General features: G+C 51.6%; 2 protein-coding genes and 3 long non-coding RNA genes across 5 annotated transcripts; 4 read left to right on the forward strand and 1 right to left on the reverse strand.

Annotated features, from left to right (window-relative positions):
• Positions 1 to 4128: 4128 nt before the first annotated feature.
• On the forward strand, positions 4129 to 43345 carry LOC141916271 (protein unc-13 homolog A-like). The gene is made up of 44 exons (XM_074808606.1): positions 4129 to 4240; positions 8632 to 8661; positions 9045 to 9144; positions 9334 to 9451; positions 9641 to 9764; positions 9936 to 10009; positions 10103 to 10157; positions 11022 to 11057; positions 11641 to 11851; positions 12384 to 12509; positions 13978 to 14553; positions 16160 to 16253; positions 17316 to 17365; positions 18277 to 18355; positions 20034 to 20105; positions 20420 to 20639; positions 20885 to 21112; positions 21370 to 21511; positions 21900 to 22069; positions 22551 to 22666; positions 22770 to 22933; positions 23190 to 23340; positions 25347 to 25415; positions 25551 to 25640; positions 25794 to 25928; positions 26245 to 26378; positions 26575 to 26660; positions 26894 to 27020; positions 27105 to 27201; positions 27340 to 27483; positions 28037 to 28120; positions 28405 to 28482; positions 28741 to 28829; positions 28985 to 29137; positions 29287 to 29410; positions 32860 to 32898; positions 33948 to 33977; positions 35189 to 35245; positions 35435 to 35515; positions 35644 to 35791; positions 36869 to 36925; positions 38443 to 38535; positions 38613 to 38772; positions 39080 to 43345. The coding sequence occupies exons 1-44, from the start codon at positions 4219 to 4221 to the stop codon at positions 39366 to 39368; spliced, it is 5322 nt and encodes a 1773-aa protein (XP_074664707.1). The 5' UTR covers positions 4129 to 4218; the 3' UTR covers positions 39369 to 43345.
• Positions 43346 to 59750: 16405 nt separating this feature from the next.
• Positions 59751 to 88585, forward strand: LOC141916304 (E3 ubiquitin-protein ligase RBBP6-like). The gene is made up of 18 exons (XM_074808668.1): positions 59751 to 59916; positions 67652 to 67751; positions 69736 to 69774; positions 70444 to 70480; positions 73356 to 73400; positions 75729 to 75817; positions 75918 to 76014; positions 76881 to 77020; positions 77930 to 78108; positions 78895 to 78998; positions 79442 to 79770; positions 80893 to 80989; positions 81068 to 81146; positions 81241 to 81298; positions 82449 to 82811; positions 83169 to 83270; positions 84680 to 85954; positions 87076 to 88585. Exons 1-18 carry the CDS (start codon positions 59751 to 59753, stop codon positions 88553 to 88555), a joined length of 4779 nt encoding a protein of 1592 aa, XP_074664769.1. The 3' UTR covers positions 88556 to 88585.
• Positions 88586 to 102786: 14201 nt separating this feature from the next.
• Positions 102787 to 106284, forward strand: LOC141916369 (uncharacterized). The gene is made up of 3 exons (XR_012621107.1): positions 102787 to 102865; positions 105289 to 105414; positions 106014 to 106284. It is a non-coding gene; the product is annotated as an uncharacterized LOC141916369 (long non-coding RNA).
• Positions 106285 to 108406: 2122 nt separating this feature from the next.
• On the forward strand, positions 108407 to 110598 carry LOC141916481 (uncharacterized). The gene is made up of 3 exons (XR_012621136.1): positions 108407 to 108805; positions 110088 to 110284; positions 110489 to 110598. It is a non-coding gene; the product is annotated as an uncharacterized LOC141916481 (long non-coding RNA).
• A 20591-nt stretch (positions 110599 to 131189) lies between these two features.
• Positions 131190 to 133514, reverse strand: LOC141916508 (uncharacterized). The gene is made up of 4 exons (XR_012621141.1): positions 133295 to 133514; positions 132525 to 132692; positions 132071 to 132160; positions 131190 to 131299 (listed from the first exon to the last, which is right to left on the reverse strand). It is a non-coding gene; the product is annotated as an uncharacterized LOC141916508 (long non-coding RNA).
• Between the last annotated feature and the right edge of the window lie 6983 nt (positions 133515 to 140497).

The raw sequence follows: 140497 nt of genomic DNA on the forward strand, positions 1-140497 counted from the left end.
CAAGCCCAGAGGGCACTTGGGGAAAAGCAGCTGGATGGAGGCGAGGAATAATCCCTGTCCAGGAAGCTTTCTGAGCTGCCCCAGGGGAGGCGGGTCGGCTGCTCTTGGGCTCGTGGGTGGTCACTGCACTGCAGAGGCTGTGCCAGCAGCCAGCGGGCACGCCTGCAGGATGGCACCCATGGCGGGGGGACGGAGGGACCCTGGGGGGTGGGAAGGCAAAGGGATGCGCGAGGTCTCTGAGGCTTTGGGGGTTGCTTTGGCTTTGTCTTCCCAGGGAAGGGGCTGTGCAGGTGCCACCTACAACCTACAAGCCCCCGTGCCAGGGACTCTCAAAACCAGACAGCTCACAGACACGTCCCTCTGTGGCTGCCGGACTCCCACACCACCCCTGCCAGCGCTGCCCGCCTGTCTCCTCCCAGCAGGTGTGCGCTGAGCGCAGCGTGCTCAGCCGGGGGGGACCCTGCTCCCCCCTGGCGCTCATATCTGTAGGAACTTGGGTATGAAGTGGGGGTGCGTGGGAACCTCGTCCGAGGGACCGGAGGGGCTGGGGACCAGCAGGGCTGTGGGGGCCGAGCTCTGCTCACAGTGCCGTGGCAGGATACGGTCACCGGGGAAAAGCCCCAGCCCTGTTGTCCTGGCGTGGTCCCAGCAGGACCCAGCACCTGGGGGGTGACGTCCTTCGGGCCCCACTGGTGCCACGTGCGCTGCAGGGATCCCCAAAGGATCCTGGCCGGGGTCACCCTGCCGCCTTCCTCCTCAGCCTGTCCCAGTTCCCCACCCAGGGATGAGCTTTCCTGGACTTTGGGCCCTGTCGCAGGGAACCCTGACCTCCAGCGAGCGCTGGGGGCTGCCAGTTGTCCACGTCACCATCAATTGAGATGGATTTTGTATCCATCCTCCCAGTAATTACAACCTGACTCGGGGTTTGGGGGTGGTGGACTGATCACCGCTGCATGTGCTTGAACTGCTGATTATGGCTTCATTATCCTGGTAGCCGGATCCTGCCTGGCGCTGGTCAAACCCCAGTCCCTGCTGGGTGCCCTGCCTTTTGCCTTGCCCCCTGCCCACCCTCCTGCCTGCTGCCCGCTGGTTTTCCAACCCTGCCTGCTTGCCCAGTCACTGTGCTAGCAGAGCCTGGCTCCTATCTGTGGCTCTGCCAGGAGATGCAGCAGGTGCCCGGGGCTTCCCTGAGCCTGGTGACCCATCACTGATGCTGGTGGCAGGCAGGTGAGACCCAGGGTGTCACTGGCAGGATGGGAGGCTAGAGGAGGTTTGGGTTTTTTTGGCTTTGAAGGCCAGGAGTCACAGGAGAAGCTGGTTTTACACTGAGCTGGGGGTTTGATGACATGTGGAGATATTTAGACAAGAAGGTCTCGGGGGTGGAAGCATCCTGCTGGTTGGGGTCTGCCAGAGCTGGGGGGCTTGAGCATCGCTGCGAGCATGGTGCCGGACAGTTTGGGGATGGGGGAAATGGCTGTGTGGGGAGGGAAACAGCGCGAGACACAGGTTGCAGGAATTTAGCTTCTGGAAATAATTAATTTCAAGGCCTGGAGATTACTTTCTGATTTTTTTTTTTTTTTCTGAATACGATTTTTTTATACTTATTTTTGATCAAAAGCCAGGCTTTTTTTGGGAGAGAACTCAAGAGCTTTTCATGAACATTTCCCCTTCCGATGAGACTTATTTTCATTCAAATGAGGGCTCGGGGCAGAAAATAAACCCAAAGGTGAGCCGAGGGAGCAGCTCAGCGTTGGGTGCCAGGGCTGGAAGGGACTTTGGGCTTTGGGACACAAGCGCTGGAGGGTGGCATCGGGCTGCAGGTGGGGGCAGATGGGCTGCGCTGAACAAGGACAATCTTCCTGTTTAAGAATTGCTGCTTGGCTTGAAAAGGATGGTTTTAATGCAGTGCCTGCATGTGATAACGTGTGCGTGCCTGCGCGTGTGTGCGTGCACCAACAGCTGTGAGCACCCGCACGTGTGTGTTTGTGTGCGTTTGTGTGGCGTGGCATGTGTGTGTGCTGGTACAGGCAGGCGACGTGTCCTGCTCCAAGCAGGGCTCTTCTGCCCTGGGGTCGCAATGCTGGCAGAAGCAGGGAGGAGATGCCACGAGACAGAACCCAAAAATATATCAGGGGCTGGAGGGGGGTGGAGTTGGGAAGGGCCTGGCACATCCCTGGCTGTGGGGAAGGGCCCTTGCAGGAGCTGGGGGGACCCTGCACCTTCTGCAGGACCGCAGCCCTGCCCGGATGGTGGTCATGAGGGTGGGCACCATGGCAAGTGGGGTGCTGCCAGGGCTGAGGGGGTTTAGCAGTGCTGGTCCATCGTCATGGGCATCACCCCGACTGTACAGGAGCTTGGAGGTGCTTTTTACATGCCAAGGGGAGGCAGGAGGATGAGGCCCCCCCAGAGTGGGCAGGGGGAGGCAGCCGTAGTGCTGGCTGCCATGCCGGGTGTTGGCACCCTCTCTGCCGTGGGCCGGCTCTGCTGCCCCCGGGGTGGAGCTGCTGGGAAGCGGAGTTGGGGGGAGTGGACATGGGGGGAAGGGGATGGGGCTGAGCCAGCTGCTCCGGCCAGGGGGTCCTGGGGCAGAACTGCCTTGGCATCCCCACATGGCCGGGGATGATCCCACCTCCTCTGCCTCATCATGGATCTGCTGGTGCAAAGCCCAGCTCTCTGTGCCTCGGTTTCCTGGAAGGCAGGGCCCTGCCTGACTTCACAGCCCCCCTCATCGCCTCCTGGGATGTCCCCCCATCGCCCCTTGCCCGTGCCTGGGGCCTCATCCCTGGAGGGGAAGGAGGGAGCTGGCAGCTCTTGCTGCTCCCAGCTTGGCCCCGTGGGCCTCCCCACTGCCTGCCGGGGTGGCCCTGCCTGTGCTGCCGCCTCGGGGGAGGGTGTCTGTGTGCAGTGGGGGTGGGTACCTTTGTGCGGCTGAGGGCGCGGGGTGCACACGCGTGTGCTGCTGTGTTTGTGTGCGGGGCCCTGCCTGCGGGTGCTCGGGCCCCACGCTCACCCGGGGTGAGTGCGCACATGCATGTGCTGGCGCACACGGATGGCCGTCCTCTGCGCCTCCTGCTGCTGCCGCCAGTGACCCCCAGTCCTCTGGCCAGTGACCCCTGCCCACAACTTGGGCCACTGCCCTGCTGGGACCACGCGTCAGTGACGGGGCCAATATATGAGATCAGACCAGGGCACTCAAGTCCCACAGGGCCCTGCGCATGTTCCCTCGCTGCCCTGTGCCATCTTTTTGTCCTCTGGTGTTCCTGACCCCTCCTGGTCCCCGAAAGACGTGATGATCCCGGCGGGGTGGTGTGGTGCCACCCTTTGCTACAGGAGCACTGGGAGCAGCAGGGGGGAGAGTGAGTTCATCTCCTGGCTCCACAGCAAGAGGGGCGGCAGACGGGGACAGGCTCTGACGAAGCTCATGACCCCAGGTGATGGAGCTGGGGGCTCTGCTTTAACCCCCATGCGGGACCCCTCCCATGGGGGTCAGCGTCTGGAGCTGGGGTGCTGGTTCCTCCCTGGGGCCATGGAGCTTCTCCAGCCCTGAGCCAGGATCCGTGTGCCCAGATCCGAGCATCTCTATGGGATGTGACATTTGGAGGTGGAGAGGAGAGCGGGGACCTTCTTGGGGAAGGACGATGATAACTTACCCCCACCTGGTTCAACCCATCTCTGGACATGGCACACTGGCTGCCCGCTGTCCCCAGGGGCTGTGAGCCCCCTCCATGCCGGCCCCCGGGATGGGGGAAACGCTGCACTCTGAAACCACCCCCCCTCCTAGAACCGTGCAGGCAGGACAGAGCCCCCCCCCGAGATGTACAAACCAGGCGACACCCCCACGACAGACCCCCGGGGCTCCACCTTGGGGTGCAGTGTGGGCTGGACACGTCCCCCCTCCCGATGTCGGTAGGACACCATAAACCCCCACACTTGAGGCAGCCCCGCCCCCCCTTCCCCCAGGCAATGCGGAGGTGACAGACCCCCCCGGGGCTGCGCACAGCCGGGCTTTCCCCTGCCCAGCCCGACTCGCCCTCCCCACCCCTGGGTGCGGGGGCCGCGGGAGGGGGGGGGGCGGTGCCCGGCGGCCCCTTTAAGTCGGGGGCGGGGCGCGGCGCTGACGTCAGGCGCTGTCCCCGGTGCTGAACAAGATGGCGGCCCGATAGCAGCCGGGCGGCGGCAGCGCCCCCCGCGCCCCGCCCCGGCGCCGCCACCGGGACCATGTCGCTGCTCTGCGTCGGAGGTACCGGCCGGGGGGGGACACGCGGGGAGGGGGCGGCTGGGCCGGGTCGGGGGCGGGGGGGGGGGTACCGGGGGAGCAGTGAGCCGCGCCCCTCCCCCCGCGGCGGGCAGCGGGGCGCCCCGGGACTGGCGGAGATGGGGGGGGACACACGGGGACGGGGGGGACACGGGGGGGGGTGGTCGTGAGAACGGCTTCATTCACAAAAATCCGGCGCACGGATTTATGAATGAAGCGGCGGGGGCGCGCGCGCGGCGCCGGAGCCGGGAGTGGGGGTGGGGAAGCGAGGGGGGGTGGGGCGGGGCTGGGCGCACCCCGCCCGCCCAGGGGCCTCTCCCCGCTCCCTGCCCCCCCCCGCTCCCCCCGCACCCCCCCCAGCCTCTCCCGTCTGTCCCCCTCCGCCTTCCCGCCCCCCGGAGCCCCCTTCTGCCACCTCCCCCCTCCCCCATCTCTCCCATCCCCCCCTCAAGCGCAGACCCCCACGTGCGCACCCCCCGAACACCCCCCCCCCCGGCTCTCCCCAGATACCCCACACCCCAAGCACCCCCCCATCTATCCCCAAGCCCCCCCGCGCTGCAGACACAGCCCCCCCTTCCCAAACACCCCCCACCCTAAACATGCGCCATACACCCCCCTAACGCCCCCACCCCCCCAATTCCCACCACCGAAGCATCCCCCGCCCCAAACACCCCCCCCACCCCCAGACATCATCTATCCCCAAGCACCTCCACATTCCCACCCCCCAACAAACCCCATACACCCCCTAATCCCCCTATTCCCAACCCCCCCGCAAACCCCCTAAATACCCCCCCAAATCACCCCCCCCCCGCCCCCCGTGCCCCTGCAGGCGTTGCCCCACCTCAGGCCCGGTGATGCTGGGGGGGTGCGGGCGGGCGGGAGGGTCAGGGCAGGAGCGTGTTGGTTTAGGGGTCACCCCATACTGGGAGGAACTGGGGGGAGCACACAGGCGGGGGGTCCCCGCACCCCACCATGCTGAGACCTGCCCCACTCAGTGCGCAGATGAATCCTGCAGGCTCAGGCTCGGCCTCAGGCTCTGACTCTGGATTGAGCGCTCAGTCTGGGGAAGTCGAAGTCGGGGGGGGGGTCCCTTCCCCCCCTCCCCAGGCCCTGCAGCACCCCCCGCGGAGGGGGTGGCACCTGGGGGTGTCGGGGTGGCGAATGGAGGTGCTGGGAACAAGGGGGGGCACAGGGTGGCTGGGATTCCCCCACCAGTGTTCCCTCCCTGGGGGAAACCAGGAGGAAAATGGGGGCTCCCCCACTGCTGCCTGGGCTCAGTGGGACGGGGGGGCCGTGCCCCTCCCACCCCCCTGCCACGTCTTTGTCACTTCGGTGCTGTCACAGCAGCGTGTGGGGGGCGGCTGCCGGGGGGGCTGGGAGCCTGCCACAGCCAGCGTGTCCCCCAGCCAGCCCCAGATTTGGGGTGTCTCCCCCTCCGGCGGGCGGAGAGGGGGGGGCGCGTCTTTAGTGCCGTTTAAGGGACTGTCACACGCGGTGACACCCTCCGCAGAGCCGGGGGTGGATGGTGAGAAACGGCTCCCAGGGGGTTCGGGCTTCCCCCACCACCCTGTCACCGCTCGCTGGGGGCAGCTGGTTTTGTCACCCGATTTTTGGGCTCGCGGGGGGGAGGTGCCACCCCAGAGGCTCCCCCCGCCCCTCCTGGGGGGCCGGGGCCCCAAGGACTTCGTGTGGGGGGGATGCGCCAGGGTGATGGGCACCAGGGAGGTGTGGGGTGAGCAGGGACAGGGGTGCGTGGCTGGGAGGGGGGTGTCCGAAATGGTGCGAGACAGACGGACAGATGGACGGGCGGGTGGATGGGCATCCGGAGGGACAGATGGAGAGACGGACAGACAGATGGGTGGAGGGTGGGGAGATGTGAGCAGGTAGACAGAGGGGTGGGTGGGTGAATGGATGGAGGGAGGGAGGGAGGGATGGATGGATGGATGGATGGAAGGAGGGACGGACAGATGGAGGGGAGGGGGTGGATGGAGAGAGAGGTGAGTGGATGGATGGTCAAAGGATGGACAGAGAGATGGGTGGGTGGATGGACAGAAGGGATGGATGGAGGGAGGGAGGGAGGGATGGATGGATGGACGGATGGACGGATGGACAGACAGGTAGGTGAATGGATGGAGGGACAGAGGGATGGGCAGACAGACAGACCTGCTGCAGGATGCCTACAGCCCAGCCTGGTTTTTACGCCACTGCCAGTCCCATCCCCCACCAGCTGCCTCCTGCCTCAGTTTCCCCCACAGGCCAAGCCCCACCGAGAGGAGGTTGGTTCCAGCCTATTGTGGGGGTACCCAGCTCCCATGGGGGGGTCCTGCTCTCCCCAGCAACTTGTCTGGGGGCTCCGGTTGAATTTAGCCCAAGGGTGGCACCCCAGGACCCACCACCCTTGCGCCAGCTTGGGGGACCCGTTGGCGGGCAGGGGGGTGGCCCAGCCCGCTTGGGGCCATCAGCTGCAGATGGTGGCAGCAGGACTTCTCCCCGGCAGTAGATGACAGCCAGGAGAGCCACGTGTTCCTTGGGCAATTGTCTGTTCCTGTCAGCTCGGGTATTTTTGGAGCTTTTCCTTCCTCTGCTCTCCCGTTTCGGAGGCAGCAGCTGGTGGAGAGCGGTCGGCCCCGGCAGGTGCGTCTGGGTCCGGGGCAAGGGCGAGCTCCCACGCCGGGGGTCCCTCTGCAGCTCCAAGCATGTGCCCTGGGCAGGTCCTGGTACCAAGTACTGTATTCTAATATAATAATAACAACAACAATAACAACAATAATATTAATAATAAAATCATACATATAATATAAAACAATACATTATTTATAATACATACAAATCTATATAATATTATAATACACAGTGATGCTGGCCAGCCCCACGCAGCCCCCCAGGCTCCCAACCTGGTGACACAAGGGGATCTTTGGGACCCCAGAGCCTTGTGCCTTGCCTAGAACCAACCCTCCCCACAGGAATCATCCCTGAGCGAAGCCGCAGCTCCCAGAGTCCTGTGATTCCCTGGGAATACGGCCGCCAGTGATGCGGCTGGCGACCTTCCTTCGGGCAAAGAGCCGCCTGACGCCTGGCCTGCTCAGTGCCACGGGACAGGCGGCCGAGCCGAAGGATCCCCAATTGTTTCCGGAGCTGAGGCTGAGCCAACAATTCCCCCGTGCCTCAGTTTCCTCAGAGGTACCCTGGGGCCAGGCGGGGCCTGCTCGTGCCACGTTGACTCCGCAGAACCTTGCTGGGCACGTGGAGCTGGTGACAGCCCCGCGGCCCCTCCACCGCTGGCGGCGGGTGCTAAGTGGCTGGTGAGTGCCACGTCTCTGAAATCAAATTACCTTTGATATCGCCAGGGCTATTTTAATCTCTCCTCGGTCACGTTGGTCCTCCACCCGCTGGCACCCGCGTCATTTAAGCATTATTCGGGTGCTGTGTCATTCCCTCCCTGCCATGTCCCCTCCTGTGAGCCCTGAGGACACCCCTCGCCCCCACCACCCCCTGGCATCGGCAGCCTTGGTACCTGGCTCTGCCCAGCTGCCTGTTTGCCCCCCCACTGCAGGCAAAACCTGGGTACCAACCCCCCCTGCACGTCCTGCTCGCAGCACTGGTGGGGGGATCAGCCAGAATCGGGAGTGTTTGTTCCTGTGGTGCTGAGCAGGATCCGGCCCAGATGCAACCACCCCCCCGCATGCAATCAGCCAGTTGCGGGGGGGTCTCCAATGGGCAGGATGGGAACCAGCTCCTTGGCACCCCCGAGAGGGGGACAGGGCTGGGGTGCAGTGGGGGGCATTTTGGGGCTCCCTGCTGCAGTGGAGTTGGGGGGAGGATGTCCACCACCCTGTAGGGCAGGGAGGGTCACAGCCCCCCCATTTCCTCTACAAAATCTGGGTCAACGGTTTGGGAGACAACGAGAGCCTTAACCCTGGCCCTGCTGGGCTGGTGCCCCATGGCAGGGACCGGAGCTGTGGGAGGGTTCCCCCAAACACCCCCTTTCCCCTGGGATGTGTATGGTAACATCTGAATTTCGAATTGGGGGGGGCGAGGGGAGTTAAACACCTCAACAGATGGAGGCTGGTTGTTTGGGGTTGCAAGGAGATGTTTCAAGTTGTCCCAAACTGGCAGGTTTTTCGGGGGGGCCTTTGCTCCCCTCCGGTGTCCACCTCCAGCTCATGCCTGATCCCCTTCCATCATGCCTGGCATTGGGGACTCCTGATTTACACCAGCAGGAGAGATCCCACCACCTTTCCCCACCTTGCAGACAGGGGTGGGGGGGGTGGCCAGGTCTGGGGTGCTCTCACCCCCTTGGCACCCTGGTGGGGGTCCCCAGCCCCCTGCACGGGGTTCTCAGGCTGAATCTCTTCCCTCCCTCTCTGTCCCCGCAGTTAAAAAGGCCAAGTTCGACGGGCCCCAAGGTGAGTGTCCCCCCACCTGCCTGCCTTCCTGGGGGGAGCGTGGGGCTCGGGGCTCAGCTCTTGGGCTTGTCGGGTGTGGCAGGATCAGAGGAAGGGCTGGGGGGTGGCAAGGGGACCCCAGGATCAGCCTCAGCTCTGGAGGCATCATTTGGCAAATGTGGGGGGAGCACACGCAGAGATGGGGATGCCCTGGACAGGATGGGGGCGCACAGACAAGCCACCTGGCAGTGGTAGGGTCCATCCTGCCTGGCTGACTGGGGCTGGGGTGCTGAGGACAGTGTAGGGGGACCCCATGGGAGGTGGCAGTGGGGGGTGTCTGGGGGGTGGAGGCATGGCTGGGAGGACGCTCTGGGGGCCATTTCACCCTCCGCTTGCTCCCACAGAGAAATTTAACACCTACGTGACACTGAAGGTGCAAAATGTCAAGAGCACAACCATCGCGGTGCGGGGCAACCTGCCCTCCTGGGAGCAGGACTTCATGTTGTGAGTGTCCCCCACCCCTGCCGCTCCCCCCGACCCCCCTGTCAGGGGGAGGTTGCCCATTACCAGTGCTCCCTCTGACCCCAGCCCTGGGGGGCTCCCCTGAGTCCTGGGGCCGAGGTGGCCCAGGCAGAGGCTGGGGTGGCCCCTGGGGGGCTGCTGGGTGACCTGATGCCTCCCCCCTCTCCCCAGCGAGATCAACCGGCTCGACCTGGGCCTGACGGTGGAGGTGTGGAACAAGGGGCTCATCTGGGACACCATGGTGGGGACGGTGTGGATCCCCCTCCGGACTATCCGGCAGTCCAATGAGGTAGGGAGCCAGGCACCCCCATCCGCCCGCCGGACCCTAAGGGACATGTAGCCACCCCCGTGGCTGTCCTTTGTGGGGGGGCAGAGCCTTCCCTGTCCCTGCTTGGGGCCAGATCCTGTGTGCGTGGGGTGTGGGGCTGGGGAAGGGGGGTCCCTGGCAGCTCTCCTCACCCCCATTTTCGCCCCACAGGAGGGCCCTGGGGAATGGCTCACGCTCGACTCCCAGGTCATCATGACCGACAACGAGATTTCAGGCACCAAGGACCCCACTTTCCACCGTATCCTCCTTGACACCCGCTTTGAGCTGCCGCTGGGTGGGTACTTGTCCCCAGGCACTCCAGGAGAGGGGTGCATCCATCGTTGCCCGCAGCTCCTGGGATGCTCATGGGCCTTGGGGCTGGGGCTGTGATCCTGTAGCCCCAGAAGCTGGGGGGCTCTTTTGAGGGGGCTGATCTGTGCACCAATCGTGGTCTTTGCCCTTGCAGATATCCCCGAGGAGGAGGCCAGGTACTGGGCCAAGAAGCTGGAGCAGCTCAATGCCATGCGGGACCAGGATGATGTAAGTCTGTGCAGAATCAGGCCCTGGGAGAGGGCTGGGCAGGGAGCAGCAGTGCTGCGAGGGGGCAGCCCTCACCGGCCTGTCTCTCCCCAGTATGCCTTCCAGGAGGAGCAGGAAAAGCCTCTGCCCGTTCACAGCTCCCAGTGCTGTAAGTGCTGCCCTGCCCCTGCCCCGCTGCAGGACCCCCCCCACTGCCCTGTCCCCCAGCAAACTGCACTGGGGATGCGCGGGAGCGGGGGCCGTGCCTGACTTGGGGCGCTGGACCCCAACCTAAGTGGAGCTCAACCTCACCCCACACCCCGTCCCCGTTCCCATCCTCCCTGCCGTGTCTGCCAGTGTTTCTCTGCCGTCTCCCTGCCCCACAGTGTGTGAGCTCTCCTGGGGGGCTGAGTCGTAGGGGAGAGGGGTGGGGGGGGGGCATGGCAATGGGAGTGGGGAGGATGGTCCCCCGGGGAGCCTGGGCGAGGGGCAGCGAGGCTGGCGAGGGGGCTCCTCGGGGGGGGCACTGGCAGAGGAGTCTGGGGGATGGGGAATGACAGCTCGGTTTGTCCCAACTTTGCCTCAGTTTCCCCTTCTGTAACCACGCCGGGGCCACGCACAGCCTGCACTGTCCCAGGCACAGCTCAGTGCCTCTGTTCTGAGCCCCAGGCCCTGTCCCCTGTGCAGTTCAGTGCCACTGTGCCCAGCCCTAGGTACTGTCCCCAGCCTGGCTTGGTGTCACCATGGCCAGGCCTGGGCACTGTCCCCAGTGCTCTTCAGTGCCACTGTGCCTACCCCTAGGCCCCATCCCCATCCCATCTCGGAACTGCATTGCCCAGCCCCTGTCCCCACCCGGCACAGCTCAGTGCCAGTGTGCCCCGTCCTGGGTGCTGTCCCCATCCCATCTTGGGGCACTGTCCCCAGTCCAGCTCAGTACCACTGTTCCTGGGAGATGCTGGTTCCTCCCAGCCAGCTCCTGCTGCTGTCCCAGAGCTGCCTCCATCCTTATTGTCTCTGCCCCTTTTTTTTGTAGGCAACTGGAATTATTTTGGCTGGGGAGAACAGCAGAGTAAGTATCCTGTCCCCTCCTCTCCTCCCAGCCTGGCAGTCCCCAGCGCATCCCCCTTCGCCGTGCTGTAGCCTTGCCCAGGGCTCAGGGGACCTGGAGCTCAGGTCCAGGCTGCGGCCTCATGCTGTGGCCCTGTGCTGGGTGAGGACGGAGGCACCAAGCGCCCTGTCCTGTGCAGGACTGTCCCCACAGGCTGTCGGGGATGTGGCACCATGAGGCTCTGTGCCCTCGGGGTGCCCGGTGGCAAGGAGCAGCTCAGGCTTTGCCTCTGTGGTGGGACATTGATGGGGCAGAGGGAGGGTCCCTGCACCCTGTCCTCCTCTTCCCCCCGTCTGTATATCCCATGTCCCCCTTCCGCCCTCCTCTCATACCCCAAACCCCCTTTCTGCAGAGGGGAGCACGTGCAGCTTGCCCCTCACCCCTTCCTGGGTCCATCCCGGTCCATCTCCCCAGCACGATCCCCCAGTGGTGGGGACATGGTGGCAGTAGCAAGGTTGTGCTGGGCACGGGGTAGATTTGGGGCGTCCCTGGCCACAAGAGCCATGGGGCTGTCCCCTATCCCACTCACTGCGGCCCCTTGCAGACGATGACCCTGACAGCACGGTGGATGACCGGGACAGTGATTACCGCAGCGAGACCAGCAACAGCATCCCGCCGCCGTACTACACCACCTCCCAGCCCAACGCCTCCGTCCACCAGTACCCCATGAGGCACCAGCAGCAGAGCTCCCGCGACTCCTACACCGACTCCATGCAGAGCTACGAGATGGACTACTCAGACCAGCGTCCCATCAGGTAGTGTTGGCACTGCCAGCTCATCCCCAAGACCTGCTCTCTCAATCCCCTCTCCACAGGTGGCAGAGGCCAGCGGGTCCCCCGGGGTGACGCTAGGGACGGCGCTTCTAGGGCGGTGGGTGACAGAGGGAAGGATGTTGAGGCGAGGAAGAGGGGGATGGTGCTGGCCCCAAGCCTTTCCTTCTCACTGGAAAGTTTTCAAGCTCTTTGGGTCACCACGCTGCTCTGTCCTCGTGGGGCTTTGGGACCCCTAAGCTCTGGCTGTCCTTGCTGGGAGCTGAGCTAGTGGCTGGGGACGCAGACGTGGCTGCAGGCAGAGCCGCAGGCAGGGACACCTGCCCGGCCCTCTGTCCCTGCGGTCGCAGCACAGCCCCGTTCCTCGCCAGCATCCAGCCCAAGGTGCCAGCCCCGTCCAGCCAGACAGAGCCTCCCTGCCGGTGTCCCCACGGCGGCAGGGGATGCCGGGGCGCGGCGGGTGGCAGTGGCGTGGTGCCCGGAACCTTGCTGATCATCTTCCTCTCCTCCCCGGCAGACGCTATGGTAGTGTAGACTCTGCCGCAAACGGACGCAGCGACGCTGAGTCCGCTTCCGAGTCGAGCAGGCGGACCAGCCGCCAGCCTTCCCTTGAGAGCAGGCGGTCCCTAGACCTATCGGATAGGTGGGTCGCTACCTCGTCGCGTGCCGTGTGCCGTCGCAGAGTGCTGTGGTCGGTCCTTGCAGCCGTGGTGAGGCCAACACCAGTCCCGGCAAGGGTGGCCTCGTGCCGCCGCAGGGTGCCCCTCTCCCCGCCCCGGACCGCCTTGCAGGGGAGCAGCGTTGGGATGCTCCAGGCGTCTCTCGGCCCCGTGGTTTCCCTTCTTGTCGCTGCACCCTAGTTCGTGGGGGGGATGCCCCAGCACCCGGGTCCCGCTCGCCGGCACAGTGACCGTCTAGCAGCACTGCTGCCTGTTCCCTCTCATGCCAGCGGGTGTGGGAGCTGGGGCCTCGGGGACTCAGATGCCACCCTCTGTTTCTGGTCACCTCCCAGGGAGAACCTGGCTGGGCAAAAGCTTTGCGCAGTGATTTGGGACCCTCACGATGTGCCGAGGGCCCCTGTCCCAGCTCTGGCCAGGATCAGGCCAGGGAGGTGAGGGGTTTCCAGGCATGAGCTGTGTCGCCTGCACCCCTGTGCCACAAGTCCCCCTTCCCAGGGTACCTGGATGATGCCAGGACCCCTCCCTGCTGGGACCAGCCTGGGCATCCCCCAGCACCCTCCTCCCTGCGGTGTCCCCTGGCTCCCCACCGCCTGGCCCAGCCACTCTGGGCCCAGGGCTCTGCCCATCCTGTCCCTTGTCCTCTTTCCCGCTTGCCCACCCCTGAGCCCTGGCTGCCGGTGCTGGAGACGTGGTGTCGGCCTCTTCCTAGGCGTGTCCCTGTCCTGTCTGCATGTTTGCTTATGTGAGCTCTCCCCACGGAGCCCCGCGGCCGCCCTGTCCCCGGCAGCCTCCTGGGATGCAGGGAGCCCCTCTGAGCTGCTGCTCCCCCAGGTGCAGGCGGCCGTGAGAGGGGAATGCTGGAAGGGCTGGGGGCCGGTGGGGTGGATGGGGCGGTGGGAAGGGGTCTGGCCTGTCAGGAAGAGTGGAGAGGGAACCCCCAAGTAGGGGTGATGGGGTTGAGGGGGTGTCTGTGGAGAGGGGGTGCCTGGGAGGTCTACAGGGAGCGCTGGGATGTCAGAGTAGAGGTTGGGTGACAGGTCTGTGGGCTGGGGGCAGGATGGGGTGTCTGGCCAAAGCAGGAGGCAGGATCTGGCTGGGGGTGCTGCCTGGCTGCACTCTGCTCCCACCACTGGCAGGAGTGAGCCAAGGGGACAGACACCATCCCCCCTGTCCCCATGCTCAGCCCAGGCGCAGGCAGGAAGGTCAGACCCCTGAGAGTGCCCCAGCCTGGGGATCTAGTCCCAGCCCACGGAGTCTCCTGGGTCTGCGCCTTCAAGTCCCAGGATGAGGAGCCTGTGCCCCGGGGGGAGCTGCACATCCTCCCACCCGCGGTGCAGGGACCCCGGGGCTCTCGCTGGGGCGGCACAGGGCAGGTGAGGCTGCGGCGTGGACCCACGGGAGCCCTGTCCTTGTCTCCCCTCGGCCCCGCAGCCCCACAGGGAGCAGCCGCTATGCCTCGTCGGCCGAGCTGAGCCAGGGCAGCTCCCAGCTGAGCGAGGACTTTGAGAACGAGAGCCTCCGAGACTCGGAGCTGGATGAGCGGGACGGCGACTCCTACCACTCCTGCCACAGCTCCGTCAGCTACCGCAAAGACTCGCCCCGCTGGGAGGAGGAGGACGATGACCTGTATCTGGAGGAGGAGGAAGAGGAGGAGGAAGAGTTCAATGAGGACTACAGCGAGAACGAGGAAGGCTACCCCAAGGAGGAGGAGGAGGACCTGCGGGAGCAGGGCACTTATGAAACCCCAGAGCATGATGCCTACCCCCCACCACAGAAACCCCCCGGGCAGCAGCAGCAACAGGCCCCACAGCAGCAGCAGCAACCCCAGCTGGTCCCACAGCTGAAGCCGCAGCAGCAGGAGAGGAAGGAGGAGAGGAAGGAGGAGAGGAAGGAGGAGAGGGACACCTCTGCCCCCCAGGAAACCCCAGAGGCCCTCCAGGCCCAGCCAGGAGTGGATGAAGCTCCCCTGCAAGAGGCGGCCCCCGAGCCCCTGAAACCTGCTGAGAGGTAGGAGGGGGATGTTTACCTGCAGCATCCTTGGGATGGCACCGTGCCTGGTGACACTGGGGGTCCTCTGGAGGCGGCCCGGAGCTGGTGCTGGTGCTGCGGTGCCAAGGGGCAGCACCACAGACCTTCTGTGGTGTCTGGGGCTTTTCCAGGTGCCTGAGGCATTGAGGTGGGGGAAGCCCACCTTGTGCCACCCCGGCGAGGGTCAGCCCCGTCGGGACACTGCCCTGGCCCAGCCACCGGTGCCACGCTAAGCAGGGGCAGAGCTCAAGGTGTTTGAGATCCTGCCAGGGCTACCGGGGGTGCAGGTTTATAACCTGGGACAAACCTGGGGATGGGGGAAGTCGGGGTTTGGGGCAGTGATTCCTCTCCTCTGGCTCAAGCTACTGACTCCCTGGATGGAGGGGGTACCCCGGAGCTCGGCACAGTCAGAGGAGGAAATTTCCTTCACAGGAGTCAATCCTTTCCCTAGGCCACTGGTAAAAGCTTGCCCGTAGCCTCCTGTGATGTACAGATGAACTATTTGGTGGCCACATCCCTTGTACAGCACGTGAATGATTCTTATATTGGTCTCTGCCTTTAATTACTGACAACGTCCATTTTTCCATGGTTTGGTGAGCGCCATCACTCTGCACAGAGGGGAAGTGTGATGGGCTTTTTCAGTCTTTTATTTAGTTTAAATTCTAGACCAGAGCTGGGGAATCTCTAATTTAAAAGAATGTTAATGAGTTTTTTCTTAAAAAATTACGTATTTAGGCCCAAGGACTGACTAGAGTCCCGGTGAAGGTGGCCTTAGTTCACGTCTGACTGCAGTGCCTGTTCTCTGGGCAGGGGGCTTGGAGGGTCCTGCGCTGGGCACTGGAGACCATGGATCAGCACTGAGGACCCCAGATTAGTGCCGAGGACCATAGATTAGCACTGAGGACTACATGTTAGCACAGGCAAGGCCTCACAGGGCCAGTTTGGGCAGGTTTGTCTCCTGAGCTCCCCACAGCCTTGTCCCAGCCCAGTTCTGGGCACCCATCTCCAGTGTCACATCATACCAGGCTCTCCAGGAGGTTGGGATATTTGGAGGATTTATTGTCTTTTCTTCCATGTCTTGATTTTGCAAGAGGGGAGGAAAAAACCCACCACAACCAGCATGTCCAGGCTGGTGGGTCCTCCTGGGCTTGGAGCCACTGGGGTGTTAAAAGCTCTTGACCCCAGGAGGTCCCAGCATGTTGGGAAGCGGCAGAGGACATCCTGCTGGGGAGATGAGGGGTGAAGGGTGTTTAATCTACGTACTTGTGTCACCAGCAGCCCCCTGGCCTGTTGCTCCTGGAGGGATCCCTCCGTGTCACTTGGGTGCCCAGGGCGGAGTCTCCCCAGGGAGGGGGAACTCCTGGCTTCTCCCCATTGCTCTGCCTTGACTGTGCTGCCCTTTCAGCAGGACTTGCTACCTTTTTAGAGTCCTTCCTAGTAGCAAGAGGGGATTTTTGCCATGGCCACAATGGCTCAAGGCCCATCAGGATCCCTAAATTGCAGCCTCAGTCCTGCCTGGGGTGTGGGGGCTGACCCCCCTCCCCGGTGCTGTGCTGGGAAGTGAGCAAGGTGTGTGTACTTGCAGGGAGCAGGCAGAGGCGGAGGTGCAGGACCCCAAGACACGAGCCAAAGCCAACTGGCTGAGAGCCTTCAACAAGGTCTGCATGCAGCTGCAGGAGGTGAGCAACCCCGCAGCCGGGTCCCAGCACCGGCTGGGTGCTAGGCTGGGGGCATGGCCCCTTCCTGCACCCGGGCATCTTCCAGACACGTCCGCTCCCCGATCCCCTGGACATCCCATACCCTGAGGGCAGTGGGGACCTGGGGGACCCCCACGGTGGTGGCCCTGCAACCCCATTCACACCAAGTGGGACCCCCACGAGGGGCAGGGAGTGCTGAGGACCTTCCCCTGGTGTGTGCTGCATGCAGTGTGCTGGTGTGAGCCTCTCCGCCCTCTCCCCTGTATTGAGTTGACAATTTTTTGTTCTGTTTTTAGACTCCATCCTCCATCTTTTCTTTTTGTTTTGGTTCTGGATTCGCCCCCTGGGTCTTCGATCCCCCTCCCCACCGCTTCTCTTTTCAGTTGTCCACCACCATGGCCCTTGCACCCGCGTCTCCCCTTCCTGCAGGGAAGGGGTGTAGCCTGCCTGCAGGTAAGCATGTCCAACAGGAACGACCCAGCAATGTGTGTGCCTTCTGTGTGTGTGTGTGTGCAGGGATTGCCCCCTCAGGGAGGTGTAATTGGCTCTTTCCTCCCTTCTCCCCCAAAATAATCCCCTCCCTTCCAGGGAGGTGGCACTGCGGGATGGTCCCTGCACACACCCCATCCCCAGTGTGCTCTGCCTTTCCCCTGCACTTCTCTCCAACTGGCTGTGGGTCCATGCAGACCTGCTGAGCCTTTCTAATGATGCTCCTCCGGTCCCCCAAACCCTACGTTTTTGCACGGTGCAGCCATCCCCACTCCTTTGCCAGCCGGAGCCCCTCTGCTGAAGCCTGCCCACCACTTGCCCACCTCAGCCTCTTGAAGATATTTTATTCCCAGTGCAAGCTCTTTGCTGGGAAGAGCCCCATTGTTTTAGGAACACGCTTTTCTCTGCTCACCCTGTAAACCCTTGACGTGCTTGCCCAGTGCTGCGGGCGCTGGCCAGACGCTCAGCTGCCAGCAATGCCGAGCCCCGGGGAGGGCTGCCACGCGTGCCGGGGGCTCAGTGCCGTGCCCGTGACAGTTGCCCCTCGTCTTGCAGGCCCGCGGGGAAGGTGATGGAGAAGCTAAATCCCTGTGGTTCAAAGGCGGGTGAGTATGTGGGGGAGCTGGAACTTTCTGTCCCCTTGGGCTTTCACGGGCTTTCTCCCCTGCTCATTAGGATGTGATTAATGAGCTTGTTGGGGGGATGGCATGGGGAAGAGTTGGCCAAGCTGTGGGCGTGTGGGGGGCCAGATTTTTGGGCTGAATGCTGGTCGCTCGGTGCTGTTGGAGGAGCCAGCAGAGATGCCACTGCTCCGTGTCCCTGAGAGCTGCTGCCGAGGGGGAGAGCAAGGAGGTGAGTGGTTTGGGATGGCTCCAAGCTGGGGTGGCAGCTCCCACTTCTCTCCTGCCATCTGGGGCTCGAGTGGTGCCATGAGGAACCTTGAACCTCTCACCTGGATGGGCTGTGGGTCTCGCCCCCCTCTCGCCCTCGCAGATGGCCCTGCTGCTGACCCATGCAGAACCTGGCAGGTTTCCTTGAGAACCCACCAGATCATGCTGGGGTTTTCTTGTAGACAGGGCCGGAGGCTGCAAAGTGGCATTTCAGCCTGAGCCGCGCTGCCTTGGTTTCTCTCGCAGCAGAATGGCTCGGGGCTCACCTTTGCTGTCCCAGAGGGAAACCCCAGGGCTCCCACTCCATGCTGCAAAGCCAAAGCTAACTAAGCCAAACGGGTTATATTTTTCCTGCATTTCACTGTCACACCACTGAAGCAAAACATCTTCACATGGGGAAAATCAGTTTTCTGCCAGAATCCCCTTCCCCCCCAGTTTTTTAGTCTGGTGAGCCCTGCCCCAGCTGGGGTATTGGTGGGGATGGGGGTCCCACAGGTGTGTCCCAGGCCACCCGGGGGTTGCTCTGCAGTCCTGTCCACCAAGTCCCAAGCGAACATGGGGCAATAGCAGGGGCCCCCTTCCTGTCTCAGTTTCCCCTTCCCCGCTGACTCTCGTCTCTCTTGCAGGCCTGGTGGCGGGCTGATCATTATAGACAGCATGCCGGACATACGCAAGCGAAAACCCATCCCCTTAGTTAGCGATTTGGTGAGGTTCCTCCTAACGCCTTGCACCACACAGCTGCCGGCTTCGCTCCTGCTGCGCCCCGCTGGACTGCGCCGCCTGCCCTGGCCGGCGCTTGCCGGGCGCCCGTGCCCCGCTCCCCAGCCACCTCTAACATGGCTTGTGTTTTCTGTTTTCTTTTCTCCGGCCTGGCTTGGCCGTCCCTGGCGGCAGGGGGGCGGCAGTAAGGTTTCTGCGCTGCATTAACAGCATGCCCGACATTAAGCCTGGACGCAAATCTCTCCCTCTAGTCAGCGATCTGGTGAGCGCGGTCCGAGGGGTTAAAGAGAGAGCACCCTTGGGTGCTGGTGGCCAGCCCTGCCCAGCCTCCTCCAGCCCCACTGGTGGGGGGCGGGGGTGTCCCAGGCTGTTTTGGGGGTCTCCTGGCCCTGGCCCTTGCAGTGGGGAGCTGTGAGGATGGCACAGCTGGGCTCTCCCCACCTGAGGGTGCTTCTCTTTAACGGAGATCCAGGGCCCTGTCCCTACACCAAGCATCCGTCCAAGGCTTCCGAGGGCTGCGTCTGATTTCCCATTTTTCTACCAGTGCTGTGTCCCCGGTCCCTTGCTGTCCCACCTGCCATAGGCTCCCTGCAGCTTGGACCGTGCTGGTGCTGGGCGGATAGACTCATGTGCCAGAGGAGGGGCAGTGCTGGCTTTTCTGAGCTGCACAGACCCTCTACTTCTGTCCCCACCATTGTCACGCTGTGCCACTACAGCCCAGTCCCCATGCTGGGGTCCCATCCTGCCCCCGGGCTGTAATGCACAGGCTCACTCTGCTGTCACACCCTTGGTGATCAGAGACAGCAACTTTGGAAAGCAGACACCCTTTTCACCCAGAATTAGGTGTCCTTCACCTCCTTCCCCCTCTCTTTACACCTTGCCATCTCCTCATTGTGCCCTCCCCAGGGTGCCTCTGTCCTGTCCCCAACCTGCCTGCCCTCTCCCATCCCGCTGCCCCCCTCGCTGCCCCTCACCCCAGTGCCCTCCACCCCCCAGTCCGCTCGGGCAGCCACTGACGCTTCTGCACTGTGCTGTGTCGGTGTCGGGGTTTCGGGGGGTTGGGTTGTGGGTGGTGATGGGGTGGGCAGAGTGCAGGGGGTCAGGTGGGGCTGCTGCCTTTCCCTGCTGGGATTTGGCAGGCTGCAGCCTGTGCTGTGGCTTGGGGTGGGAAACGCCCCCCGGGACCGGCCCAGTGCTGGGTGAGGGGTTGGTGTTGCCCCAATTCCCGCTGGTTCCGGCAGGGAAGGGGTCAGGACTTGATCTGCCGTGAGGTGGCTTGTACTAACGGCCTTTTCTTCCCCCTCTCGCTGGCCCTGGTTGCCTGCAGGCAATGGTAAGTGCCCCCCCCCCCCCCCCCCCCCCCCAATCTCCCCAGGGTCTCAGACACACATTGAGAGGTTCTGCCCTGTTGGGGCTGAACTGGGAATGCTGTGGGCTGCTGAACTGGTTCCAGTCCCACTGCACAGCAGGGTGGCATCACTGCCACAGTGCTGACATAACTGGGAGCTGGGCTGTCCCCACTGCCAGCCCATGCAGCTAGCACCCCTCCCCGCCTGGAGTGGGGGTCTGTCCCAGGTGTTTTACAGTCAGTGGGACCCCAGAGGAGTGTGGGAGGGACACCCCATACTCTGCTGGATCTGGGAACTGTGTTTCTTTCCCACAGTCCCTGGTCCAGTCCAGGAAAGCAGGAATCACATCCGCGCTGGCCTCGAGCACCTTGAACAATGAGGAGCTGGTAGGTGCTGAGGTTGTCCGGGTGGTCATGGTGGGAGGGCTGAGCCCTAGCCGGGCGGGCCAGCAATGGAGATGTGGTGTCTGTGCTACACCAGCATCCTCCTCTGGTGCTGCCAAAGCAGCCAGTGTGCTCATGGCTGCACCTGGGGATGGTGGTGTTTGTCCTTTGCCCTGTTCTCTGCCCTGTTTGTCTGCACCCAGCAGTGGCACTGCACATGGCCCAGGACCTGTGGGTGCGTTTGCACCCTGCTGCATGGCCCAGCCACTCTACACTGCCTGAGGTTTTCTCCCCCTCTCTCTTCTGTCCTTGCACAGAAAAACCATGTTTACAAGAAGACCCTGCAAGCCTTAGTGTACCCCATCTCCTGCACAACACCCCACAACTTTGAGGTGTGGACAGCCACCACCCCCACCTACTGCTATGAGTGTGAGGGGCTGCTCTGGGGCATCGCCCGGCAGGGCATGCGCTGCGCCGAGTGTGGCGTCAAGTGTCACGAGAAGTGCCAGGACCTGCTCAATGCCGACTGCCTGCAGAGTAAGGAGCCATCGCCTGCAGCCTCATCCCTTCCCACTTTGGAGAGGGAGAAGGGGGTGGCCAGGGAGAGCTGGACCTCTGCCTCGTGCATGGGGGAAGTGGTGAGCGGGCAGATCTGTCCTGGGCAGGGTGTAGACCCCTCTGGGTATGAATTAATTCATGCATGGTGGGCGTGGGGAGCTCTCGGCTCTCCTGGATGCCATCTGCCCCACTGCCCTGTCTCACCCATGGCTGTCCTCTGCCAGGGGCGGCGGAGAAGAGCTCCAAGCACGGAGCGGAGGACCGGACCCAGAATATCATCATGGTGCTGAAGGATCGCATGAAGATCCGGGAGCGCAACAAGCCGGAGATATTTGAGCTGATCCAGGAGGTGTTTGGGGTCACCAAGACCACGCACACGCAGCAGATGAAAGCAGTGAAGCAGAGTGTCCTGGATGGCACCTCCAAATGGTCGGCCAAGATCAGCATCACAGGTAGGCACCAGAGGGCCTGGCACCGTGTTCTGGGCATTGCCCAAGGATGCTGCGTGCTCCAGCCCCCCTCCTGCCCCTCATCCTGCAAAGAGGCTTCAGTCCCCGGGGCTCTGCTGGGGGGCACAGAGTCCCTGTTGCGGGGATCTTGGTGTGGCTGTGGCACTGACTCCTCTCTCTGCTCTCTCCACTGTCTGTGCCACACGTGTGCCTCGTGTGGATGGGCATGCTGTGCTGTGCTGTGCCATGCTGCGCTGCAGTCGTTTGTGCCCAGGGCCTCCAAGCAAAGGATAAGACAGGGTCCAGTGACCCGTATGTCACTGTCCAGGTTGGAAAGACAAAAAAAAGGACTAAAACTATCTACGGCAATCTCAACCCAGTCTGGGAGGAGAATTTCCATTTGTAAGTTCACCCCTGGTCCCTCTCTCCCCCTTCCTGGCCACTCGTCGTCATGCTGGGCTGTGCTGGCTGTCAGCATGTCCCTGCAGGGTGGTGGGGAGTCAGGTGGGGCCTCATCCTACCCCCCTTGTGGGTGGAGGGGGGCTGCTGGGGCCACTGGGAGTGCTGGTTTTGTGCCATGGAGGGTTTGGCTCCTGGCGATGGGGGCTGATCCAGGCTGTGTTGGGCCCTGCTGAGCCTGCTGGGGAGGGTGGGTGCCATGTACTCTCTTCCCCAGTTCCTGCCGAGTGCTGGGATGGTCCCTCCCTCTTGTTTAGGGAAACAGAGGCTGGGGAGAGGCTGGAAAGGTTTCCCTGCTCATCCCAGGGCTTGCCCCTTCTCGCTTCCCCAGTGAGTGCCATAACTCCTCCGACCGCATCAAGGTCCGCGTTTGGGACGAAGATGACGACATCAAGTCCCGTGTCAAACAGCGCTTCAAGAGGGAGTCTGACGACTTCCTGGGCCAGACGATCATCGAGGTCCGGACCCTGAGTGGGGAGATGGACGTCTGGTACAACCTCGGTAACTGGCTGCCCCAGCACGGCCCCCTTGGGCCAGGACCCCTGGCCCTGTGCTCCCGAGGGGACGTGCTGCCAGCCCTGGCTGAAGCTATTTCAGCGTATTAGTCTGTATGGGCATGTTAGCATATAGGTCTGCTGGTAAAAACACTCAATATCAAAAGCCATTTGGATCAAGTGTTTTCCCAGGGTCATTCTCAAAACCCTTTGCCCAGGAGGTCTGGAGCACTGGCCCTCCTCAGAGGGGAAACTGAGGCATGGAGAGGCCACATCTCTGTAGTGCCTGGAAATACGGCCAAATCCCTCTCTGCAATGCCTTGGTTGCATTGTACCCCGGCCTGGCTGTGCTTGGCGCTGGGCGTCCCCCTGGCCCCGGCCCCAGCAGCCACTCCGTGCCAGGGCCGTCTGCCCCTCTTTGGGGCCAGGAGTGAGCAGAGTTGCTCTGGGGAAGCCTCACATCTCCTCCTCTCCCTGTACCCCTGCAGACAAGCGGACAGACAAGTCGGCTGTGTCAGGAGCCATCCGGCTGCACATCAGCGTGGAGATCAAAGGCGAGGAGAAGGTGGCTCCCTACCACGTACAGTACACGTGCCTGCACGAGGTGAGCAGCCCTGGCAGGCGCGGGGGGCATGGCCCCCACCCCAGCAATGCCCCTGTGCCACCACCGGTCCCGGGAACTTGATGGGACTCATTTGTACCTCCAGAACCTGTTCCACTTTGTGACGGATTTGCAAAACAACGGGGTGGTGAAGATCCCTGATGCCAAGGGAGACGACGCCTGGAAGGTGTACTTTGATGAGACTGCACAGGAGATCGTGGATGAGTTTGCCATGCGCTATGGGGTGGAGTCCATCTACCAGGCCATGACGTGAGTCCCTCACCTTCCACCCTGCTCGGCGGGGCTACGCCAGCCCTACGGGGGGGGGTCACTGTCAGCATCCTCCTCCCCTGCTGCCGTATGCATCCACCTCCCCGCCACAGGTGCAGACATGCTCCCCTAGCTCACCCCGCACCCCTGCACCCTTCCCTCCCCTTCTCTGTGCATGTACCCCAAACCCCACGCCCCTTCCTACAGGCAGCCCCTCCCGTGGCCTTGTGCCCTCACTTTCCACCTCCCTCTGCAGGCATTTTGCCTGCCTTTCCTCCAAATACATGTGCCCGGGGGTCCCGGCAGTGATGAGTACCCTGCTAGCCAACATCAACGCCTACTATGCCCACACCACGGCTTCCACCAATGTTTCAGCCTCTGACCGCTTTGCTGCTTCCAATTTCGGGGTAAGTCCGATGGTGCGTAAACACTCCTTCCTTCTTCTCTCTCTTCTCTTGGGAGGGGGCGGGGGGCTTGGGGAGCAAAAAGGGCTGTGCAAAACACCCCGCTCCAAACTGCAGCTGGGCAGCAGGGGGGTCAGCCCCTGCTTGCTCCAAAATTCATCCTGCTCCAGTTTTTCAGGAAGTAGAAGAGCCACCGCCTTCCTGGGAGAAGGTCTAAATTTGCTCCCCAGATTATTATGGTAAAACTGCCACTGGAGTCTGAGCGGGCTGGGATGCTGCTCAGCGGCGTGGCAGGAGGGGAAAACCTTGGTGGCAAAATCACAAGCAGGTGGCAAGGAGCCATTGCTGCATCTCATCGGGAGTTTTGCATGGCCCTGCGTGCTTTGGGCACACCCTGGGACCGCTGCAAACTCGCCTGGCTGTGCTAGCACCCATGGGTGCCCGCTGCATGCCTTGCTTGCAGTGAGCAGGGCGACTTTGTGCCGGGGTCAGGTGCGTCCTTGGAGATGTGGGCGAGGAGGGGCTGAGCTCTTGCCCCGGCTCCCCCCGTGTCGTCCCAGAGATGGTTGCTCTGGATGCACATGGGTCGAGCTGGGGTCAGTGCCCAGCCCTGGGTCAGGCAAAGTGCTGGGTAACCAGGGCCGCAGCCAGGGCCGAGCAGCTCCGGGCAGCAGCTTTGACTCACCTCCCAGTTCCTGTTGCAGGGTGTAGCTACAGCCGAGTGAGCTGTGCCTCCGGGTCATGCAGGAGGAGGAAACCGTACCAAAAAAAAAAGCGCCTTTTCTCTAACATGGAGGGTTTTAAAAACTTGTTTCTTTCTCTTTTTTTAGAGAGCCTAAGGTTGGGTCCTAAAGTGCCCGGCCGTGTCGCTTTAACCCCGAGTACCCGTCGTGTCCAGTTTTAAAGCACTGCAGCCGTTTGGTGGCGGGGACGCACGGTCTCGGCCCAAAGCCTGGCTTTGCCGTCTCTGGCGGGCGAGCACGCCAAAGGTTTGCGGTTGCCAGTGCAGGCTGTGGGCTTGGCCGAGCCATGGCCAGGCGGGTGCGGGACTTGCTGCCCCATCCCGTCCCCTTGTCCTCCCCCCCAGGACCTGGGGAGCTGCTCCGGGCTCTCCGGAGCCCAGTGGGGCAGCCCTGACCTGGTACAGCTGGTGCTGCGGGGGGAACCCAGGGGCCCATGGGGTTGTCCAAAGCCCACCCCCCCGGCGGAGATGCAAAGTGAAATGCCTCCTGACAGTGTTTTGGGGCAGATTGGTTGCTTTGCCCTCAGCTCTGACGCCCGATCCACAGCCCAACGTGGGATTTGCATCCTCCTGCCCTGCGCTCCCTGGACGGGACCTGGGCTGAGCTGAATAAAGCCACCCAGCCCCAGTGGAGACCATCTACCGGGGACGGTTCCCTGCCCACGTCCCTCGATGCAGCTTGGTTGGGCGAGCAAGGAGCCCATGGAGGCATCCAACTCCTGGGGTCCATCCTGGCCTTGTCTCAGAGCAGCTCAGCCCCAAAGGTGGGCAAGCACTGCAAGAGCCCAGCTGCTCTTTCCCTGCCCTTTTTTTCTGAGCATTCAGAAAGCTTCAATCCAGGGGCCATGCGGCCCAGGGGCAGGACCTTTCGCACCATCTCCCTGCTTCTGCCCCGAGTGGGCAGCGCGGATAGAGCAGCCCATCCCCACTCCAGCACCGACCGCCAGCGAGAGCAGAGGGGATACGTAGTGTTGCCTCTTCATCCTGTACCATGCCCAGCACAGCCACGTGTGCCCAGGGAGCCATCGATGGCTGCCAGTGAGCCCCAGCCACCAGTGAGGACATGCCATGGGCATCCTGTGCCTGCCCGCAGGGCTCTGATGAAGGAAAGAGGGAAGGAAAAACAACAGGACATCAGGAAGGAGAGGGATGAGCTGGGGGTGGTGTGGGCCGGGCTGGGGCCAGAGAGAGCCAGGGGCAGCAGGGAGGGGGGATGGTCCCTGCTGCCTTTCCCCCGTTTACCTGGCTCCGGGGCATTTCTCCGCAGAAGGAGCGGTTCGTCAAACTCCTTGATCAGCTGCACAACTCGCTGAGGATCGACCTCTCCATGTACCGGGTAAGACGCCTGCCGTGCCTCAGTTTCCTCACCTGTCTAATAAAGTCTGAAACAACAGGCTGGTGTTTGCTCCCCCTCCACTCAGCCCTGTGAGGGTTTTGTGTGCAACTCAGCTCTCTTCTTCCCCTTTGGCAGAACAACTTTCCTGCCAGCAGTCCCGAACGGCTGCAGGATCTCAAATCCACGGTGGATTTGCTGACCAGCATCACCTTCTTTCGGATGAAGGTATTGCTGGGCCCCTGCTCAGCCCTTCCTTCTGGTGGGGAGCCTGACCCTGGCTGACCCCAGTTCTTTGCAAGGTTGGGGTCATGCTGGCCCCATGGTAGCTCCCAGGGCTGCAGGTCTGCCTCCAGCACCGCTCCCTCCCTGCCCACCCAGGTCCAGGAGCTGCAGAGCCCCCCACGAGCCAGCCAGGTGGTGAAGGACTGCGTGAAAGCCTGCCTCAACTCCACCTACGAGTACATCTTCAACAACTGTCACGAGCTCTACAGTCGTGAATACCAGACAGACCCGGTGCGTTGGGCGGGGGGAGCTGGGATGCACTGGGGCCTCGCTGCCCCCTACTCACCTTCCCCATCCTCTGCCCTTCTTCGCGCGATGCTCCTGCTCCCTCTCCAGAGAACTCAGCCCCATGCAGGATGAGCCCCAAGCCTTGGGCAGGGTTTGAGCCCCACTGCTGCGGGGTTGAGACCGGGCCCAGACAAGGCGGGGCTGCGTGGGGCCCTTCAGGGTGTTCCCAGAGTCCTCCTGCCTCCTTGTTAGTCCCGCCATGAAATCGAGCCTGGCGGGGGGGATGACTGGAGCCTCCACTGTGTCCCCATCACTCCAGACTAAGAAAGGCGAGGTGCCGCCCGAGGAGCAGGGCCCCAGCATCAAAAACCTGGACTTCTGGTCCAAGCTCATCACCCTGATAGTCTCCATTATCGAGGAGGACAAGAATTCCTACACGCCCTGCCTGAACCAGTGAGTAGGTGCCAGGAAAGGGGACTCTGCTTTGCACTCGGGGGGATGTCCACATGGTGGCAGTGGTGGCTTTAGTCCTTTGGAAGTGGGTTGTAGCATCCATTCTACAGATTGGGAAACTGAGGCAAGCAGGAGATGTGGGGAGGATGTAGTGGAGGCTGGTCCACCCTCTGTCTGTGCTTTCCCCTTGCCCCAGGTTCCCCCAGGAACTGAATGTGGGGAAGATCAGCGCTGAGGTGATGTGGAACCTCTTTGCTCAGGACATGAAGTACGCGATGGAGGGTGAGTCCCCCTGTGCCACCTTGAGCGGGGTGGGGGAACCAGGCAGGAGCTGCACTCTTGCCTGTTCCCTGGGCAAACCCATTTCGCCCCCTTATCAACACGATGGCTAGCTTAAATCCCACCCAAGAAACACTTCCCATTACACTGGCATCCCTGGAGCTGCCCTTGAGGCAGCTGCCCCCCAGGTTTGGGGCTCGAAGCAACCCCTGCGCACACTCACCTTCCCTGTGCAGAGCATGACAAGCATCGCCTGTGCAAGAGCGCGGACTACATGAACCTGCACTTCAAGGTGAAGTGGCTGTACAACGAGTATGTCACCGAGCTGCCCTCCTTCAAGAGCCGTGTGCCTGAGTACCCTGCGTGAGTGCAGCCCTTGGGGGCCAGGGAGGGGGTGCTTGCACCCCAGGTCTGGCCAGCCTCACTGGGGACGGGCCTCTCTTCCAGCTGGTTCGAGCCCTTCGTTATCCAGTGGCTGGATGAGAATGAAGAGGTGTCGCGGGATTTCCTGCATGGAGCGCTGGAGCGTGACAAGAAGGACGGGGTATGGACAGGACTGTCAGTGGGCACAGGAGCAGCTGGGACTGGGTGAAGGGCTTGTCCCTCAGTGCCCAGTGTGTCCCCACTGGGGCCAAAATCTCCCCTCCCCACCTCCTGCTGATGCTGCCTCTTGCTCCCCCAGTTCCAGCAGACGTCGGAGCATGCACTCTTCTCTTGCTCAGTGGTGGACGTCTTCTCCCAGCTCAATCAGAGCTTTGAGATCATCAAGAAGCTCGAGTGTCCTGACCCCCAGATTGTTGGGCACTACATGCGAAGGTTTGCCAAGGTGGGCAGCTGCTGGGATGGGGGCTGCTGGGCCAGCAGCACCTCTGGCACCCGGTTCCAGCCCTGGCCCAGGGCTCCTGGGCTCTCTCTGCCGCCTCCCATCCAGCTGCAGGCGGCAGCACAGGGCACAGATTGCACCACCTCTAACAGGGATGTTCAAGCAAATGTGCCACCAACAGACCCTGTGGCTCTCCCAGCTTTGCTAGCACAGGAGATTAGCTAATTAATTAGTTAATTGGTTAATTAATCTAGATCAATTAAATGCCACTGGCTTGCTGCAGTGTGGGAGGGAGTTACATGCAGGTTTGATGGCTGGTGCTTTCACAGCTGCACGGGAGCTGCCTGTGAAAACCAGATGTGCTGGATCTGGCTTCCAGTGGCTGTGCCCATGCAGCTCCTGGTGCATCCATGGGGTCAGAGGGTCTGGGGGTCCCAGGGTGTATCTAGGCATTGGGTTGTTTCACTGCTGTGGGATTCATGGCCTCCTTCTCTCCCTCCTTCCTACTCTTTGCTGCTGTCTGGGTGTGTTTGTTGCGGCTCTTGTTTGACTGCAGACCATCAGCAATGTGCTTCTCCAGTATGCTGAGATCATCTCCAAGGATTTTGCCTCGTACTGCTCCAAGGAGAAGGAGAAAGTGGTGATGTATCTCTCTTCTGCTTACCACCTGCCTGGTGCTGCCAGGCAGGACTGTCCACACACAGTGGCCCCAGCCATCACCCCAGCTCTAGAGCTGGTCCCTGTGACCCAGGTCCTGCCCTCGGTCTCTATCCAGTGGCAGTCCCTGAAATGCTGCCAGGCAGGGCTCTGTGCCACGACTGTTCCTGTGTCCCCCAGCACAGGGTGGGAGGGACCTGGGGTGGTGGGCCGCTGCTCCAGCCACATTTGTTGGTGCTGACCCCCCTCTCCATCCCACTCCTCCAGCCCTGCATCCTGATGAACAACATCCAGCAACTCCGCGTCCAGCTTGAGAAGATGTTTGAAGCCATGGGTGGGAAGGAGGTGAGTGTCAGGGGTCTCCAGGAGGGAGCCCTGTGGAGGGGCTGGATCAGTCCCTTCTCCCCAGAGGCAGCCCCTTCCCCAGTTCCTCACTTCTGTATGGAAACACAGTGTCCCACCCCATGGCACCCTGCTCTCCCACGATGTTGGATGATGGATGGGCTTCACCCTGCCCAGGGGTGCATTTGGGGTGCAGACACCCCCCCCCCCCAGGGCTGGGCCAGGGACCCTGATGGCTTCTCCAACCTGTCCTTCCTTCAGCTGGACACAGAAGCCAGTGATATCCTCAAGGAACTGCAGGTGAAACTCAACAATGTCCTGGATGAGCTGAGCCATGTCTTTGCCACCAGGTACACCTGGGCGAGAGGGTGCGGGTGCTGGGCCAGGGAGAGGTTTGGGGATCCAGGAGCTGTGGCTGGGGCCAGGCTGCGGGCTCTGCTCAGCCAGGCAGGTTCTGAGCACGGCCGTGGGGGATGCTGAGCTGCCTGGGCGTTGCGGTCCCCAGTTTCCAGCCACACGTTGAGGAGTGTGTGAAGCAGATGGGCGACATCCTGGGCCAGGTGAAGGGCACCGGCAACGTCCCCGCCAGCACCTGCAGCAGCGTTGCGCAGGATGCTGACAATGTCCTGCAGCCCATCATGGACCTCCTGGACAGCAAGTGAGTGTGGGGGGCAACAGGGACCTCCCTCCCCCTCCCCAATGCCTCTGGCCCAGGAGTCTGTGGGACCTCCAGGGTCAGGGTGACCGTGCAAGGGGTGGCATCAGGGGTGCTGTGCCGGGACTTTCAGCTCCATCCCCTCTCTGCAGCCTGACACTCTTTGCCAAGATCTGTGAGAAGACGGTGCTGAAGCGGGTGCTGAAGGAGCTCTGGAAGCTGGTGATGAACACGATGGAGAAGACAATCGTCCTGCCTCCGCTGACTGACCAGACGGTGAGTGATGGGAAGGGGGACCAGTGACAGGGGACCCTGGAGCTGAGAGGTGGCTGACTGGGGCCAGTGTGGGACACTGCTGGCCAGGTGCCCTCACTGGCTGCTGAGGGGGTGGAGACTTTGGTGACATCCCCAAACCTGTCCCCATCTCATGGCCAGGGAAGGGACAGAGGAAAGAAAGGTCGTGCTTGACCCAGGTACCAGACCCAGGTACCACAGCCCAGCACTCTCTTGGCTGGCTTTGCCAAAGGACCTTCCTGTCATCTCCATGTGGCACCAAGGTGGGACACCACTGGTCCTTTCCTCTCCATCCTTGCCCCTGAGCTGGGGCAGCAGCTGTGGGCACAGTCCCTGTGCCAGGAGGTGAATCAGGAGGCTCTCAGAGTGTTGGGAGCCACTGCACGTCATCCTTGCTGCAGGGCTGGGTTTGTCTGGGGAACAGGAACTGGCTTTGTGGGGATGGGGGGGCATGTCCCAGCAGTAGGGCTGAACTCTTCCTTGCTTGTGGGCTGAACAGGCTCTGGGGAAGCAGAGCAAAGCCCAGGGAATGGTCCCTCCTCAGAGGGAGGTTGCCTACAGGCTTCGAGGCTCCGTATCGCATCGCTGGGTGTCTGTCCTCCCCACACGTAGCCATGCACCCTGAAGCATCCCCGGGCAGCTGTTCCCTCAGGGTCCGGCAGGGAAGGGTGACACCAAGGGCTCTGAGCCAGCCACACATCTGTCCCTGTCACTCTCAGTGGCTTTTGTCACTGTCACAAAGCTGGGCTCGGGCTCTTACTTGGAGTCCCTGGAGCCCCTGGCCGCTGTGTCACCTTTCTGGGGCTGTGGGGCTCCTCGTGCTGTGTCTGTAAGGGACAGTGCATTGGTGATCTGTCAGCACTCAGTGGTGCCACCTCACTGGCATCTTGTCATAGCCCAGAGCCCGGCTCAGGTCAGCCCTGCATCGCTCCTATCCAGGCTTGCACACCCTTGGCCAAAGATGGCCAAATCCAGCAGGAACACTGGTGCCACTGGGCCACTGTTGCCATCCCAGTCCCTCTCTCTGTCCCTTCACGCTGTGCGTGGCTATGCCGTGTTCTGGAGGCAGCGAGCCCTGTGCTGGGGGCAGAGGTGACGTGGCCATGTGGATCTGTGGGGCAGTTTTCCTGAGGGGAGGCAGCCCTCGGAGGGGGCTGTGCTGCGGCCGGTCCCTATGGCGGGGAACAGCCTGCCCAGGGTGGCTGGGGGGTTGGTGGCCTTGGGCTACGTGTCAGAGCCAGGTGTTGAGTGGGGTCCACCAGCTCCCTGGAGCCGAGTCCCCATGGGGCAGAGCCCCCTGCCACGGTGAGGAAGGGCCAGACAGGTTGGGATGGGGCCACTTTGGGGCTGTGGGGACCTGTGGTGCCGGTGGCAGGGCATCGATGCCAACTGCTGTGACACATCAGGTGGGGGACACCCCTGGCTCTGCTGTCCCTCCTGGCTGGTGGGGTGGGGGGGGCCATGGGGCAGCTGGGGCTGGGGAAGATGGAGGCGGGGGCTGACACTCATGTCACGGTTGTTCTCTCCAATTGCTCCGCTCGCCTCTCAATGGCAGATGATTGTAAGTACGGCAGCTCCCTGTCTGTCTGTCTGTCTGTCCGCTGTGTGTCGGTCCTGGCCTCGCCGGTTTTTGTCTTGTGTGGCTGCCCGTGTCCTGCCCACGCCCTCCTCTGGCTCCCGACTTGGTCCACTTCTGTGGTCCCCATCCTCATGCTGCCCTCTTGGCACTTGCTCCTGGCGGGCACTTGCCCGCAGCCCCAGCTGGGTTCAGGGGGTGGAAAGGTCCTGGACAGATTCGCGGTGCCTGGATGTGGGGAGGTGCAAGTGTTGGTGATGGAGCGGGAGGGGACGTGCTGGGGCAGCGCTATGTAACCAGGGACAGCCAAGGCCCGGCTGACCCCATTGTCCTCTCTGTGCTGAGGGATGAGAGAGGCCGCTGGAGGCATGAGCAGGGGCAGCGGCGCGTGCCCGGCAGTCAGGGCTGCTCTCCCCTGAGCTCTTGTGCCTCAGTTTCCCCTTGAGGCCCTGGCTGGGGTGCAGCTGTGGTGGGGGCTGAGGGCAGAGACTTTCTCTGGCTGTGAAGAGCAGCATCTTGCAGGGACGTGACAGTCCCCGGCCCGGCTGCTCAGTGGTGGGGCAGGTTGCTGGTACGAGTTGTGAGACTTTTTCCCTGGTGGGGGCACAGCCCTCGGAGCCCGGGCTCCTGGGTTCCCATCTCGGCATTGCTGCTGGGGCCTTGCATGGCTTTAATTGAGCAGTCACCTCTTGTCCTCTTCTGCTCAGTCTGTGGCCATGGGCTTATGCCCCACGGGGCCAGGGAAGGGCCACATCCACCCCCAGTCCTCCCCCTACCCCTGCTTTGACCGCAGGCACCTTCACGAGGAAGAGCAATGGTGCGGGTGCTGGTGGTTGGGTACTGGGTGCCAATCCCAAACAAACGCCCGTCTCATGTCCCCCAAAGCCTTTTCTTTCCAACAGCAGCATTTGGAGAGACCCTGGGGGCAGCCTGGGCTGAGCCTGCCCTCAGACCTCACGGGAACCCCGTGTCCCAGCCTTGCTGAGGCTGCTGGGGGACCGAGGTGGTGTCAGCTCTATGGGGTTCAAGGGCCTCTTGTTCACCCGTCACCCCGTGCCTCAGTTTCCCTCCAGGACAAGAAACCCTTCTGGTGCCCCTGCTTGGCCCTAACTCTGCTTCTTGTCCCTCCCACAGGCTTCCCCGCCAGCTGAGCCCCCTGCTATCCCCTCCTGATTCAGATGCGCCTCAGTGCCCCCCCAGGAGGCTGGTTAGGAACCCCCCCATGGCACTGCTCCCCCATTTTACACTGTTTTTCTTGCCGCTGCTGGGCCTGGGTCAGTGTGGGGTTGTCGCTGGCCCAGCACCAGCAAGTGCCAAACCCAAGTTCAACTGCCCTCTCCCCGCTCCCTTCCCAGCTCTGTGAGTGTCGGCCAGAGCTGGAGGGGAATGTGGGGGCACCAGAGGATGCCCACACACAGTGCCAGCTACCCCCTGCCCCTGTATGCTAGTGGGGACCTGTTCCCCATGGGCTCAGCACCCCTTTATCCCAGCAGGGATCAGCCAGCCATAAGCCCAGCATCCCAGTGTGGGGACCAGTTCCCATCAGTGCAGCATGCTGCATTCCAGTGGGGACCAGTTGGCCCAACATCCCAAAGACACCAGTCCCTCATTGACCCAGCATCCCTCTGGGACCAGCCTTCCACTAACCCAGTATCCCAGTGGGGACCAGTCCCCATGGGCCCAGCACCCCAACAGGGATCAGTCCCCCATGGGCCCTGGCTGTCCTGTAGGAGCTCAGCCATGTCTTTGCCGCCAGCTTGCGGCCACCCCATGTGCCCAGCCCTGCCCTGCACCCCCATGTCCTGTCCCACGCTGTCCCCACCCCACCACTCAACCTCTGACATTGCTTCTACAGGGAACGCTCTTGAGAAAACATGGCAAGGGGACAGAGAAGGTAAATAGCCGTGGGCTCCATGTGTGTCATCGCCCCATGGCCACACTCGTGGCCCCACACCCGCCTGCTGTGGAGGTCCAGACTTGTCCGTGCTTCCTCTGTCGTGCTGTCTGGATGTGCCGTTGCCTGCGTGGCGTGTTGTTGTGTTGAGGTGTGCCGTGTTGTCCGGGACGGGCTGCCTGGGTGCAGGATGGGGGCAGTGACCTGTTTCTGTGTGTCACCCGGGATAGGGAGCCGGTGTCACGTTGTGTTTAGCCCCGTGGGTGGGTCTGGGGTGTTACCCACCCCCAGGCAGGCATGGGGGACGCTGCCCCAAGGTGCTCAGCACCCCTCCAGGCTGGGACAGCGTGGGGATGGGGTGCCCAAGCATGGGAGATCCTGGGCACAAACCTGTCTCGCCTCTGGGGGCTCAGGAAGAGGTGACCCCCAGGGTGCTGGGCCATACTGGGGATATGCAGGGCACACTGGGGGCCCCAGGGCTGCTGAGATCCCCTGGACCTCTGAGCCTGCTTCCCCCTGATGCTTGGGGGGCCTCAGCAAGGTGTCCTGAATCCAAAACTTGCCAAAAAGGCTTTCTGCAGGCACATGGGCTCTCCCTCTCTCTGGGTGCTCCTCACGGCGCTCCAGGCTGCCTGCTCCCAGACCCTGGCTTCAGGGAGAGCCACGCTGGCACTGTCTGGGCAATGCCTGCGGCTGCGCCCTGCTCTCCCAGGGGACGCTGGGTCCTGCCCCAGTTTGCTAAGTGTGCTGGGAGGGCTGCTTTCATCCCTCTGCTGCTATTTCCCCAGCCCCAAACAAGGCGGGGAGTAAGCCTGCCCCCACTTAGGGAGAGACCTGACATGCTCATCACAGGTTCACCAGCAAGCACATTGGGCTGAGCCTTTGCAGGTGTGAACTGGTGCTGATCCAGTGGCACCAGTGGAGAACTGGGCACAGCCAGAGGAGAGTACAGGGCCAGAGCCTACACAGCTGGGGGATGTGGGGGGCCTGGACCCGCGGCTGGCTGCTGCTGGGGCCACCAGTAACTGTCCCTTGCTGTTCTCTTCCAGAGCAGGGTGAAGCTGCCCAGTCACACTGAAGTAAGGACATGGCTCTTCTGCTCCCCACTTGGCTCTGGTCCCTCCTCTCACCTCCTTCCTGTCCCTTGTCCCGTGCGCTGCGGGGTCGGGGGGGTCCCAGCTCAGTAGTTGATGTCCTGTTGTGTGTTTGGGTGACACCAGTGTCCCCAGCTCCCAGTCTGTTCACTGGCTGGGGGGGACGGGGAGAGCAAGGGAAGGATTAATGGGACAGAACTTGGGGGGGGAGCCCATAAAGGGTTAATGGGGCATTACAAAATGAGGACATGGGCGGGCCAGACCCCTGCAGAAGGTAATGGTCAGTGGGATAGATGCTGGGGTTTCTCATTGTTGGAAAGGACTGGAGTTGGGAGGGTGAAGGAGGTGGGAATTGCTGGCTCTTCCTCACTGGGCCCGAGTTTTACCCAGCTGCATGTTGCACACTGGAGGGCTTGAGAAGGGAAGCTTGAGCTCAGCCTGGTGAGTGGTTGCCAGACCAGGGAGGTGAGTGGGACCTGCCTGTGCCGTGGGGCTGCGTTCCCAGGAGCCGTGCCAGTGGCCCCAAGGAATGGCTTCATGGCCCCTGCCCATGGGGGTGGCACGGCCCAGGGCAGGCGAAGGCGGCCAGGGGCTCCCATCCACGGTGTTCCCTGGGGTGCAGAGGGGCCGGGAGCCTCCCTGGGGCTGGGACTGGGCAGGGGCCGGGGGGGCAGGGGGGTGTTTGGCTGGGCTGCCAGCACCGTGGGGTACAGAGGGACCGTGCCGCATCCTGCCCGTGCCCACTGTCCCCCTGCGCTCGCTCTCTGCTCCCCCGCCCCATGTCCTATGATTGTCTGGGCGGTGGCAGTGCCGTGCCGTGCTGGGCTCTGCTGGATGCAGAAGCGGGTGCTTGGACACCGCAGGGAGCAGGATGGGACCCCTGGGCCAAGCTGCTTGTGCTGAGCAGGGTGTGAGGTCCCTGATGCCAGGGTGATGTCCTGCCCTGGGGTCCCCAAGCCCCCAGCCACACCCCTTTGCTCAGGGGCTGGGACAGGGGCTGCCAGCCCCGCACCACCACTGTGTGGCCGGTGGCCCCGGGGCTCTCTGAGGAGCACCCCTCTGGCCCCCGGGAGCCTGGGGGACCGGGGGAGCCCCCGGAGCTGCAGCAAGCTCCTGGCACCATGTGCCCAGCCTGGCCATGGCACCCCCAGCCCGGCTGCTCACCGGGGTCATTCCTGTCTCTCTGCTCTCTGCAGGGCACGCAGATGATTTTCAACGCAGCCAAGGAGCTGGGGCAGCTCTCCAAGCTGAAGGTGAGGGCTGGGAGGCTGGGCTGGGGGGGCCGGGTAGTCTGAGCTCCTCCCTGGCGACGGCGGGTGGCACTTTACAGGCTGGCACTGGCACTGTCGCATGGACCCCACCAGTGCTTGTTTGCTGACATGGCTGGAGTGAGGGGAGTGGGGCCCAGGTCCTGTGCTGAGAGCAGGATTTGTGCCTTGCAGGACCACATGGTGCGGGAGGAAGCCAAGAGCCTGACCCCAAAGCAATGTGCAGTGGTGGAGCTGGCACTGGACACCATCAAGGTGAGGGTACTCTGGGGTACAAAGGGGTGTCCCTGAGGGCTCTAGCCCTGAGCCACAGACCTGGGTGGGCATCGGGGGGGCTCCAGCAGAGCTGCTGAGGTCTCTGCAGCTGTCTTCCCCCCCTCCAGCAATACTTCCACGCTGGCGGTGTGGGGCTGAAGAAGACGTTCCTGGAGAAGAGCCCTGACCTGCAGTCGCTGCGCTACGCCCTGTCCCTCTACACCCAGGCCACTGACCTCCTCATCAAAACCTTTGTGCAGACCCAGGCTTCACAGGGTAGGATGCACTGCCCTGGCCCCCCACCCGGGCCCCCCACCCGGGCTTGGCTGCCCCACAGCCAGGGCCCCATCCTGCCTCCATCCTGGTGGAGTTGGGGGTCCCAGCCAGGCTCGCAGAGGGGTGGGAGGGATGGGTGGGGAGGGAAGGGCTTTTTCCTCCCATGGTTTGCAGGTGAAGAGCAGCCGTGGGTGCCCAGAGGCAGCCTGGCACCCCCAAGTCCCCCACCAGCAAGAAGAGCGTGTCCCCAGTGCCAGGGCATGGCTGGGGCCTGTGGGTGGGGGAGAAGGTCACCCTCTGGCTACATATCACGGTGTTTGTCCTCTCTGGATGGCCCCTGCCGCCCAGCACAGACACTTCTGGTCCGACCTTGCCTTAGAGCTGCCAGTCTTGGCCAAGTGGTGCCAGCCCGGCCAAGGCTCCAACCTCGTGCAGGCTTGGCTGGATGCGGGTGCTGTGCCAGGGCCTGTCCTGGGTGTGGTGGGTGCCCCATGGTTTGGGATCAGTCCAGGGTGCCGGGTGCCTCTCAGGCGCTGCCCCCGTCCCAGAGCCATGCGGTGCAGGGTGCCAGGCACCCTCTGGGGCAGGGCTACCTCTCAGCTCTAAATGCTGACCTTTATTTTGTCCCTTGGCTGCTCGAGGAGGGGACAGATGTTCGGCAGTGGTCATGGGCCACCGCAGAGTGCCCCAGCCGGGCTTGTCTACATCCTTGGGGAGTGGGACGTGCGTTTCTGTCTGTGCGTCTCCTGCAAGGGACGTCTGTCCTGTCTGTGCCTCCTGTGCCAGCTGTGTCGGGGCTGTGGGGTTGGGTCTGGTGGGTGCCAGCACCCCTGGGTGCAGTCTGGCCCCAGGACCCGCTGGGCTCAGAGCTGGGTGGTGCCCGGCACTCCCCTGTCACTGCAGTGTTGTCCAGATGCTCGGCTCTCCATCTGTCTGTGAGATCTGATCTCTCTTTCTCTCTTTTTGTTTTCTCCCCCTTCTTTCATTGTTCCCGTCCCCTGCACACATCGTCTCCTTCCTCCTCTCTTTGTCTACTCTGTGATATGTCTCTGTCTCTTTCTCTCTCCTTCCCACTAGTTCATGGTGGGAAAGGTATTAGGTTTACCCTTAGTGAAGAAATTTATCCTGAGAAGGGTATGTGTGCTGCTCGCCCGCCCCTGCACCTGCCTGCCGCCGCCGGCCTGGGCTAGTAACAGTCCCGGCACTGCGGGCTGGGGTGGCCAGGAGCCCCGTGCCAGCACCGCCAGCCTTGGGGACTCCTGGCATGAGCTGGACCCCTCCGCCCACAGACTTGCACTCCCAGGGCTGCTTTGGGCTGAATTTGGAGGAACTGTGCTCAGCTGCGCTGACCACCAGCCCGGGGAGGGGGGCTGTGCCCCATGCGGATGAGGGTGCCTGTCTTTGCTTCAATCCCGGGGCACCCTGCATCGTCCCCAGGGCTGCTGCCTGGGAGTGGGGACCTGCCACAACCTCCCTGCAAGTTGGGGAGCTGTGCTCTTGGGACACGTGACCCCGGGGGAGGCCATGACCGTGTCCATGTCCCCCTCCCATCCCCCTACTGCCAGAAGGACCATTACTAGCCTTGCTCCGGCGAGCTCCGTCCGCCTGCCCTGGGGTGTGAAGAACAAGCCCAGCTCCATGGGTCCCGCTTGGCCTCCATCGCACCCTGCCAGAAGGGCCGGGACTGCACCCCATGCTTGGCCCCCCATATCCAGACCCCCCCCTCCTCGCCCACCATCACCTCCATTTTGGCTCAGCATGTGGCGCTGCCCGGGTGGTGGGTGCCTCGGGGTTTGGGGTGCCAGGGGTGGGCCTGAAGGTGGATGGAGAGTGTGCCATCACCAGCCTCCCCTGGCCTGACACCCTCACGCTGGGGGCCGTGCAGTGACACGGGGGGGATGTTTCCTCCTTTGCACTGTTATTTCCACCTGGGAGCTTTCTGCTGAGCTCTGTTTGATCTCCTTGGCCCCATCTGACTCACGGAGCCTGTCCCTCTGCCTTGCACCCCCTCCTTCATGGGTGCATGCACGGCTCTTGGCAGGGAGGGGGTGGGCTGGGCTGTTGGTCGCAGGTCACCCGAGTTCCCCAGGCTCAGGGGCCCCAGGACTTGATGTGGTCCCTGAGATGGAGGGGATACAGGAGGGGGCAGGTCAGCCCCCAGCCCCTGGCAGGGCTGTGACTGCCCTGTGGACAAGGGCCGGGTCAGGTCCCTCCTGCCCGGTGCTGTGCCCATGCTCTCAGCCGTGCACGGAGCGCTGGCATCCCCGCTCTGTGCCTGCAGCAGGGGGACCTGGCCCACTGTCCCCTGCCCTGTCTCACCCAGGCACCTCAGCCCCTGCCTGGGCAAGGGGCGCTCACTAGGCCCTGCTGGCGTGGGCTGGGGTGACAGAGCCAGCCTGGTGTGGTGCTGGGGGGTCCTGCCGTGCCCCAGCCCAGCCTGGTGCCAGCCCCAGCTGTCCTTGGCAGTTGCTGCACCCATGCTGCTGTCCCCAGAACTCTTTGGCAGAGGCCACATTGGGCCAGATCCTACTGCCCTCTCACTCCTGCTCCGTGGTGGGTGACCTGCCGCCTCCAGTGGGGTCAGTGGTGGGCAGGGGACATCAGGGATGCTGGAGGAATGGGCACTCATGTCTCTTCCCTTTGCCACGCAGGCTCTGGAGTGGATGACCCAGTCGGGGAGGTGTCCATCCATGTGGAGCTCTTCACCCACCCCGGCACTGGTGAACACAAAGTCACTGTCAAAGGTGGGTTCTGCCGGCTGGGATGGCAGGCTCTGGTGGGTGGCAGTGCCCCACAAGCCTGACGTGCCCCCTCCTTGCAGTGGTGGCTGCAAACGACCTCAAGTGGCAGACGTCGGGCATCTTCCGGCCCTTCATCGAGGTCAACATCATTGGGCCCCACCTCAGTGACAAGAAGAGGAAATTTGCCACCAAATCCAAGAACAACAGCTGGGCCCCCAAGTACAATGAGAGCTTCCAGTTGTGAGTGGCAGCGCGGGGCTGGGGATGTGGGGCCAGGCTGGGGGATGTGTCCCCACAGTGTGGGGGATCTCCTCCGGGCGTCTGCCAGTGAGTTTGCTGATCCCCCAGGGGATGTTTTAGATGTTTTCTCATTGTTAAAAGCAGGGGGGGGGGGAATCAAAAAAAGGTGCTGTGGAAAAGGAAAAAAAAAAAAGGCTTTTTTAGGGGCTGTGGAGGGGCAGCACCCATCTAGGGTGCTGTCACAAAGCCAGGGGGCCTGGGAGTGTGACCCCTGTGCCAACACTGCCCTTCCCTTGCCCCCCCACAGCACGCTGGGGACAGAGACAGGCCCTGAGTGCTACGAGCTGCAGGTGTGTGTGAAGGATTACTGCTTCGCCCGGGAGGACCGGACCGTGGGCATCGCTGTCCTGCAGCTCCGCGACATCCTGCAGCGACCCGGCTGTGCCTGCTGGCTGCCCCTGGGCCGCCGCATTCACATGGATGACACTGGCCTCACTGTCCTCCGCATCCTCTCCCAACGCAACAATGACGAGGTGGCCAAGGAGTTTGTCAAGCTCAAGTCAGACACACGCTCGGCCGAGGAGGGCAGCAGTTAAACCCTTTCCACCCCCCAGCCCTCTCCCCCCACTCCCGGTCTCTTTTCTACAGCATCCTCCAGCCATGTATAAGCCATAAGAGCGGCCACAATAGGAGTCTCCTTCCCGGCCCTGGTGTGGGTGAGCGGGGGACGTGGCTGCAGTGGCAGGAACCCCCATCCCTCCCTTGACTAAACTGGCTGGGTGACAGAGCTGCAGAGCACAGCCATGCCCCCATCCCACCCCAGTGGGAAGGTGCTGGGGCTTCAGGGGAGGGCTGGACCCCAGACTGGGCGATGGGCCAGATCTGCCCCTTCCCAGCCTGTCTGAGATGGAGGAACCCCAATGGCCCTTCCCTGACCCTACCCGATCCTACCCAGCCCCAAACCTCAACGAGTGACATAGGGAAAGGGGTGGCGTGGGCTTGGGGGTGGTGTCTAGTCCCACCCAGGGGTGTTGATGAGTGGCTGGCACAGCATGATGACCCCTTGTCCCCATCCCTCAAGCATCCTTGGGCAGCCTGAGGGACAGGGAGGCTCCTGCCTGCTGAGCAGCCTGTACATATGTGAATAGCTGTACATACATGGGGCAGCCAGACCATGGCTGTGTCCTGCACCTGGAAGGGCTATTGGGGCTTTTAGGTCTGCGGACGCAGCCCCCACATGTCCTGCACAGGGTCCCCTCCCTGGCTGGCAGTGGCATCACGGGGGCCGGGAGCAGCAGGGAGCAGCCCCCAGCCCCTATCCTGTCTTCCCTGCCTTGCTGTCACCGTGGGCTGCCCCACTGCTGCCCCCAGGGTGCCAGGGCTTGGGGGCGAGGGCTGGGGACTCGAGCAGAGGGACCTGTCTGCCTTTGCTCTGAGCAGTGGGGACCAGCCATCCCCGTGCAGTGCAGCAGCGCCCACGAGACCTCCTTGGCGCAAGTAAGACCTTTCCTACCCCACCCCAGAGGACCACCCCCCTGCTCCAGTTTCCCATCAACCACCATTTCTGCGTGATCAGTGGTGTGCGTGTCTCGTGTGAGTGCCCAGGAGGCCACAGTGTGCAGTGTCGGGGATGGCCACCCCGGCCGGCCAGCTTGCCCTAAGTGCAGGGGAAGGCAGAGGCCTGCTGACCCCACAGGTCAATACAGCTCTCAGCAGCCTCCCCATCCCAAAACAGGGTCCCCTGACCGGCCCCCACGGTTCTTTTTCTATAGGGTTTGCCTGGGACCAAAGGGTTTAGCTTTCCTCTCTTGTTTCTGTTCAATGTTTACACCCCTTTTCTAACCACTGCTCCCGCACGGCCAGCCTGGGACTCAGCCCCACACCCCCAGCCGTGGTGCCCCTGGCCCCGTGCCCCCTCCCCAAACTGTCCTGTTCCGCATGTGATTGAACCCACCAGTTCTGCTCCTGTAGCACATGTGTCACTGATGCCTGTGTGTCTGTACCACCCCAGCCGGCTCTGCCGGCGGCGGCTACCATGGATGCATGACAGTGAGATGTTTTGCACTATTTTGAATTTTTTGGGCTCTGTAAAAATATTTTATTATAACTGACATTAAAAAGCACACCCTTCACTGTGGCTGCTGTGGGGGTGTGGGAGGGCAGGCACCCAGGGTCTCCTCATCCCCTCTCTCACCTCAGCGCAGCACTCGCACCTTTGATGTTAACACTAAGGATAAGTAGCGCAGGGATGCTGCAGCAACTCTGCACTCAGCCTCCCTGAGGGCTTCTCTTCAGGGCACCCACCCTTTGCAAAGCCAGGAGCTCCAGGACAGGGATTAAATGGAACTGGGACAGACCTATCCTAGGAGGTGACACTCTTCTCAACCACCGTGAAGCAAACTCCCAGGCACAGGAGTGGTTAGAGACTGCCAGCACGGCCTCACCAAGGGCAAGCTCATGCCTCACTCATCCAGTGGCCCTCCACAACGGAGTGACTGCATCAGTGGACAAAGGAAGAGCTGTTGGTATCATCTACTTGGACTTCCGTAAGGCTGTTGACACAGTCCCCCAAAACATTCTTGCCACTAAATTGGATTGATATGGATTTGATGAATGCGGGGTCCTGGTGCCCTACAGAGAGACCCTGGGGCTTTGGCCAGGCTTTTGCTGGGACCTGGACAGGGCCTGCTTCTCTCCAGAGAGCCCCTGGGCTTTCACTGAGCTTTGACAGGGACCAGGCAGGGTTCTGCTGCTCTCCAGAGTACTCTGGGGCCTTTGCTGGGCATGGCTGGTGCCTGGGCAAGGCCCTGCTGCCCTCCAGAGAGCCCCGGGGCAGTCACCAGGCTTTGCGAGAATCATAGAATGGTTTGCGTTGGAAGGGACCTCTAAAGATCATCGAGTCCAACCCTATCTTGGCTACTGGGAGCTCTTGTCTTTTCCTGGTGATCCCTGATAGATACACCCTTTCTCGAGGCTTTCTGGATTCATGCAGTGCTGTCCCTCGCTTTAATCATCAATACTGGGGCTCCTGTGCCCCTGTGAAAAGAGAGAGAATATCTATCATTTGCCACTAATGGTATACAAAGGCTGTTACTAATACTTATTCCAAAAAGTTTGGCCACTTGGGATGGGTCATAGGAACTCCCTGGCCCGGGGATTGGGATTTCCTCCATTAGTTTCTTGATATAGTGGGGCTGGAGGAGCAGGTAGCACAATTTTATCTAGCACCTTCCCCATATCCAGGCCCTTTCACAATTATCCCGTAGTTCTGTAAGGCGGGTGTGGGGAGCCTGTCCAACTGTCCTGTGGTAAATCCTGTTTCTCCCAGGAGGCCCCATAAGCATCTCGGTTGTGGGTCTCACTCCTGTTGGTCAGTGGGTCATTTTATGTCAGATCTATTGGTTTTAATGGGGAGTTTTTGAATATTTTGTCCCTTACTCCTATGCCTGGTCAGGGCCCCACTGCCCTCCAGAGAGCCCTGGGCCCCTCACCAGTTTTGGGGGGCCCACAGGGGCCATACTTTGGTAAAGACTGCGCCAGGGCTTTTCCCAGTGTTTTCCAGGGTCTGGGAACTGTTCTGCTTCTCTCCAGAGTGCTCTGGGGCTTTTGCTGGTGTATTGGGCTTATGTGGCAAGGTTTTGGTACCTGGGGGGGCTGCAGGGGTGGCTTCTGTGAGATGCCAGAAGCTTCCCCCCATGTCAGAGGGAGCTGGGTCCAGAGAACTCCAAGACAGACCCACCGCTGGCCAAAGCTGAGCCAATATGCAACGGTGGTGGTGCCTCTGTGAGAACATATTTAAGAAAGGGTAAAAACTGCTGCATAACAGCAGCCGGGAGGGAGTAGTGAGAATATGTGAGAGTAACAGCTCTGCAAACACCAAGGTCAGTGAAGAAGGAGGGGCAGGAGGTGCTCCAGGTGCCGGAGCAGAGATTCCCCTGCAGCCCGTGGTGCAGACCATGGTGAGGCAGCTGTGCCCCTGCTGCCCGTGGAGGTCCATGGTGGAGCAGATGTCCACCTGCAGCCCATGGAGGAACCCACGCCAGAGCAGGTGGATGTGCCCTAAGGAAACTGTGACCCCATGGAGAGCCTGTGCTGGAGCAGGCTCCTGGCAGGACCTGTGGCACCACAGGAGCCTCCATGAAGAGGAGCCCACGCTGGAGCAGGTTTTCTGGCAGGACCTGTGGCCCCGTGGGGGACCCACACTGGAACAATCCATTCCTGAAAGACTTCACCCCATGGAAAGGATCCATGCTGGAGGAGTTTGTGAAGAACTGCAGCCCATGAGAAGGGCTCATGTTGGAGAGGTTCATGAAGGACTGTCTGCCATGGGAGGAATCCCATGCTGGAGCAGGGGAAGAGTGAGGAGGAAGAAGCAGCAGACAACTTGTGATGAACTGATGGCAACCCCTGTTCCCCATCCCCCTGTGCTGCTCAGGGGAGGAGGCAGAGAAGTCAGGAGTGAAGTCGAGCCTGGGGAGAAGGGAGGGGTAAGGGAAGGTGTTTTAAGATTTGGTTTTATTTCTCATTATCCTACTCTGATTTGATTAGCAATAAATGAAACTAATTTCCCCAAGCTGAGACTGTTTTTGCCCGTGACAGCAATTGCTGAGTGATCTCCCTAGCTGTATCTCACCCTACGAGCCTTTCATCACATCTTCTCCCCCTGTCTAGTGGAGGAAGTGAAGTGGTAGAGTCACTTGGTGGGGATGTGGCAGCCAGCCTTGGCCAACCGACCACAGCTAGACTTTGTTGGGGCCCAGGCTGAGCCCTGATGCCCAAGAGAGAGACCTGGGGCTTTTGTTGGGCTTTGCCAGGGCCTAGACAGGGCTCTTCTCCTCTTCAAAGTGTCCCAGGGCTTTTGTTGAGCTTTGCTGGGTCCCGCTTGGACCCCTGATGCCCTACAGAGAGTACTGGGTCTTTTGCCAGGCTTTGCCAGGGGCTGGACAATGCTCTGCTGCCATCCAGATTGCCTCGAGGCCTTCAACGAGCTTTGCTGGAAGCCTCAGGGGGGGCTGGTTCCCCCCAGGAGTGCCCCCGGGGCTTTGTCGGGTGCTGTGAGAAGCCCTGCTTATCTACAGAGCTCCCCAGATCCTTTGCCAGACTTCCAGTTGCTTGGGCAAGGCCCTGCTGCCATGCAGAGGCCCCTGGGCATGTCACTGGGCTTTGCTAGGGCCTGGTCAGGCCCTGCTGCTCTCTAGAGAGCCCCGGTGCATTTGCCAGAGCTTTCCAATGCCTGGGAAATGCCCCGCTGCCCTCCAGGAGCGAGGAACAGGCTCTGTGCTGCACATTGCGCCCCATACCCTCCCCTCACCCTCCCCCAGGTCCAGACACCCCCCACCATGGGCTCCCATACAGAGGTGGCCAGGACTGGAAGCTGTCGGTGGCTCTCACCTTCCCTTGGGAGCCCCTTCACAGCCCCCCCCGCGCTGGGACTCTGTGCTTGCTCTGCCCTCTGACCCTCCACCTCTCTTACCCCCCTCACCCCAGCCAGCGCCCAGGCCCAAAATGGACACTCACCACCTAGGACTTGGACACAGAGGTGGCCAGGACTGAAAGCTATTAGTGGCCCTCAGGAAGAGGAGGAGGAGGAAGCAACAGGAGGCAGCAGGAAGAAAAAGGATGATGAGAAGGTGGTAATAGGAAGAAATAGCAGGAGGAGTAGGAGGAGAAGGAGACAGCTGAAGGAGGAGACAACAGAATTCAACAGGAAGGAACAGGAGGACTCAGAAGGAGGAGTAAGAGGAGGCAACTGGTGGCAACAGGAGGAGGAGGTGGCAATAGGAGGCAACAAGAGGAGAAGGAGGCAACTGGAGGAGGAGGACAAGGAGGCAAAAGGAGGAGGAGGAGAAGGCAACAGGAGGCAACAGGAGGTAACAGGAGGAGGAGGCAACAGGAGGCAGGAGGAGTCAAGAAGAGGAGGAGGTGGCAAGCAGAGGAGGAGGAGGAAACAGGAGGGAACATGAGGAGGAGGTAGAGGAACCCACACAGAAACAGGTAAAGGAAGAGCAGAAGGATCAGGAGGAACGTGAAGAAACTTGATAAGGAAAAAGAAAGCAACAGTAGAAACAGAGAAAACGTGATGGAACGGGAGGAGGAATAAAATTAAGAGGAACAAGTGGAGAAATAAAGAAAGGTAATATGAGAATCAGAAGTTACAGGCAGAAAAGAATGAGGAGGAGCAGGAGAATGAGGAGGAGGAAGAAAAGGAAGAACTGAAAGAACTGGAGGAGAAAGAGAGAGAGAGTGAGAAGGAGGAGGAAGCAGAGAAAGAACAGAAGGATCTAGAATAGCCAGAGGAGAAAAAGGAGGAGGAGGAGGTAAGAGGAGGAGAAGAAAAAGAGGAAAAAAAGGGACAAGGGGATGAAAAGAGAGGAGGAGAAACTGGAGAAGGAACAGGAGGAATAGGAAGAACAGGAGGAGGCAGAGATGAAAGAAAAAAAGAGGAGGAAGAAGAAGAGAAGGATAAAGGAAAGGCAGAAGGAAGAACAGGAGGTGGAAAAGGAAGAAGAACAGGAGACAGGTGAATAACAGGAGGAGGAGGAGGGGAAAAATGATTAAGACGATCAGAAAGGAAAAGGGGGAGGAGCAAGAAGAGGAGGACAAAAAAGGAAAAAGTGGAGGAATAAGGAGAAGGAGAAAAAAGAGGAGGAAGAGGAAAAGGAAAAAGAACAATAGAAAGAAGAAGAACAGAAGGAACAGGTGGAAGGTGGAAGAACAGGAGTAAGAAACAAAAGGAACAGGACGAACAGCAGGAGGAGGAGTAAGAATATGAAAAAGAAGAACAGGAGGAGGATGATGAAGAACAGGAGAAAGAGGAGGAGGAGGAGAAATAGGTGGAGGAAGAAGATCGGGGGATACTGTCCTGGTTTCAGCTGGGATAGAGCTAATTTTTTTCCCCTTCTTAGTATCCAGAACAGCGCGGTGTTTTGGATTCAATATGGGATTTGATACGAGAAGAATGTTGATAATACACTGATGGTTTTAGTTGTTGCTGAGAGATCAAGGACTTTTCAACTTCCCACGCCCTGCCCATGTGCAGGTACAGAAGCAGCTGGGAGGGGGCACAGCCAGAGCACTGGACCCAAACTAGCCAAGGGAATATTCCCTATCATGTACCGTCGTGCTCAGTCTATAGAGGAGGGTTGATGGGGAAGCTCACTCTTGCTTCCGGGATTGTGGTTTCAGGATTCTCCGTTCTCTGGGAACAGGCTGGGCATCGCTCAGCGGGTGCTGAGCAATCGCCTTGTGCATTGCTTGTTTGCATTTTCTATTATTACTATCACTATTATCATTATTATTTTATTTTATTTCAGTTATGAAATTATTTTTATCTCAGCCTATGAGTCTCCTTACCTTCACCCCTCCAACTCTTTCCCCCCATCCCCCGGGGTGTGGGAGGGTGAGTGAGCGGCTTCGTGGTGTTGGGCTGCCGGCCGGGTTCGAACCACGACAGTCCTTTTTGGTGCCCAGTGTGGGGCCCAAAGGGTTGAGACAATGACAGATCTGATCAGAGCGTGTTACAATGAATTTGTTATAAGCAAATAATTGCTTATAAGCAAATCGTTTGTTATAAGCATTTAATAGCTGCTGTTCATGTGTTGGTTTATTGGCTCTTAGAGTCGCGGCGCTCGTTCTTAGAGCTGTGTTATGTGTCACCTCACCTGCTGTATACAGTCCCTGTGCTGCTGGTTATCACCTGTGGGAGGTGGATTAAGGTTTTCGCTTTGCTGTACTATCCAACTCTGGTTTATGGCACGATAAAGTTACCGGTCATGGGAGCGGTGTTTGTTCTCAGCATTGTTGTCACCTCTGTACTTCGGGGGCCATCTAGTGGAAAGGGTCAACAATGACACCCTTCACCTTTTCTCGGAGAGCCGACCCATGGGGGAGACACCTCCCTCCACCTTCCCCTCTCCTCCAAGCTACTTCCAATAGCAGTTGAGAATTTTGAAAATTTTGAATGTCCTTGGAATGTTGACACTAACACGGTCATCCTATTGCTAGGAGCCAGCGTGTGCCTCCATGTGGTTCAGGTTTTGTTCACTATTAAGCAACTATTTAATAAGAGTATCACTACCCCAAGGCTGGAGAGTTATGAGTGGCTGGAGGTGTGGGACAGCATGGACAAGCACCTAGGACGGTGGGCACCTCCAGTGTTTTGGAATTTTACCCTTGAACAAGTGCAAAATCCTGAGAAACTAGTAGAACATTTGGAAGAAGTATGCTGTCACCCCAACAATTCCAGGGAGACAAAAATGACCGCAATGTGCTGGGGCCTGGCCCCCGCCTACTGAGGCCTGTGCAACACTATTCCGTGCCCTCAAGGGGAAGAGAAGGTCTCTGGATCTGACAATAAAGCGACAGGCGCTGCAGCCACTTCAACCCCGGTGACAGGTACTGCAACTGCTCTGACCGCGGCCACAGGCACTGCAGCTGGATCAGAGACACAGCCCGTGCCAGTGCCAGCTGCTCCTGTACATAAGAAGAAATATAAAAAAAAAAAATCACTTCTCTTTGTAAGGGATGTTGATGAACCAGGACGAGAACAGGAGGAGGCAGAACCAGAGGGAATCACTCGATCCCTATCCCTGAGTGAGCTGCAAGACATGAGAAAGGATTTCAGCCATCGTCCAGGCGAGCACATTATCACCTGGCTGCTCCCACGCTGGGATAACAGAGCCACTAGCTGGAATCAGAACGTAAGGAAACACCAGCTTTCTTATGCACTGTGGGCTTTTGGAGAATGTGTATCCCAAACTAGAGTTTGGTTGTAATCCGTCTCTCTATCAAGTGACCCAGAAGAAAAATTATTTTAAATGGGGCCCTGAGCAACAAGCCTTTGAGCAAATTAAATGGGAAATAGTTCATGCAGTGACCCCCAGGCCAGTGCGGACAGGACAAGATGTTAGAAATGTGCTCTGCACCGCAGCCAGGGAGAATGGCCTTTTGTGGAGTCTCTGGCAAAAAGCACCCGGGGAGACCAGAGGCCGACCCCTGGGGTTTTGGAGTCGGGGATACAGAGGATCCGAGGCCTGTTATACTCCAACTGAAAAAGAGATACTGGCAGCATGTGAAGGGGTCCGAGTTGCTCTGAAAGTGGTCGGCACTGAAGCACAGCTCCTCCTGGCACCCCGACTGCTGATGCGGGGCTGGATGCTCAAACAGAGGGTCCCCTCCACACACCGTGCAGCCAATGCCACGTAGAGTAAATGGGTCGCACTGAACCCACAACGGGCTCGAATAGGGACCCCCAGCCGTGTGGGAATATTGGAAGTGATCACAAACTGGCCAGAAGGCGAACACTTCAGAATGGCACCAGAGGAAGAGGTACCACGTGGTGAAGAGGCCCCACCATATAATAAACTACGGGATAACGAGAAGCGATGTGCCCTGTGTACCGATGGGTCCTGTCACACTGTGGGACAACATCGAAGGTGGAAGGCAGCTGTATAGAGCCCCACACGACGGGTCGCTGAAGCTGCTGAAGGAGAAGGTGAATTGCGTCAGTTCTCAGAGGTGAAAGCCGTCCAGCTGGCCTTGGCTATTGCTGAGCGAGGAAAGTGGCCAGTGCTCTGTCTCTGTACTGACTCATGGATGATGGCAAATGCGCTGTGGGGATTCCCAAGCAGGGCTGGAAGCGGGGGCAGAGCACCCTGTCACCGCCCCCCAGCAAGCGCAGGGCACTCGCAGCCAGCCTGGGGGGGCCAGGGGGGAGGAGACACTGATGTGGGGAGTGGGGCAGTGGGTGACAAGGGTGGGGTATTTAGGGGGTGCGGGAGGAGGGTGGTGTATTGGGGGGGGTATGTTATTGTATTTGGGGAGTGGGGGGTCAAGGGTGGGCTGTTTGGGGGGTGGGTGGGGATGTTCGTGTATTTGGGGGGGGGAGGGATCAGGATTAGAGTAGTATTGATGGGACGTTCTTTGTTGTTTGTTTGTCATTAAAATCCATTTGCTTCAAAAGCTCTCCGTGTCTGTGTGGGAGGGGGAGGCAGCGCAGGGGGCACCGTGAAACGGCACCCAAGGGTGCAACAGCCCCGCTGAGCCCCAGATCAGAGCCGGCGAGCCCCGAAGGGCACCCAGCTGCCCCCAGGGCCAAGTCACCACCAGCAGAGCAGGCAATGGCGGGTGGGGGGGACTCCCCTGGCCCCTTCCCCAGGGCAAGCAGCCCTTTGGCAGGGCAGCCAGGACAGATGCTCCCTGCAGCACTCACGGACACGGCCCCACGCAGAAAGTAGCACGGAGCCCCTGGCACCAGGACAGACACTGGGGGGCCAGGGAGGGCACGGGCACACACCCCAGCCAGGGCCGCAAGGCCTTCATCCTGAACACGGCCAGCGTCCCCTCCCGGGGGGACAGGGCTCGCTGCAAAGCCCTTCCCAGCCTCGAGACCTTCACGCCCTTCCTCGCCTCCCACCCCGCTCAGCTCCGCAGCCCGGCATCGCCTCACTGCCGCAGCAAAAGAACCCCAAATCACCCCAGGAACGGACAGGGAGGGACCTGCCGACCAGGCTGGGACCCTCCTCCCCGGCCTGGCTGCACCCTGGGCAGACACAAGACCGGGCAGGGGGGAAAACATAAACAAGAGTTGACAGCTGCCAGAAGGACCAGGGTCAGCGCTGCAGAGATTTCTCCAAGTGCCCCCAGAGGAACTGCGCAGTGCTGGCGTCCCAGCTGGGCGAGCGGCAGGAGACACCCACTAGAACATCTGCTTTGTTTTCCATCCCCCCAGTTTCCCTGAACTCAGTGCATATTAAGTGCTATTCCCAACCTCTCAGATTTAAGCCCCTTCTCCCAGCTAAATTTGACTGTCTTCCAGTCATCAACAATGACAAAAGCTCACGTTTCCACAATTACAACCCAAGCATCATTCTAAAGCTTAATAAAACACACCAAAGCTTTAGCAATGCCATTACAAACCTTTTTCAGTAAGCTCTGGTGCTGCTGTTAGAAAACAATTCAAGACTGTGCTGAGGTTGCTCAAAAGCAACTGGCAGCGCTGAAGAGACTGGACTGTCTGTGGGTCAATGGAGTCGCAAGAGCCATCAAACAGCAGAACCTTTTCAAGAATAAATATTAAATCATCAGCCTACAGAGCGATTTCAGAGTTTCAAAAGTCCACTTCAAGAACCGCACGCAATATCAGATACCCGCAGATTACTGAATAAGCTCAGTTAGAGAGAATGATTTTATGTTTGCAGAATGGCTACACTAGTACTCACCTATTTGGTCAAATCCATCTGTTCTACAGATCACTTTGTTCCCTGTCCGCTTGAGAACAAACTAGCAGAGAATAAATTAGCAGCAGAACCTGGCTGCTCCTTAAAAAAAGAAAACAAAAAAGAAATGAATCAACGATTCAAACTAAAAGATATATAACATAAAAACAACAGCACAAGTATTACCTTCAGATGTCCAGCGTTTAACGCATCCAGTCGGAAGTTCTAAAGAACCTCTATGGACAGAGCTGACAACACCGCCCCTCCTGAACATAACAGACAAAATAAAATGAGAATCTTGCACACTTCCAATATCTGAACCACCACCAGCAGGTATACTAATTCAGACATCACAAAGTCAATTAGTACACACACAACTAATGCCACATTCTTTTTCTGAATTCTAGCCACAGGCTGTACTGCTTGTTGCTGCCACAGGAACACATTAAACTTTTCCTCTGGCATTTGGAGTTACTGAAGGCTAATTCTCATCTTGATTTGCATGCCTCTGTGTTACCATAAATCCAGTCTCAAAAGAACTCTCTAAGACTTAGTCTGAAGTTTTTAGAAGGCAGGCATTCTTTATTGCAGCGCTGGGTGCGCGGGGAATCATTTCCCCTAACGTGCATCCACTGAAACAAAAGTTTATCCTTTATATACCTTAAAGACATGAACATTCACACATTTTCCAAGAAGTCTCCACCTTTCTGTCTATCTATCACATTTACATAATGCTGGCGTTGCAAAATTACACCACGCATGCGCGGGGGGTCTTGGGTGGTCATTGGTGGTCGTTTGGGGAGTAGCCCCCTCCTCCTTTTTCCCTTCTATGGTCACAAGTCTTCTGAGGACAATTTATTCTCCTTGGATGTTTCCCAACTCTGTCGTCCAGCGAAGACGTTCTTTCTTATCTGCCTTGTTTGAGCATTTCTGCCAGGATGTACCTATTCTCAAGGTTAGGATATCTTCTCTGTACATTTTAATCACTCAGGCCTTGTTAAATACAAAGTTAAACATTGTTTGGCAAAAGAATTTCTTAACATTTAAGGTATAATAACATTAAAGGTATAACATTTAAGGTATAACTAACTGTTACAGGCCTCAACTTGCAGGCACCAACTGCTCACAGGCATCAGCTAGCAGACATCATTGTGACAATTTTAAAACGTGGGTTTTGCAGCATCTGGATTCCCACAGCTGGAGGGACGGTGCTGGGCAGGGTGCACCCCAGCACACCTGACACTGAAACCCCGACCGTGTCTGGCTGACATACTCTGTTCCCATGCTCACGTCAAGTGGGTTCCCAGCTGGGAGAGATGCTTTCCTGGATAGCTGGGTTACTGTACCGACATCTTCCCATGCTATCCTAGGGATCTATAAATGCTAGTGGGGCCCTTCCTGCTCTATTAGCTTTGACTTTTGGTCTTACGTTTATAAAAAAAATGCTGGTAAGTGACCTGTAGCCTCTGTTGAATCAGGCCATGGGGAGGCAGTGGTTCCTGATCTTCCCAGAATGACCCTTTTTTTGCACAGTTGTCCCCCATAAGCGGAGGCTGACGGTAATGACCACGTGGTCCCAATTCTGTATACAGTGTTGGAAACGGGCCAAGAGTGCTCTATTGTCTTACCCAACTTTTAAGAGCAAGAAGAAGGTCACATCAATGAGCAGGAGGCACCAGCAGTGACCGGGGCCCTGCTGGGTGGCGGTGTCAGTGTCACCCCTGAGGCAGGAGCAGTCCGTGAGACCATCCGACACACCACGTGCCCCAAGGCGCTCACTGGCCAGACAGCAGCCCCTGCTCAGTAGGATTCTGGCACACAGGGCGTCCTGCAGGCACATTTCTGAGTAAGTCATCGGGTTAAGGCAAGGCTGAAGTTTGGGATCTTTCCCTAAAAACAACCATGACTTGGCTCGAAATACCACACGAGGAGATCAAGAGGCGTGTGTGACTGCAGCTAAGTGTGTCTGTGAATAAGGACACCCGCAGTGAACGCTGTAACTGGGCAGAGGAAGGAGGAAGCACCGCAGGGTCACGTCTGCTTTAGCCAGTCTTAGGAAGAGACGCGTTAGCAACCTGCAGACGGAGCAGGGGAAGCGGCTCAAGCAAATGCCGGCATGTCTGCAGGGCTGGTGTCCAGTGCAGGTTTGTACCATGGAGACGTTGTTCCCTGCTGGCACAGATGAGAAATTAAATCCAGTGAAAGGCACTCCCCAGGGATGGGGGGACTAGGGTGACGTGGCAGATGTTTGGTTCACCAAGATAACGCCACCCTTCCTCCCCTTTCACCGCCCCCACGAGCCAGCAGCAGGGTGAGGGGCTGGGAGCAGGACGCACGCTGAGCCGGTGACAGCCTCAGGGGAGCAGAAATGAATGATGATTGCCCGTGGGGGTTCCTGCTGGCTGCACCTAAAGGGTTATGTTATTCAAACAGCAGACCCTCTAAGTCCCATTGTCTGCATTTTGCCTTTCCCCTGCACATCCAGAACAACCCTTCTGTTCATCGTCCTCCACCTGCTGCCAGCTGTAAAAGTTTAGTGTTCCTATTTCTAACACAATCCTAACGTAAGCGCCAACGGTAAAAAATGCAGTGCTAAAAACAGTTCCTCTCTTTTTACATTTGTTTCAGACTGGAATTCACACAATTTGCTAACCATATGCTTTACGAGACTTCCCGGTCCCGCAGGGCTCACAGGACTCCTCAAACCTAAAACTGAAGAGTACACTTGCTTCTGAATTCTGCAACATTGACGTTGTCCTAGAAATCACTGTCTCCACTGCCCGGCTGCTCAGCAGGAGCCAAGAGATTTTCACAGCGGCAGCACTTAGGGCCTGGCGACACATCTCCAGCGCTCGGTACTGTGGGATGGTTCACCAAGGCAAAGAAGACGCATGGCTGGAAGAACAGCTTTGACATTTTTTTCTGTAAATGCAGCAATACAGTCATTTGGCTAGATGGAGAACCTGATAGGGGAAATCACCCTGTTGATATTTAAGAATAACCTTTATATGTTCCAAGCTGAATGTTCACTTCCTATCCCCATTCCTTATGAATATCCCGGGAAGGCCGTTACAGACACCTGGGACACCTGCAGTGCCCACCCGCCCTGCAACAGCTGACAAAGAGCAGTAACCCTGAAATTACATTTTATAGTCCTGCTTTTTCCCAACTCCTTCAGCTCCTCTCTTAGGAATTAGTCAAGTGAAGACTTCAGCCATGTTCTTAAACAATTCCTGACAGGACACAAGCCACCGTGCAGACAGGTACAGCCCAAACAAAGTCCAGCAGCTACTCAGGGAAAATTTTCTCTAACCTCCAGTTAGCTCTTTAATTCTGCAGAGGACACAGCAGACACGTATTTAATTGAGAACACACTGCTCTAGTTAACCACTGGCAAAACTGCTCTAACGGAGATTTAACACGAGTATTCACTTAAAGCCTCTGCTGAACTGGGGCCATCAGTGAGTACCTCACGTGGGAACCGGGAATTATCACCAGAACACCTGCATCTGCAACAGGCCGCTGGGAACTGCTTCCAGAATGGCTTCTAAAGTGTTTTCAACACCCTACTATGGACTCGACTTGGGAAGCAATGGATTTCCCCATATTTTATCTGCTGCAGTAGGCACCCAAAGGAGGATCCCATTTCAAGTCCTCAGACCTTCCTCAGAAAAAGAGTGGTTTCTCTTTCAAGCTTTCCACAAGGGTGAGGGGAGAAATGGTTAAAAAAAAAAGTTGGATTAAGGTCAGCAGAGGCGGTATCACGACTTCCATGTTTTCCATCTTCTCCAGATATGGAGAACAAAGTACGATTTAGCAAGAGAAGTAAATTGAGGTCGTGCTTCACCTTTCTCTTTGCCAACACAATGGAGCTGTCAGCAATAGAACCTTGAATATATTCATCAGGACAAGATTCATTTTCACACATTAACCCTCTGAGTCCTGTAAATATAAACAGTCTTTTCGTCTCGCGGGGGGAGAAAGTGCATTTTAAACTCCTGAAACGATGGAGAACAGAAATTTTAATTAAAGTTTTCCTTGTACACATGCATGGATAACCCTCCTTTTAGCAAAGAAAAGCCCTTTTTAAAAGTAAAGTTATCATGCTGAAATTGTTAACGTAACTCCCGGGAAAAATGCATAATCTTGGCATATCAAATGCCAAAATGACGTGAACTGTGTTCAACAAATATTATGCTTCCCTTTGAGTTCATAGACTCAGTTCATCACAGGTGAAAAATATTTTAAATATTTCTATTAATATTTAATATTTTTATCTTGAATGTGAACATCCCAAAATATGCTATACCATTTAGAAACAGACTATTGGGGTTTGTTATAGGCTGAAATAGAGGCACTGGGAGACTAACTGGCTTACCAAAGGTCACATACCGCTACATCAATAGAATCCCAAAGATTTTTCAAGCATGTATTAGTAGGCAAACACCACTTCCAGATCTCTCATACTGAGGATGTATACCGCCTACCTGAAAACACCTGCAGTGCTTCGGAGGAGTTTCTGAAGAATAGTCTTGGACAACTTTAGGAGCAGCCCCAGTGCCAGTTCATCCCCAGTCCAGCCCCTCACACGCTGGGTTCTAGCATTCTGGATGGACCAAGTCTAGGATAAACTATGGGAAAAGAAGCACCAAAGATGGGACGAAGAAATACAAAACCCCCAGAGTTTTGCCAGAGGATAAAAACATTGGTTGATTGTAGAAAATATCACCTGTGTAAAGAAGGCTTCCCCGAAGTATAAGGTGTAGAAGCAAAACACAGGTGTAATAGCAACATGGAAGCTGGCCCTGCTCTGTCTTCTAAGGTTAATTAAACCCTCAGAGAAACCGATCCCTGGTGTGATTCTAACACAGAGGATCTGGGCAAGACTGAAGTCTGTCAGAAGTGATCTCGGCTCTCTGCCATTGCATTTCACAATCACCATTTTCCTTCCTAACCGGAAGAGTCCATAATGGTATTTTCCATTTTATATACCATATTACCTAAAATGAAAGCTATTAATTAGTAAAATAATGTAATTTGCATTTAAGCCCCAGGCAGAAAATCTACAGCCATTTCTGAAATTAAAAAAAAGGAAGGTATATATTACAAAGAATCACTTCAGCTCTCTCCAAGGCAGCTAAGCTGTCAAAGAGCAATGTAGGAGCGAAAGGGATGCAGTTCTGCTCTTCCACATCAGCCTCAAAAAGCCTCATTCTTGTACCATCTGTTGTTTAGCCCAGACAGAGGCGCTGTACTCTTGTCTCCAGGAGAGCTCAGCAATCGGCTGTATCAGCAGCTCCAAGGAGGATTATTCCCCCCAGCTGCTGGTTTTAAAAGCAGGTTAGGACAGACTTTCTCTCACTGCAATGAACCTTCTAAGGATCAAGCACATTGCCTTGATTTTCTGGATAAAACCGTGCAGCCAGTCACAAGGCCAAGCACTTTCACAGACCCACTCTGCCCCAGCAGACCCACGGCCCCAGAATCACCCATTAGCCCCAGCAAGGGCAAAAAACCTGCAGCTGTTAACCATAAAAGCCCAAATGGGATTCTCAGGTCATGGGTAACTTTGCTTTCTATCCAGTTCAGATGAGGAACAACCCACACAGCAACAGACAACAGCACTGAAGATGCTCACCCCACTGCTGGTCAGTCAGAGCCGGAAAATGATAGAACACGATGTGTCTTTAGTTACTACATGGTATCTGCCATAACTTCCTAAAAATCTGCCCATTTATGGCAAAATAATGAAAAGTCAACTTCTCTAAAAATTTGCATTAAGATCAAAAATTACTGTCAAGTAACTTTCCCCATCAAGTGTTTCTTTACATGAGCCCCCCCCCGTACCATCCCAGCTTGACGAGGATTTGAAGATACGAAACCCAGAGATTTTCTTCTTGCTGGATGGTCACAAAAGCTCAGTCGGGGTGTGAGCGCCTGTCTCAGCAACGTGAGCCCTGCGGGTGCAAGAAGCCTTCCATGCAGACCCCTCCTGTGCCAGACGGCTCCGGACACCAAACCAGAGCGTGCGGACACCGCATTTTAAACTACCTCATGAAGGCAAATGTCCCTTCTGGTGATGCTGAAACTCGAGATGACAGGAGCTGTCTGCTACGAAAAGGCGCAACCCTCAGCATGGTTGGAAAACAAATAAGCAAAAAAGCAGAGGGCAGAATCCCACTGCCTTTTTTCTTCTTTACATTTTACAAATCATTATTAAATACCCGAAGATCATTGTGCTCTACAGCTCACTAATAACAGATTTACCCTTCCAGAAATACTGCCAAGCGTATTTCACTCCAGAACTGAATTTTATGGAACAATGTTTGGCATTTGCAACCATTTCCAGCAGGCAAAACTTCAAAACGCCAGTAGAGGTCTATTACTGTTTCTCAGAAAAAAAATAGGAAATTAATTAATTGAAACATTTATGATAGCGATGCGACGACGCAAGGAATCTCTGCGTTGATCTTTCCAAATCAAATGCCTGTACACTGAACTACAGCTCAAGCAGACTTCCCAAAAGATCCAAGACATCCAATATATCCACTGGATACAGGACATCAGAGATCAGGGGCAGCTCCGAGTCCTCAGCGTGTCTCCATTCCACAGTCCCCAAAGAAGTGCTATGGTCAAGTTCATCAGACCGAGGTAGAGTCACCCAGAACACGGGGAGGAATTGATCTTGTCCCCTCCAGGGCAGTGACACCCCCGCCAGGGATCGGAAAAGGAGCAAGATCGGGCACTTTGACAATAAAGAAATGCAGCTGCTGCCGTTCTCCCGGTCAGGAAATCACCCACCTCGTGCAGGAAAATGAAACCACGTTCCCTCGGGCCGCCCGGAGCATTTCGCGGACGCCCCCGGCCGAGCCTCCCCCCCTCCCATCTGAACATCGGGAGGGGGGGAACCGCCGCCACCGGCCCCCAGCGCGGGAGCGGCTCCAGCCGCGGGGCCCCGCCGGGAGCAGCCTCCGCCCCCCCGGGACGTGCCGCCGGCAAACCGGGACCGCCCGGCGCCCCGCGGGGACGCGCACACGCCCGCCCCCCCCCGCCCTCGGCCCGGCCCCCACCTTTCCCAGCTGCCGCGGGCCGGCGGCGGGCGGGGGGTGCGCGGGGGCCGCTGGCGGGCGCCGCCCGGGAGGGGACGAGGAGGACGGTGTCGGGCAGCTCGTCCCCGCCGCAGCCCCCGGGACGCGGCGCTCGGGGCGGCGCAGCCCGTGGCCGGAGCGGGCGCCGCTCTCCCGGCAGCGGCGGCCGAAGGGGCGCGGGCGCGGCAGCGGCTCGGCCGCGGTGTGCGGCCGCTCCCGGCACACGGAGCCTCCGGCACACGGACCGCGGGGCCGCCGCGGCCGGCGATGGCGGGGGGGGGGCGGCGCCGCGGCGGGGTCCATCGGGGCGGCGGGGAGCGGCCCGCGGCGCGGAGCGAGGAGGGACCGGCCCGCCCGCGCCTCCCCCCGCCGCCCGGCGCCGCCCGGCTCAGCCTCCGCGCGGGGCGGGGAGCGGCGGGGAGCCCCGGGGGGGCCTCGGTACGCGAGGCGGGCCCCGCCGCCTCCCGCGGCTCCTGTCACCCGGCCCGGCAGCGCCCGCCTCCTCCTTCCTCCGCCGCGGCTCCTTCCTCCTCCTCCGGAGGGGGCTTCTGGCAGGGGCCGCGGGTGAAAATATTTACTGCCGCATTTGGTCAACTAATGACTACTACATTCATTCACTTTTTATTCAGTATTTTAATAAAATTTATCATTACCTCAAGAGTATTCGCTACTATTTAGTGCCTGTGATTCTCCACCTTCTAACCCAAATCCGTTTAGTTCACAGTCCTCTACCTAAGTGTGGGAGCCAAAAGGTTAACCGCCCAAATAGATGTAGGGGAGATCCCTGCCTTACTTCACACAATATTTTTAAATGAGTCTTTATTTTGTTTCTATCAATCAGTTTCATTTTCTGGTCTTGATTTACATAAAACCCCCCTCACCTGTTACTCATTAATGCACATACTCTGTCCCGTACTTCTAAAAGGTGCTCTAGGGTTAATCAATCCCGTATTACCATTTGTGATAATAATTGGATTTCTTTTTGCAGGGCTGTAATCCTATCTGCGCTTTCATTAATGGCTTTTTCTAATTCTCTGAGCACATTTGCAGTAGCTCTTTCTAGTTTTGCGACCCCTAACTGGGATAAAAGCTCTTACAGACAGGTGGAACTTAGTGCCACGTCCTGTCAGAGGGCTGTAACATTTTTTCCTGTAGGTATCAGTAGTTTGGAGCTACAGAGGCAAAAGAAATCCTGGTTCTAACCTGTGCGGGTGATATTAATGCACTTAGAATGCACTTTTTGGCTCAGGTTGAGAGTAAATCCTTGAAGGCCATTTCTCCACCTGCCCAATATTGCCCTGGCAGTTGTGTCAGTGGGCAGTATAACCTTCACCTAAATCTGAATCATGTCAATTATTCCCTGTAAAAGGGTTTTAGCATGTGCTGGATTGGGTCGTCCAGGTAAACCAGTCGGGTTCAGACCCAGGGTGGATGACCCAGAGCAATCAGGATCCTACAGGCCTGAGTGGGAATGAGAATTATGTCGTTACCCTCAGTTTGATTATGGCTTCCTGCAGGATACCCGGTTCGTCTGTCTGCGAATATCCACGTAATGTCGGAGACTTCAGGGCCTGATAAACTCCATCCAGAAACAATGTACAGCATGATGGCCTGTTAGAATAGGGTTTATGTAAGGGCTTCCGGAGACTCTCCCGTCCACGTTCAGAGGCTGTGGTATATAGTACAGCCGGGGGGGACAGGAGGAACACCAGGCGGTGACAGGCCTGGGGGGTGACAGGACGTCAGGCGGTGATGGGCCCAGGGCTGTTGGGGGGACACCACAGGCCCAGGGGCTGGCGGGAGGTGATGCTGTGTGGTGAAGGCCCGGGGGGTGACAGGAGGGACACCACAGGCCCAGAGGGTGACAGGACACCGGGCAGTGGCAGGCCCGGGGGTGACAGGAGGGACACCACAGGCCCAGGGTGTGACAGGACACCAGGCAGGGACAGGCCCAGGGGGTGACAGGAGGGACACCACAGGCCCAGGGTGTGACAGGACACCGGGCAGGGACAGGCCCAGGGGGTGACAGGAGGGACACCACAGGCCCAGGGTGTGACAGGACACCGGGCAGGGACAGGCCCAGGGGTGGTAGGGCCTTCTGTCCAAAGGCTCTGGGGCAGGCGAGGCACAGGGGGGGTGCGGTGTGCCGTGGCACCTGCGCAGTGGCACACTGGTGGCAGTCCGTGTGGTTGGTGGCCAGGCAGCCCCTCAGCAGAGCGCTGAGGCGGGGGCACCCGAGTCGCCACAGCGAGCGGCGGGGCCTGGCAGCGCTGCCAGCCAGAGAGGGAGCGGAGGCCGAGCCGGGGCCACGGGGCCTCTCCTCATCGTCCATCCACTTGCCTGGGCTGCGAGGAGCAGCTGGGTGGGTGCTGCCACCACAGCCCAGCTCCATCACTGAGGGCCACAGGCCGCAGTCGTTGCAGGAGTGGGGGCCGGGGCACGGCAGGGCCACCATGATGGAGCCCTGAGGCCTCCGTCAGCTGAATCTGCCCGAGCCCACAGGGTCTGGCTGTGGCAGGGCACCGCCAGCCTGCCTGGGCTCAGCCCGCGCTGCTTGCCCGGCCCCTGGGTGGGCCCTTCCCTGTGCTATCACAGGCCCTAACCTGACACGGAGGCTGCAACACCATCTGCCACGGCAGGCGCCATCACAGAGCAGGCATCGCCTGGCCCAGCCATGCCGTGTGTGCACTACAAGTTCTTCTCCAAGGTGAGCTCTGATACGGTCACCTTCGATGGCCTCTACATCTCCCTGTGTGACCTGAAGCGCCTGATCATGGGCCGTGAGAAGCTGAAGGCGGCCAACTGCGACCTGCGGATCACCAACGCCCAGACCAACGAAGGTGCGTGGGGCAGGGGGCACGGGGCCTCGGGCACTGCCCGGCTGGCGGTGGCCATGGCCTGCGGGAGCCACACTCTGCTTTCTGTGGCTCGTCCCCACGGGGCGTGAGTCAGCCTGGGGCCTGTCCCGCCGGCGTGTGGCGGGATTGGGAGGGCAAGTGGCACCAGCGATTCAGTGGGGTGGGAAGGGACAGTGCGATTCGGCCACGATCAGTAGCTGTGGCTTGTGTTGGGGGCATTGCAGAGCTGTTCTTTTGTAGTTGCTGTTCTGACAGCTACCTTCCCATCTGTCTGTTAGACATGGAGCTGGGTGTAGAAGAATGTGGTTCATGTGTGACATATAGTGCTTACAAAAGCTTTCGTTTCCTGGAATTTTCTAGGTAAAATGATAAGGAAATGTGGGAGGATATCTTATAATAAAAAACTTGCCAGATTTCTTTGAAATCTGGTGGAGAAAGCGCAAAGTGATGGAAATAGAACAGATGGCTAATTTGAAGAAAAAAAGTGGTAACTTAATTTTGTCTACAACTTGTTTTACTCCACTACATTGGAAACCTGCTTTTGTGGCTGTTGCGGAAACTGCTCATGAGCAACATTTTGGATCAAGAGTGTCTCTGTGAGTTATAATCTATGCAGACCCTTTAAAGCCATCTCGCACGAGTGTTCTCTGTATCTAAATTATACTTTGGAATTGGTTGTTAATATAACTTCTTTTCTCACCAAAGATGTTGTCATTCGTATGCTCTTGAGCATCATTTCATCATTCATTTCCAACCTTTTTTTTTTTTTTCCTGGTACTACGTGTTAACCACGTCAGGGCAGTACTGAAGTTTTATGGCAGAATATTTATGGTGACTATGCATAAGAAATGTTCTTATTTAAATCTAATAAATAGTGCTTGATTCTCGGAGATGATAATGATTTTATATCACTTAGTATGATATTACAGTTTGGTAATCTGCCATCTTGATGTCTGAACATGATTAAAGAATTTGACATGTGACTTTTCAGAAATAAAAAGAACTGTGAAGTGTTCTCATTCCTTAAACATTACATTTCTTTTTATTTTTTCCTGTGGTTCTGTGGCACTCTTACAACAGTCTTTTCTTTAAAATGTGTACTAGTGTTTTTTTTCCTCTTCCAGTTTCATGTATTAAAACTTAAATAGAATCAAATGTTCACTGCAGTAACTGTAACTTCAGTCCTAGCCTTTAAAGTGGTTGGACCTCCAGCTTGCTGTTTATCTACAGATATTTAAATTATTTCCAGGAGAATGTCTGTGAAGACACTTAACAGCACAATGTTAGGGGTCTTAGGGATGCTGTTGGATTGTGTGACATGTGTAAGTAGAGATGCATTTCAGAAGTCTCATATTTTTCTAGTAGTATTGAATAAATTTGTCAAGAGCTTTTGAAAATAATTTAATTAGCTTTAAGGGCTTTGCTGCAGAAGGGTCTCTGAATTTTGTCTTCAGCTGCTAGTGTACTCTCAGCTAATGCTAGCAGGCTGAGTGGCCAGCTGGCTGATGTCACTCCTGTAATAGTTGGGTCTGTGTCAAACAGAGCCTTAAAACCAGAACGTTGTATGGTGTTATAAATGCAGAGGCAGAGCCAAAAATATCTTTTCTAAATTTATTTGCAATAAGAACAAGTAAAACAAAAGGGCTCGGTACGCCGGGGAGCAGGGGGTGCTTTCTGCTCTGCACCGACGCACACCAGGTGGTGCTGCGTCACTCCCCTTATAGTCTACCCTCATGCATATTCACAAATGGGCGTAATTCTCCCCCAAAAGTTTCCACCTCCTGGCTGCGCAAGCGCAATAGACTTTCTCGAACCTTCCCCTGTCCGCACATGCGCAGTAGAGTCTCCCGAACTTTCCCGGGCTTTCTGGTGTTGCTGGGGACTTCTGACAGGGGTCCCTCCGGTAATTTTCCACTTGCATAACAACAGTCACTGAGGAAAAAAACCTCCAAACCATTTTAACAATAAAACCATGACAAATCTCCTTTAACTTATGTACATGGCAAATACCAGTAAAGTCACTGTATTTTTAACACGAATCACCACCATATTCTTTACAATGGTAATAAACTGTGATGGAGCCAGTGACAAGTCCTCCTCTAGGTACGTTGTGTTGCACTTTGACTTTTGTAAAATGAGTCTAAAATTTTAAACTTGGTATATTAGTGTCACAGATGCTTATTGAAACTTTTGTAAGGGTGTTTTCCATGTGAAAATGCAAAAATCCCCCAGTGGTTTTTAGAGCAAAGCTAGAGAATATATTTTTGTGTAATATATGTGCATATCAAATTTTTGGTTTATATGCATAACCATGAATTTCAGTTTTTATTATTCAGATGTACATGCTTAAACTCCTCTTCAGAAAGTAAAGGAAAAAACTAGATCAGAATATTCTGCCTAAATGGGATGTTTGGAATTCTTACATGTGGACATACTGGTTTTTTATAACTTTGTGCAGGAGCCCTGACTACATGTTGCAACGATCCTGGAAAGAACAAAGTGAAGGTGGCCTACTTCTTCAGATTTGTCCAAGTACTCTGACTTTTTACAACTCAGCAACTGTTACTTTTCATAATGGAAATCTAGTAGTAGAAGCAATGCTAGTATAAGCTAAAAGTAAACAGGATTTTAAATATCAGTAGAAAAAAATTATAGGATGGAGTCTTTTTAAGATGCTGGGAAGGCAAAATGGCTGTTTGGGACCTATTTTAAAAAGGGAGAGGGGATGTGTGTGTGTCCTCTTCCATGCTTACTATAAAGGCGTGTCCTCTAAAGGCAGAATTCCCTTCAAAAAAGCCTGTGCCCAAGAATGATGCATTTAAACTTGCCTCCTTTTAATTTGATCTGAATTTCTTGACCTGTCTCTTATAACAGATGTTCTCACAATATTGTAGGAGAACTGCAAACTCCAAAACTCTGGTTTCTTGAGTACTCTTTCCTGCCCTGTAACATCCTGACTCAAAACACTTGGAGAATGTGCAATTCTGCTTATCAGGCTAAATACAGCAAAATCGAAAATCAAAAATGAGACTCTGAACTGGTCTTAGATGAATAGTTTTAAGGAAGAATAGTGCTCTTTAAGACTGTCTCCTGAACTCAGAACTTGCCCGAGTTCAGTGTTGCAGCATGCACTTGGCAGTTTTAGTAGTGCCACGGTGTGATGTCTTCAAAACAGGCTCATGCTAACTCTGAGTGACATCATTTGGCCTCACAGCTGGTGTCTGTCTGTCTACTGGAATGTCTTCAACACTCTGCAAACGTAGCCTTTTAGAGAAAACATTTAAGCAACTTTTAAACCTCGCCCTTCCCTGTGCCGGTTTGTGTTGCAGTGCTCGTGTGGGGAAGTTGCTTTGGTTACACCCCGGAGTGCAAGGAATTCTTGGGCTGCCGTGCAGCGTTGTTGTGTGGAGCTGTCAGTGAGGGGATGGAGTTCCCTGTTTCCCTGGCTGAGTTCACAAAACGTGATGTCACGGTGGAGCTCATGCCCTGCCTGTCTGGGAGTCGGCTGCTTTGACGCTGTCACCAGTGGGCTGGGACCTCTCCGGGCTGTGCTGTCAGCTCGGGTCGCATCCCCTGGCCAGGTGCTCAGGCCAGGCTCAGTTTGGTTCATTACCACGTTGTCTCCAGCATTGCTTTTGCTTTCCCAGTCACACGCTGAAGTGTCAAGCAGGGCCAGTAAGACGTTCAGGCATCGGGCGGTCTGTATAATCAGATTAATGATTGAAAGTATGTTAGATTTTATCGACTCATCCTTTCAAAGCCAGAGAGGTGCTCTTTTGGAGCACAGCACTGTATGATAATAATGCAAATGAACGGTTTAGCCTACTGAACTAGCTAATTCAAGAAATGATGATACGCCAGGTGGAGATGAGACCACTGATCATTCTAGTGGAAGCTGAAAATCCAGAAATAATAGTCGTCTATTAATCAGGATGTTTCGAGGCAGCGCTTTCAGTGCCAGCTACATAGATGATTTATTTGTTGCAAAGTGTACAAGTGGTGTTGATTAGAACAGAGTTAGAAAAATGACATAATGAGAAAGCACATTTTTAAGTGCTAGGGAGAAACGTGTTCTTGGGAGTTCCCCTGTTCTCTGGCAGAGGCAGTCTGGCATGTTGATAGTCATTTTCATCTCTTACTCTGCAAATCCTTCCACCAGCAGTGTAACAGCTGGTTGGCCTAATAAAGGCTTTTCATTGTTTCACATACAGGCTTGCCTCCTGATGAACTTCTGTACTTAACCTGGGTGAAAATACTTTTCTAGGTAGTGCTCAGAGAGATGCTTTTGTCATGTTGTCAGACTCAAACAGTGGATTAAAGCAGACCATAAAATAAAGTAGGAAGGTTTCTCTGTAACTTGTTTATAGTGTACATATGACACAAATGGTTAAATTTTCAGAATTATAGATGATAATATATATATCCAGATTTTCAGAATTATAGATGAACTTAAAAATGGGATTTTTAAATTGTTCATTAAATGTGAAGCAGTACAAACTTCAGAGCATAACCTGAGCTGTTTGTACTTTTTTGCAGGAATAAGGTTGTGGACACTAATGCAATTGTTAAGATTTCTAAGTCAGTACAAGGCAGCAGTCAGAGTAGCCATTGTTTAACTCGTCTGCCTCCATCCATTCCTTGAAACACTTCTTTCCCTTGACTCTTTCAAGCATACTGTTTTCATGTAGAATGGATAGCAAGTTTTAGACTGTTATCTCTCTTCTGCTCTTGGCTTTAATATACCATCCAAATATTCCTTTGCTTTTGCATGTTTTTTGAGTTAACCGAATCCTTATTTTTAATCACAGATTGACAGATTGTCAGATTGACTAAAGCCCAGTAGCCACTTCCTGGCCATCACTGGCAGTAAAACAAGTTTTGTGCTGTAAGGGAATAGGAATCAGCAATGTTGTTATCTCCATCTTTGTTGAACATTTCTGTTGGAGCTCTGCTCAGACAACTGTGAAAAATAGACTTGTTGAGCGTGATGTCACTGCTCACTTTGCAGATGTGGAGTCATGGCGAGGCAGAGTGACACTGCTTCACAGCTCCTGGTAGTTCCCAAGTCTGGGGAACAGGCTCCTGCTGGGAGATTCCAGTTTAGTCTGAGAGCTGATAGACTAAGCTGGCATCTGTTAAATTCAAATCGAGCAAACAAAAATTTCTGGGGACTTCAGAAATAATGCTTCAGCTTTAGTCCTTTCCTATTTAAAACAAAAAAGTTAACTTTTTAGTCTACATTGTTTGACTTCACCTTTAATAAAATTTAATAACCAAAACGAATTCAATTAATTGAGGTGAAGGAAAAATAATACTAAAGCCAACTGCTATGAGGTCCCTTCACAGAACTAAACTCAGCAATGTACTCTGCTGTATGTAAACCCTCTTCCACAAATTCTCTGACTCAGTGACCAAGTTAGTAGGATACTTCAAGTACCAAATACAAGTATGTGCAGTGATGTGTTCTATACAAATAAAGCCTTTACTTCACCAAGCTATTGTCACTCTTCAGTTCATCCATTTAGAAGTATAGTGATTGACTTTTAAGGTGAATTAATTTTTATATCAGTCTGTTATTAAATGGCTGGAGCTCTCTTCACTGTGTGCTTAACAAGCGGATTGAAAACAAGGATATGTCTCTCTCTCTACATGCAAGGCTAGTGTATTCAGAAGGCAGATGTCAATGTTTCGCTTCTAATGGTCAGTGAATTGCCATGAAATACTAAAAGAGGACCCATTCCTCTTTTTGCATTGTACACCTGTTGTGCATGTTCCAATTGACCTCTGCAGGCTAGAGGTCAATTGGTCAATTTGTGAATAAAGCACTGGTTGCTGTCTGCATACCTACAGTCTCTTTCTAGGAGAGGTGCTGCCACTTGTAATCTTCTGTGGAACTATCACAGCCCTCAGCTGGGCACAGGCGTAGCAAACTCCTGTCTTTTGTGGAGCCACTGTTGCTTACCCTGTATGTCTGAAATCTCAGTCCAGTGGTTTGTGATCTGGACCAGAAAGAACACTCTGTATGACTCTGTTCAGCATGTGGAAACAGCTGCTTTGGGCTTCCAGAGCTGCCGCTGGCATCATCTCCCAGTTCTTTGTCTGGGCGTCACTACTACCTGAGCTCTTGTGCCATCAGAAAGTCCCAGTGCAGGCGTCTCTTGATGGGTGGCTGTATAAGGGTTAGATTTTCCTTTTGAGAAGAGCTCTAGGGGTTGGTTTCAGGATATGACTTCTGTAAAAGCTTCTGGTTTTGTCATCAGTAGCCCTTTCTCCTGCAGTTTGAAACTACTCTGAAGTCCAGAGGAAGCTTGCTGTTCAGTTCCCTAAGGGGGAAGAGCAGGAATTAGTTTCAGCTAAATGATTTCTCAGTTTTCTGAAGTAGCATCCTGTCTTTTGGAAATAGAAGTAAAATTTTCATTTCATTATTGAAATAATGTCTTCTGGTAAGTACGTTTTGGTCTAAGGGAGGTTCCTGCCCACAGGAATAATATAATGATAAATGAAGTGTAAATTGTGAAATGCACCTATTTTGTGGGAGATCACGGAGCAAAGACACCCTGACAGAGCTTGACTTGATATCTAGCATCTTTGGTTTTCAGACCATTATTCTGATTTGGTCTGCAAAGGTAAAAGCTTTTAATACTTAAAACCGTAGCGAATTACAGAGAATCGCTGCTGATAGTGCTTTAAAATATTTAGTCATATCCAGGTCGTGTAAGTGCAATATAAAAACCATTCACCTGGAGAGATCTTTGCATTTTAGCTTACTCTGTCTCAGGTAGTTGGGTTTTCTGTTTGGGCCTCATGTAAAAGGTCAGAAGGCTTTGCTCCTCTTCAAAAAACTAACATGGTGTAAGCCGAGGCAAAGCATGGAGAGCTTCAGGCACACACTGTTTTCAAAAGGCTTTCCAAGGCTGTCTTCATGAGTAATTTAGTTTGAGTCTCTCTGCTCTGCAAAAAATGAATCGAAAGAATTCATGTCCCTTTGGTTAATTCAAACCAGATGATTAGCTTGTGAGGGGAAATATCACTTTAGTTTGGGCCAGTTCTGCCCTACTAGTGAAAGCAAGCTCAAACCCCCCCAATTTCTGCGATCCAAGTTCTAGCACTGCCAGTTTCATTTCCATTTAAATGTGGAGCACTGAGCTGCCAATGGATGAAGCTCCAAGAAACAGAGATGGCAGCTCTCTTCTGTGTTCTGTCACTCAGCAGCACTTTCAGCATAGGTGAATTGTTTTTAGTGAACAGCTCTGAAAGCAACGGTGCGGAGTTTTCATGCTTTAGCCGAGTGCAGTTTTGTTGCAGGGCAAGCTGGTCAGACTTTAGAGTCTGGTTTATGCAGGTGAGACTTCTCTGTGGTTTGTTTTTCTCTAAAGATCTATTGGTTTTTGTAGCCTAACAGAAGCAAAAGCAACTTAAGCTAGGTCAGGAAAGAACCTCATGCATGAGCAGACTCTCCTTTAGTGACTTTTGAGACCATTTTACATTCAAACTATTAAAAAAATGAAAAAGATTTTGCTACTTGTGTTTGATATTCAAACCTGAAGGTTTCCTGAAAGGTACTGTTAGTGTGTTGAGACAATAAAAGCACGATGTTACATATAAAATTTTGCTTTTATGTCTGTGAAGGGGTCCTCTGAAGTGCTATGTAATTACATATTAATACACATTCTTACAAATTGACTAATGTTTTCTTCTGTATTGATGTTGTTTTCAGAATACACAGATGATAATGCCCTGATTCCTAAGAACTCATTGGTAATTGTTAGAAGAATCCCTGTTGGAGGAATTAAACCTGCCAGCAAAACACATGTTATGTAAGTACCCATAAAGCACTGCAGTCTTTGTGAGGGGTTGCAGTGTGTTAACTTTTTTTATGGAGTTTATTTTATAGAGGCATTGGAATTGTATCTTTCTTGCTTAAAGCTGCTGTTCCTTTTGGTTGTCATGGGGTAGATTTTGATGTGTCTGTCCCACAGTAGAGTTACATTTTTTAGCCCTGCTGGGACATGGGGTTCAAACTCCAACCATGGTGAGTTTTAAGATGATTCTGTTGGGTTTGTTCTTGGGTTGATTTTTCTGAGAGTCAAGTTGTAGATCCTGTTTCCTCTACGGGGAGAGATTCCTTATTATTTGTGTTTGCTTTTATTGCTTTTGTAGTGAAGACAGATACGCATCATAGTATAAACATATAATTGTTCCCACCTCAGAAGAGTCTGATTCTCAGTGTTGACTATTTGTTGCATTTGGGGAAGGAGGGACAGGATATGGCAGGTGTTGTTACTCCTCAGATCTGGGTATGTTGCATACTAGCTATAGAGGCAAGACGAAGGGTTGCCAGCTGGCAAACCATGCAAACAAGAAGTGTCGTTCGTAAGTGAGACCTGTTAGTTTCCTAAAGGTGATATCCATTTCAGGCAGGAGAAGAACAATATCCTAAAGTGCATTGTCTTTGGGTGAGTATGATGAAGGAATAATTAATTCTTTACAAACTTGAAACTCAGTAAGCAGTTTAGCATGTTACCAAATGTTTCTAGTTATCCTTCTAAGTCTGATTTTACCCTAAGCTGATACCTGTGCTCCAGGTTTTAATTCTGTATTCCTGAGACTTATGGATGAGAGAGAATCAAGTGTATTGATTAAAATTACAGCTATTCAAATGCAATCCTGACTACAGGACTATTGCTGTCATTTATGTATTCATACAGTTCAGTTCTGTATCAGCTACATTAGCACTGTGTGAATGGTCATGTTTTCTCAAAGAGATGCCTCTCCACCACAGTTAGTAGATATTATTAGCTTGTGGTTTTCCCATGTCTTTCTAATGTTGGTTCTCAATAAATAAAGTAGACTGATGAGCTACAGAATATCTTGAACAAACAGTGCAGCAGCATCCTGGTACCCATGAAGCATTTGCAAGCAAAAAACCCTGAATTTATGTGGCTCTGCATGTAAACTTTGGGCATATTACTGCAGTAGTTGCTGCAGTGCTTTCAGGCACTGCTTAGTAATTCTGGATGCCCCAGCATTGTGCTTATAAGCATGGCTTTGTTTTGGGGGTTTATTTAAATATGTCTGCTTAGTGCTGTCTTGTCACTGCATCCTCTGTTTCTGGTTGGATGGCAGCCTCTCCTCGTGTTGTAATGCTGCCTTAAAATGAGAGGATAGGTGCTGCTAGCATCAAAGATCAAATGAATACCTATACGTGGGGATAAGGAAAGAATGGCGCTGCTGTTCCAGCATTGAAAATTAACCAGGCTGATTGGCTTTGTGTTCCTTCAGCTGGAAACATTGCAGAAGCAACTGGTAGAGTGGTGAATGCTTGGGAATGATGAATGTGTGCTGTAACGGTGGAGGGACCTTCAAAAACGCATAACTCGCCTTGTAGTATGTTCTTCAAGGTAAATGGATGAAGAAACTACTGTGTGGTAATCTAAAGGATTTCCTTGGACTTCCTCATCCTCAGGAGTGGCTGTGTTCGTGAGGCTGGGGGTGTTCCAGCAGTGGCAGGAAGCAAGAGCCTTTCTACTTGTACATAAATTCCACAGCAGCCTTTGAATTGCCTCTGCTCATGGGACACTTTGATACATGAATTGTTTGTTAGCTATATCAGTGGTTGCATGTCTGATTCATGACATGATGAGTCGCATGCAGATGCAGATCAATGAGCATGTGGAACCTCAGCAAGTTTTCAAATGTAATAAATATTTCCTAAAATATTGCAGCATTTTCAAGATTATCTTAAAGCAAATTCTGGCAATTAACACCTTTTTTTTTTTTTTTTTTTTTTTTTTGTCACAGGGCTCCTAAATCACACAAAATCTTAGAAACTGCTTTCAGGTGACATTTCTACTCTATTTTTAGTCAATATAGCCTGTGTAACACATTTAGTATTTTGGCACTTTCATGGCTAAGTATGGGAGATATCTGAACACAGTGCTTGGGCTTCCACAAAGAAACACTATTCCAAGGACTATGATGCTGACTGTTTTATTATTTCTTTGTCAGATGACTGTTTTCACTTAAGTAAACTTGCACTTTGGGCTGTCTAGACTATCACTGTTCTTTCTAAGAAGCTAAAGTACTGGTACCTGGTATTTGGTACCTATTTGTATTACTAGGGATACACAGATTGGCTAAAGTTGCCTTCCTATTTTGATGGTTAATTATTTAAGAACACAAAACTCCAGTACAGGTTTCATCTTTTTGATACTTAGTAGCAGAGACAAAATATCTGAGGAGTCCCTCTTGCACTGTTGTGTTCTAGAGCTGTAAGTCTCAGAGTAATTGGTGACAAAGTAGAAATGTAATTTTGGGGGGTTTTTTAGTTGCACTGAATGTACCAAGAGAGAACAGTTTATGCAGATGAATAAATTTCCACATTCACTAGACTATCAGATCATAATATTTTAATGTTCAAATTTTATAATCTGTTTTCACTGCTTTATGCTGGGTAAAAGTGCTTTAAGTTCTGATCACCTTTATTCCTCTTCTTTATTCTTCTTCTAGAAGTCGAACTGAGCCAGTGAGTGGAACATCAAAAGCAGTATGTAAAAACACAATCTCACACTTTTTTCTACATACTGCACTTATTTCTAAACGATGTAGCCTTGCATTAATTTTCCAAACATTATCTTAATATATTTTCCAGTAAAATATAGTATACATTGTAAAGACAATGTATTTGATTCAATATAGTAAAGACTGAATAGCGCCACCATTTGCACAGGTCTGATGTGAATGTTGGTATTTGTGCCTAGTGATGCATTGTATTTCATATTGAATATGCTGGAATATTTCCTGAATGACCTCATGTCAGATCAGGTAGGTTCAGGGTTTGCACAACTGAACTTGGTTCCATGTTCTACATCTGCCTGTCTATAGGTAGTAATATGTATGTTTGTATATGTGGTTGTGTGCTTTTTGTTTCTTGCAATTAAAATTGTTTGGAATGTATTTTTGCCATTTTCGCTTTGTATCACTTGGCTTTTGTTTTTAAATACTTTCTTTGCCTAATGGTTTTAGAAAACGTTATCAAAACCCACTGACAAACCATTGTTGTTTAACTTGGTACTGTTTATTACTTCTGACTTGGTGTTCAAAGAAATACCAAACGCAACATATCCCATATGTTTTGAGGACAGCTCTGTGCAGCTAAATGATCCCTTTTCGTGCTTTGAAGTACGTGGGTATTTGTTCCTAAAACTGTAAAACTGAAGTGATATTGTTTGGGCCCCTCTGAGTACGTCACTGTCTCTAATACAGTGTGCAAACTTTGGCACAAGGTTAGAGCCTGGTGCATTTGTGGGTAATACCTGTTCTTTTTCTTAACTTCTGCCTGCAGTACATTTTTTAATCTGGGTGACTTGCGGGTTGACTGCCGCTTTAGTTTCCCAAAAGTTAAAGATTTTCTTTAGTATACCACCACTTGGAATTTACATTTGGGAAAGGGGCAGCATTTTTATTTGTGTTTGAAAACACTGTCATTCAGCTGTTAAAATGTAAACAAGTAACACAAGGAAATACTTGACTGCTAGTGGTCTAGATCCTGATTTGCCACTTGGGTCAAATACTGTGTGTAACTACACATTTCAAAGTAGTCCTTATGGTATAAAAATTACTATGTAGTGTTTTTTATTTTCCGTCTTTATTTCAACTATAACTGCTCACGAGAATGATGTGAGGCATTACACTAACCCTGGATCATTGGATCTGATCACTGATAAGCTGTTAGGATAACTTAATCTAGAAATTCATGAACTCTGTGTGTTCTGTAAAGAATACAGCCTCTGATTCTTGTGGAGTAGTACACAATCAACTTTAAACTGAAAACTTTCTGAATGTAGGTCTAAAACCACTAATCTGATTGGTTAGAGTTCCTTTTTTTGGACATGAATGCCTTTCATTGTGAGGTTGAGTTAGTTTAACAGGCCCAGTGACCCTAGTAGTGAATGTAACGCGTTTACACAAACAGATATGCTGGAGCGATGGGCTGAGGCCAACTGTATGAGCTTCAATAAGGCCAAATGCCGGGTGCTGCACTTGGGCCACAACAACCCCCAGCAGTGCTACAGGCTTGGGGAGGAGTGGCTGGAGAGCTGCCAGTCAGAGAGGGACCCGGGGGTGTTGATTGACAGCCGGCTGAACAGGAGCCAGCAGTGTGCCCAGGTGGCCAAGAAGGCCAATGGCATCCTGGCTTGTATCAGCCATAGCGTGGCCAGCAGGGACAGGGAAGGGATCTGACCCCTGTGCTCGGCACTGGTGAGGCCGCCCCTCGATGAGTGGGTTGAGTTTTGGGCCCCTCACTCCAAAAAGGCCATTGAATGACTCGAGCGTGTCCAGAGAAGGGCAACGGAGCTGGTGCAGGGTCTGGAGCACAGGTCTGATGGGGAGCGGCTGAGGGAACTGGGGGGGTTTAGTGTGGAGAAGAGGAGGCTGAGGGGAGACCTCCTGGCCCTCTGCAACTCCCTGAAAGGAGGGTGCAGAGAGGGGGATGAGTCTCTTTAACCAAGTAATGAGCGATAAGACAAGAGGTAATGGCCTCAAGTTGCGCCAGGGAAGGTTTAGACTGGATATTAGGAAGCATTTTTTTACAGAACGGTTAGTCAGGTGTTGGAATGGGCTGCCCAGGGAGGTGGTGGAGTCCCCATCCCTGGAGGTGTTCAAGAGGTGGGTTGACATAGCGCTGAGGGATCTGGTGTAGTTGAGAACTGTCAGTGCTGGGTTAACGGTTGGACTAGATGATCTTCAAGGTCCTTTCCAACCGAGATGATTCTGTGATTCTGTGATATTTGATTTAAATCAGATGGGTTTTTATTACTTGAAAAGAGTTCTTTTCCCTTTTGCTTACTAGCATGTGTATAAACACAAATCACATGTTCATAAATAAGGTTAACATTCTTTTAGCTTCACGTGTTCCCTGGCATCTTACTACTAGCTAACATAGATGCCTCAAAAAAATTAATGTTTGTAAAAGCATAACCATGTGCATTTATAAATGATGAACCATTAACTGATTAATTTACAAACGACACTGAAAATAAGTTTCCTGAAGTGACGCTTCCTCCCCAAATAAATATTTTTTAAAATCCTTTTTAACTGAAAATTGACAGCTTCATTACACCTTTGAGTTTTAAGCAGTTGTGAGCATTTGACAAGAGTCTGTCTCAGATACTCTGGAGCAATAAGTTGATCTCAAGCAGGTTTGGTTATTTTAGTTTCTTCTCATTCACCACATAGGCACTCTTAAGTTGTCATAGGTCTGGACTTTGTTTTGAACAAATACAATAACACTAGGTTGGAAATACCTCTTTCAGTGGCATTCAGAGGGTATAGTGCAGACTTTCAGACTACAGTAGAGGTTAACTATTGCTACGTTTTGGCTGTAGAACTTGAATATGTGTTTAATTTTTTGTGAACAGATTGATGAGTCCTCTGCATCTATTTCCCTGGCCCAGCTTACTAAGGTATATATATATTCTTGTCAAACACTTCAAGAAAAATGTTTGCTTCATATTTTTAAACCTTCCACTGTGACCTATATCTGGATAACTGTCGTAATGTGAACAAAACTTTAATTTAATTTTAAATAGTTCAGAGGATTTATTTTAACTTTAAAATGTGTGTCTATTTTGATACTATCCTGTAAAGAGTAGTTCCCAGTTTGGGAAGACAGAAGTGGGGGGTACCTTACTAGCCTCAACATTATGTTGCAGTGCAGTATTACTCATCTTCAAGACACAAAGAAGCAGCACTTCAGAAGCTGCTTACCATTTTTCATATGGTTTGTTAATTTTGCATTGGAAAGTAACACAATTTTTACAGAAGAATTTAGTTGGCTGCAAGTTATGGACATTTCAGGAGTGTTTGCAAGAGCCAAAATAGGAGCCTTTCTGTAACATGGACAACTGCATGGCTATTTTTGAGTTTCTAGTCACTATAGTTATAGATCCATTCTTCAAATGTTACACAGTTTCATAAATTGTAGTATATATACAGTGAACAACACAATCTAATTTATTTGAATTCAGACTGTGTAAATCGTGCAAATGTACCTGTTTGCAGGAATATACCAATGTGTATGTGTGGCATATTAGCAGATGTGACCTTCTGAAACTGCTGTAATGCCATGGTTTGCTATGGAACTGCTTGCTTTTTTGCTCAGTAATGTGTAACTTTGTCTGGGAAAGCACTAGTGATTGCACTTTGTGAAAAGGACTAGTGCTAGCCAGTTAAGTTACTAGTCTTTAAATCTGTGAAGATTATAGAAGGCAGGGCCTAACACAGAGGAGCTAGTTCTTTCTTCTGAAAATAAAGGCTGGAGTTAATTTCCAAGAAAGACAATTCTTGTCCCACTGGTAACTTCTTCCCTCTCTCACTGTAGAAATTAAATTGTGTACGTTTGGCCAAAAAAACCCCTCACAAAGTTTGGAAGGTAGCCACCAAAAGGAATTGGTCTCCATTAGTGCTGTCCTTAAACGCATCCTTGGTTTTGTAAACTCATGTGAAGTTTTACTCTAACATGTGAAAAACTGCCCAAGTGGCGTACACACTTAAGCTTTTGGGAAAATTCAAGTACTTCAGAAAAATGCAGGGACATAACATTAGGCAGCTCAGAACTGTTACTTACTCTAACCCCTGATGTGCAGGCTGGCTTAGCATGGAGGCAATGTGTGGAGCGCTTTCTGTTTGATTATTACTGTGTATTGAATGCCATAGTTGAGTTTTGGTCTGTTCCTAGTAATGCTTTGTGGGTTCTGGATGTGTTTTGCAAACTGTTTGGTTTCACACAGATTAGTCAAGTATCTGTAAAGTTTTCTGTAAATGTTAATAGGAATGATTTCATAGGATGTTGAAACCACTTGGTTGCTTTTGTGAATGAATGCATATAAAACCAAAACCATGAGTGGCTGGTCTGAATGATAGCTGCTTGAGTCCAAATCATTCACAGTCACTCCCTTAGGCCCTGCTTGTATCTGGACTAGTGTGTAATAATAAAGGCATTTGAACAAATACTACTTAAAAAAAAAGCAGATGGCTTCCATAATTTGAACATCTAGTTCTGCGTAAGGTTTCTGTTACAGTTTGTATGCTAAAAGGACAGAGTCAGATGGGAAAAAAAAAATGCTGACTGTAGTTAAATCACTTAATATGAAGAAGTTAGTAGGCAGGGGACATGCAGTTTGGGCTGCCCACAGCACATGATGGTCAAAATTGTACAGAAAAGAATCTTCTGCCTTGCTGAGGTATTGTAAAAGCTTGATTGCTTTTAATGCTTCTGTGTCTGAAGCTGAATTTCAGCAAGCTAAAACAACTTCCCCGACTCTAAAGTTGTGTGTCCTTTTAATGCTGCAAAATGTAAATCATACTTGCATACATCTCTCAGTTAAATGTGCAGTAGAGATCTCCTCCTTCAAATAGTCAGGAGCTTAAAAATCAGCTTAAAAATACTGGATATTATAATTTTTTCTACACACAGCTTCAGTGCACTTGGAGGAAAACTGGATTGGTTACACAGGTCTTTGTGTAAGGTACAGACAGAGGCTAAGGTTTTGAGTGCCCAGGAATGCTCTTTTCAAGTAGGTTACCAGGCACATAAACACCATGTAATGGCGTAAGGACTCCCCAGAACATCTTCAGGACAACTCTATTTCATATAAGCAGCTGTTTTCATGCAACCTCAGCTAGCGTGGTGCTGCTCTTTACAGGATTGGGTGGGCGGTGTTGTCTTTGGCTGTGTGGACTTAAATGTGATTCTAATGTGTGTGTCAAATAATTAATTACCTGTTAAACAGACTTCCAATCTGGCTGAAGCCAACGCTTCTGAAGAAGATAAAATAAAAGCTATGATGATACAGTCTTGTCATCAGTATGATCCAGTCAAGTAAGTATTGATAAGGTCAATTCTGTTCTTTGAAGATTATGGTTGTTTGAACAAGAGAGACACACGCATACCTTTTTCTTTTTTCCCAAAAAACTTTTAGTTACATGAAGAAACCCATGGGTCCACTTCCACCACCATATACTTGCTTTCATTGTGGAAAACCTGGCCACTATAGGAAGAACTGCCCCACAAATGAGGTAAGATCGTGGGGGACTTCTGGTGTTACTTAATTTTTAATTTTTTTACCTTGGCAGTTACATAACAAATACATGAATACTCATGTTAAGAACTGTTTCTCTTGGGGTGAAACACAGAGGTTATATGGCAGCAGTGCAAAGCCCTTCAAAATTTAAGGGAAATCTGGAATTATAAATGTGACATTTTCTTTATTCTAGGTCATGGACATTAAATATGTCCATAGATCTTTCTCTGTGCACTTTCATGTATATTTTCATCTATTTCAATATTATTGGAAATATTTCTGGTTTTTAATGACAATTAACTCTTTTTAATGACAGTTCACAGTTTTTAGTACTTTGCATAAAGAGAAGATGTTTTTCTTGACCCTATCTATTGAATATTTGTATGTTTTAATGACACAAGTCTCTGGTTGAATATTCATGCCATTTAATCACTTAATTCAGGCCATTTAACATTAGTCACTGAATGTACATGCATGAGGTATGAATTCAACCTTCATTTGTAAATGGTGAGTATCAGTGTCCCCAGTGGCCGATCCAGAGCCCTGCATTAAGCTCTCCCTCTGAACTGCGCTTTGGAGGAGGAGGGGGTTTGTGCCTCTCCTCTGAGGGGATGGGGAGCTGAGGGATATTTCATCCTTAAGGAACCTGAAGTTAAGCCAAAGAATGTTGAATGAGTTCAAAACACTGCTCGAGCCTTTGGAGCATCCTGGCTATATTCATTTAGGAAAAAGAGTATTTCAGTTGAGCAACCCTTAGGCTAGGTAAAAGAAGAGGATTAGAGGCTTTTCCTGCTTAAAATAATAATTGAAATTCATTTAACATCTTAAGATGAGATATATCTGCAATTCTTTTCTTAACAGGACAGAAATTTTGAGTCTGTTCCCAGGATTAAAAAGAGCACAGGAATCCCAAGGAGTTTCATGGTGGAGGTGGAAGATCCCAATACAAAGGGTGCAATGCTGACAAAGACTGGAAGATATGCAATACCAATTATTAATGCGTGAGTATGGAATTAGTTGGTCTGACCAAAAAGTGAAGGAGAGAAGCCACGCGTCAATGTCTGAGTGGCAATGCCACCACGCTGGCCAGCATCTGTAATTACGGGGGAAGAAGCATTGTCATTGTATCTTAATCTTAAAATCTGTGATACTTTCTAATATTAAAATAGGGTTGTCCCGCTGTTCATGCCCCTGGAAGTTGGTTAAACCTGTGGTATGCTAAGAATCTGTATTTCTACAAAACATTTCAGTTGTGTTTACAGTGGAGTCGTTCTCTTTGAAAGCTCCTTTTGCTTCTGTTTTCTGTTTCAAAGACTTCTTAAAAAATTTAACAAATAGCTGTTGGAGTGAGATTTCCTCTCCCTGACATTTATCAAATCCCATGTGTGAAACAGAGTGATGTTTTCCTGTTGCTGTAACCTAAGAAAATACCACTGTGTGCTGACAAGAGTGGCTGTTTTAAAATGCACTTGGTAGCAGCTCGGTTTTTCTGTCATGGATCTCCTTCTGTAGAAGCTGTAACACAGACTTTCATTCATAAAACGTAATTACTTGAAGACTAACTTTATACCGAGCCTGCAATTTACATTTACCCTCTGGCAAAGGAGAGGTGGGATTCATTCCGTCTGATCTCTAGCTGTCAAAAAATGACTTTTCTAGTCTGAGCTAATTTCTTAATTGATCCAAAGAATGGGAGAGTTCTGTGGAAGCAAAATTGTCCCCCCCTCTCTCTTCTGGTTTTGTGACTCTAGACAAGTAGTTTAAACTAAATGCCTTTGTTTTTGAAGGCTAATGTGGAGTGAGAAGAATTCCATCTATTATCTTCCTTTGATAAAATCCAAAGCTTGGAAAAGTTTTCCTTTACCCATCTTTAACTTTTTTCTTTTTCCTTCCCCATCCCCCCCCTCCAGGGATGCTTATGCCAGAGGAAAGAAGGAAAAGCCTCCCTTTTTACCAGAGGAGCCATCCTCTTCTTCCTTCTCAGATGATGATAATCCTATTCCAGATGTGTTGTTATGTCTCATTTGTAAAGATATAATGACTGATGCAGTTGATATTGCCTGCTGTGGAAACAGTTATTGTGATGAATGTAAGTGTTTGTTAATTCAAAACATCACATCTGATCTTCTGAAAGTAGAAATAGGAGATAACGAAATTACTTTGTTACCAGCTCCATTTAATACTTCAGTATATCCTGAACAGGAAAGGACTCTTCTCTTAGAAAGGGAGAAAAAAAGGCAGAAAGCTTTTTTCCCTTTTTACGTATCTAGTTAAACTCTCTTTACATGCAGAAGGACAAGTATGAGGAAAGTGCTTAATTGTGTAGGTGATTACAGTATTAGATATCGAATGCATTTAGTCTGTTCACAGCCCTTTCCCCCATACAAAACTATAGAGCCAACTCTGGTGACTTACTGTGGTCTGCAACAAATGCATATTTAGGCATTTAATCCACATTCTTCTCCACAGGAGAGTTAGTTAAAACTTCCAGAACTCAAACCTACTAACAGCTTTTTGAGATGTGTTTTATTCATTAACCTTGAGGTTGGTGACTCCTCACTGTACTAGATAGTGGATAAAAGATGCATCGAAACATCAAGACGCAGCCTACTCTACATCCTCAAATGTTAACACAGTGAAATATCAAAACTGGATAGTTATGTGCAGCATACTAGAAATTTTTTACACTGTTGAAACAGTAAAATTTTTTACACTGTTGAAACAGTAAAATTTTTTGCACTGTTGATAGCTTCATGTTCTTAATTCAAGACCATATTCACCCATTAATCATATACGTGCTTTTAGAATTGATTATAACTCCAAAAATTTCCTTATTTTGGCTAAAAACTATTTTGATGATTCTAATTATTCACAGGTATTAGAACAGCATTACTGGAGTCTGGGGAACACACATGCCCAACATGTCATCAGACAGGCGTTTCTCCTGATGCTTTAATTGCCAACAAGCTCCTACGGCAGGTAACGTGATGACTTTTACATAAACTGTAAGAAAAGTCTATTTGTAAAAAGCTGAAAGGGAAGAAAATATTAATTTGCATGTCCTTAAGCAAGACTAAATGGAATAAGGCTAAATTTACTTCTCAAATACATTATCTGTCATTACAGAAGGTTCCAACTCTTGAAAGACTATCTGGCGAATTCGGGTCATACTTCTGCTTAACATGATGGCTTCACTTTCACATTTGGTGTTAACACTGAACTACTTTAAATACAAACACTCTGAGTTACCAGTCATTAATATCAATGTTTAATGTGATGTGTTCATACATCTGTATGTTGATTTAGTTCAGGATTGATAGCATTTATAGGAATACACAAGTAATTTTTCTCTGTGGAGGCTTTTGTTGGTATATATACTGAAGTCTCATAGTCCCTTTGCAGAAATGTTTTTCTGCCTCTAGGCTGTGAACAGCTTCAAAAATGGAACTGGCTATGGTAATCAGATTGAGCAGCAGCAGCAGCCACCACCTCCACCACCCCTCATGAGACCAACAGTAACACGCAACCTGCAGCCTCTGCTCCGGCCAACAGTTTCCAGAGAGCAGGATCCACTCATGATTCCACCGGCTTCTTTGGCTCCTCGTTCTGCTGCTGCTTCCTCATCACTGGCCCCTGGTCAGTGGCCTGGGGCAGCTGGGCTGCCAGTCAGTCAATCTCCTGCTGTTGTCTCTGACCTCCCTCCAGCAGTGTCCCTATCTCTCCGTGCTGAAAAGCCAGGTGGACCTTTTCAGTAAGTGAATCTATAGATCAACGTGACTATAAAAGACACCAAAATGCTGAAGTTTGATTCTTCTTCTTGAGATTCTCTGCTAGCAATCTGTGTATCATTAGGGACAGTTCCAGACAATTGTGTCAGTTCTGGTTTTCGTTTTTACTTTGAATGAGGACACTTCCGTAAGTTGGAAGTGTGCCTCATGCAAGAATTTTCTCAGAAGTATTTTTTGTTTGGTTCCCTTATCAGTTATTCAGTACAGGTTTACCCTGAAAGAGGAACTTTTTTTCCCCAGCAGCCCTTTGATTTTAAGCGACTAGCAATTCCTACAGTAACCAATTAGTTATGTCAGACCTTCTGGAGTGCATTCATTTCTCCTCAGTACTGAGGAAATGATCTTTTCATCAAAAGTGTAAAAGCACAGTTAGAGGTAAAATTGACCATGTGTTTTCACATTACTCTTTTCTACAGTATTTCTATCATCAATATGACAATAAGTCAGAGTCAACCTTGGCAATACACAGTGTAGTCAGTGATGCATACAGTTTTGGATAATAAGCATTGAAACACTGTAAATTTGAAGTATTTACAAACATGACAGTCTAAGTTTGCAAGCCAGTGAAGCCATGAAAAAACATTAAAAGTCTGTACTTTTGTTTAGGGCTTATGTCCTTCCAACTTTATGCCTTGAATGCAAACAGCCACTCTGCCCAGAAGACTGTGGCTCGCAGGCTCCACCCCTCCCCGCGCAGGCTCAGCTGTACCGTTGAATACAAAGGATCACAACTGGAAAGAACCTTTAAGGGCTGAACTAGCACATAAATATTTCTTAATAGAATTTCAGTTCTTGCATCTTCCAAAGCTGAGATTCAGTGTGTGGGTTACATGTACTCTAATCCTTTTGTGTGCAGCTAGCTTAATAAAATATTTTCCCCATGAGCTTTCTCTTCAAATGCCGGTAGTTCAAACAGACTTCTCGTAGTGCTTCCTTTGGAATCAGCCAAATTCACATTTGTAAATCTGGTGAAGATTTTTTTTTTTTCCAAATACAGTAGCCAGCCTTTTCTCACCTTGGACTTTATATTTCAAGTGGCACTTCAAAACATTGTTTGAATAATAAAAATCTGGGTTTTTTTGTAGTGATGCTGATGTAGTTCTACCTCTTGCTGCTCTGGTGACTGCTGCTGAACTGCCTAAATCTTCCTCTCTGTCAATCAGCAGTTTGTTGGAACAGGAGGTAAATTTTATTTCAATATCTGCAGTGATTCTTGTATTTTAGTAGCTTATTTTCTAACTGTTAGTGTTTTATCACAAGGGCTATCCTGTGCCTCCACTAAGACAGCCAGCATTACCAAGTCTTCTTGGCCCCCAAGGAAAATCAATACCCACAACTGGTAAATACCTGTAACTTCAGAATTTATTTTAAAAACTTATCTTCAGATAAACTGGATGTTTTTTTTTTTCTCTTTCTTCTCCCCACTCCAAAAGGTCATCCAGTGAGAGCCAGTCCAATTCGCTCAGCATGTGGCAGACCAGGCTGGGAACTGTAGGTATTCTACAGAAATGCAACATACTGCTACTTATAACTTGTTAAATGAGGCTGTAACACAGAACTTGTACAACAGGTGATTTATAATGAAATAAGCATGCACAGGTAGTTGTGGAGAATACAAGTGGTAATTAATTTTTAAATGGCTTAGTTGGAATTGGCCTTAACAAAGGGATCTGTGCTTGCAGTAAGATTATTTAAACTTAAACTCCAGTACATGACTCTTTTTCAGGACTCTGAAAAATGAACACTTTTTGAGGAAACCATATTTACATATAAAAATGAAATATAATTAAAGGATCAGGTGGAAAGCCACCCTTTTGATTACTGGCGGAATAGGGCTGAAGAAATTAATTTCACAATAGAAATCAGCCTCCAGCATTCTTTTTTTTCACAACTCAGTTGATACTGATTGAGCAAATTACTGGAAAAGTCAAGGCTGTCATTTTATGACAATTCTGAATTTCTTCAATTTAATCATCTCAAATAGCCAAGCTGCTTTCTCTCAGTTGGAGAGAGTCTGTTTTGTCTGTTATTGCAGTGTCAAGTTATTCCTTCCTTTTGGTATGTATTAGTTATGGATAGATTGTAAGGGTGCATTGTGCTTATAAAATCTTAAAGATGAGACAAAACAAAAACCAGGATCCACCCCACAGATTTTCTAAAACCTCAGATTCAGTAAGCAAGACAATAATGCTTCAGGGCCAAAGACATCTTCATGAGGCAACAACATAGGAAGTGTATGCAGAAGAAGTTAAAAGAAGTTCGAGAGAAGATGAGTTAAGATCTATGCAGTACTTTGAAGATCAGAAGTGTGAAGTTATTAAGCATATCAAGGAGTGGCAGAGGAACGGTGGGCACTTGGCAGATGGGAGGTGGGAGTCTCTTTTAGACACAGGCAGCCTCCATCCACAGTTGCAAAGCTGAGTATGAGAGAAGATGGGGGGAACTGTTGGGGGTGAGGGTGTGGAAGGCAAGTATGAAGATCGAGAAATGAGTGTAGTCTCAAATGAACAGAAAGCAGGGAGAAAAATGCTTAAGTTGAGAACAAGAAGTGCTCGCCACCATGCTCCTTCATTCGCTTTCCTCTTTAAAATCACGGCAGAGTGTAACAAATAGTGACTTGTGTTTTGGGTTTCTTTAGAAGTTCAAGTCGAGGACACCTGCGCAGTGAATATACCCCAAGGACTCAGGCCCCAACACTACCAGCATCAACACCGGTCTTCGTGCCTGTGCCTCCACCTCCCTTGTATCTTCCACCACCACATGCACTTCCTCTTCCACAGGTGGTGCCTCCACCACTGCTTCCTCCTCAGTTTCCACCTGGGCAGCCTCTGTCTGCTGGGTGCACTGCCCCCCCTCCAGGATATCCCCCAGCTCCTGCAAACATGTCATCAGCTTGGGGACCAACAGCAGTACCAGTGGCTCATCCAAATACCATCCCAAGGACACAAGCACCCCCTTTACCTAGGGAGGAGTTTTACAGAGAGCAACAGAGGCTTAAAGAGGAGTAAGTGTTTGGCTCACTGAAGTTGTGTTGTTTTTCATGTTTGTATTTCCAGAGCAGATTGGACTGCAGTTACACTCAAGTGCATCTGACATAAGCAAAAGTGACATAGTGTTTTGTCCAATAGACTTTTTCGTTGCAGATGGTAAACATGCAAAACTAAACCAAGATGAATGTCATTCTAAAACTTTCCCTAAAACTTGTAGGAATTCTGAACTGGTTTTGCTTAAATAAGATGTTCACCTTTTGCATTTGCATGCAGTATACATTTTCTCATGTTGGTCATGTTTTGCTTGTTGGTGTCTTTTTGTAATGAAGGTCAAACTCTAATTGTAATAAAAGTCAAACTTATTTTAACAGGGGAAAGAAAAAGTCCAGACTTCATGAGTTTACAAATGATTTTGCTAAGGAACTGATGGAATATAAAAAGATTCAAAAGGAGCGTAGGCGTTCGTTTTCCAGGTGACTGCTTTACATATTGTAATGGGAAGCAGATTGACTAGAAGAATCAGGAGGAGTTCCACTCACCTCTCTATTGTGAGATGGATTGGATGACTCAAGGGATTAGCAGTGAGAGGTGTTTCATGTGAAGGTTACTAGCTCAGCTACAGCAGAGATTACAGTTGATTGAGAGTTGCAGTGTGGCAGCAGCTGCTGAGGAGCAGGTGTCTCTTACTAAAACTTCTCTGCAGTGACACCCTTCACCTCCTGACAGCCGTGAGGAGGCCAGAACCTGAAGAGGTCTAGTTGCTGGATTTTCTGCGTCTCCCTATTCTGATTGTAAACGTTACCTCAAAGCACTTTCGGAGGAGTTATGGGAGAGAAATTGTCTTCATCTCTTCTTTTGTTTATCTCTTGTGGAGACACAGAGAGATTTTTACCTGGACTGCAAACTGGTGGCTTTCACTAGTATTTTGTTGACATTGTTAAATTTTTCTTAAGGATTAAAAGACCAGACTTGTTTGTAAGGAAATCTTAAATTGGTGAAGGACTTTGAGAGGAGGAATGATGCTAATGAACATATGCAGAATAACGGGAAATGGTTCTTTAAAAAATAATAAAAGAAAAACTTGTGAAGAAAAAACTTGGGGTAGCTGATGTTTTCTGTCCCCAGAATTCACTTGGGCAGGAGTCTGAATAGCTCTCTCTTAGTAATGCTGTCAGCATCTTTCCTAGAGTAATGGCATTGAGTCAAGTTACTAGAGGCTGAGTTTAGAAGCTTTTAGATATGATTTTTCTTGAAATGTGGTCACTATCCTTGGTTAGAGCTAGAGGTATGTGCAAGATCTTGCTAGGACATCTGCCTAGAAGTGTGGATTAAATAGGCCTGTATGTAAGGTTGCAGTACAAGTATTTTGCATCCTCTACCTATTGCCAAATAAGTAGTGAAGTTAAATAGACTAAGGCGGCATTGTAAAATTGAACTTTGCTGTCTTTTCTTGGTGTTTGATACTGTGCTGTAGCCATTAAGACTTGCTCTTTTTGCACCTTACTGCAACAAAAATGATTTGCACTGCATGTAGTTGTGCAGTGAGAAATGCTCACGTACCAGTAGAGGCCAGTACACACCACCTTAAATCATGCAATAGCTATGGTAGTTCATGCAATAGAAGGGAGTGGAAATAGAGGTTCCCTTCCTGTATGTTTTAAACTAACAAAGCAGCAGCTGTTCTGTCCTGTAAGCAGAGACTTTTACATGTGATCAGGTTCTCCAATCTGCAGTACCATTTTGTCAGCAGTGAAAGAAGCTTTGACATAAGCATATGGAGAGGAAAAAACAAACCAAAGCAAATTTAGGAAGAAATGACTGTTCGGAATTAAATTCCTCTGAGTGTGTGCAAGTGTGTTGTGTGTTTTCTGTTTTCTTTAAGGTCCCAGTCTCCCCATCGTGCTTCTTCTTACTCTAGAAGTTCATATACCTACTCCAAGTCAAGACTGGGTTCTTCTCACACTTGCTCCTACTCTCGATCATTTAGTCGCTCCTATTCTTGTTCCAACTTGCGATCGCCACCATATCCCAGAAGAGGCAAAGGGAAGAGTCGCCACAATCGTTCTAGGTCAAGGTCACATGGTTATCACCGTTCAAGGTCAAGATCACCCCCATACAGAAGGTACCATTCACGTTCAAGGTCTTCAGTATGTAGAGGCCAGTCTCCCACTAAACATAAAAAACACCAGAAGAGAAGAAAAGGGAATGAGGATGAAGGAGTTCCCAATGCTGAATTGTTAGAAGGTATGAGAAGAGAGCCAGTTACAGCAGATGTTAAAACGGACTCACTGTTCCTGCTCCCAAGCAGAGATGATGATACCCCTGTGAGAGATGAGCCTATGGAAGCAGATTCTATTGCTGTCAAACCAGTGTCTGAAAAGGAGAAAAAAGAGGAGGGTAAGCCAAAAGCAAAAACTGGCAAGACAAAGCAGAAAGTAGAAGTGGCTGTTCCTCCTAGGAAAGTCAGTGTAATAAAACCGGATAAAGCTTCCCAAGAGAAGGTGGACAGTGATCATGAAATATCTCCTCGAACAGAACCTCCTGTGAAAAAAGTGAAGGAGGAGTTACAAAAGACAGACAATGTTAAAACGTCTTCTTCTCAAAAGTGTCTTGGTACTCCACAGAAAGTTCACCCAAAAGTGACAATAGATCACCCAGAAACCAGACCAGCCAAGGAGAAAAAGACAAAGAAATCCCATTCAAAAGAAACCAAGTCAGAGAAGCCCTCCAACAAAAAGGACAAGTCAAAAAAACCTGCGGAAAAAAGCAAACCTTCTAATGCAAAACCTGAAAAAAGAAAAGTAGATGAAAAGGTTGATAAAGAACATGAAGCCACTTCCATAAAGGCATCTAAACCAGAAACTGCTGAATGTAAAACATCACCAAAGGGGAAGACTGAACCTGATGGTGAAAAAGGAGGGCAAACTCTGGAAAAGAATAAATCTGCTTTTCTTAACAACCCTGCCAAAAAGATTAAACTTATCCAGGAAACTGGCAATGAGATTGTGAGTGGAGAAAATGTGCCACCTGCAATTGAACCTGTTGAGAAACCTGAGCTGAGCAGCAGCAAAGTTAAACAAGAAGCAGCAAAGGGAAAAATGAGAAGAAAAGTAACAGCAGCTGATGGATCTAGTTCAGCTCCTGTAGATTACACCAGGTACCTCATATTTCTTTTCCTATTCTTTCTTTCCTCCTCCCCCTCCACCTCCCCAGAAATGTAAAATTCTTTATGGTGACTAATGAAAGGAACAACTACACTCATGTTAAATGAGTGAATAATCTGTGATCTTTCCTGTTAAATTGTACTTGGGTCAAAATCAAATTTTGTTAAAGAAAACAAGCAGTCTGTACTGCACAGAAAGCTAACAAGGTTAATTCATTGGTGACATGTTGTTTGACCCTTACTTCTGGGACTTTTCTTTTTCCTCTCTTCTTGTTACATGTTGACTCTTTGAGGAGTTCCCTCTATGTCTTCCTTCAAATCCAGCTTACTGCTAAAGGCAAGGATAACAGACATGTCTATACCATGCAATATTTTTCATTTTTAAAATTGCAAGGTAATGTAATGATCTACTTTTGTCTGTAAGACATGAAATTATACCCTGTGGAAATAGCAGCTTGGCTGCCAATATACTGTACTGATTGTAGCTTTGAGCACAGTGCCATGCTTCCAGCTCAGTGCCAGCTTTTTGGGCACTTACCTTGGAGATCTCTCTTCTAGATTCCATTGTGTGACATGTGGAAAAAAGAAAAGTGGTCTCGTGTGCAGCTGTTATTACATTTCAACATCTAAAGAACGAGGACAGAGCAAAATTAAAACATTTAAGACATCACTGGAGACTTAAAAGAATGTCTTACAATTCTAAAAAGTTTTAAAAATGTACATTTTTCTAAAAATGAACACTGAGACATGAGGATAAAACTTTGGTTGTGTATACCTCTTCATAACTGCTTACTTACATGTTGAAACAAGAATGTGTATCTAATTTATCTACCACTGGTAGAAGTAAGACATGAAGGAATTAGCAGATCACACAGTGCCCAATCTGACATTCTAGTGTTTGTGTTAAATGTAGAGTAGGAAAATACTAAATTAATTGATAGCTCATATTCTTAGCTAGTGGACTCTTCCTTTCTCTCGTCTGTTCTCTGAATTAAACACCTTTTGAAAAAATACTGAAGATTTAAAATTGAAACACAAGCCGTTTTATGAAGTGTTACAAAAGATGGCAGTGCGTGTATCTCACCCATTATTAATGTATGCTTTTTTGCTCATAGTGCTAGTTCTGCTGGAGGAAGCCCCATTAGAAAGACTGAAATAAAGCCAGATACAAAAGGAACTGTCATTAAGACCATGGAGAAGCATAATAATGATATAGCAGCCCCTGCTGAAGACGTCATTATTATAGTCCAGGTCCCTCAGTCAAAGCGGAACAAAAATGGCTTTCAGTCTGAAGAGAAAGACTTTAAATCTATCCTGCTGCCCACAAACATAGGAAAACCTGTGACTGTTATAAAAAATGTGAATGCTAAGCCACCAAGCCCTGTGAAACACAGTAAAAAAGAGACAGAGCCTCTGGAGGAAACACAGAAAGCTACAAAAGAGGCGAGTTATGAAAGTTCCCAGCAGGATGCAAAAAGTTCAGAAAGTTTGAATGAAAAAGACAAAACAAAAGACTGGGATCATTCTTTGTCACACAAGGACACTTCTGAGAAGAGAAAGAGCAGTGTTCAGAGAGAAAAAGACCACTTGGAACATGCAACTGAAGAAGGAAACGGAAAAATTATTTCTCAAACTTCCAAAGACAGCAGATCTTCAGAGAAACACGGTACTGGCTGTGGATCCACTGCTAAAGACTGTATTCCTAACCGAGACAAAAAATCTGACCATGATGGCGACAGAGATCATTCTAGTTCCACACGTAGAAATGAAAAGAGTGAATTAGCAAGGAGAAAAGACTCCCCTTCTCAAAACAAAGAATCTACATTAGTAAAGAAGAGTAAGCCGAGAGATGAACAAGCAGAGGCATCCAAAAAGGGCACGGGCGATGCCAAAAGGAGCAGCTACAGTCCTCCGTGTGAGCAGAAGCAGCCTGATCACAAAGCTGCTCCTGATTCCAAGCATACATTGAAGGAACACAAACCTCTAGGTAAGAATTCGGGAAGAGAGAAAGAGAAGCATGTACCAGAAGTAAAAAGCAATAAAGAGCCAGGTGGTAATAAACCACCTTTGAGACAAGAATCACCAGATGTAAAAAATGAGAAAGAGAACACGACTGGACAAAAGGTCAAGCCCAAGCCTCAGGTAAGCAGCTCCTCGTGGCTCTCTTCTGACCTAACTCAGGAGACTGATGAGGCTGCACTTGTACCAGACTACAATGAAAGTGACAGTGAGAGTAATGTATCTGCAAAAGATGAGGAAGCTGCAGGAAAAAATCCTACAGAGCTGGAAGAAAAGGCTGTTGATGAGGTCAAAGAGGATATGGCAGCACCTGCTGCAGCTGACCAGCCTGTAGCAAGCAGAAGTCAAAGTCAAAGCAGTCCGAGTGTTAGCCACAGCCGTAGTCAAGGCCCTTCTGAGAGTCAGACTCGAAGCCACAGCAGCATTGCCAGTGCAGGAGAGAGTCAAGACAGCAAGAAAAAGAAAAAGAAAAAAGAGAAGAAGAAGCACAAGAAGCAGAAGAAGCACAAGAAGCAGAAGAAACACATTGGAAAAACACAAACACAAGAAGAAAAAATCAAAGAAGAGCAAAGATAAAGAGAAAAATGACCAAAACATGAAATCTGTCCCTACCTAGAATGAAAGACTAAAAAAATTACTTAATTCCTAAGTCATCGGTATTAAATTTTGTTAAAACATAAATGAATTTAAGCGTTGCAGATAATAACATGAAATACCCTGTGCGGTACTAGTGCTGCTTGATTCTTTGATTTTTACATTGGAGCTTTATAAAAGTGAACATTTTGTACAGGATTGTGAGTTGTGGCCATGTAACATGAAAGTTTTTGCTGGGGCATCTCATTTTTAATCACCATTAATTAGTTTGGGTGGAGTTTACAGTACTGTGAAAATTTTCACAGTTGAATATTTTTTTTTTTAATTGCCTGGCAGAAGAAGCTGGTATCAGATATAAAATATCAGCAGAATGATTTGCAGAATACATTACAGCCCTGTTATGTCACTTTTTGGTTACAATAAAAAGTTTTCAGTGAACTATCCAACGTGATGAGATTTTGAGACAGCTGAGCATTAGCAGAGAAAAGACCAGTGACAGAAAACAGCTCCCAGTAAAAGCTCGCTGATAGCTAACGTGTATGGAAAATAACGTGTCCGTGGGTTTAATTTTGAAAAGACAGGTAGGACTAAATCTCTGGAACTGTTGCGATGTGGGGAGGTACTGCTAAGAGGTGCATTTTTTTCATTGGCCAAGTGGACTTGGTTTTACACTGTAAAAGAGAGTATATGGCCCCAACCATGCAGCCACTGTTAACAGCTGGTACTGACTGTTTTAAAATAACGTTCTATAGAGCTGTCACATTTCAACACTGTTCCAGTTCGGTTAGACAGCTGTTGTCATTTGTCAGCAAACATTTACACATATACTTTAAGATGCCCTTTAAACTGTATCTCCTCTCATAACTCTGCTGACCACGAAGATGTTTGTATTTTTTAAACAGAAGCTTTATTATTCGTATTTTCCTGTGGCGATGCCATGATACAGAACTACCCCTTCCATTAAACGTGGGGCTCAGCAGGTGAGTTTGGTAGAAGAAGAAAGCCCACTAGAAAAGCAGGCTTCTGCTTTAAACTACTTTGAACAATGACAGGAAATCTAGAAAATGTAAATTCACTTAGCTTGATAATTTTAAGATGAATGTAAAAAAAAGAAATTAAAAGAAAAAAAGGTGGCAGTGTTGGTGTTGCTCAACTGTCAGAAAGGCAGCATGGTGAGAAATATTCTCGTTGTGCATTAAGGGCAGAACACCCGGTAACGACTGAACCCAGCAGTGAAAGCCCTCGACTGTTTGGCTATGGGATCTGCCCCCAAAGAGTTCTGGTTGAAAGCACTATAGATTAAAGCAGCCTTTTAGAGCTTCCTGCTTGCAGAGAGTATTTTGTTCAAAAAGTGCCGTTGTTTATAGGCACTGTTACTGGGGTATATAACAGTGCAGAAAGAGTAAATAGTAATAATTCATCTTGCTTCTCAAGTAGGGGTGATTATCACATTTTAAGTACTGGGTTAAACATTGAGCATCCTGTACTTCTGGTGGTTAAAACAAGAACAAGCCAGAATTAGTCCTGGATTTCACTTCCTGTAGTTTGTGCCTTTTCATGTCAAGGCATTCTTGGGGGACTTCAGGTGTTTTCTGCACAAGGTAAAACACGCTTTCCAGGAAGCCACTCATGTTTACTTCCCAGAATCAAAGAGCACAGGTCCATCATAGTCATTAAATGTGCTCATCTAGGGTTTCCTAAGCGTGCTCCAGGGAACTGGTGTCACCAGAGTAAACATGTCCATGTGTGGGGATTTAAGGCAGCCTCAGACTCTCCCTTTGCATCGTCTGTGCTCATGACGATGAGGCCATTGAAAACAGATTTCTTCTGCACCATTCTCTGAACATACTTTGGTCTAAGGAAATACAGAAAATTTAGGACTCTGTGAAATAGGATTCTCACTTGAGTTGGAATGTGTTAAGTATGCTTTATTATCAGAATAATTAGTAAACTTGCAATGAAGTAAAATTTGGGATGTTTCTTTATGTAATAGCTGCTGTGCAGGAAGGGAAGCCTGGGGTAGACATCAAGACCGATGCTCAGTAAGGATGATAAAGGGCTGGGCTGGATTCTGCCGGTGGCTGCAGCACCTCCTGCGCTGAGCAGAAGGCAGGCTTACACCAGGGGGTGTGGGAGCTGAACCCGGCACTGATGCAGCTGCTGGCCAGAGATGGGCTACGGGTACAGTTCCTGCTTGCTAATTCTTAATTCTTTACCATAGCCTAGGATAGGTAAGTAGTGGGGGGGCAGTGAAGTCTGAGGCGTTGGGCTCAGCCTAGAATGACAGGAAGCCCACCCTGACTGACGTGGTAGGAAGGAAGACAGAACAGGAGGATGGCAAAGGCAGCTGTTAAAGTAGCGGCCGAAAGCTGGTCGCTCCTGCGTACAAGGAGAGCAAGGGTGGGCTGGAGAGCCAGAGGGCTCTGCTGCTAACGCTAGCCACAGGGAAGCAGCAGGTCCTCTTTGGAGAAGGTGCCAGCAATGCAGTCCTTCAGAAGGGCCTCGCAGCTGCTGTCAGTTGGGTCCTGTGACAGGGACAGCGGGGCCATCAGCTGATCCAGGAGAGCTGGAGCGGGACTCCACAACTGTTTTGCTGATCAGGGATATCAATTAAACTCAGACACCAGAGTGAAAAGAGCAGGCATATTTTACTAGAAATAACTAAATAATGTAACAGAATAATACAGAAAACATACAGTAAGAAAAGACAGAATAGTGCACTTAAACAAATAAGAAAATACAGGGTAATGCATCAAATCATTACTACTTGAGAGAGAGAGAGAATAGTGATTAAGAAAGATCCATCACCACTTGCATACTTTACCATCATCCAGATCCGCAGTCGCTGGGCAGCCCCGGTTACAGCGAGGATTTGGAGAACCTTTCCCTGCAAGTGGGAAATCCTACGCGGTGCGTCCACCCGTAGGTGAGGCTTCCAAAGTCGCTGTGAGCGGGCCCAGCCTTATATACCTAAAAATCAGTAAGCCAGAATAGCTGACACCTTTGTTTTAAGCGGAAATATCTGGTTTTCATCTCAGTTAGGTTCCCCCCAGAGCCTGGCCAGGGCTTAAGGGAGAAGCTAAGGGAGTTTCCCTGCTTATCTAGTTAATTTATGAGCAAGGTCACAAGGCCAGACAACTGTTTCCGTGGCCTTGTTATCTTGCTCACACATAAAGAAATATAAGGATACATTCAGGATAGACATGTTTTATGCTGTTTAAACTACATCTTCTATGCATATTTCACTAATGACTACATGCGGAGTTAGCAGTTTCAGTTCAGGGCCTGTTGCTCAGGCTTCAGTATTCCCACCTTTTATATCAGAACAGTTGGTTTGCTATAACTTAGTATAATACCTAATAGCACAATGGTTATCAGTTATAAAATGTACAGGATTCATCTATAGGTCAACTCTGGCTTGGGCTTATTGTCCAAGCCTTAGCACTTCATTCGGTCCTTTGACCTATAGGTGAATCATGGCTCTCAAACCATCTCTATGGTTAGTGACATTAGTTTTCGTTCATCAGCTGATGATGTTTTGTCAGGCGTGTCCCGATCCAATATCAGGGAGGGTTCTTAAATGATCTTAGTGGTGATCTTAAGACACAAACGAGGTTAGATACCATGCAACCTTGTAAACTCTATTTCCTGTAACAAGCAATAATAGCAATAGGACAGAGGAAAGAAGAAAGAAAAAGTCAGAATACCTAAGCAAGCAAACAGAAGAGATGCAACAAAATCAGTTACCACCACGAATCCAGTGATGTCCTGTTGGTTCAGTCTCTCCTGAAATCTCATCTCTGAGCCCTGAGAGAGGAGTAGGCAGTCTTTTTATTGTCCAATTCCCCACAATTTCTCCAAAGAGTCCGCCCATTTCCACGGAGCTCCTTGTCATACGTGCCTGCACTGTTATAGGAAGTGTCTTTTTTCCACCCTTTGCTTCACTAAAAAGCTTTTTGGCCCAGATGGTTTTCTCCTGATGCGGAAATGTGCAAGTACTCGGAATCTTGCACATTTGTATAGGAAAGCTGTTGCCCACTGAGCTCTGTAGCCATGAGGGTCGATGCTGCGATGGTCACGTTCACCAGTTGTCTTTGCCTTGTGCACTCACGTACCACAGGTGAGCGTGTCATGAGAAAAAACAGGCTCAATAGCAGCGTCCCAGCTTGGTGAGCAGGGACACCAGCAGCGGGTCTGCTGGCCAGAAGCTGTCAGACCCCGGCAGTGACACCCGGCTGGCCTCTGCCAGCGGTGATGCCTGGGGCGGGTGCCCCCGCCCAATGAAAACAGGGCTTCATCGCTGCTCAGGGGGAGCAGCTGCTGATTGCCTTTGTCCTCGGGGCTTCACGGTAGTTGGGGTGCTGGGGTTATGCCGTGCTGGGGTAACGGTTTTCCAGGGTTATCACACACTAGTTTTAGGGAGAACCAGTGTTACTGGGTGCCAGGGTTATGGGGGTGTAGGCTTACAGTGAGCTGGGGTTATGGGGTGTTAGGGTTACAGGATACCAGAGTGTAGGTGGGATAGCATTAAAGTGTGTTATTTTTAGGGACAAAATCTGGGCTTTTTGGTCCTGGGATTCCTGGGTCGTTTGGGGGTCTCTTGCCTTAGCTTATGTTCTGGGTGGTTTTTGGAGAGTCCTATTTTAGGTTATTTTCCTTTTAGGGTTTGGATAGGGGCCTCTGGTTTGTGTATGCTGTGTCTTCTACTTGTTTTTTTTTCTCTTCTGGTGGTTTATTTTGCATTTTTTGTCTTATAACCACCATTTCTGGTCTAATATGCCTGTCTAGGTTGGCCAGTGTCACTTCTGCTGCAGTCCAACTCATTTCTGGTGAGCATTGGACTGTTTTAGATGGGTTCATGCAGAATGACTGCCAGATGACAAACGGGCACTCCTTGGCGAGCTCCCTTGGAAGAGTCTGTGGCTGATACCTGGGACTTCAGGTTGCTCCAAAGGAGGCAAACAGACTGTAGCAGCTGCCTGGCAGGAGTCCTGAGCAGCTCTTGAGCATGGACATGCCTCCAATGTCAACAAAACATTTTGGGTAGCCGCCGTAGAGGACGCTGGGCCTGTGGTGTGATGCTTGTGCCCTGGGACAGGAGGTTTGTGACCCAGCCCAAGCAGAGAAATGGACTGTGGCACCAAAGGTGCTGGGGGAGTCTAAGAGGTTTGGTGGGACTGTTGGGGTGACACTGGTGTGCTTGCCTGTGACCTCGGCTCAGGGGTATTGTGTCTTCCTTAACCACAGCACCTTGCTGCTGAGGATTGTCCATCCACAGCCTGTTTGGAGCAGGAAATCCAGGCTGTTCCTCATTTTTCTCTACCCAAGAGTCTCTCCAAGTCTGGCCTGAGCCCTGGGTCCAGTACGGGGGACCAGATGAAAGGACTGGACATCATCATGTGCAGAGAGGTGAGGTACCTACGGCTGCCTTTTGGAAGGCCTTGGCTCAGCTGGCAGGAGTCAGGCACGAAGTATCTCCCTTGGCTCCAAGGTGACTCCTGCCAGCAGCTGCCTGCCTTGTTCAGGACCCTTAGCTTGGATGTAGTTCCTTTGGTTTGCTAGGAGTGTGGGAAAAGCCATTAGAGTAGGAGCGGCTCCTTGTCCCCCACCCTGGGGGTGCCCCCCCCCCATGCATCACAAAGGGCCACTGGTGCCTCCAGTGCGGTGCTGTGCTGGCACGGGCAGTGCTGGGGAGAGACGGGATCTGACCGGAGCAGCACTGCCCTGGCAGAGGGACATCGCTTCCCAGCCTCGGAAGGCTTTGCGGGGCCTTGCTCTTCCCCTTGCGGAGCACTTTCGCAGTACAAGTGTCTGCCTGGCCGCAGCATGATGGACCAGCTGACCTCCTGCTTCTCCTGGTGCGTGCCCGCTCCGTCTCTGTGGCACCAGGCATGGCCAGTTCCAGGCAGAGCCCCGTGTCTTATGCCCTCAACTGTGTCCTTTGCAGGGACGTCTCCGGTGGCAGCCAGCTGGGTGTCCTCGTGTCTCAACAGCATCCCGAGCTGCTCCGCTGCGAGCACGTGGAGGTGACCTGGCATGGGATGACGAAGAGGAGACACCTCCTGCTTTTCCAAGACGCCCTTGCTATTGGCAAACGCAGGTAAGAAGAGAAGATGGCAGTACTCTTTCTTCCCAACTCCTGCCTCCAATACCAGCCCTCAGGAGACATCTCGCAAAGCCCTCTCAGGCTTGCCTTTGGTCCAGTGTCCAAGAACGTCCCAGGGAGGTTTCCTCGGGAGGGTCAGGAGGTCAGAAACCAGGACTGTAAGAGTCAGCGTGTCTCCCCAGCAAGGATGTTCTGATTTGTGCGACCAGCTACTCTGGGCCACCCTTCCCAGGGCTGTGTCTGGGTGCAGAGGCTCTCCCAAGGTGGATTGCCATAGTTTCCCCCCAGAAGGCAACCTCACCATCATCCCCTGCTCTTCCTGGCTGCAGACATGACACCAGGTTCCGGCTGAAGCACAGGATGCGTCTCAGCGACCTGTGGGTGCTGTACAGCGAGAAGGCGGCATGCGGGTGTGCACAGGAAGAGACAGCATTGGGCCTGGACTGCTGCAGCACCCTCATCCTCATCTGGCCCAGCAGCTTCTGCATGGTCACTTTCTGGTGAGTGGCTGTGATGTGTCACCCAGGCATTGGGCTGTCTGGGCCAGTGCTCTCCCTCAGAGCCCAGCTGGCTCCTCAGGCTCGTGTCACGAGGTGGGGGGGAAGCAGAGGCACCGCTTTGCTTGTGCAGCATTTTGCAGCTCGACTTATTTTCTGAGCTGGCCCTCTGCCCTCTGGACACAGCCCTTGCCCAAGCTGTGCACTGTGAAAGGGGTGAGGCAAGGCGTGGGCTGAGGGGAGGCTGTGTGTAGACAGTCAATCCCGTTTGGTCCCAGGAAGCCCCAGGTGCAGTTCCGGCAGAGCTGGGCTGTCGCTCCCCGCTCTGGAGAAGCCCCGTGTCTGCAACAGTGCTCCTCAGCCCAGGGGGATCCCAAAGGCTGCAGAGTTGCAGAATCAAAAGGGGCTCCTGGAGAGACGCGGCTCGGTGAGGAGCAGAGCCTCCTTGGCTTTGCCCTTCTCTGTTCTCCATCTGTCCAGGAGAGCAGAAAGACTTGCTTTTTCCTGCTCCCCCTGCTCAGCCGCTGTCAGTCCCTAAGCTCTTGGGCACAGTGGGAGCCTCTTTTTGGGAAGGCCCAAGAACAAGGGGAGAGCTGCTTTTTCCCAGGTCCTGCTGGTGTTTGAGTGGCCTGAGGTCCTGGTCCTTGCCTCCCGCCCCCCTCCCGGCTGCTCTGGGCAGGAACAGCCCTGCTGTCCGTGTGCTCCAGCTGCTGGGACTGGAGCACAGCTGCAGAGAGGGGCCCTCGGGAGTGGGGGGAAGCAGAGGCATCAGCCTGATGCCTTCTGCTTCTGCTAGAAAACTGCTTTGCACCTTGAGAAGCGAACCTGACCCCAGAGGTCTGGGTTTTCCCACTGCAGGGGGGGAAAACAGCCCGACCCCTGGTTGGTGTCAGCGGGGTGTGATACTGATTCTCCTGTCTTTGCAGCTGGCAAGAGAGGAAAGAGTTCTGGCTGGACGCCATCCTCAGGTGAGCCCCGCTGCAGTAGCAAACCTGTGGTGCTAGCGTGGCAGTCGGTGGGATGCTCCAGCTCAGCTGAAAGGCAGCTCGAGATCTGGGGGAGAGGTACCCCCACTGCTGGGGCAGCTGCGGGGCAGCGCTGGCCGAGTTGCTCAGCCTTGCGTTGGTAAAGTAACACCGAGCCGATCCGGCTGCCACCACTTGCTCCTTCTGTGCCTGGACTTCTTCTGATGTAAGTGGTGCTGGAGGGGCTGGCAGGGGAGAGAGCAAAGCTGGGTTCAGTGATACAGAGCTCTTCCTTTGTCCATTCCCTGTGCACAGGCAGAGGAGCAGAGCCCGGGAGCTGCAAGTGACCCCATTGCCCTCGGTTGGTCTACTCGTGAAAGTCTTGGGCCTCAGTGGATCTGTAAGTGTCTTTGTTGTTCCAGCTGGGTCAAGGGAGTGAGTCTGCTTTCTAGCACGGACCATCAGAGGAGTTTCTCCCACTTGGCCTTTGTTCTCTTTTCTAGCCGGTGATGTTAACTCCCCTGACCATCAAGGCTTTGGTTCAGTGCCAGGCAAAAGTAAGCAGTGGCTACATTTCTCTACCTTGGCATTGTGTATGGGTGGGAGAGGCCCTAGGAGAGGAAGGTCGGCCTTTCTGGGATGGGAAGCCATCAAGACACAGGTGTCTTCCTCCCTGGAGGAGTTGGGGCGGAAATCTCCAGTGCCAGGGTGAGAGCACAGAGGGGCAGCCTGTGTTCCCTGTGCTCACTCCGGTGCCCTGTGCCCGGCTGTGGCTGTTCTGGCCCCTGTGGCAGCCGAGAAGGCTGCTGGGGCAGGGCCCTGTGGGGCAGGTCCCGAGGAGCTGGGTGCAGCACAGGCCTTGGGAGCAAACCCCCCCTGGGGCTGTCCTGATCCAGCATCCGGGGGTTCTTAAACCATCCCGAGAGCCAGACTGAGACGCAAATGAGGCTCCCAGCAACCCGGACAGCGCTGCCGCCACTGGCTGAGAGAAACCCCGCCCCTGCCTGGTTTCCTAGCAACACGGGCAGCAGCACTGCTGCTATTGGCCGAGCGAAGCCCCGCCCCCGCCTGGTTTCCTAGCAACCAAGACAGCACTGCCCCGCCCCTGCTGTGTCCTAGTAACACCCGGGATGCGACCAGCCAGGGCAGCGGTGGTCATTTGAAGAGGAGGACGCGAGTAGTGAGGAGGTGGCGAGTAGTGAGGAGGAGGAGGAGGCGAGTAGTGACGAGGAGGCGATCAGTGAGGAGGAGGAGGCGGCAAGCAGCATCAAGGCCATGGCAAGCAGCGTTGGGACACGGTGACCAGTGCCACCAGCAGCTCCCAGGCGTGGCCGGAGCCAGACCCAGACCCAACAGGCTCCTCGGCAGAGCTGCCCCTCGCCACACCTGGAGTGCCGGCCTTTCGACCTGAGCCGCCCGCCACCGCGGTGAGTGGGGCCAGGGGGCACTCCGTGCGGGGCACTCAAGGGGGCTCTGGAGGGCCCAGGATCACTCCGGGGGGACTCCAGAGGGCCCAGGGCTGGGCTGGGTGGGCTCTGGGGCCGGGGGAGGCTCATGGGGGGGCTCCAGAGGGCCCAGGATCGTTCCCGGCAGGCTCCCGGGAGGAGGGGGGGGTCAGGGGGCCAGTCCGGTCGCTGTCCCTCCCGCACGGTCCTGGGGGGTGGTGGCAGGGGGTAGACGGGGGCCACAGTGCAGTCAGGGGCACCCCTTGCGTGTGCACTGGGTGAACTGGGTGGCCGCGCTCGTTTCACGGCCCCTGGCCTTTCGATTCTGTAAGAACAACAACGCGGACTTGAGCACCGCAAACAGCTGGAAGCCCTGAAGGTGTTTCCCGGCGCTCGGAGTGGGCAGAGCGGTGGTTCTGGGTGCGGGTTTTGGTCGGGGGGAGCTGTCGGACGCAGGTCGGCACCTTGAACCCGGCTCCTCTGCACATCCTGGGCCCCTGAGCCACGGTGACGGCGTGTGGTGGGAGCGGGGCCGCTGGCCTCAGGCCTTCCCCTTGTTGTTGTCCAGCTTCAGAGCTGCAGGTTGTGAGTTTCAGAGCAGCCAAACAGTGAGGGTAGACAAAGGTTCAACAGTCAGGTGAGACAAAGAGTAAAGGAAGTAGTGTGAAGTTTTTGAAACAAAACTCAGGTGAATGTGAGCGGTGCGTCCATGGGGCAAGGTGAGCGGTGGTCTCACTGGGGTCAGATGGCCAGGGCTGAAGGGGTCCTGCAGATTTTTCAGCAAAGATACGAGGTGATTTGGAGAGACTGTGGCCTCTCCCTCCTGTGGTTATCACCTGAGTCAAACGGTACATGTACTTAAGGGTTTGGTGGGCTTGGAAGAGACCAATTAATTATTGTTGGGCTCCAAAGCCCCATCAAAATGTCACCTGCTGACTCAGGTCAGTTTTGTTCAGTAGTTGTGGTTTCTGACAGGCACGGCAGTAGTAGTTGAGGTTAATAACTGTGGAAGCCAGAGCAGTTCCTCGAGGTGAAGTCCCTGAGGCGCAGCGCGGGCAGCGGCTCCCCCTTGGAGCAGGAGGGTCAGTGTACACGTGTCAGAGCCCTGGCTCCTCACACAGCACCAGCCTCCTTTTGCAGAGACACAGGACTGTTTTTGTGGCTTTTCATCTTCTGAATAGATGGCCCTCGGGGAGAGAGGAACCCGCTGGCTGTATTCGCTTGGCATAAGCTTGAAGGCACCAAAAAAAATAAACATTTTTGCTGAATAGTGTCATAAAGGCAGCAGTTACCTTCTGGATGCCTGTACTGGCACGTAGATGGCAAAATCCCATTCTCTGTGATGGATTTGCACCATCTTTTGAGTCCTAGGCCTGCATGGGCGTGTTAGGCCATTCCCAGCTGGGACTCACAAAGTCCTTACCGTCAGGATTTAACGCCAAATCCCAGTTCTGCAGAAAACCACTTTGCCAGCATCTGCTTCCCTCTCTGGAGACCCTGACAGCATTTTTTTGTGGAAGTGGGACATATGTGATGGTGGCTAAAGAGTTTCTTAGGGAGGGAATGGCAGGCAGGTGCCTGGGAAGTCTCCTCCGAGGAGTCTTTGCTCCCAAGCGGAACGCGCTGGGCCGGTGCCCCTGCCTTGGGGGATGTTGAACTTGCCGTTTGTGGTTGACAGCCTGTGGTTAGACTTGTCCTGCCTGAAAGCCGGATGAGCCTTTCTTGTTCGTGTCCCCAGCAGACACGGTGCGAGATCCAGTAGGTTGCTGGGGTGAGGAGTGGTCTCCACCAGGGCAGGGCTGGCTGGCTGAGGGGCAGAAAGCTCCAGCTGGGGCGTACGACACCGGGGCTCCGGGTCCCCATGACTCCACCAGTCCGGAGCTACAGCTTTGGTGATCTCTTAGATTATGTCTTTGGGGAGCAGTCACTGATTTAATTGCACTGTAAGTTATTAACTGTGAAGATTTGCTTTACAAAGCTGACGCGGGATGCCTGCTGTGGCTTTGTCTTGATATCCTTTCTATGAGCAAGAGCGGTCTTAAAAATCATTGTGATACACAGCCCTGGCCCTGAATATAGTGTGTTGTGCACTGCAAGCTGAGAAAAACCAGATACTGTTAATAAATAGAAGCAGCAGTGATAATACAATGAAAATCCTGCTGAATACGGAGTTCCAAGTGGGCAGTTCCTTAATTGACTAAAATCCTAGTCATCAGCTCTGCTCTGGTTTGTGTTTGTTTTTGTAATCCCGATTTGCTCTGTTTCAGTAGAATGGCTAGTTAATGCAAGGTGTATGTAAATTGGGGAATATTCCTTTTTCCCATGGTGTATGGTCCCTCACTTTAAAATTCTAGACAGGTGAGAAGCAGAGATATTTTTTTTGATGGTGACCTTTTCCTTTTAGAAACTCAAAAAATCTAATCTTTAGTATAATGTAAAGTATATTCTCACTGATGATAGTAAGCAAGGTAAAGAACATTTATTAAAAAAAAGTGGATGCCCATTGAACAGATGTTGTTAAAATGGGATGTCACCATTTCTCAGTGGCTGCAGTAAAAGTGCTACATCTGGAACATCTCCGCTGAAGAATTTTGAGGAGATTGTTTCACTTGAATCAGTCTTGATTTGACATGAATTTGGGGAACTCGACTCAAATTTAGATGCAAGTGAAGGAGGATTTTGAGCAAAGTAAAAGAAAAAAAAAATCAGGAACAAACAGTGTACATCCAAGCATTCTAAATAACCTTAAATATGAAATTACTGAACTAACAGAGATATGTAGTTACTGTCTGTGACACTAATTTTGAGAAGAGCTTCGAATCTCATCCTGGAGGCTACAGATCAGTCAGTCTAGCTTCTGTGCTAGGAAAATTGTCTGCAATTCCAATAAATACCGAGGATTTGTAGAGAGAAGAAGAAACAGGATAAACAGCAGAGAAAAAGGAGTCCCAGAAATACCAAAAAAAAAGACTTTTTGGGCTTACTATGATACGACTGTGACAAACATTTTGTACAGTACTGTTTAAGAGTGATTCTCCTCCTTTGGTGTATGTTTTTCTAAGACACGTTTTTGTCAGTTCTGCGCTTCTGTCTCTTGTAGAGGATTTAGAGGTGACATTTGTATGTAGTTCTTAAATATTTAAATCTCTGGAAGAAAACTTCTCAGACATGAACTTCTGTTATCCTTGTGCTGATAACATGTGCAGGAGCAGAGGACTAAATGAGACCAGGGGTCTGCTTTGCTCAGGAGCTTGTTTCTGACAGCCATCGAGTTAGGAAATCCGTGAAGTTTCTCGGATAACTTGCTCTTAGGGAGGCGCTGCACAAGTCCCAGGTCACGTTGCTCTGTGGAGCCAGCAATGAGCCCAGATCCGTGCTGCACCGGTGCCAGTGCCCGGCGTGTTCTGTGTGGCGGCCCTGTGCCGCCCTCCTGGGCGAGAGGGGCCTTCCCCCGGCAGAGAGCTCGGGCTGCCCGCCGCACCGTGCCTCTGCTAAAAACCAGGGCACCCAGCTGAGTTCTTTCCAGTGGTTTAATGGGTCTTGGTTCAGGCCCAAAACATGTCCTCATTCCCTCCAGTACCCTTTTGAACCTTGAATTTAATTCAGCATTTGTGAGGATCAGCCTGTTCATACTTTAAATGAGAAAATACATGAGCAGGCTTCTTTGAAACTGAAGTTGCTACATCCCTCTGCTCGGGTGGGAGTTGCATTTTAGCTGATTATATTCTCCATGAAATATTGGATGGAAGGAAGTAAATGAAAAGGAATTGCATGGCCTTTCTCCTCTGCTGCCGTATGCAGCTGCCAGCTGAGTCAATCCTTAGCACAACTGATGTAATCTGGTGGTTTCAAAAGCGAATGCAAACAGTGGATTAAAAAAGTAATGTAGAACAGTTGCTGTAGTACCGGTGTGTCATCAACGTGCACAACAGGGTGAGCTAAATCCTTTGTTTAATTTATTGTTGGTAGGCTACCTGTGAGATTATTGTGAAACCCCAGATAAAATTCCTGTAAATCCATGATCTCTTTGTGGTTTTTTGATTTCTTTTTTTTTTTTTTAATTGTTCTTTCTTTTGTTGAGCACACCTTTGTGTGTGGTAATTCAGCCTAGCAACAGACATTTATCTTGAATTACCCTATTGAAAGATGTGTAATACAGGTACGGTGGCATTTAAATGTAAAGCCAAAGGAAGCAAAGGAGTTCAACCTCTTGTTGTGTAATTAAAACACAACCTGCCTAGAGCCCAAAGGCCAGGCTGAACGTATTATGCAATAAATTTATGCACTCACAAACATGAGTGGATTTAGAGTATTAAAAACTTAAGCCTACTGTCACTTCCTTTGTTATTTCTCCTGTCTTCCAGAGGGTGAAGTCAGATAAGGTTGTGTTAAGAACTATTTAAAAATGTGTCTGCTAATTATGGATGCTTCAGTTTTTGTGTTCAACTCATATCTGAGGTTCAGTTTTTGGAACCTCTGCTCTTTGGTAGCTGTGATGATTCACCTCTGTTGGCTTTCCAGGGATGCAGGACGTGCCTTGGGTAGAGCAGGGGAGGGCCCTGCTTGGATGGGCTGCGTGGTCTGCTTCTTCCTTTGTTGGTCTTACAGTTTTTCACCAAGAAATAGGAGAGAGATGCAATTTGTTCACTTTGGATTGTTGAAGGTACGCATTAGAGAACCTTTAGTGTATTGACTCGGGAACTGGAAGAGACTTGAGGAGGCCTTGCATTCATTTTTATTGCTCTGGATACAGAGGAGGACTTGGCAGCCCTACGCCAGGGCTCTGGGAAGGGGAAGAGCCCAGCAGAGAGTAGCCCAGCCCAACCATTCTGGCCTCTACAGCAGCGCAGTCCCGGGAGTCTGCTGGACTGAACAGCACTTGAGAGCCGTCGCAGTTCTGTCTGGTCGGTCTCTCTCAAGTCTTGGAAGTGCTCTCTACAATCTCGGAAGAGTCTGTTATCTGAGGAGGCTGTTGTAGACGTCCCTTGTTTCTGATAGAAATCTTCTGGAGGCCATAAGATGTTGTTTCTACATAATCTGATGGGCATTTACCGGACAAAATGTTGGGCATGATTCAACAAGACAGCATTTTGTGCAGCGAACTATTGCGCAGGTCTCTGTAAATTAAGCTGTAATAATTTGGCTGTCAAGGGGCTTATATGGATCTGTATTGCTTTTATTTCAGATTACTGGAAACCTACAATAGCCTGAGGGACAAACACTTGGTTGAGTACTTCAACAGTCCCCGGATAACACGACATCTTCGGAGATCAGGACTGGTGAGACTGAAAAATTTCCTTTTCTGAGAAAAAAAGTAAAGAATTATATGTTTCTCTTAATATTGTGCAAGTCAAATCCCTGATAGTCCTGTTGTTCATTTGTTAGAGGTATGTGTTGTCGTTGGTAAGAATTTGACCAGCCAAACTCATGCAATTGTGCTGTGCCAGATCAAAGCCACACGATCACACTGTGACCGAGGGCAAGTTGTTTAATCAGAGCATTCCCCACTCCATTGTTCTCTGCCGTTGGTCAGCTGGATGTCGCAGGGACACAGGGCTGTGGCGCTCACGGCTGCGCTACTGGAGTCAGAAAGGCAGAAGCACAGGTGAAGCGGGGCTTGGGGCTCAGCTCCATGTGCTGAGCGGTTTTTGAAGAGACTGGTGACAGCTGAGGAGATGCTGTAGCTGGCGCTGGGCGCGTCTCGGGCCTGAGGGCCGCCTGGGGCTGTGAAGGCGCTGGCCTGCAGGCTGCTGGTGGGTGAGGGTGGCACGCCAGGAGTGCCACGCTGACCATCGGGTCGAGGCCACGCTCCGTGGAGGATCACGCTCACGCTCTGTGGTGGTGCAATTCTTACCCCCCCGACCCTCTTTGTTGGGCTGCTTGGTGCTAGGTGCGATTCCACCCACATTCCCCGAGCTATACACCAATCTGTGGAGATAAGGACTGACAATGTTAACGAGCCTGGCTCCTGCCCCTCCCGATTGCTCGGAAATGGTTAAAATGGCCCATCAACTCCTAAGGGCCTGGCACACCTGTGCCTGGGATGTGGTCAAATGGGAACAATAACAGAGTCGCACATTAATCAAATTCTTGTGTAACTGCTGGAAGGCACCAGAAGGTATTTGACAAAAGTCAATTATCTTGGACCCTATAAATGGCGACCACAAGGGAGACCCTTTGAGCTCTCCTGGATCGCAGCGGGCCTGTGACCAGCAATCTCCCCTGAGCTGGGACGCCTCTCAGGTACCAAACCCTTAAGGTGTCGTCTGCTCCAGACGGAAGGCCAGGGCGAAGTCCCCTGCTCGAGTCTCAATTATCGCCCGTTGAGGAATGCCAAGGCATTGTGAGTATTTGCTCTAAACTCGAGAGGGAGATTTTCTTTGAGCTAGCTTCTCTTTACTCTGTGTGTGTGTGTGTGTGTGTGGGTACGTACCCTTGTTTCTGTGTGTGTATGTCCGTTCTGTGTTCATTCTACTGAATCCAAACACCTTTGTTTCTGTATGCTTGTCTGTCTTGTTATGTGCATGCATGTATATATATAGGTACCGTTAAGTAAGTTAGTGTGAATCTTGTCATTTTAGAATCTGAATAAGTCGCTTTTCTTTCTTTTAGTATTTCTGAATTATTTTATAATAATAAATTCCTGTTAGTTATTAATAAACTAGATTTCTTACTAAATATTACCGTGTCAATACTTTCATGTGCGACACGCTCCCAGTGCGCCTCTGTCATGCAGCAGTTGTGATGCTTGTCTGCGTGAGCTGGGAACAGGGGCTGAGTGGATTGAGGTGGGGTGTAAATACTGGAGAGCCGTGGCTCAGCCCCGAGCTGCTCAGCAGTGCAGTTCCAGGAAGTTATTACACACGTCGCTGTATTGCTGCACGATTAGGGCTGTGTGAGAATGTCTGTCAGTCTGCTTGTATTTCACACCCCAGCAGAAGAAGATATTTCATGGAGAGGTTTTGGTAAATTCAGAATGTTTTTATGTTTTTGCTGCGTACATATCTTTGCTCATTGGAGTTTGCCTCTGCAAAATCTTTCAGTTTGCAAATACACAGAATCATATTACAGAATCACAGAATCATTCAGGTTGGAAAAGACCCTCGGGATCATCGAGTCCAACCATCAGCCCGACTCTACAAAGTTCTCCCTACACCATATCCCCCAGCAGCATTGATTCTCTTCGGTTATTGATTCTCTTAGGTTTTTAAAATGTGAAATCTAAGCATCTTTGACTCTAATAGCTGTTTAAATAGCTTCAGTGTTATTTTTTTAAAAGACTTTAATGGAAAACTGAAGTGTTTGGTAAAGGCGAATGTGCTGAACATTTTTAAAAATACTTAGGCACTCCTGGGTGTGACTCTGTTTAGCACAGGCAGATGCAACCCCTACGCAGTAGGAAGGCAAGTATTTAATTGCCCTCCGCTGACTTGGGCAGCGGCCCCTGAAAAGCAAGGCTGAGCCCACAGCTTTTAGGAGATGTGACGGGGGTCTCCTTCCCTCTTCAGCTGGCTGATGGGGTCCACAGGGTCAAAGAAATGACACTTTTGTGCTCAGAAGGCGAGTTCCAGCACCGTAACAGAAGCAGAGGTGGTAACTAACTGGGAAGAGAAAGTAGCCTTACTGGGAAATTGCGCTCTGTTTAAAAACATACCTTATTCTGTCTTGTCCTTCTTAGTTACGTTATATTTGTTTATGGCAGATCTCGAGGAGTGGAAGAATAATTCCTGAGAAGGAATACCGGCTAAATACTCTACGGGAGGAACACCTGAGATACGTATGGGAGTACCTGGCTCACACCGTGTTTGATAAGGCCCTTGACATAGAGGTATGCATTTACCAGCGACGTGTCAGGTACTCCCCTGCTGACAGCCAGGGGCTGTTAACTCGTACTGGACTGTTTGGGGTAGCTGCACCCTCGTGGTGCCCTGAAAGGCTCTGTCCTGCTGGGAAAAGGACAGTCCTTGTGCTTGACATCCCCACGTGAAACCTCCGCTGGCCTCTGGTTGTCAGCCCACACCATCATCAGAGCGTACGCTGTCCTGGCTCTCGTGCTGCCCTTCAGCTCTCATCAGATTGGGGGATGATATTCACGGGGATAGTTAGCTTAAAAAAATTCTAATCAAAACAGAGTAGTTGGAACATGGTCATGTATCTTACCTGAACACAAAATTTGGGCACATTCCTGTTGCGTATCAAGAATGGAGTCGGTCCCTACAACTTTACAGATGCTCAGTTGTTAATTGCCAATGTTAATTTACAGAGGTGTCATGCAAATGGGTTGAATCAACAGTGGTTTTGTAACAGGGCTTGGTGAGGAAAACAAACAGGGAGCAGGCAGGTGATAAGCAGAGCAGAAGCAAGTGTTATTACCTTCAGTGACATCTCACAATGTCCATTGACGAGGTTTCTCTCTTACATTGATAGCGTCATCATCAGCCAGGAGCAAAGCAGAAGCCTGCAAAGAATGGCAGGAAGGAGAAGGTGCGGGAAGTCAAGGTAAGGCTGGAGTGCTCCCGAGCGCTGAGGGGACGCGGCAGCTCTGCCCTGGGTTAAACAACAGCCGTGGGTCAGCCCAGAGGCTAGCTGAGCCAAGGGCTCTGTCTCTGATGTTTATGGAAAAAGTACAAGAAACAGGTAAGTGGAGGATGATCCTGCCCCAGGTTATGTCTCCGTCTTCCTCTATCCAGCAGTTTGGGAACTTCCATTCATGCACCTAATTCCTTTTGAATCTACTTATTATTTTGGTTCTGCAGTGTTCTTGGTTTGGAATTTAATTATGAGTTGTAGGAAAAGGTACTTCCTCGCATTTCTGCACAATAAGTAATGTATCTGCTGTCTGATAATTCTGTTTGTGCTCCATTGTTCTCATTATGGAAAGACTTAATAACTGTTCTTTTCCAAGGTATTTGTAGTTTTACATACCTTTTTCATATTCCTTCTCAGTTTTCCAAGCTGAAGATTCTCAGTCTATTGAGTCTTTCACCCGTAAGCCATTCCAGGCTTCTCATGGCTGTTGTCATTTTTCAACCTCTTCTAGTTCTACTGTTTCTGTTTTGAAATGGGGAACCAGAACAGGATGAATAATTCAGGATACATGTTGCAGTTCTTCTAGTAATTCTAGACGCTATCTGCTCTTGACTGCAGCTGCACACTGAGCTCATATTTTCAGTTGTTTGCCTCTCCACACCCTGTTTAGCAGAACCAGCATGTAAGTAATGAAAAGAGGTTTCAGAAGTCTTTGCTTTGGTGTCATGTAGGTAGAGCTTGGTTCTGTAGTTGTTAGAGTCATGGAAGTCCCACAGAAGTCAGCGGTTCTTGTCCTCATGATGTCACTTGGACTCACATGGGAAAAGTTATTCTCATTTTGGCTGAAATATACTCAGCATCTTATTTCTTTATTAGGAGCCTGTGTCCATCGAGAAGAATGCATTGTGAAGCTACCTGCTGCTTGGAGCAGCTGGAAAACAATGTCAAATCTTTCTGATTTTAAATAATACATTTATGAGGTAAAGGAAGGAGGAGATTTTCATGACAGACAGCAATGGCTGTGGTAGTTGCAAAGGCACTGTTTACTGACTGAAGCCCTACTGGCAGAGGTCACCCCAGTGGAAGCAGCGACTAAGGCAGCCTGTGAAGGGAGTCGACTTGGGTGATTTTGGAACATAAACCCAAACTGCTTCCTTCAGGGAGAAGCGTAAGGGAGACGCCTGCTATCCTGGTTTCGGCTGGGACAGCGTTAATTTTTCTTCTTAGTAGCTAGAACAACGCTGTGTTTTGGATTCAGTGTGGGATTAGGTATGAGAAGAATGCTGATAGCACACGGATGTGTTCAGTTGCTGCCAAGAGATCAAGGACTTTCCAACTCCCTCTGTCCTGCCCGTGGGTGGGTGCACAAGAACCTGGGAGGGGGCACGGCCAGAGCAGCGGACCCAAACTGGCCAGGCGAATATTCCCTATCATGGAACGTCACGCTCAGGATGTAAAGGAGGGTTGGCTGGGAAGGGGTTGGTTCTCTCTCACTTCCGGGATTGCTTCTTCGGGATCTTGGCTTCTCCGGGATCACCAGCTGAGAACGGGCTGGGTATCAGTCAGCGGGCGGTGGTAGGCGCGTTGTGCGTTACCCATTTCTACTTTCTATTATTGTTGTTTTATTTTATTTCAATTGTTAAACTGGTTTTATCTCAACCGCTGAGTCTCCCCACCTCTACCCCTCCAATTTCCTCTCCCGTGCCCCAGGGGCGGGGGGTGAGTGAGCGGCTGCCTGGCGTTTGGCTGCCAGCGGGCTCGAACCACGACACCTGCAGATATGTGATCTGTAACAGGCAGAGAAGGAATGTTAATATACTCTTGAAATATGATACCAAAGTCTAAGGTCAAAGGTCAAATATATGGTTCAGTTTTAACTGGTTCTCGATTTCAGCGATGATCATGGGTGCAGACTGAAGTGAGGTTTTCAGTCCTGAATAACCTCCTCTTCAGAAAGAGGACACTTGGACCTGTAGTTCTGTGTGATGGTGGACATCATCACATCAACACCCATCCAAGGGGTCTGCCTGGTCTAAGGCAGCGAGTTAGCTCAGATAAACAGGTTTTTTAACTTGGTATTCTGAAGGGTGTACAAGGAAGAGATGAACTAAAAAAGTCATAAAAACGCTGAGTATTGAACAAAAATAGGCCTGCTTTGGTGGTGCGTTCTCTCAGTGTGCGTGTGCTGAAGTCACCAAAAGGCAGCACACGGCTGCGTTCCTGGGAGTATCTGTGAGCTCACGTGTTTGCTTCAAGGCTGCACTGTGAGGAGACAGTAGCAAAACCTGTATTTATGGTCAAGAGTTATTTTGGATGCTCCAGTATTTGGATGCTCAATGAGAGATGCCTAACGGGGCCTGGCTCTTCGCAGGCAGACTAGAAAATTTAAGTTCCTGAAGGTACCTGAGAATCACTCATCACTTCCAAATATCTCGATCAGTGCTTTTTTTTTTTTTTTTTTTTTTCCCTTATGGTGCTGCTCTGTACTGGAAACTATACACTGAGATTTTGTAGCTGTTTTCTTTTTCCTTTTCTAGACTTCCAGGTGACCACGTACAGCTCCAGGGGATCTGCAGCACTCACTCCATTTCCCACCACTTCCCATCAGTGCTGCAGCAGAGGCTGTAACTACTTCAACATCTAAACAGAAGTGTCCAGCACCTGAACTCAATCAACAGCCTGCCGGCAGGGTGAGACCATATTTCACTCTGAGAATAATGTAATTTTAGGGACAGCTTTATAATACTGCTTTAGTACTGTAGTTCCCAGAACTGTATACTGCACGCAACATGCCTTCCAAACGGTGATCAGCTTTTATTGAAACTCTCCCTTTTAACCTCCCCTTAATTTTCAGGACATTGACTTACTGGTCTAATGCCCAGTTCTTGATCACAGTGAGGAAAAATGTGGTGACTTATCTTTTATAGTATAAAATCTCTGCATGCATAATTTTCTCCCTCCACATAGACTCTCTGTTATGTAGAGAGGGAGGCAGCCACCTGGTTAACACCAAGAACTCAGAAATATTTTCACACAGTCTTAGAAGTTTTCATTTTCATCTACAGGTGCAAAGTAACAAAAAAACTCCTTTATTTTTTTTACCATTCCTCCTGCTAAGTCACACTAGCAGGTTCAGAGAATGAGAGCTTTTAGGAGTAGCCAGTCATGTTCTTGATACATACACAGTTACTTTCAGGTGAAGTTTGGACTTGTCTTCTGTTCTAGAAAAACATGGTGTAATTGGTTTTGTGTTAGGAGTTCCATGGGACTGGAGGATTTTGGAATGGGGCTGTGAGCACTGCCTGGCAGACACTGGACGAATAGCTCCCTCCTGCATTTGCTCTGTATTGTGATGGTCACGATCCCTTCTCCAAGAATTTGCTGGCACTTTCTACTTAATGCTCCCTGCCAACAAAGCAGCCGGATCAGTCACAGGTTATGCAGACGTGACGCAGAGCTCAGACCCAGAGCATGCGATGTTTGCAGAATTTATTCTCTAGAGCTGTCTTTTGCTTTTCAGGGCCCTGGGCCTCTGTTTGCATTTCATCCTGAAGGAGGACTAGACCTCCACTACAAACAGGGGAGAAACATTTTGAACCACATCTTGTATAATTGATGCCAAATGATGTTACTGTTGGGAGACTCCGGCTGCTTTGGAACTTGCTTGCCAGCGGAGGGAGTGCAGCAGTGCCGTGGCGTTCTGTCTGCTGGGGATCAGAACTCGGCATGGTTACAAGTAGCACACTGCTCTCACCTATGGGGGTGACGCTTCCAAGCAATCTGCCTGTTGCTTTGCGAATTAAAAGAAAGGGTTTTAGCACAGAAATCTTTTCATGAACAAAATTGCAAGCACCGAGTTCCGGAATTGTTCTAGAAGTACACCTTTTACTAGGTGTAAAGAGCCATCAAACCATGGTTACTTGGTCCCTGGTTTTGCATAACCTATTTAACCTGGTTAAAATGTTTTCACAGGAGGAGAGGAGTGAAGTCAAAGGTCCAAATGCGGTGAAATGCGTGACCCATATATCTCCCATCATTAACACCTCCTGATACCAGGGCCACCTCCACCCCAGCAAAAAGGTGGAAACACAGTGAGAAGTGGGGTAACCAGAGGGAGACAACTGTGTCCCATCACTGTACCCAGGGACGCAGAGCAACCTCCAAGGAAGGTAAGTTAGCTCTGTCTACTTCTCTGTTTATGTACAGGTATATAATCTTCCTTGTTGGTGTATTTGCCTAATGCTGAAAGGTGTGTATACCTAGTTTGCATAAAGATTCACTGAATTTTTGAAAGAAATAAAATTAATAGCTATTAAAATATGTAACTGCCACCCATCTCTCTATATACTAAAACATTTGGTGTTTCTCATCAGCTGGGGGGAAAAAGGGTGCTTGAAGAGAAAACCCATGGGAACTCTTACTTAAAGCCTTCTGGTTTAGTCAATCTGATCCTGCCTCTGACCACATCTGGTACCAGAACTTCAGAGGGGTATGTGAAATGCCTTGAGCGTATGAAAACTTCATCAGTTACACTATATCTCCAGCCAGTTTTGACTCCTGTAAAGGGAATTGTAGGAACCCTGGATTGGGAGGGACAATACGGGTCATGGTCCCTGCAATTTTGGGCAATTCGATGCAGTGGATTTTCAGTTTGAAATATTTTCCTCCCCTTCTGCATGTTACAAAGCACTTTCCAATTTAAGCAGCTCAAGGCCTGTCTTAAAAGACTGGAAGCCTCAAGTGTACGCCACACGTACATGCTCTTTGTGTTCACATTTTGTTAGAGGTGGAAGCTGAATGGATTTTTTGTGTATTTCCTGCTGCAGAACTCTGGAGTCGTCTTCAGGTCCCCGGTACGCAGCAGCGCATGTGTCACCATGGCCTTTGTATGAAGAAATCTGCATTTATTTGGCAAGGATGCTGGTGTGAGGAGTGACATCAGAGTCTACCAGCAGCACTGTAGAGGGGAAAACCTTTGTGTCTACAAAGGCAGCCTATTGGAAGGAGGTGAGGATGAAGAGTCAAAGAGTTCATATCAATTCTGGCAACATCTTTTTTTTTTTTTTTGGCTAAAATGTTGGTGTGGTATCAAAATGACTTCAGCTGAGCTCAGTCAAGATATATGCATCCAGGGATTTTTATACCATCTGCCTCCACACTAAATCTGGATCTACTGTTTCATTCATGATTGAAAGTGAGGTTAGAATTACTTCTGCAAATTATGGTAGAAGGAATTTAGAGAACTAATTTAACAAAATACTGTAGCTTAGGTTACTTTTGTCTAGAGATGTGTGGTTAATAAAGTAGTAGTAGGAGCGGCAGACTGTCCTTAAATAGGGGTTATCTGTTTCTGACTTGCTACAACACATCAGTGCATGTTGTTGCATGCTACAACACAGTTGCATGTAATACTCCAGAAGGAAAAGTACATAATGGGAGCCCAATTCCCGTCTCTTTGACATGAGTGCAATTCCATAGCACCAGTAAAAGGTGAATTGTGTTCTGGGAATCTGGGAAGAGGCAATGGCTGGGAGATTTTCACTTATGAGGAAGAGTGATTCCACCGATGACACCCCTCATTCCAGCTCACAGAAACCCTGTGTTGGCGTTTTCAGCGGGTGTGGGAAGATGGTGCAGAGCTCCCTGCGCTCCCCCGTCCCCGAGGCTGTGGGTGCAGGGCGGCGTGCCTGCAGATCAGCTCATGGGGCTGCTGCGGCTGGCTCCCCACTGTGTCCTCTGTGCCTGCTCCTCTTGTCCCCAGCCCCGCTCACACGTGTGAGGGAGTGACCAGTGTAGAGGGGGTACAACCCCATCCCCCCGGCACGGAGCGGGGTGGCTGCCTCGGTGCCCTCACGTCCTGGATGCCAAGCAGTGCCCTTGCAGAGCAGCCTGAACCGGCTCCAGAAGCAGCATCTTTCAGGTGCCCGGTGTTCCCTGAGCCCAGCCGTGTCTGTGCAGGCCCAGGGCCGCTGGTGCTGAGCTGTGCTCATCTGGAGCCTCAACTGCTCCCTGCGAGGTGTGTCCCACTGCAGGGGCTCTGACATGCTGCTGCCCTGCACCGGGTAGGCACGTGCCAGGAATCCTAAACCTCCTGTGTGTTATAGACTATCTTGCCAAAATGATGCAAGTTAGGACAAATTAAATTTCAATTATTTATTTTAGCAAGCAGCAATAAGCAAAACAGCGCTGGGCGGCCGGGGAGTCCCTGCTCCACCAACGGCGCGCACCCACTTCCCGAGGGTCCGTCTTTTTATATCCTCCGCCTTCCGTTATCGGGTCTCTCTGAGAGGTGTATCCTGCGTCTGCGCACTTTGCAGCTAGGGGGTCGCTCCATCCGGGTCTTCCTCACGTCACCAGCTTCTCGTATTTCCTACTTTCCTGAGAGTGGCTCACAAAGTCTTTGTTTATATCTTACAGAATATAGACACTACCCCCTTTTTTTTTTTCTTCTTCTTCTTCCCTTTGTCTTTCTCCCCTTTGTCCTTCTTCCCTTTCTCCCTCTTTTCAGTCTTTTGCCTAGTAGGAGTCCTTGCTTCAGCATTTCAACTTAGATAAGCACTTACAGTCAGTTAGTCGTTACACAGTGTAATAGTTAAGATTAAGCTTAGGCCAACATAGTTTATGGAATAACATGTCACGAGCTCCCAGTATCTTCAATGGAATTTGATGAACAAACAGTTTACTGTCTATCACAATCCCCCCTTTTTCTTTTTATCATTTTGTTCATCAAATCGTTGCAATTCTTGTTGACTTAACAGGAGAGTTTTTTTTCAATTTAAAGTCATCATCTAATTGATTGTTTTTGGCTTTAATGAGTATTGGACGGGTGACAGACATCAGATATGTTACTCGTTGCATCATTCTCCAAGTTATGACATATAATATTATTGACAAAGTCAAACTGATTAAGATTAATATCAAGAGAACCACAATGGGGTGACACAACTTGTTCAAGATGCCTGTAGCAGTAGGTGACCATCCAAAAAGGGTGTCCCACCAGTTATGTTCTGCATTCTTTTTTGCTCTTTCCAAGACTCGGTGTATTTCTTCTACATTGTGATGAACAGTTATTAGAGTTTTCTGTCCGTTTTCTCTAACTTTCTCTAAAATTCTAATTAAGTCTTTGTGTTGAAGTAACTGCTTAACCAAAGTGAGGTTCATTCCAATGGGTGTAGGTTGTAGATTATGTATTAATGTATAATTGGATTGCAGGAGTTGGTAAGACGTGACCGGGGCTAAATAGGAAAAGTCACATCTGATTACCTTTGTGAAGTTGCAAACACAGAGATTTGAATAATTTTTTGTCTCTATTATGATCTTGTCTACGGTTAAGAATTCACAAACCGTCCTCAAACATACACAACCTTCGCCAATATATATAAGTACTGTTTTAGGATTTTCATTGGGATGGACCTCAAAGTGACAAATATTTTGTTCGGTATCTAAACAAATATCTTGTGCCTCAATTGCATTGCCTTCACAAATGAATCCTTGTTGTTCCCGTACAATGCAGGACTCTAGATTGACAGTTTGCCATTTTTCGTTTACCTTTCGGGCCCATACTCTATGCTCAGAAGGATAGAGTATGGTTCCGTTGTGATTCAGCTCTAATGCAATGATAAGATAAATTTGGTATATGGTGGCATTGTAAATAGTGAGTATAAAGGTAGTAGCTGTGTTTGTGATGGGGTCATAGGTAAAGTTTACCAGGTTCCACCAGGATTGGAGTTTCTTTTCAAAATTAGTAGCACTGTCCCAAATTATTCTTCGAATTTCAGTAGGAAGAATACCTTCTTCACCTTCTCTTATAATTGAGGCAGTTATCGACTGCATCCATATTTGAGCCTGGATGCAGCTGAGAGCTAAAGAGAGGTTATTTTGGAGCACACTGAGTGCATCTGTAATCAATTCATGATCCTTTATATTTACCTTTTCCCCTTTTGGTAATATATTCGACAACAGTCACTGGTTAGCCCCCAAAGTCAATAAGGAAGATCGCAAAGGCCTTTGTATATTAGTTAAATCACTAATTGAGGTAGTCAATTTGTTCATTATCACCTCCGAATCAATACTGTTTAAAACTCTCAATCCTGTTCCCAAAGCACCGGTTAAGTCTCTCTGCGTTCTTTTTGTGTGAGGAGTTTGTTTTTGCAGCCAGGTTGTCCATCCCTCGTAAGAAGTCTTTAGGAAAGGTGAACATGTTGGCTGAATATTTGAAACATTATTTTGCATTAATAATTCAACTTGTTTGAGAGACCACGCCGGGTTAAACAGCATTTGTTGTTTACCTGTATTTCTAATTGCATATGGTCCAATTTTAAAAATTCTTGGGCTAAGCACGACTGTTGGTTGTGTTGGAACAGTATGAGTAGTCTGAGTAGTTTCTTTGGGAGCGTGGGTTGTGATTGTTGTAGTTTCCTCCTGTATATTCAATGGAAATCGGAAAGATATAGCTTGATCTCCTGACCTGGTCCCTCCCAAACAAACTATGGACACCGGTTGGGTTGCAGTAAATGCATACCAACAGGTTTCCGACTCACAACGGGTTTGAGCTATTTTAGATTCCGTTTTGTCTCTGATAACGATTTGAGTAAAAGGGGGCTGACGGACGGTTTGAATTAAAGGGTGCCGACTTATTATCACATTTACATTGAATACTCTGCAGCCTATCTGTATCTCATCTCCTTTTTTAGCTGTCCAGGTATGGGATGAATTCTCCCATTTATATGTTTGGAGTGTTAGGTTATTGCTTAGTATGGCAGTTGCTAACTCTGTCCCATACAAATCTGCATCCATACTTCCTGTATGTCCATAATAAGCATTTGTCCAAGGCCATATAATTTGATTAGTTAGGGTATGTTCAAAAGGTTGGTGGGATTGGTTAGTCGTTCTAGCCCATCCTGGTAGTGTATTCATTGTAGCTAATACACCTAGCCAGACTATCCAATAGCTCCAATAGAAGGTTGACGGGATTCTATAGATTTGCATATTTTTTCTTAGTCTCTTTTGTATCGGGGTGTCTGACACTCTCGTCTGGCCCTTCTCCCTCAGAGGTCCTTTTTTCTTCAGAGTAGGGCAGTAAAGTTTTCCCCACTTTGATACGTCTCTGCCTCCTCTGCCTACTCTGTTGCTTAGAGCAGCAGGGTGTTCCATCTTCTCGGCAGCAGCCGTATTCTTCAGGGGTACATTTGCCTTTACTCCGAGACACATAGGTCTCCCAGTTTTTATCTTTGACCTCGGGTTCACGACAGGGGACCCAGAGGATGTGCTTTCTACAGATCACCCTTAGGATCTGAGAGTGTTATTGAGTAGGCCAATTAGAGTGAGTGCACTCTCTTTAGTAAATATTTTCTACCAAGTTTTAGAATCTCCAGTTTTAGGGCCTGATTAGTTAATCGCTGTTCTCGTTAATAACACTGATTACAACTAGACCGAAGATTTATTCCATGTGCATTATGAATCCCCCAGCCTTCTTTACATACATTACACTTTACACTTTATGCATATAAAAGGAAAACAAATATAAGTTTCAATTGGACAAAAATATCAGGGTCTCACTCATCGAGTCCTTCGTAGGTTCTTATCTCACAATGTGTAGAGAGTTCTTTCAGGTTTTCCGAAGGGTGACTCGTAGATCCCCAGGAGGGCTGGTCACTTTCCAGGCCGGATTCTGTATAGGTCCCTTTACTCGGCTTGTGTGTGTCCACCCCTTCTCAGCAGTCCGAACAGCAGTTTCTGTAGTGATAAGAGTAACATAGGGTCCTTCCCAACGGGGGGTCAAAGAAGATTTTTTCCATGATTTGATCAGTACTTTATCTCCTGGTTGGATTTGATGCATGGCCACATCCAATGGAGGCCTTTGTACTACCATCCCCCGAGCCTGTAGTTGTTTTCTCCTTGCCATTAGCTGTATCAGGTAGGACTTTATCTTTAATTCTTCAAGTTGGGGGTGATCCGGTGGCATTTCTAAATCATAGGGCATCCCATATAGCATTTCAAAGGGAGAAATGCCTACATCAGTTCGGGGCTGAGTTCTGATATTTAACAAGGCTAAAGGGAGACACTTTACCCATGACATTTTAGTTTCTAACATTAGTTTGGTAAGTTGTTTTTTTATTTCTCCGTTCATACGTTCAACTTTCCCTGAGCTCTGCGGGTGCCATGGAGTATGGTATTGCCACTGTGTACCCAGGGTAGCCAAAGTCTCTTTGGCTACTCTGGATACAAAGTGTGGACCTCTATCTGAGTCTATTGCTTCTATTGCTCCATACCGAGGTATAATTTCTTCAAGTAATATCCTTGTTACTGTGTGAGCTGTGGTTCGGGCTGTGGGAAAGGCTTCTACGAATTGAGTTAAATGATCTATAATTACTAATAGGTATTTATACCTCCCCACCTTTGGTAATTCAGTAAAGTCTATTTGTATTCTTGCAAAAGGTCTATGAGCCAATTCTCGCCCCCCATATACTCGTTTTCTTATTTGATGTTTATTTACTTTTTGACAAACGAGACATTCTCCTATCACTCGTTTGGCTATATCATATATCCCAATGCACATGTATTTAGTTGCAAATTGATCCACTAATGCCTGAGTTCCCCAATGAGTGTTTTTATGGAATTGCTGTATTATCTTGGTAGTTATGGGTTTTGGGAGAACTTCTCGGCCGTCCGGGAGTTCCCATTTTCCATTAGCTTTCTGTTTAATCCCCATTTGATTTAATTTTGCTTGTTCTTGAACAGTAAAACTTAAAAGTTCATAGGATTTTCCATGGAAAAAGCACCACTTAAACCCTGGTCTTTCACATACACATTCTATACCGTCTACTCCGTATTCTTTCCAGCAACCATAACAGGGGAGGTAATTATCTCCACAATTAACACACTGCTTTCTGTCCTCTATCGGATCATCCAAGTCCAGTGCTGATAGCGCTGCTCTCTTTGCCTCTTGATCAGCAAGGTTATTCCCCCGTACTAAAGGATTTAGCCCCCTCTGGTGTCCTTTTACGTGTACTACCGCAATTTCGCTGGGCCCTCGTATAGCTTGCAAAATTTGTGATATTAACTCCTGATGTACTAGGCTCTTCCCCCGAGAATTGATTAAACCTCTTTCTTCCCATATTTTCCCAAAGGTATGTACTATTCCGAAGGCATATCTAGAATCAGTGTATATAGTTCCCACTTTTCCATTTAGTAATTGTAAAGTCTTTAATACTGCATATAATTCACATGCCTGTGCTGACCAGCTGGGACTCAAGGGTCCTGATTCTATCACCTTAAAAGTTTTTCCATCAATTATGGCATACCCTGATTTTCTTTTCCCTTCTACCACTCGAGAGGATCCATCTACAAATAATTTTTCTCCTTTCCCTAATTCCTCCTCTTCCAAATCTGGTCTTATCTTAGTCTGCTCCTCGATGTTACGGAGGCAATCATGAAAAAGATCTTGATTAGGTTCTCCATACAAAAATTGGGTTGGATTTTGTAACGATGTTGTTTCAAGGGTTAGGTGGGGGGACGTAATGAGGATTGCCTCATATTTTACTAGTCTAGCATCGGTTATCCATTTTTCTGCTTTTTGCTGTAACACACCTCTAATATTATGGGGTGATAGTATCCTTAATTCACTATCAAAAGTTATTTTATGCGCTTCCTCAACTAACAAAGCAGCTGCCACCACAACTTGTAGGCACGTAGGCCATCCCCGACTTACGGGGTCCAGTAATTTTGAGATATATGCTACTGGTTTCTTTTTTCCTGCCCATTCCTGGGCTAATACTCCAAATGCAGTTCCTTCCTCTGTGTTGACAAATAAGAAAAATGGTCTTTTCAGGTCGGGCAAGCTCAGAACAGGAGCATTTACTAATTCAGTTTTTAGTTCTTTTAACCGTTGATCATCTTCCTGAGTCCATTTTAATAATCCATTTTTAGTTATTTTGGTGTATAAAAACTTTACTTTTCCACTATACCCTTCGATCCACTGTTTACAATATTCAAATAGTCCTAATAGCTGCCGGACTTGTTTTTTAGTTTTTGGACTTGGTAGGGAAAGTATCCCTTTCACCCTTTCTGGATCCAATTTCTTAGTTCCTTGACTTAATCGATGCCCTAGGTATTTAACTTCCTTTTCAACAAATTGCAATTTGGATTTTGACACTTTCAGTCCCTTTAAGTTCAGGAAATTTAACAACTTGATGCTTTCTTCCCGAACCCTTTCCTCATCCTCCTCTGCTATTAAAAGATCATCTACATACTGGACTAGGGTAAGGGTATCTCCTATCTGGTAATCTTGCAAAATTTGTTCTAAAGCTTGCCCAAACAGGTTTGGGGATTCAGTGAAACCTTGGGGTAGGACTGTCCACCGGAGTTGAGTTTTCTTGTGGGTGTCTGGGTCCTCCCACTCAAAAGCAAAATAGTTTCTACACTCCTCTTTTAAGGGACATGCCCAGAAAGCGTCCTTCAAGTCTATTACACTGTACCACCGGTCGTTCGGGCCTAATTGACTTAAGAGAGTGTGTGGGTTAGCTACTACAGGGAATCTAGTTACAGTCCTTTTGTTAATTTCCCTTAGGTCATGGACTAATCTGTACCCCCCATCCGCCTTCTTGACAGGTAAAATGGGAGTATTAAAAGGGGACATGCAGGGTTCCAATAATCCCTGCTTTATTAATCTCTGAATTTCTGGTTTTAATCCTTGCCTTCCCTCCAGAGGTATGGGATATTGCTTAATTCTCACCGGTACTTCAGGATCCCGGATGGTTACCATAAAAGGTTCAACATTCAGTTTTCCCACCGTATCCGGAGTGTACCACACTTCAGGGTTGATTTTAGTCTCATCTTCAACCCGTAGGGGGCATAGTTTGATTTTAAGTTTGTGTTCTGTTACTTCCAAACTAATTCCTAATTCAATCATTAGATCTCTCCCCAGTAGGTTATAATCTGCCTCAGGTACTAACAATAAGGATCCCACCCCCACTTTAGAATCTGTTTCAAGGAGTACATCTTTAATTACCGGTACTCCGAATGGTTCTCCTTTCGCCCCAAGTACTTGTACTTTTTCTGATGAAATCTTACATCCTTGGGGCAATGATTGAACAGTAGATCTCTCCGCTCCTGAATCTACTAAAAATTCTACCTCCTGTTGCTGAGGACCTACTTTTAACTTTATCAAGGGCTCAGTTCGTTCTCGGGTCCCCAGCAAATAGAGTCCCTGACACCCCTAATCTTCTTTAAACATTCTCTCATCCATCATTCTCCTTCTGCAGCTCTTCTTTGTGTGACCTTTTCTTCCGCAATAAAAGCAGACAATACTCCCTTTTTCTCTCTCTCTCTCCGGTTCCTTTGATCTATAGCCTGTTCTTTGACCTTCTTGTTTTCTCCCAGCACTGTTCACTCTCTGTCCTTCCCTTATCGCAGCTACCATCATTCTGGTATGTTTCTTTTGAGTCTCGTCCTCCCTTTGGACATAGACTTTCTGTGCTTCTCTCAGTAATTCATCCAACCCCCGATCCTGCCAATCTTCTATTTTTTCTAGCTTCTTTCTAATATCTATCCATGCTTTTGCCACAAATTGTGTCTTTAACAATGCCTGTCCCACTGGGGTATTAGGGTCTAGTCCTGAGTAAAGCTGAAGATTTTTCCTCAGTCTCTCTAACCACTCAGTAGGAGTTTCATCCTTTTTCTGATGTTCACTAAAGGCTTTGTTTATATTTTGTCCTCTAGGGACTGATTCCCTTATACCCTGGATTACAATCGTCCTCAGGTCTTGCATATGACCTCTATCGATTTCATTTTGATTATTCCAATTAGGTCGATTTAGAGGCCATTTTACATCTGCTGCCGGACCTTGCTGATGCTGTTGATCCCAAATTCTCATTCCTGCTCTCCTGATCATATCCCTTTCTTCAACAGTGAATAGTATAGCCATTATGGCTTGTATTTCATCCCAGGTATAGATGTTTGGTCCTAAAAACTGATCCACCCGCTCCGCCACACCTAAGGGATCCTCCAATAGATTCCCCATCTCTTTTTTAAATTCTCTGACGTCCCCTGAATTAAGAGGGACAGTCACATATCCCATGCCAGGCTGGGGTCCCCCCATCGCAACCTCCCTTAGGGGGTACAAGCCACTATCACCCCACCCCATTCTAGTTTGACTACGGGTTATTCGTCTCGGTTCTTTCGGGGATTCAGGTGGGGAGTCTGAATTCTCTGGGTCCTCCGGCGCAGTCGGAGGAGGTGAAGGCGCCGGAGGTGGGGGTGGAGGTATGTAAGGAGGAGGAGAGGTGGGAGGTTCGTCCTCATCACGTACCTTCTTTTTCTTAACTTTTTCTTTTAGAGGATATAGATTTATTCGGGTATCTGATGCTATCCATACCTGTGCATATTCACTCTCCTCTAAATTAAAGGGTTCCCTTGAGTTGACATAAATGTTTAGGGCTTGGCAGACCCATTCTTCAAAGGACCCAAAAACAGGCCAATAGAGATGATCGCCTCTGATTTGTTTCCCTCCCTAAACTTCCATACAATAATAAATCATTTTTGCTTTGTCCTTACCCCGCCTAGAGGGGTAATCTTCCCAATGGTTTAACATCAAGCCTAAAGGGCTATCTGGTGGTATTTGGGGGTACCTCACCTCGGGTCCCAAATCACCCATGGGATCAGAAGGCTTGCTTTTCTTCTGTCCCATCTTCCGGAGCGCCTTCACACACTCACACAATTCGCTTCCCCCTTTTCGTGACCCAGTCCCTCGCGGGATATGGGAACTGCACTACCGAGGGGTCCGCACTCGCTTCGCCCTGCTGGGCGTCTCACACACCACGCTCCGGGAAACCCAACCCCAACCGAACGGTAACCGGCCTATACTCACGCAACCCTGCGTCTTCGTCCGGGGCTTCGTGCACAAAGATTACGGGGTTACCGGTATTTTTTTTTGCTTGTTGCCGAGTTTTGGAGTTCGTCGGTAGAGGGCGTGATGTGATAGCACTCAGCCGGGGCCGCTGAACTCAGCGGGGCGCGCCTCCCCGTATGGGGCTTCCCACCAGATTGCCTCTATCCGAGTCACGGCACCAATTTTGTTATAGACTATCTTGCCAAAATGATGCAAGTTAGGACAAATTAAATTTCAATTATTTATTTTAGCAAGCGGCAATAAGCAAAACAGCGCTGGGCGGCCGGGGAGTCCCTGCTCCACCAACGGCGCGCACCCACTTCCCGAGGGTCCGTCTTTTTATATCCTCCGCCTTCCGTTATCGGGTCTCTCTGAGAGGTGTATCCTGCGTCTGCGCACTTTGCAGCTAGGGGGTCGCTCCATCCGGGTCTTCCTCACGTCACCAGCTTCTCGTATTTCCTACTTTCCTGAGAGTGGCTCACAAAGTCTTTGTTTATATCTTACAGAATATAGACACTACCCCCTTTTTTTTTTTCTTCTTCTTCTTCCCTTTGTCTTTCTCCCCTTTGTCCTTCTTCCCTTTCTCCCTCTTTTCAGTCTTTTGCCTAGTAGGAGTCCTTGCTTCAGCATTTCAACTTAGATAAGCACTTACAGTCAGTTAGTCGTTACACAGTGTAATAGTTAAGATTAAGCTTAGGCCAACATAGTTTATGGAATAACATGTCACGAGCTCCCAGTATCTTCAATGGAATTTGATGAACAAACAGTTTACTGTCTATCACACTGTGCACGATGCCCACTCTTGTAAGGCAAGGGCGGAGTTAATTTTGTGGAGATGGGAGGCTCTGCTCTCTGTTCTGCTGTAGCTGTGAGTGGCCAAACTGAGTGGCTTGTCACAGGGGTGTCCAGCTTGGCACTCTGGGGTTGGAGAGAGACGAGGCTGTTGTGTGGGGAGGAGGTGGCATATTACCAACTAGTTAATGTAGCTGAGAACCAGAGTACCTGACCTTGGAGGGCTGGGTGCTTTGGTGGTGATGCAGGTGAGACACGATGATTGCAACAGGCTGGCAGCAAATATAAACTTTTTTCTTTGAATCCTTTCTGTGACTGCAGAGACCTTTCAGTTCATCTCAAGGAGGCACCGAGGTTTCCCATTTAGCCTCAACTTTTATGTCAATGGGCTGCCAGTGGACAGGGTGAGCTGCTGCTGTGAGTTCAGACACCAGAGGCCCTCCACGGTGGGAGGCAGACATGGATGCTTCAGATTTCTCAGTGTGGAGGGAGCATCTCCTTGCTACAGGTATGGAGACAAGTGTACTTTGCTCGCAAGGCCCTCGCAGCCCAGTTGTTCGAGTTTATCCCTTGTTTCCTCTTTTGTCATCTTTCTGGCACCCTGCAGCTCTTCCTCAGCCCCGAGCGGAGCAGTGGCCGGGGGGTGCCACACATACTCCCCTTGCCTACTTCTCATGGAAGTGCTGGTGAAATAAGTATGAAGAGCACTGCTTACTTAACTGTAGTTTTGGGGATTTTCTTTGGGATTGTGAGAATGGAGTAATTTATTTTTAAACAGCTCTGCCTCTAAGGTGGGATTCCACTGTAATGCCCCTGCTGCAGAATAAGACAGTACTGAATGTTAGCCATCTTCCAGAAAACAAATCTGTGCAGAAGATTCTAGGGTTTGGGCAAAAGTCAATGTAAGCAAGAGCTGTGGGTTTGCCAAGCAGCTTTAATTTTGATAAAGTCTTCCTTTTGTGTGATTGTTAAGTCACGCCAGACAAAAAATTCTACACACATGGTTAATTTTAAAACTTTTTTGTTCTTTTTGTAAGTAATTTTGAAAGATCAGCAAGCAGTTGGAAGAAGAGAATCTCCACAGAACTATGCTCTTATTTTTCAGATACGGACCAAATTCTGACCAAAAAAAAAAAAATCTATTTTATTGTGCCATATTTTTTCTACTCCAATCCACCATTGGACATGATTTATGTAAATGTATTACTTAGTATCTTGGAAGTAGTGAAAAGCATCTGAATTCAGAATAGATATAGTGGCTACAGAGTTTAGGAAATGCCCAAATCTCAGCTGTTGTGAGATTTCTGGAAGGATTTGAAATGAATTTTCTAATGAGTATAATCTCCAGAAATTGTTTCATTTCTTCCTGAGGTGCCCCTACTTTCTGTCCCGCTTCCCCTCTTACTCTCAGTGATATCTCTGTTTCCTGTCTTGTTGACAGTCCAGACAACCTTATCTGGTGACTAAAAACTGTTTCCATTAACCAGGTTTTCCCCATAAATGACAACTCTTTTCACATCTCTTTCAGGTCAAATGCAGTTGTATTTTTTTCACTGCTTTGAGTATGACACCACCTCCACCCATTAAATCCCCACCCTGATTCTCAGTAACGATCCCAGCTGATTGTCCCCGTTGGATGTCGGCTGTGGTTCACAAAGAGGTGATGCCCTGTGATTTTTACACAGATGCTGTGGTCCTTGCACCAAGTTCTCTGCTGGCCTAGGTCCAGCATTTCTGTACAGCAGAAATGCTTCAATATCTCAAAGGTCCCTGAAAGAAATACCAAGAACAAATAATTAAAAAGTAGGACTCTCTGCAGAAATTGTCACGTTTACATTTTATGCCTGCAAAACTAAAAGATTTCTAGACTGAATGACTGTAGGATGTTTCAGGGTAGTTTGTAAACAGCTGGAACGTGAGGGGAATTGTATCAAGCCTCACATAAAAAAAAGCAGTTTTGGGGAAGGAAAAGATTTTAAGACATCCTTGTCTGTGAAGAAAATAAGGTTTTCCAGAGAGACTTGTGGTTAGCTAGGGTGAAAGTTCCGGTTTCAGTGTCACCCTCTGCTTGCAGATTTGAATCGACACACTACATAGAGCACAGTGTCCCGACACTCGTGGGTGGTGTAGGGTGGCTCTTCGTGTCTGCAGGTAACGTTAAATCAGGAGCAGGAGCCCTGGTCTCTCAGATGAGCCTCCCAGCCGTGAGACAGAGAGGCTGCCACTCCATTTTATACAAGAGGAGCAGTCTCACAAGTCACTGAAAATGCTTTGTTTTCCAACTGTTTGGGTTTCTGTAAGGTAGGAAAAACAGAACAGAAACAAAAGAATTCAGTTTCAATCTGCCTCTTCCCCTGCCGTTTTTAGACCCAGCAGACAAATTAAAAAACAAAACCAGAGTTATCACTGTACTGGGTGTTGCAGCAGGATCAGGATCCAGCACACGTCTGCCTTGGCGCTTGCCTGCCCTTCTCAGTGGTTATATCTTCACAGATCATTGTTGGTGTAGCTTGAAATTAATGGACACTTATGATCATTTTGATTTTAGTCTGTTTATACTTCAACCGTCACCATTAAGTGGGGACAGTGTTACTCTCCTTCAAGGAAGAACTGTATCTGTGATAGTGGAGCTCTTGAGAACTTCAGGGGGCTTCTCCAAGGGAGTGGTTATCAGAAACCGTGTGGTCTGAGTGGCAGCACAGAGGCAGATGGGTACCCGGTTTCAGTATTGATAATGAGCTGAACAGCTCACTGCCTGCTGCCCTTCCATTGTTCACACAAAGAAAAACATGATACTTTCCAATTCTCTTTGTTATTTTATAGGTGCATTCTTGCAATGGGTCTGGACAAAAAGCCAGTGCCTCCCAAGGAAAAGATGGAGGAGGACCGTGAGGAAAATCATGTGGGTTCCGGGGCATATGGAGTGTGCATTGCAGATGGAGTGTGCATTGAGCCAGGTAAGAGCAGTATTGAGCAGGAGGTGGAGGCGAGGCCATGGGTGGAGCAGCGGGTTCAAGGGAGCTTGGAAGGGAGGGATCACTGGAGAGTGGGGAGGAGAGGAGGCCTGGGGCAGGAACGGTTGCTGGGGTTAGCACGGGGGGTGACAGGGCACAGAGAGGGGTGATGGGATCAGGAGGGGGAAGATAGAGCGGGACGGGGGTGGCAGCTGAGGGAGGGGGTGTCTAGGGGGTCTGGGGGGGGACGGGGAAGGGGCAGCCGATGAAGCTTGTGGGCAAGAGGTCAGCCAGGAGGGGTGTGAGGGAAGGGGCTGAGGACCAGGGCGAGGTGGATGGGGAGTGGGGCACAGCACATCTTGTGTTCCCACGGCACAGAGACCTGTGTGGAGCCACATCCCTTGGAGAGCAGCCGAAGGCAGAAACATCCCTGAGCTCAGAGCCCAGGGGGAGAGGGTCTGCAGGAGCCGAGGAGCTGGGCCTGGGCACCCAGCAACAGCTGACAGCCCCCGGGATGGGGCCATGGGGGTCCATGATGGGCTGCAGGAGGGGACAGAGCAGGTGGAGTGAAAGCTGAGGGGGAACAGCCATACCTCTGGGACAACACGAGAGAGGGGAGTAGTGCAGGGAGAGCTGCTGAGGACAGGGAGCAGAGGAAGGACAGTCCTGCTGGAGACGGCCCAGACGCCCTGGGAGCTGCTGGCAGGGGTCAGAGGAGCAGCAGCCCCGTGAGGTGAGTCCTGCGTGGGTCGGCCGCTGCCCCGCACCCGGTCGAGTCCCCAGGCTTGTCCCTGCCAGGAGCAGCGGGAGCAGCACTTTGTCCCGTTTCTTACACTTCCCTTAAGTATCTGCTGGGTAGGGGATGGTAAATCCTTTTGGGTGGCAGCTTCTGCCCTCTTCCCTGTTCCCGAAATCTCCTTGCAAATCCCTTTGCTCTGGTGCTACGCTGGCGGCCCCTCAGCCCCTTGCCCCTTGTGGAGCAGCTCCTGCCACCCAGCAGTGCAGCCCCAGGTCAAGGGCAGCACCGTCTCCTCTGCTTGCTCTGGCAGCTGCTCGTAGGAAATCTGTGACAGTGGTGTATCAGTAGCTCAAAGCTTAGCACATTTTTTGTAAAGCTGATGTTTTTCTCCTTGTTTTGTAGGATGTTAGAAGCCCAGATGCAGTTGTCGTGCCCTCAGTACAGCCCCAGGACGGGGAAGAAACTCTCCTCTAAGCTTTTTCTGCTGCTGCTTCAGTCTCTGTCCTGCAACAGTTACACAAATTGCTGTAGATTTGTGCCGGTTGGGATGTTCACTCCTTTATTTTACTCCGCAATTACCACAACCACCTGTCACATTTTACTAGAGCAGCTTCTCAGTGTGGAGCAGAAAGAGAAATGAGCCAACCCAGGAACCACCACTGCCTCGTGCTCATGAAGATCATAATTGCAAGGATTATTCCACAGCTGTCAGGCTTGCTTTCCTAAAACACAGAAATATTGGACTGGCTGAACCTCCCTTCCTTCCCTGGTCACGGCTCGCTTCTGCCGGCTGTTGGGTGGGGGGGTGAGGGTAGATGTGCTTTCTGTGCTTGTGTTGTTGTTGAATAAGAGGTTTCATGTTTGTGTCCATCCGTGTCTGCGTGCTGACTGCATTGTTCTCTCCATCATCTGCATCTCATCTGCGGACGTTTTGCTGAGAGTCGGGGCTGTGTCTTGGCTGCAGCGCAGGGCCCCGGCGCACGTTGGTGTTTGCGTCGACAAGCACATCGGGGGGAGCTCAGCAGAGATGTGGGACGGCCGGTCCCGGGGGCGGCAGTGGCCTTGCCCGGGGGTCTTTAGGTTGGGGGGCTGCCTCCACCCCACGCTGCAGGCAAGTGACCCTCCGGTGTGTGCGGGAGGGCTGGGCTCTCCTTGGGGACCCAGACTTGTCTCTGGCCACACTTCAGGGCCTTCCCGGGACTTGGAAATGTTGAGAGCTGTTAAATGCGAACAACTCCAACTCGTATTTATAAATGGTTCAAGCCCGGCCTTTTGCTTCTGCTGGGCTCAGGCAGGAATAGCTGGGGACTCCCCGAGACCCCGCCAGCCCGTGGCGCCTGGCAGGCATTGCTTGGGGGGCTGCAGGATGCTCTGGCCCGGCACAGCGGGGCTGTCACTGCGCGTGCAGGTTGGGAAACGGGGCTGAAACAAGCAGGATTTTGGGTGGATTTGACTGTAAGTCACTGAGGATCAGTCTGCATGGGAGAGGAACTTTAAATGTGATCAAGTAATCGATGTTTGTTCCTTCCTGTGCTAAAGACAGTTGCATTTGTGTTTTCAGTCTGGACACCAGGAAGTGCTCTGAAACAGAAAAGTAGACAAAAAAGACTAATGACAGCTTTACAGTCCTCAGCAGTTTAAAAGAAAGCATTACATCAATTGGTCCTGGCTGAAATGTTTCTTCCGTGCAGGATGTTGTGAGAGACGAGAAACCAGGCCTGTGAGAAACTAAGAAAAACAGCCTGAGAAAGCAAAAGTTGAGGCTGATCGAAGAAATGCCTCAAACACTCGCAAGACAAAACTATGAGTCACAGGGTGCATTCTGTGGAGGTCGAAGCTGATAAGGCTGCCAGAATAACACAAGATGGGACTGGAGGAGGGAGCCCTGTGAAGACAGGACGGCTCTGCTCTGGTGCACCTGGCCAAAACTTCAAGGGCCATCTGTCCGGTGAATGACCTTTGCTTCATTATCCACAAAATGCATATTAAAGTTAACACCCCTCAATATGCTAACGAGGGCTAAGATGATCATGCTAATTACATCATCCCATGAAACACCTCACCCCTCCCCGTACATGGGATACGTAGGTATGTGGGTCGACCTAGGGGATGGACCCAAGGAAAGTGGGTATAAATCAAGAAGGGGCGGGGGGGGGGGGGTGGCGCGGCCCGAGGAGAGAGAGTGCAGTGAAGCGAAGAAGACGGATGCCAGCGAAAAAGACGGATGTCTCCCGTGCCTCCCGGAACCCTCGTCGGCAGGAGCAGCGCAGAAACCCAGACCGGTGATCTGTATTTCCCCATTCCCTCTATCTCCCTCTTTTCCCTTTCCTATTAAGCAATGCAAGGCATATTATATTGCTTGCCACAACTTGCTATATACTTAGCCAACTATCGTGTGTTCAATTAGTACATTGTGAGTAGTTAATAAATGTTTAGACTTGGAGACTTGTTGTCCGCTCCATTGGGGATTTGCGAATCTGAGTCACTTGTCCCCCTCATCTGAGCGGGACGTGACAGATGTGCAGTATTTGCTTACAAGGCGTTTGACCTTTGACCACTCAACAAGGGTCTTTTAACCAGGGAACGTCCACAAAACCGGAAGTGGCTTATTCCCTGGACCAAGACATTTTCAGTGTTGTTCAGTATAAAAAAAGGGCAGTAAATAGATAACCTGTGTTTGCATACTCTACAGCTGAATACCCCTGGTATGCGAAGTGTTCAGAATCTGAATTCATGCCAGTGACCTTCTCCAGAGGTTGGTTTCTTGGCGCACATATGCACACCTGCTCATTTACTTGGGTCTGTGGAAAAACCTGCAGCAGTGTGCATAGCTCCTTGACATTTTGCAAATGCTCTCATTATTCATTTTATATATATTTCCTAAGAACAGTAGTTGCCAGTCAGGTAGGGCCTGGTCTCTGGAGTTTATCTCTGCTTTCTAACTGAATATTTGTGCTGCTGAAGCCGTGTTCACACAGATCCCCTGCAAAGCCAATGCCTCTGGCTTGCGGGCACGACTGTGCCGAAGCCGCTGGCCAGCACACGTGGGTGATGCAGTTCAGGGATTGCGGGTGACCGGCGGCGGAGGGGGAGTGCAGGGCTCTGCCTTGGCAGGGAGTCCCCAGGAGGGTCAGGATTAAACCTGAGGCTGCGCTTGGGCAGGTCACGAGCCGCACGGGCTCATCTGAGCGGCTGTACTGAGCGCAGGGAGAAGACGCTCAAGGTGGGAGGGTTGATTCGCCTGGCGCAGGCCAGCGCCGGAGCCATCTTCACGGCCTCTCCGCGTACGCTCAGCTAATCCTCTCTCTCTGCAAACCGGGAGCGGGGTCCCGGCTCTAGCCCCCCAGGAGCCCTGAGCGGCCCCGTCCCGTGTCCCCATGTCTGCGGCCGAGCCCCGGCCCTTCCCACCCGGGGGCGAGGGCTCTTCAGCCAGAGGCAAGGGCTCTTTCCTCGGGGGTAGAAGCCGCCTTTAGAGAACCCCGGCGCTGGGAGCGTGCTGGAGGGGCGGGTGGGTTGGCAGTGGCAGCAGACAGCTTCACTAGTGCTGCTAGGCCTTTTGGGAGAGAAGGCGAGTGGGTAACCACGAGGCAGCCGATCTGCTGAGGCACTCGGGCTGCAGGAGACCCAGAGCACCGGGCAAGGCCCAGATGAACGGAGCAGTAGTGGTTGTAGGGAACTGGGAAGCTGACAATTCGTTATTTAAAGTATTTATAAATGGCACAATTAGGGAAATGAATCCTCTGCTTAGGAGCGTGCAGACTCATACCAGTTCTTGTATTGCTCTAAAAAACCACACTTCAAATACTCTGGTTTTATATACAGATAGGAAAAAAAAGATCAAACTTCCCAAGAACACCCCACAATTTCTGAGCTCATGCTCTATGCAGTAATTCACATTCTTCAGCATTTTCATTTGTATCAATAACTGATCACTCCTATGAGACACGCCTTCTCCCTAAGCCTGATGTTTCTAAGACATTGTTTTATTCAAAAAAATCAGTAATTTTAATTCCTAGTAAAATATTTGCAAGCCTTGTAAAGAGCTTTCTAAACTATAAAAGTTTTGCCTTCAAAAGCCTTCTGTTCTTCTTTTGTTGTTGTTCCTGCATGTCCACTTCTACTCTTTCCAAGAAGGTGCTCAGAGATCATACCAAGCAGCTTATACATAGAGGTATTAATGCAAATTAAGTCTATTTTCTGTTCTCTAGTCCAGTTTAGTTTCTGGTGTTCAGGTACAGCTGCTGGATTAATGAAGAGTCATCGCATGATTGTTTTAAGCAAGGGAAAAAGACATAGTTGTAAGGGACTGTGTTGGACTGTGTATGTCTCGACATTGCTGCTGCAGCACTACCACTTCCTGGCCTCAGCATCCTGTCGCTGTGGAGGAGTACACTCGGAAGGAGACGACTTGTCCCCGATGAAACCACGACATCCACCCAAAGCTAAACATCCTTGGCAGTGCCTACCAAGCTGCACCTGCGCGCAAGCTGGGTGGAGAGGAAATCAGGATGAAGAAGATGTGCGGAGACTGAAGATGCCGCAGGTCGACCCCCCGCTGGCACAACCACCGTGAACACCTGGGCATGCGCGCATGGAGGAACACGGGGCGGCACGTATGACAATGAGCTCCGTGGAAACAGGGGAGTCTTCGGAGAAATCATGGGAACTGGGGCAATAAAAGGACTGCGTACTCCTCTCTCGGGACTCTTGTTCTTCCTTCTTGATTTTGGTCCCCCTTCCTCGGAGCTGAGACTTTGGCGGAGCTTGGAGCTCACCTGCATCACCTGCACTGAGACCGAGCCAATGGGACATCGCTGGATTCGTGGGGGTGGTAATTAGTCTTGCTGCATCTCTACTGTTAGGTTGTTTAGGGATTCTGACTTTTCCTTTCTTTTTCTCTCTGTCCTATCGCTATTACCAGTTGTTACGGAAAATAAAGTTCACAAGGTTGTACGGCATTTGATCTTGTTTGTGTCTTAATCTCGCTTTTGGGATCGTTTAAGAACCCTCCCCGATATCGGATCGGGACACTGGGCCAGACGGTTCCAGCCGCTCCCCGTCCCCGCTCTCGCCAAGGCCCCAGAGGAGCTCCCACCCCCTGCCCTGGGAGCCCCCAGGAGCTGTCCCCAGGGCTGCTGGTGGCCCCGCACCCCCCGCCGGCAGGCTGGGCAGTGGCCATGTCAGTGGGCACCCCCGCCCTCCCCCAGGGCTCTTCTTGTGCCCCGCTTTGGAGACAAATCCACGCTGAGCTGAACAGCCACAGTGTTTATTTATTTTTCCCCTCTTCTTTTTTATTTTGGTCCTTCTTGTTCGTCTCTCATTTGTTGTGGTTTGAACTCAGCCAGCAGCCAATTGCCACATGGCCAGTTGTTTACTTCCCTCCCTCCCCCCACTCCAGTGAAACAGGGGAGGGACAAAAGAAGAAATTCATAGGTTGAATAAAAAGATTTATTAATAGTAATAAAACCAAGAGTAACGACAGCAAGTACTAAACAGTTAAAAGCGGTCACCGAGCGGTGACCGGTACGGGCCCGTCCCAGCAGTGACCCGACCGCACCAGAGAATCCGCCACGACCCAGAAACCGAAACGGGGCGCGGGGGAGCAGCATCTGCCTGGACACTGAGCGTGACGCGACGTGACATGGAACGCTCCAATCCAGACCTGCCCTCAGCCGTGCTCCCCTCAGCTGGTTCCTCTTCCCGCCCTCAGCCCATGCACCTGCACTCGGTAAATGCAGGTGTACAATGGGTTTCCCCAGTTGCTCTTCACGAGAAATTTGATGTATGAAAAGGCTCTGATAAACGGCGCGTTCTGTGAAGACAAGAGGGAAAAGGAAGTAGAGGTGTTCAGAGCGACAGTGCAGTCAGTACCTCCCTGCCAGCCCTGCTCCTGCTCAGGAACCAGCTCCCGGAGGCGGGTGGGAGTGGCTGCTGCCATCGGGGTCACTGCTGGTGCCGGGGCTGCTGGGGAGGCTGGGGCACGGGACGGGGGAAGGCTCCTGGCCTCCTCTGCGTGCTGGCCCGGCTGGGGCTGCATCCCCCTTCCCTCTGCCCCTTGCTCTGCACCAACAGAGAGGCCGGGGAGCGGCTCCTGCACGTGGGGCAGCTGGTGCGCAGCCCCCCAGGCCCCGCTGCCCACTCTGCCTGCCTTTCTCCTGGCAGGGGGGAGCACCGCAGAGAAGGGGACGCTCTGCTGCGAGGAGAGGGCACTGTCCAGCTGTCCGCGGGCCACAGGATGCAGCGACGGTGCTGCCCGGCAGCTCTGGCCACCGGCTGTTCCTGTTTCTCCAGGGCACAAATGTGCCGTTTGGTGGAGGGGCCACGTGTGCAGCTGGCCCTGCTGAGGGCAGTGGCTGCAGCTAGTGCTCTCTCAGGACTCGTGCTCCCATGGCGTGACACTGCCCTCGCTCCCCTTTTGCTGGAACCACCGCCTGCTCCTCAGCCCTGCCAGCCCCGCCAGGTGTCTCTGGGCGCTGGCCCGGGGCCCTGTGCCCAGGGAGGAAGCGTTCACACCTCCCTGCCATGGACCCCCAGCCAAGCCTGGTTTGCTCCCCGGCATCCTGCCCCCGCGTGTGGAGTGTACCTTCAGAGGGAAGGTCTGAGTGGCCTTTTTTGTCACGTCGTAGGTGAACGTCATGAGCAGCACTTCCTCCTCTCCATCCGCGTCCACTCCCTTGGGGCCAAACAAGGAGAGCAGTTCAGAGACTCATCCCCACAAAGAGGGGATGTGCGCACTGGCTCAGCCCTGTCAGGTACCTGGCCTCTCCCGGGCTCCAGCAGCCGTCTGACACTGGCCAGGGCGGAGCTCAGTCCCCACCCTGACCCTTTTGGTCAAGAACCCTGAGGTGCTTTGGCCAGAATATGTCCTGAGAGGGATGAAACCTCTGGAGCCCTTGAAGTATCCCCCCAGGGCAGCGCAGTGCTCAGCAGAGAGCAGGACACACACCCCAGAGGGTGCACAAAAGCCAGCAGGCAAGTCCCTGTCACGGCTTTCCCCCAGGGCCAGACCCCACCAGACATGACCAGCTGAGACTTACGAAGACAGCGACGTCTCTGGGGGCGCTGGCGACGCTCCTAGTCGGAGACACCTCTTTGTAGATGTGCTGCACAGTGATGGCAGTGGGACGGACTCGTACTGGCAAACTGATGACCACCTGGCCCTGGTGCCCTGGGAAAGGCCAGCAGTTTCCTGGGGACACATCCGGCTGCAGCCAGAATGAGAGAGCAGTGAGGGGTGAGAGTGCGTTGGGGACAACACAACTGCTCGTGCCCCTTGGAGCACGGGACCAGTGTGTCTGGGGGGGATATTGCAGCTCGGAAATGAGGTGCCTGTGAGGACACGGACAGAAGCAGGAAGTCACCTTTGCTGCCTGACAGAGGGGGCTCTCAGTGTTATGGAAAAGAGGAGAACACCGGTTATGAAACCACCCTAGTCAGGGCCTTACAGAAACACCTCTCTGCCCAGCGGCTCTGCAGGGAACCCCCCACCTCCCGCCTCCCACCCCTGAAAAGGCACCGTTAGGGACAAGTGTGGAAATGGGGTCACCAGGGAGAAAGTCTTTCACTCAGCTGGGACAGAGGCTGTGGGCAAGGTGGGGCAGTTCTGCTCAGTTCAGCTCTGTTCCCCTCCCGAGGGGAACCGCTGATCTCTAGCAGGTCCAGCCTTGTGTCCGAGCTTTGGTTTCAGGAACCTGATCAGCACTGTGGGCTGGAGCAGCACTGCCCTGGGCAGAGGGGAGAGCCCTGAGGTTGGTCCCAGCTTCACAGGAAGGAAGGAAAACAGCACTGATGAGTTTTGCTACAGTACCTGCAAAATAGCATTAGGAGGTTTGGATGGAAAGAAGAACGCCACAGCCCTGCAGCCCCAATTCGCTGTGCAGGTGTAGGTCTCCGAAGTTCTCTGCGTGTCGATGGTGGCACCTGTAAGGAAGGGAGAGCAGGTGACTGCAAGAGGCCACAGACCAGGAGCACTTGGTGCTCAGACACTATTTCTGGTGCCGCCGAGCAGCTCCACGTCTGTCAGTGCTGTTCTCATCCCCAGGCTGTGGGGGTGCTCGGCTGCGCGGGGCAGGGACGGCATCCTTGTGCCTGGTGACTGGTGCTGCCACGGCACCACGAGGAGAAGGTCTGAGGGTGCTGGGAGGCAGCAGGCGCTGGGGGAATGACAGCAGAGCAAAGCTGAGGGCTCGCTGCATGGGCAGCAAAGGGTGACCCAGCTGTTCCCTTTTCAGATGCAGCCAGAGGAAGAGCCCCTCCATTAGCACAGGAATGTGTGCGGGGGCAGCGCCAGAGGCACCCGTGCAGGGGCCAAGGGCAGGACTGGGAGGGAGCCCGAGAGAGCCGCTCTGCCACAGCCTGGCTCTGGGACCCCACGGAGCATTTCAGCTGCCCCGTTTTGGCGAGCAGTGCCTGGATAAGGAGCACTGCAGGGAAGCGCAGGGCAAGGAGACGGGGCTGCTCGTGTCCATACCAAAGCTTTCCAGGGCCCAGTCTTCTGAGGCCATCTTGGACGCTGCCTGCTGAATGAACACAGGAAAAGACCACGTCAGCAGGCAGAGCAGCGTGGCTGCTGGCACCCACGGAGGCGAAGGGTCGGTATCAGAGACACAAGGCCAGCCTTGTCCACAGAGCTGAGACACGCTCTGCTGCTGGTGTGAGCCACAAGGCCTGGGGAACAGTATCTGTGGCCGTGGCCACGGCCCTGAGGTGGGTTGATGAGGATCCCCACCCTCCCATCCCCACCCTCCACACTCTCCAGGTCAGTTGGGAGATGGGCTCAGGCCCTGCTGGCGATGGCTGACCCCGTGAGCACGTCTGGGTCTCACCACTGCCTCCAGGGCCCGGACAGAGCAGCCAGAGGCCCCGGCGTGCCAAGGGAAGGCTGTCAGGTGCCCTCCGCTGCCTGAAGTGGCCAGTTAACATGGGCCCAGAGAAGGGCCTGTGCAGCACAGAAGCTCTCCCAGCAAGACCCTGGCAAAGGCTGACTTCTTGTGGCCAGCAGTCTGAGCCCTACAACCCCCCCAAGGAGTGCTTTCTCGGGGGTTCTGCCCAGCCAACCCTCCTTCCCCAAAATGCAGGGTCACCTTCTGCAGGCTGCTGATCTCCGCCCACAGCTGACGCAACTCCTCCAGCAGAAGCTGCCACTTCTGGGTTTCCTCCAACCACAAAGTGGGTGCATTGCTGCAGGAAGAGAAAAGCCGTTCTTGTCAGAGTGGCCCATCCCGTGTGGGGAATGTCTGAGCTCAGCAGAGAGGAGAGACACATGTGCTTTCCCTCCTCTGCCCATGCAAAGGCAGGAGGGAGGTACAGGCGCCCGGCTGTTAGGAAAATGTGTGCAGGGAGCACGAGGGCAGCCGATGCTTCCGCACAGACCCAATTCCAGCTCAGGACACGTCTCTTACCGCAGGGTCTCCAGGTGTGCTAGACACACACGTGTCAGCTCCTGAAAGGGAAGAACACTCCGTTAGAGTATCCACTACCAGAGCTGCCGGGGCTTCCCAGGAGAGGCTTCCCCAGGAAGAGCCGGCAAAAGCTGCTGCTTCTTTGGGTCACACTGCAGGGAAGCGGGAGAGGCTGTGATTTATCCAGCCACTGTCAGCAACGCTCCCTTGCAGGAGGTCCCTGTCCTACCAGAGTCACTGACCTCCATCAGTCCCTTTGCGCACTTGTTCCACGCTGGCAGCGAGGTCCAGCAGTAACCACCAGCTGCAATTCACATCACCAAGAGACAGTTATTTGCTGGGTTTCTGGCAATGCCTGCAGTCACCTTGTCTCCTCCCTGTTGCCTTGGGGCTGGGGCAGCTGGTGGGGTAACGTGGGGTGCAGAGAGAGGACGCACCTCTGACCGGGAGCCATCCCCCCAGGCTTGAGGGGACTGCGCAGCCGTGCTCTTCAGGTGTGCTCAGTGCCCCAGAGCTGCTCCCCATTTCCCCTCACTGCTTCGGTGAGCACCGAGACCAGGCTGCACGGGCTAGGAGAGGCACCTCTCCACCAGTCCCCCTGCATGGCCCCTCTGGGAGCCCCCAGTTCAGGCTTGGAAATACCTACACCCTTCTCTCGCAGGCTTGCAGACTGAGCAAGCCATTTGCACCAGTGGCCAGAGCAGCAGCATGGCTGAAGACTCCCAGTCTTACTGGTAGTCCAAAGGCAAGTCCCAGTCAAGGACATACTCAGGAAGCACTTGGGCCATGGGAGTTTCCACACATACTGGCCCAGAAGGAAATCTGGCCAGCAGAAAGCTGGCACCCATCATGTTCGCTCATGCAAACTCACCAAGAGCCACTGCGAGCAGCAGGATGACTTCCAGAAACCTCTTCTTCTGCAAGGCCATCTTTTGCCTGAAAAAGAGGGAGTCCTGTGTCTGTCCATGAGCCAAGTCTTGAGCAAAGCCCTTCACCGGTGGATTTCTGTTTTCAGGCTGAAAAGCCTCTGTTTTGGAAGCCTGCTGCTGACAGAGAGCTGACAGAGCAGCGCCCAGGAGAAACACAATTTCCATCCACACCGTTCCATGCTGCCAGCAGCTCTTCCCCAGAGGGAGGGCGCCAGGAGCACCTCCCAAAAGGGAACGAAAATAGTCCCAGGAAGTAAAGAGGTGGAGAAAATGAAGACTGCTTTTCAGCAACCTTTCTGGTGTGGACCTTGCTCTCTCTTTGGCTGAGAAAACAGGGCTGTTCTCGCTTGCGATCACACAGCTCCCTCATCGGGTGTCTCTCCGCACAGCTGGGAGGGGCAGGAGCCTTGTCTGTGGGTCCTCCCAGAGCCCTGCCAGAGCTGCGCGGTCTCTTGCCCGAGCTGGGGAAAACCCTGCGGAGGCACGGCTCTGTGCCCCAGTGTCCAGCTACGTGGCAGTTTGTGCTACTGCAGCCAAAGTCTGGGCCTCTGGCAAACGCGTGGGAGCGAAGCTGCCGAGGGCCTTGGTTCGAGCTTCTCCCAGGCCTCCCAGGAGCCGTCCCCATCCCCACTGCAGGGAGGGGGGGCAGCACAGCTGGGCTGCTTCCAGGCCCCTCCCCCTCCTTTCCCCATCCCCTGCTCTACAGGCCTGCGGTGGGAGAAGAGGCAGCAAGCTGGCAGCAGCACAGGCTGCTGTCCCCCCTGCAGCCCCCCCACCGCTGCCCTGGGCGCTGGCGGTCTCCCCACCCCTCTCCTCCCCGCACAGCTGCCCCCCCCAGCCAGATGGGACCGCCCCTCAGCGCCCTGAGGGGGCCAGTCTCAAGCCTCGGGGGCTTGGCCTCCCTGTGTAGAGACACCTCCCCGTGCAGCAGCACCAGGTCCCTGACAGCCCCCGGCTGCACGCTGGCTTTTGGCTGGGAGAGCCAGCCAGGCTCTCAGCCCAGCACCCCCCACAGAAGGGGCTTCGCAAGCCACGGGCTCTTCTTCAGAGGCCCCTGGCGCTTCCCCACTCTGCTCCGTGCCCCACTGCCCGTGTTGGGCTGCGTCCCTGCTGCCACCCTGACCCGACGCCCCAGACAGCAGCAGCCCACTTCTTACCCACTGCTCCCCGCCACCTTCCCCATGGGCTGCGGATTGGCCTTGTTAGCCAGGGAGCCTTTGGAGGCCCATTGGCATCTTCTCCGGGGTGCCTTTGTCCTCTCCATCTCTGGTCAAAGGCAGCTCCCCGCTCCGCTTGTCCACTCAGCCCCAGCAGTGTCACCTGCCCAGGGCAGCAGCCGCACGGCATCTGTGGGCTCCTGCCCGTGCACCACGGAGCTTGGTGGGTGCCTGCTCTGACCTCACAGTGGCAGCTCTGATGTCACAGTGGGGCTCCCGAGGGCTGACCAGGGCGCGAGACCCTGTGGGCTCCCCCGGGCAACACGGTTGCTGCCCACTCAGGCTCAAACGGACCCCCGAGAGAGAGGAGTGAGATCTAGAATGGGGAAGTTCTTGTAAAGTTTTTCATGCTACGTAGTTATGATATATGGAAGTGAAGGGAAGTTGCTACAAGTGTACTTGAAATTACAAGACCTCGTGTTCTTGCTGATGTATAGGGACTAGTAAAGTAGGACATTTAGTTTTAACGTTAACCATAATTTGTGTTTTACTAGCTTGTATCTTTCCTGTGTTTTACTGCAATGTGTATAATTTCATTTATACTCTTTTCCCAACTACCCTCTGCAGTCATTACCCACTTGTAAGATGTTTTGAAACCTGTAACTCCTTGCCTAATGGAGATAAGACAGGCCTTGGACAGTCTGGTAAACTCCCTGAGTACATCCCTGACAACAGGGGCCTAAAAACAAGCTCCTGAGAAGACTCCAGTGTCAAGAAAAGCAACTGGAAGCCGGTTTAAACCACCCCCTTGGAACAAAGAGGAGCTGAAGGATGGATGAGGTCACTCCATGACCATGTTTGGAAATGGGAAACCTAAAGTTCAACTAGTGGACAGTGTGAGGAAGACGATGTGGACCACCAAGTGAGGGAGAAGACCCTCAGTCTATTTTCACTACACATGCTCAGATTATGTAGATGAATGCTGAGAACCCATTAACATAAGACTGCTTTTTCCAGGGAATCTGATGAGTATGTATGCTTTTTGTGTATATTAGTCAGAGTGTTTTGTTAGTAAGTGTGGCACTCGTGGTGGAGGGATCCCCAGCACTGCCCAGCGCTGTGAATAAAGAATCCCTGCTGAACAGTTATACTGAATTCTGACTGTGGAGTGAAGCTCTTTGTTTCAGAAGTGTAAGTTCTACAAGAGCGCTTCATTTTATGGGGGAACGAGAGACACCAGCTTAAAGAAACAAAGTTCATGGACGTGTCATTTCATCAGTGCCAAAGATATGCTGACAATGCACAAACTCCACTATACACACACCCCCACACCTCTGTGGGTGTGTTCCTCATCATTTCTGTATTCAGAGGCTTTTGAGCTGTGTCACCATGTTCCTGTGTTAAAGAATGCAATTTAAGGCAATGAGAATCACCTCCTGGTAATTCTGGCACACATCACCTACCAAAGACTGACAGAAATCTGTACAACACAGAACAACTCTGTCACCCCAACCAAAGCCAAATCAAGTGCAAGCACCTGCCACCGGTGATCTCAAACATAAACCCCAGATTTTTCTAGCCCTCCTGCCCCACGGAATGCCCTGAAACAACCCCTGAGAACAGGTTACCTCAGGGCAGGATTTCTCTCCTCCACTGATGCTTCTACCTCCTGTTCCTGTAAGCGGCAGCCTGCGAGTCTGCAGAGCGGGGAGGAGGAAGGCAGCCTGTTGCAGCAGACATGATGCTGTTGCATTCCTGGAACAAGACACAGCAGACAAAGCCAGCAGTGCCTTTTAGTGTGTGCAGCACACATGAGGTGCCACCAGGAAGGACCTGCAATTTCACAACTGAAACATAACGGTGATTTGTGGTGAGTCCCATGAACTTCGTTCACTGGAACCATTACTGCCTGCACACTCCAAAATGATTAGCTCACACTCATTGCTTAATAGCTCCTCAAAGTCTGCTAACAATCTCCTGTTTTAAGCAGTTATGGATGTATCAAAGGGAGGTTATCAAGCAAACCAACCAAGAGATAATACCAAAACAAAATGGACAAGGCTACGGAAGATTTCTTCCTAGGTTCTTCCATTACGGTGCTTCTGATGGTCTCAGTCAATGGCACAAACATCTGAAGAAGCTACTGAGGAGTACTGAGAGATCACATTTCAGATAGTACTTGATAACCATGTATGTTCTGCACACTTTATTTCTGGAATTATCTTGCATTTATCACAGCTGAGGAGTTTACAAGCACCCATATTAACAGTGGACCAGATGACTTTTGTCCCTGATAATTCGATTTCCCCATCCACATCTCAATATCCCCCAGAATTTTTGTTTCTTTGTTTGTTGAGCCCCTGGGGTTATGTTCATCATGGATATTTATTTACTTTCGTAACTACAGAAGATCTCATCATGCATACACATAGGTAAGCATTGTGGTGTACTGTAGCAATGAGTTCCATACCATAGCTATTCATCATGGCAAAATAAACTTTCTATAGTATTCAGGTAGGTTAAAATCCTTTAAATTGCAAAAACATTGCACAGTGTTCAGTTACAGGTCACTCGGAGAGGATTTGATCTCTAAAGCCCATGACAGAAGTCTATTTCTTCCAACACCCCAAGCTCCATAGCACTGTAAAGTGTAAAGCGACAATCAGGAATCTAAAACCCCGGCACACAGACACACACACACAGCTCTGGTCGGTACCTTAACCTCTGAATATGATTGCAGCTGCCTGATGAGACAGGACATTCATTATTGATTGGCTTTTAATTAATTTAATTAATTAATTAATTTAAACATTGAACTGTAGTGTTCCCTGCAATCCATGATCCCGCTGACTCTAGTAGGTTTTGGGACAGAGTTCAACACTCTGCAAGTGCTACCGGTTTGCCCTGCATGGGGTACGAGAGGATCCGCTCAGTCTGGATCAGAAAGAGGTCACCAGGATCACTCATCTCTGAGCTGCCTCCCATCATCCTGCCTTGCAGGCTGCCTGGGAGAAACTCCCAGCTCGTAACCACCCCGCCCTGTCCCAGGAAGAGTATCCTCCGCCTGCTTCCTGCTTCCCCCGGCTCCTTCCAAGCGGAATAAGGATGCTCCTTTCCCACTCCGTGCCCCTCCCCCCATACAGACTTTTAATCCAAGGATGTCACAACACTCTCCCATTTCAGTATTAGATCTGCTGTCAACCAAGCATGGCCCCAGCCACTGTAATTTAAAGTCAATCACACTGTTCCTAAGTTGACTGCTCCAGACAACTTTCAAGTTTCCACAAACACAGTTCTTGAACACACCCAGCATTTTCTGCTATATAACTGCTTGCACCAATTTTCTGTAAACAATTCCTTATTGCAGCAAGGAGATTTCATTCACAATTACTGCCTAGTGTAATTTTCAAAAGATTTCTCAAAGAATAGACAACTATGTGGTTTTTCTGCTGAAGACTTAAACATCATCCTCTTCTACAGGAGACAAACACCGAGCTTTTTGCTGTTATGGAGATGAGTGTGA

Source organism: Strix aluco, chromosome 29, assembly GCF_031877795.1.
Source record: "Strix aluco isolate bStrAlu1 chromosome 29, bStrAlu1.hap1, whole genome shotgun sequence".
Classification (NCBI taxonomy): Eukaryota; Metazoa; Chordata; class Aves; order Strigiformes; family Strigidae; genus Strix; species Strix aluco.

Bases quoted from the DNA above. Each gene is read 5' to 3' on its own strand.
- LOC141916271 (XM_074808606.1), top strand. From the start codon at position 4,219: ATGTCGCTGCTCTGCGTCGGAG. The intron at 18,356-20,033 runs GTGAGGTTCCTC...TCTTTCCCACAG, and splicing joins TCCCCTTAGTTAGCGATTTG to TCCCTGGTCCAGTCCAGGAA. The intron at 32,899-33,947 runs GTAAATAGCCGT...GTTCTCTTCCAG, and splicing joins ATGGCAAGGGGACAGAGAAG to AGCAGGGTGAAGCTGCCCAG.
- LOC141916304 (XM_074808668.1), top strand. From the start codon at position 59,751: ATGCCGTGTGTGCACTACAAGTTCTTCTCCAAGGTGAGCTCTGATACG. The intron at 73,401-75,728 runs GTATATATATAT...CCTGTTAAACAG, and splicing joins CCCTGGCCCAGCTTACTAAG to ACTTCCAATCTGGCTGAAGC. The intron at 78,109-78,894 runs GTAAGTGTTTGT...AATTATTCACAG, and splicing joins AAACAGTTATTGTGATGAAT to GTATTAGAACAGCATTACTG.